The sequence below is a fragment of the Callorhinchus milii genome, unplaced genomic scaffold (genome assembly GCF_018977255.1).
Source record: "Callorhinchus milii isolate IMCB2004 unplaced genomic scaffold, IMCB_Cmil_1.0 Scaffold4, whole genome shotgun sequence".
Classification (NCBI taxonomy): Eukaryota; Metazoa; Chordata; class Chondrichthyes; order Chimaeriformes; family Callorhinchidae; genus Callorhinchus; species Callorhinchus milii.
The window spans coordinates 77,563,299-77,678,382 of record NW_024704745.1 but is presented as its reverse complement, the minus strand read 5'-3'; the positions used below and the strand labels follow the sequence as shown (position 1 = coordinate 77,678,382).

Here is a 115,084-nt window from a genome sequence, read left to right as displayed (position 1 = left end):
CTGCTGCATTTAGTGACTGACAGCTGATTACAACAGGGAGAGCAGTCAAACACTTCCATCCAGGGATTTATCTGAGTGCTTGTAGTATTTCTTTCAGTAACTCTTTAGTGAAGATCATTCGCTGTTTTAAAACAAAGGTAACAGCAATAACGTCCTTCATGTAGGATTGTGCTCTGAGCACTTCACGGTGACGGGACCTGAATAAGGGTGAAGGGTGAAGTGACTAGTCATTGTCAAAGAGTTAGATTTTTAGGTGAGAATTAAAGAGGGGGAGAAGCAGAGGGATAATATTCTGTGAAATGCTGTATAATAATAATAGTAAGTAATAATAATAATTCTTGCATTTGACATGCAATCCTGTAGCTCAGTGGTTAGAGACCTGGGCTATATCAAATGCAAGGATTATTATTTGTTATTATTATTATTTGTGGAGTCCTGTAGCTCAGTGGTTAGAGCACTCGCTTTGCAAGCGAGAGACCTGAATTCAATTCCAGGCAGAGGGCAAAACCTTGGGCAAGTTTCCTTACTCCACCCAGAGCCTAATAATAATCCCTCCAAAACCAAAAACAATAATAAATTGGTCATTTTCAATCTATGACTGTTTGTGGGACATTGCTGTGCGCAATTGGCTTCCGCGTTCGCCCACAAATATACGGTCAATTCACTTTACAGTGTGTTCTGTGAAGCGCTTTGGGACGTCCTCCCGACGTGAAAAGCGCTATATCAAATGCAAGGATTATTAGGATTATTATTATTATTATTACTATTATTATATAATGCGTCACAGAATATACTGTAAAGTGAATTAACTGTATATCTTTCTGGGTGAAATGCGACAGCCAATTGCGCACAAACAGTCAGAGACTGAGTGACCAAATAATTTTTATTTATTTTGAAGGAATTCTTACCCTCGGAAAAGCGATCCACTAATCGACTAACAACCGGGTTCCCACATACTGCTAGATAAACAGAAGCGTGGTGTGAAGTAAGGTAACTTGCCCAACGTTGTGCCCTGCCGGGAATCGAACCCAGGTCCTCTCACTTGCGAGGCGAGTGACAGAGGCTGGGAGAGCTGAGAGGTGCAGTAACTGAAGGCAAAAAGAAGTGTGAATGTGGGATTAGATCAGGTGTCTCGTGTGTTTTTGAAGTGTTTAAAGCAATGGAGGGTGTTGACATGATAGACAACGGATGACTCTTTCCAGTGGAAGAGGGATCCGAAACAAAGGGATGCGATTTTAATGTTAAATTACTACCCTTTTCACACAGAGGGCGATGGAAATCTGGAACTCTCTCCCCAAAAAGGCAGTGGATGCTGGATCAACAACAACAAATACAACTGCATTTATGTAGCGCCTTTCACATCAGGAGCACTTCCCAAGATGCTGGGCAATTAGGAGTTTGTACTTGAGCTGCAGGTTGGGATCAGAGAGGAGTGGAGGGCAAGGAGAGTGGAGAAGGGAAATTGACCGAAGGCGTGGGTCGAAGAGGAAGATGGGCCTTGAATTGAGGCAGGGGAGGGGGTGAGGCGGAGGGGCTCCGGAATGGAGTTCTAGAGGGTAGGGGCAGAAAGGTTGAAGGTCCAACCACAGTTAGTGGAGCAGGCAGGACGGGAGACGTTTACATTCTAAGTTTACTTGGACTCACAGCTGTCGTGGCGCGAATGAATTATTCTGGGTCTTGGCAGATGTGAAGCAAAGCATGAACCTAAACGTCTAAACCATTGCACATCTTTCACAATGCTGCAGGGAATGACTATTAGAGGTAATGTGATGCTTTGTGCACAATGTGAATATGCCAGGAGGCTGGAGAAGGCAATCTAACAAGAAGTCCACGTGAAGGCAGATTCAGCTTAAATGGTTCTATCAGTGGCATTAATTATATTCGTCTGATATTGATATTCCTCAAGGATTGACTGCCATCTCTGCTTTATTGTTTTGCTGACAGTTATTTCCATTTCTATTATGCCTTGTCTGAACTTTATTTCTCTTACCCTACAGAATAACTTTAAATAACAAAACCACTCTCTCTCCAAACAGAAATGTGATTACATTGTGCCTGGGCTGATTGATTTGCACGTGAAATGTGAGGCTTACGTTATACTGCTATTATTATTATTATTATTACTATTATTATTATTACTGGAGACAGATTGGAATATTCTATTGCAGCAGAAAGACAATTATAATGATCAATAACAATCCTTACATTTGGGAGAGCCTCTTTTGGGAGGATGTCCACAAATTTTGAGGGATTACCAGCCAGGAAAACCCCCTTTTCTTTTCGAATACTGCCATGGGATCTTTAACGGCCATCGAAACAGTCACACAGGGTCTCGGTTTAAAATCTCATCCAAGGGCAACATCTCGAACAATGCGTCACACCCCCAGCACTGCATTGGAGCACTAGTTTAGATTATATGAATTCCAAATCCCTGGCCTGGGCACAGTTAGCGGGACAGGTTGGAGCTCTCAATTGATTCCCTTATTGTGGTGCGAAACAGCAACTCAGATGTTTTTTTTAAGAGCTTCCTCCAGATACGGTCTCAGCAGGAGAGAGACGATTTCAGCGCATGAGTTGTCTGGACTCCGACTTATCGCCCTATGGACGATCCTTTGAGTCACTGATCGTTTCAAAATTCTGGAGCCAAAGTTTGAATAGAAATGTTTGTAAATTTTAACACAGCATTGAGCTGCCTTGAGATGTCCTCCCGACGTTGAAATCACAGTCTAGGCTGATACTCCAGGGCAGTGTTGAGGTGCCACATGGCATTCTTTGAGGCGCTGTCCTTCGGCTGAGATGTTTGCTCAGGTGGTGTTAAAGATCCCGTGGTTCTATTTGAAAAGAGAAGGGAGTTTCTCCAGGTGTCCTGACTGAGAAACCTAGCAAATAAAATTGGTCGTTCACTTCACGACTGTGGGACATTCCACTGTGCAAATACAAATACACAGTCACTACACTTTATAGTAAAAGAGAAAGGGCTATATCAAATACAAGGATTATTATCATCATCATTATTTTTATTATTTTATTAAAGGCACAATATAAATATAATTTTTTGTTGAGCAGAAATCGCGGTAAACTAAATAGTTGGCTTTGAAATTCCACTGAAATCTTAACCAGTTCAGATCATTTTACTCTTCAAAAAAACTAACGCCTAACAATATAAACGGAATAATTAGAATGATTAAGACCCCATGTGTTCATTGAATCGTGGCAAGCTGCTGCCGTTTTGACTGATTTTGTGCAAGTGAGTTAACAGCGAATTGAGAGGAAAACGAAACAAGTCTACAGTTAAGTGGTAATGGGTTTAGATACCGTCTTTTGTATTATTTCCCTTTGATGATATTCGCTGCTTTTGAAGAATCTGTAACAATCTGCCAGTGTCCATGTAAACTGTTGCTGTTTTGTTTGGGCTGCACTGCTGTCTGAATCATATCGTCCGCACAATACTTCACTTCTTAATGACACGACTGAGTTGCAAGAGGCTGCCATCTATTGGAAACATAACCAAATCTTACTTGCAAATTTATGTAATCCTTCTATCAAATACATAGAGTCCCGTAGGGTAGTGGTTAGCGCACTCCTCTTGCAAGCGAGAGGACCTGGGTTCGATTCCCGGGCAGGGAGAAACCTTAGGCAAGTTTCCTTACTCCACACGCGTATGTTTACCTAATAGTTGTGAGGTAAACATACGCGTGTTCACCTAATCTCTTTTCCGGGGTAACAATCTCTCCGCTCTAAAAAAATTAGGTCAACTCAATCCATGACTGTTTGTGGGACGCTGCTGTACGTAATTGGCTGCCGCATTTCGCCCACACAATATATAGTCAATTCACTTTACAATATCCTGAGAAGCGCTTTGAGACGTCTCAATGACGTGATAAAGAACTATATCAAATGCAAGTATTATTACTATTATAAATATGCCAATGAAGTTTGGAAGTTAGCAATGCAATTAGCCTCCAATTTTACAACACTCCCCCACCCCCTCCCCCCCCCCAGGCTATATGTTATTTTTCTTTTGAGTAGGTACTGCTTTCTGAATGTTGATCTCCTGCTACTCCCTCTCTGCATTCAGAGTCTAAAAACATATCTCTTTGGCCACTTCCTCCTCACATCTCCCTTTTAATTTGGACTTCCACTCCATCTCCTCCCGACGTGAAAAGCGCTATATCAAATGCAAGGATTATTATTATTATTATTATTATTATTGTTATTATTATTATTATCTCTGCAAAGCATTTTGTTCTGTTTTGACCGACTGCTCCTATGGTCAGCTTACCCTCCCCCTTCTCCCTTGCTCGTCGTCTAACCCATGACTGTACAGGGCTCTGAGACACTACCCCGAGTAAAGGATGCTATATTAATCCAAGTTGCTGTTCTTCACTCGCCTACATGAAAGATGCTGTACAAGTGCCAATTCTTGTTGTGTTTCCACTAAGTGCTTGCTACAGTACATCTATTTGCGTTGTATGTGAATTGTTCATTCACAAAACATTTGTGCAAAATTAGTTTGTTCGAAAACAGGAATGAGTGATGAGAAGGGACTGCTTTAAGTTTCACTTGAAAATGATATGTGTTCAACTACAGGGAACTCCATCCTCATGTATAATTTAGTGCAAGGCATGTGTTTAAATGCATATAATGGAGCAGGATAAATATGTATAAGAGTACATACTGAATCACCAAGAAAAAGCACACGTCAAAATATAATTGTGAAGGATAGACATTGAGCTAAATGTACAATCAAAATAAACAAAGCATCAATCTTACTGCAAGATGCTCCATTGCCAGGGCTTCAGCTGTGAAGCAGCAAATCTAAGCACCGTTTGCAATAGGAAATAAGGAGAGTGAGCAATTTACTACTGACAGCTCCGTCGATTCCCAGACCAACAGATTTAGAGACGTGGCTTTCGTTCCTAAAATTTTATAGCTGATTCTGTGAAGCGCTTTGAGACGTCCTCACGACATGAAAGTTAAGGGTTGAGGAAACAAACCAGGGTTATTGTACTCTGCACCTTTCACAGAACACATTTCTTGATGTGGGTTTAGAACTAATGCTAAAAAAAAATAACTCAATCAAAACTCCATCGTCTGCATCCTCGACTGCCCCAAACGCCATATGGCAACCTCCTTGCCAAGCTTCATTGACTCCCTAATTCCCATTGGATCAATTTCAACGGTGAATCTACCCATTCTTCCCAAGGACGTCCGAAGGCGCTGGACAGTCAAGGATTTGAACCCAAGCTGGGGGGCTGAGGGTTTGGCATCAAGAGGGGTAGAGGGCAGGGAGGGTAGGGGTAGGAGGGTGGCCGACGTTGAGGTCGAAGTGGAGGGTCTTGAGAGTTGCTCTGAGATGCTACCCTGCATGGAGGGCACTATATAAGTGCAAATTGTTGCTGTTGTTATTGCGGAAGGAGGCACGGGATGGAGCGAGGTCGAGGGATTGTGTGATGGAGTTCTAAAGGGTGATGGCAGAGAGGTCTGACCGCTGATGGTGTGGGAGGTGGGGCTGGGGACATGGAGCAGGCCGGAACCTGCTTAGCGGAGGGAGAGGAGGGAGATTGGTATAATAACCCGTATTAATAATTGTAATCATCAGGACATCTCAGAGAGCTTCACACTGTTGAAAGCACTTGACAATGTTCAACCACAACAAAATGACATTTGTATATCGCCTTTCACGTCACATGTTTGGCATTCATGTCAGGTTATGACAGTTTTTCAATAACTTTGATGTTCCCTCCATTAACAGCCACTAATTTGAATCTTCATACTACTTGAATTGTTTGCGGTCATTTGCAACCTTATGGGGAAGCAATCATGAAATTCTTTCTATATGGAAATTCTAGTTGGTGTAAAGGCGTTGATTAAAATTTCACTTTTCCCCATAAGTAGGTCGAGATTTCAGACCAACTGAGTGCATTGTGTATCTTTGTGGGACTTTCTTCTCACAACTGAGGTATTCTTCCAGTCCATATTAATTGCTGCTTTTAACTGATAGCATCAACGCTTAAGGAACAAAACAAAGACTTGCTTATTTAGTGTGGTTTGATAGTCAAAGTAAGATTTGGTCAATAATAATCCTTGCATTTGATACAAATTGGCTGCCGTGTTTCACCCACAAATGCACAGTCAATTCACTTTACAGTATATTCTGTGAAGCGCTTTGAGACGTCTCGAAGATGTGATAAGACGCTATATCAAATGCAAGGATTATTATTATTATTGTATTATCATCTGGGAGCCAGTGGAGTCTGGTGAGGAATGGTTTATCGGGTGTGCGAAAAAACAAATTAAACGAGAGTTTAGTTGCGCGGAGCGAGCTTGAGAGAGGGATTTAGACTAAGTATAATAATAATCCTTTATTATTAACAAAAATTAAATTAAATTTAATAATTTAATAAGTAGCGCATGTGGAGAAAAATAAACAGCCAGAGTTGAGGGAAAATTCTGTGCTGTAACATTTTATGATTCTGATAAACTGAATGCTTATTTCCCACTCAATAATCAGCATTGCAATTTGACTTAAATTTTGCAGACGGCTTAAAGAAAAACACACGCAAAAATTCCACTTATTATGGTTTCAGCCAACGATGGCAGCTGATTTACATGCAACTCACAGTAAGTAGGAACCCAGTTGTTAGTCGATTGGCGGACCGCTTTCCGGGGATTTCGTGCACAAAATATGCAGTCAATTCACTTTACAGTATGCGGTGTGAAGTGCTTTGAGACGTCTCAATGATGTGATAAAGCGCCTTTTCAAATGCGAGGATTATTATTCTTTAGTGATGTCCGAACGGATTAAATGGAAAACTAATAATATGTGCATATTGTTATTGTGAAAAATAATTGATGTGTTAAATAAATAATGGACTTAATGAGCTCCGGGTCGGTGGTCCAACGAGTTAGCACTTTTGATCCTATGTAAAATGTGTTTGCATTTGTTGATCTTTGTCAACAAAATATAGTCACTACACTTTAAAAAAAATCCACTGAAGCGTTTTTGGGACGGTTCCCCCTGATGTGAGAGGCTCTGTACCCAATGCAAGGATTGTCATTATATTTACTTACAGGGGTTGAAAATAATAACAATAATCCTTGATTTTGATATACCACCTCATCACGTTGTTGCGACGTCTCAAAGCGCTTCACAGAACATACTGTAAAGTAACCGTATATTTTGTGGGCGAAGTGTAGCAGATAAGATTGCAATTTGTGCAACGCCTTTCACGTCGGGAGGACAAGCCAAAGCATTGGATGCTGCTACCTGGACCTTCGAGTCAGAGGACTATAAAAGTGCAGCATTTGCGAAAGGGAAGTCACGGCTCATCGGAACGTCCTGGCTCGAGCGTTAGATTGGGCAGTGCCAAATTTACCATTGAATTTCTGCAAGTATCCCAAAGCTAATTGGGTGCCCCGAACTCTGGAACACTCTTCCTCTATCATTCCGTCTTGCCCCTTCCTCTCCATCTTCAGGTCGCACCTGAAGACCTTCCTCGTCGACCGCGCTTACGGTCATCTCCCCACCCCCCCCCCGGCTCAGTGTTGTGCTCTGCCACTGTCAAGCAGCAGAGGGAGAAATGATAGAGTCATGAGAGGGATGGGGTTAAGTCCCATGTGTTGGTGGGGGGGGGTCTAATTGTCTGACATTTATATGGATTCCTTTTGGCAGGCATCAAACCAAGGGTGAAGTACCATGGAAAAATGAGAGCTTGCAAATACAGTGAGATAAATAACATTTGGGACACAGAGACAGTCTGGACCAATACATTTACTTTCAGAAAATGATCTAATTGGACAGAATCTTACACCTGAACGATGCCTCTAAATTACAGTAGGCGTAGGATGGGATTCCACTCTATTTTTGTTCCTACCTTGTGCCCCCCCGTTCCACCATCGGCGTCCACACTTTTAGCCACTATGCCCCAAAACTCTGTCCCTCAATCACTCTGTTCGCCCCATTCCTTCCCCATCTTCAAGTCTTGCCTGAAGATCTTCCTCATCAATTTACGGTCACGTCCTGCCATCCCCCCCACCAGCTCGGAGTCAGGCTCCGTTACTGTCAAGTGCTCTGAGATGCTACCTCCATGAGTGCGTCAAGTTGTTGTTGTTACTTATTATGGCTTTAATATACTTAATATTTGCCCGCAAAAGCACAGTCACTACACTTCGCAGTAAATCCTGTGAAATGCATTGAGACATTGAGACGACGTGAAAACGAGCTCGATCAAACCAAAGATTATTTTTATTGTTTTGCTAAGTGCAAGGTAATCAATAAGAAGCATAAGGGGAGTAGATGACCAAAGGGACAACAACAACAACTTGCATGTATACACTGCCCTTCATGCAGTTTAGTGTCTCAGAGCACTGCACACTGATGGGGTTGGACGTAGAGCAAGGGAGAATATGACCCTTCCCTTCGTTATCTTCCCAACCCCATCCCCTGTGGCCCCCAACCCTCTCGGACCCAACCCCTAGATCAGGTGTAAACCCTCGACTGTCCAATGCCTTGAGATGTCCTCCCGACGTGAAAGGCGCTGTATAAACACAATCTGTTTTTATTGTGTTGTGACCACAGGCGCGGTCGAAAAGGTACATCTTGCAGTGGGATTTAAACATAGATAAAGAGGGGGTGAGGCAGATGGATTAAGGCAGGACAGCAAGTAACATAAATTGTTTATAACTGGTTCCCAGGTACAGAATGGACCCTAAATGGCCAAGGGGAGTGCTGGGTGTTGCCACACAAGATCGAGAATAAAAAGGAAAGGACGTGCTGCACAGAGACCAGCACAGCACTAATTTTGAGCATTGGCTTTGGTTTTGAATAGATCCACCATGCTACCTTTCGGAGTAAACCCAACAACAACAACTTGCATTTATATAGCGCCATTCACACAAGGTAGCGTCCTGGAGCGCTTAACAGTGGCAGAGTCTGACCCCGAGCCACGGGGAGAGGAAAGGGGGAGGTGACCGTAATCACGATCAAAAAGGAAGGTATTCAAAGTGGGGAGGGACGGGGCATGGTGGGGGGGATTGGGGGAGAAAATTCCAGAGCTCTGGGGCGTAGTGACTGAAAGGAATTATTATTACCCTGGCATGATGGAGCTTTGCTATGATTTGGAGACTTGAGTAAACATGGATCCTCTTACCCTGGAGCTCAGTGTGTTAAGGGGCGATTGTGTGTTGGGATGTGCTGGTTAGATTCCAGCAATTACCCCAACTGCACACTCTGGGGTCCCCAAGCCTTGTCTCTTGCCAACCTGCGTCTGATACCTTCTGGAATTAGGTAAACAGATTGCGTCTCTCCAGGGAGAGAGAGCGCATTCCATCTCAACAAGCTATCTCTGGAATTTCCATGTATAGGTGGGATGCATGGAATTCTCAGTTTGGTTTGGATACTCGGGGATGAATTTCTGCGTGTGTCAAGACACCCAGCTGACTAAAAACCCCCTAATAAACAAAAAAAAAAGGGTGATCTATCTGAGAAATGAGGAATTAAGAAAATATATGAGCTCAGAAAGAGTTTGAACAGCAAAACCCTCAGTGTGTGGAGCGTGACCAATCTGAGGGCTCACAATCTAGGCTGACACTCCAGTTCAGTGTTGGGGGAACCCTTACCATTGTAATGTAAGAGATGCCATCCTTTGCCAAATGTAGGTGCTGTATAGCGATCGTAAAATAATCCTTGCATTTGATACAGAGCCTTTTACATCAGGAGGACATCTCAGAACCCTTCACGGGCTATGCTGTAAAGTGTCGTGACTGTGTCCCTTTAACTCCATAGTGTGTAAATCATTTTATTTGTGTTCGTTTTATCCTTTGGCTGAAGCAAAAAGTCCCATCATTTATTCCCCCCAAAAACATTATATAAAATAAAACGGTTTCAAGATTTTTTTTTGTTGACACACATGGTTGATTCCATTTGAGATGGAGTGTTATCTTCTATGTTGTACATCGCCTGCCTCTACGGAGCCTCTTTGCAGGTAGGGAGCTGGCTTTTTTGCACGAAACAGATAAGTAAATTAACCTCCCTTGGGTTCTCGCTTCAGCACATCGCTCAATTTGTTCGCTCACCTGAAGCAATTATTTGGGCCATTCTCTGCATTATACCTTCACGGTTCATTTGAGCTACTACAACATGAATAGCTTGATGTGCCCACAGGTATGTGCATCAAAAGTGTTCTGCCGTTGGTAATTGATAAGGAGGCAGTTGTGTGTTCTGTACTCCTTTGACAGTCCTTGGTTTACCTGATAGAAAACCCGGAACAAAACTTTCAGATACCTCAGAGCAGTGGGGTGTGAGGTTCCACATTGTTGGAGGTGCCGTCCTTCAGATGAGATGTTAAATCGAGGTCCCGTCTGCACATTCAGGTAGACATTAAAGATCCTGCGGTGCTATTCGAAAAGGGAAGGGAGTTTCTCCTCTTTAATAATCCTTGGTTTAATTTGTGATTTAAAGAGCAGCATCTCTAACAATACAGTGTACTCCCAGCATTGCACCTGAGTGTCACAAAGTACCAACATGGGGCTTGAACCCACAACCTTCTAACTCAGTGACTGAGCCAAGCTGACAGCTAAAAACTGGCGTATATCAGAATAAGAATATAGTTAAAATCAGAAGCCGTCAAGTCCAGTAATAATGAACTGCTGCGTTGCCAGCTCTTTCCTAACATTGAAACCAAATGTTTGTCGGGTTAGCAGAGCTCTGCTTGAACACAGACACGCACAGATCCACTTGACTTGCACTTAACTCAGGATGGGAACATCGTAGAGTTGGCAGAGTTGCTCCAAGCTGCTCCTCACAGCCCTGTCGAACCAGTGCCTCCTGTAGAGCTGTGGAATAATGGAATCATAGATATTCACAGCACAGAAGGCAGCCATTTGGCCCATCTCGTCTGAGCCAGCTCTCAGAGTATGATGCCCTTTCAATCTCACTGTCTTAACTTCACACCCCTTCAAAGTTTAAAATGACTTTTTCCGGGCAGTGCTGGGGTTACGCTGCATTGTTTGAGGTGCCGTCCTTCAAGTGAGACATTGAACCTTGGTCCTGTCTGTCTGATCAGTTGGACGTTATAGATCCTTGCGGTGCTATTCAAAAAGAGAAGAGAGTCTCTCTTTATGAACAGCAAAGAAGGCAGACATTTGGCTCATTTAGTCTGACCAGCTCTCAGAGTAAGATATCCATCGAAACCCACTGCCTTATGCTCAACCTGCTTCAAACTACTATCCTTCATATGTCCAGGAGCAGCTGCGGAAATTATATTAGGAATAATAATCCTTGCATTTGATATAGTGCCTTATCACATCATTGAGACACCTCAAAGCGCTTCACATAATATACTGTGAAGTGAATTGACTGTATATTTTATGGATGAAACGCGGCAGCCAATTGCGCACAGTAGCGTCCCACAAACAGTCATGGATTGAGTGACCAAACTGTTATTTATTTATTTTTCAGGAATTATTATTACCACTGACGATCCTCCAATTAACTAACAACTGGGTTCCTGCTTATTGCTGGATAAACAGAGTAAGGAAACTTGCCCAAGGAATTGAACAGTTCTTCTTGCTTGTTATTCAGGCTCAGAAGGCAGCACTTTAACATGTAGGAGTGAAAATTGTGAGGCACCATGCGTTAACTATCACCAGTGACAATCATCATATGGTTTATAAACACAGCCGCCATTGGACTTGTCGGGCCTCGATCTGTGGCATTGAATCTGGCACAACTCTGTCTTGTCATCGGCAGATCTCAAACAACTGCAATAGTGGGATAAGTACGATGATAATTAACACATCACATATTGTCAATTCCTCCCTCATCCCCTCCCCTCCCCAGAGGGTCGAACATATACCTGCACAAGGAGAAATTGTTGGGTGTAAAACAGCAGTGAAATCAACAGGAAAGAAAAATAGTGTGAAGAGGCAGCCTGGCTTTGGAGTAGGACTGTGTGGAGCTGTTTCTGTTAATTTACAAAGCATATGTGCCCGCACGCTTTAAATTTCTACTCCAGGAAAGGATGATAAATGTTTGCCCCAGGCAATTCCTACATAGTTTGGTAACGATTTTAACAATGTGCGAGAAGGAAATAAAACAGACATTGTAAATGAAGATTGCCTCAGGGCGGTTACGTGTTGTATAATTTGTTGGCACCGACTGGTCTTTGCTGACCAGAGAGATGGAGCTTAGAACATTGGAGCCATTGGAAAGTTATAGCACAGAAGAAGCTCATTCATTACAGATTTTGTTGTGTCATTACAGGCTCTTTCCAAGGGTCCCGATTGCCTTACTCCTCTCCCTCCGACCCACTCCTCAAGACCCATGGAAATGATTCCTCTTTAGATATCTGCGATACTAGGTTTTGTTCTACTTGTTCCTTCCCTCATCTCCCTCAAGGTCCACCCCAAGACCCTCTTATTTGACTGTGCATTTGACCCACAAAATAATAATAATAATCCTTGCATTTGATTTAGCGCCTTGTCACGTCTTCTTTACAGTATATTCTTGAAGACGTGATAAGGCACTGTATCAAATGCAAGGATTATTACTATTATTATAATAAAAATCGGATAAGTGAATACTAGATATATAAATAATTTGGTTTGTCAAATAATTTTCCCTGTGACCATTTGAATAAAAAGCAACTAATCTGTGTCCAGATAAACACATTGTCCCAAATCACTGCCTTCTACAGTAGAGCGAAGGTTGTTGGTGTCTTCCCTGCCACTCAATCCCTCAGAGATCACTGGTAATTGTTTGGTTGGCCGTGTGCAGGTGAAGTTGTGTCTGATTGTGAGGATTTTCGGTTCTTCTGTTGTTCCCTTGTGCTCTCCACCATTCCACCACTCTCCCTTCTATCCCTCCGCCTTGCCCCCTCTTTCTTCTCCAACTTCAGATCGCTCCTGAAGACCTTCCTCTTTGACTGTGCCTATGGTCACCTCCCCCTCCCCCTGAACTACAGGACTCCACGGAATAGACTGGTTTATTGAATATTTTCACTGTCAAATTGAGTATTCAATAAACAGAACAGAATGTCACTGTACATGAACGTAAATTTGTATTATACACTGTCTAGTTCCTCTTGAAAGTGAATCCTTCCTTGACCACTGCTCCCGGCAGAATAGTCCCTATCCCAACAACTCTCTGTGTGTAAAGAAAATCTGCCTAATCCCTAGTTATCTTAGATTCGATAACAACAAGAATTTAATAATAATAATCCTTGCATTCGATACAGTGCCGTAACATGTCTTTAAGATGTCTCAAATCGCTTCACAGAATATACTGTAACAACCGGGTTCCTACTTACTGCTTGGTGAGCAGAGACGTGTGGAGTAAGGTTTCGTCCCTGGCTGGGAGTCAAACTTGGGGCGTCTAGCTTGCAAGGCGAGTGCTCTAAATGCGTACACTTGCATTTATATAGTGCCCTTCACATAGGTAACTGGTGCTTATGAGCAAATACATCACAAGATTCCAAGAGAGGTTGGAATCCATTGCCTCCACCCCAATGATATTGTTTCTTGGCTGTATCAGATAAGCTTCTGATCAGTCTGCAGGCGGCAGGTCACCTCAAAGCTCTTGCTGGGACTTTGTTGATCCTTGCATTATGATATAGCGCCATTCAAGTCAGGGGGTGAACGAATAGAGCATTCGCTATGGATAAATGGGCAAGCATTGGGAAGCTGTGATACGTGAAGTCCTGTAGCTCAGTGGGTAGACCACTCGCCTCACAACAACAACTACAAAATTACATTTGTATAGCGCCTTTCACGTCGGGAGAATGTCCCAAGGCGCTGGACAATCAGTGTTTCGGACCCGAGCTGGGGGTCAGGATCAGGAAGGGTGGAGGGCAAGGTGGGGAAGGATCATATGGATCTTCTTCCAAGCTTCTTTTATGATCTTGTACACTTGCTAGCATCTGGGGATTCAGGAACAAACATCTGTCAGCCTGGCTCAGTTGGTCGAACTCTCACTAAGTCAGAAGTTTGTGGATTCAAACCCCACATCATGACTTTGAACTCATATAGTTAAGGCTGAGGCTCTGATGAAGGGCTGGGGGTGTGCTGCACTGTTGGAGGTGCCTTCAGATGAGACACTAAACCGAGGCCCCATCTGTGCCGGTTCAGATGGACGCTAAAGATTCCATGGTATTGCTCAAAGAGAGTTTCTCTCTGTATCTTGGCCAACAATCCCCCAGATAAAATTGGTCATTTCACTTCAAGGCTGTTTGTGGCACATTGAGATTCTCATAACATATAAGATTCTTATGGGCCTTGACACAGTAGACAGTGCAAGACTGTTTCCCCTGGTAGGGGAATCTAGATTTAGGGGTCGCAGTCTTAAGATTAAGGGTCAGCCTTTTCGAACAGAGTTGAGGAAACACTTCTTCACTCAGAGGGTAGTGAATTTATGGAATTCTCTATCCCAAAAGGCTGCAGATGCTCAGTCCTTGAACATAATCAAGACTGAGATTGATAGGTTTCTATAGGATAGAGGGATTAAGGGATATGGGATAAGGTGGGCAGATGGAGTTAGGTTAGAAGATCAGCCATGATCTTATTGAATGGCGGAGCAGGCTCGAGGGGCCGAATGGCCTACTCCTGCTCCTAATTCCTATATTCTTATGTTCCTATTGTGTGTTTAAGTATTTACCTACAATGCATAGTCTACAATCTACACTAAACCCTATGAAGCACTTTGAGACATCCTCCTGATATGAAAGACGCTACCAAACATAAGGATTGTTATTAAAAGCATCTAATCACACATGAACCCTCCTTACTGTGGTAGCTCTTAAATCATCCTACCATCATCCACATTTTAAGATTGAATAAGGCTGCCCCTCTCAAAAGATAGTCACTGTTATGTTCATTTTCTCTCCTCACCTGAAGGAGCTGACTCATTGCTGGTTATATTATAAGGGCCTAGCAAGTGAGAGGACCTGGCTCCTCTGTCTCTAATTACCCAGCAATTAAGCAGTCGATTAGCGGATTTTTTAGTCGATTAGCGGATTGCTTTTCCGGGAGTAATAATCCTTTTTAAAAAAAACAATCAAATTATAATTTGGTCACTCAATCCTCGAATGTTTGTGGGACTCTGCTGTGCGCACTTGGCTGCCGCGTTGTGCCCACAAAAGACAGTCAATTCACTTTAGAGTAAATTCTGTGGTGCTTTGAGAAACCTTGAAGATGTGAGAAGGCGCAATATCAAATGCAAGGATTATTATTATCCATTTCCCTCTGTCGAGCCCAGCAATTGCTTGGGTCAATTGTTGCATGTCTAGTACTAACCTGGAATTCAGTCTACAACCTTCTAGTCAGTGTAGCTGAATGCTGATGTACAGTGTATATTAAAATATACAAAATATTAATCCTTGTTACCTGATCCAGCACCTATAACATTGAATCATCTCAAAGTCATCTCTTCAGAATTAATGGCTTTCAAATGTTGTGACTATGTAATCTGTAGCCAACGCAAATGAGATGTAATGTAATGTCATACACTTCTGTGACAACATAAAAGTGTTGCGGTTATTTCACACTCAGGTACAAAAGTGTAGCATTCCAGATGGAAAGACTCAGAGAGTCAGCTTGGCTCTGTTGGTAGCACTCTCGCCTCTGAGTCAGAAGGTTGTGGGTTCAAATCCCACATCGGGACTTGGAATCCATATAATCTAGGCTGACACCCCAGTGCAAATAATAATAATAATCCTTGCATTTGATATAGTTGCATTATCATGTCTTCGAGACGGCTCAAAGAGCTTCACAGAATATACTGTAAAGTGAATTGATTGTATATTTTGTGGGCGAAATGTGGCAGCCAATTGCGCACAGCAATGTCCCACAAATAGTCATGGATTGAGTGACCAATTTATTGTTATTCATTTTTTAGTCTTTGCTGATTCCATGTTTTCTTACGTTCTTAAAAAATAATAATAATAATCCTTGCATTTTGATACAGTGACTTTTGCGTTGGGAAGATATTTCAAAGCACTTCACTGTAAAGCCTAGACTGTGAATTCAAAGTCCCGATGTGGGGCTTGAACCCTCAACCCAGTGACCCATATCACCGTGTCCATGCCAGCTGCTCAGCAGGCTCCACTTGCCCCACACACCGCCCGCCCCATCGTCAGCGGTCAGGTCCTCAGCCTCTCTCTTCAGCCCCCACCCTTTGAAACTCCGTCCCACAGTCCCTTCGCCTCGCTCCCTCCCTTGGCCCCTTCAAGGCCCGTTTCTAGACCCTCCTCTTCGACTATGCCTTTGGCCACCCCTTCCGATTCCAACCCCCAGCTCGGGACCAAATCCCTGACTGTCCAGAGCCTTGGGACATCCTCCCGATGTGAAAGGTGCTGTGTAAATGTAATTTGTTGTTGTTGTTTGTTGAGTGTGTTGCCAACTGAGCCAGGCTGACACAATTTGTGTCGGTTCTTAATAGGATTCCTTAACAATAAAGTAGGTACATATTGACTTCGGTCGTCTCAAAACTCAAAATTACACCAGCCATTAAACAGCTTGTTAACTGCGTACAGTGGAAATTGGTGCTTTTTTCTTTATGTCATATTCATGCATGAATAAAACAAGCAACGAAATAGTATCAGTGGGTGATGCGCAGATTGGCTCTGCAAGGGCTTGTCGATCAATCGTGTCTGTTACACAGCCCTCGTTTCTGCTATGTGAACTCAGATGTTTTAAGATTATTATCAAAAGGAGAGCGCGGTTAGGAGAGTCCCTTTTTAAGTATATATTATATATAATATATATATAAACATGTAACGCCTTACCAAAAATTATAAATGCAGGAGAATCTTCAATAGGTTTTAAAAGAGATGCGTTTTTAAAGGGGATACATTTTAAAAGCGATGTGTTTATTGCATTCATAGAATCATAGAATACAACAGCATAAAAGGAGGCCATTCGGCCCATTTTGCCTGTGCCAGTTCTTTGGAAGAGTTATCCAACCAGTCTCACTCCCCCGTTCTTTCCCCATATCCTTGCAAATTTTCCCTCTTCAAGTAGGCACTTGAATTCCAATTCCCTTTTGAAAGTTGTCATTGAATTTGTTTCCACCTCCCTTTCAGGCAATGAATTCCAGACCATAACAACTCTTTTGTAAACAAATTTCTCCTCATCTCCCCTCTGGTTCTTTTCTCAATTATCATGAATCTATGCCCTCCGGTTACCGACCCACCTGCCAGTGGAAACAGTTTCTCCCTATCTTCTCTTTTGAAACCCCTCAATGAAATCTCCCCTCAACCTTCTCTGCTTGAAGGAGAACAATCCCAGTTTCTCCAGTCTCTCCATAACTAAAGTCCCTCATCCCCGTACTAGTCTAGTTAATCTCCTCCGCACCCTCGCCAATGCCTTAATATCCTTCCTAAAGTGCGGTGTCCATTATTGTTAATGCCTTGTGACATCTTCCGGACGTGAAAAGTGCGATATAAATGTAAGTTTGCATGGTATTGTATTCGAAAGAGAAAATATAATAGGGAAGGGCAAAGGATAGGTGATTGTGAGTGAAAGGATAGCTCTGTCGGAGAACTGCACAGGCAGCCTGACTCACATTGAGAGAGAGAGTAGGGAGAGAGAGAGAGAGAGAGAAAGGGAAGAGGCTGTGAACTAAGAATAAAGAAGAAACCTTTTCAAGTTCAAAGTGGAAAATTGTTCAAATTTTATATTTGAGAGTGAAATGTGTTGTGTCAAATATAAGGATTATTATGATGATGGTTATTATGATGGGTGAGGAGAGGGGAAATGCAATCAAAGAAGTGTCTCGAGACAGACCTTGAATGGGGAGAGGGAGGGAGCTCGTTGGAAGGACTCTCGGATGGAGCCCTTCTGTGCTGTAAACCGTGACAATTCACCAATATATTGGCCTTGACATTGATCTGTATCAAGCCATCCTATAACTCAGTTGGTTATTTGGCACAGATCATCTTGATGAGTATGGAATTAATTGTCTCAATTTACTCGAAGAGCCAATAGATTGCATTATGTTGCATGGACGCTTTCTAACCCATGTTCTTGTGAACTGGGATTTGTGCCGCTGCCAACCTTAGTAGCATAACAAGAACAGTCGTCGCAGAATAATAGGCAGTGAATTTATGGAGAGTGTTTGTGTGGGTTTTATCTGCTGCATTCCCTTCAAGGGCTGGCATATGATAATTAATGCCAATCTCAAATAGCTTCAGCATGTGAGACTGTCAGGGTTTATGTAAGAACGTAGTATTAGCCTGCATTTAGAATCACTATTGACAGGGGAAAAAACAAATAGAACTGAGCCTTAAGGTAAATACAGCAGTGATGGGTTTGCTTACTCTGTGATCTGAAACCATTATATTTAATTAATCGGAGCAATGTAAAACCTTATTTTGCTGTTGCCAGAAGAACTCAGATAGCTCACATCCAATGGACTTCTACGGAGTCCTGTAGCTTAGTGGTTAGAGCACTCGCCTCGCAAGCGCGAGTACCTGGGCTCGATTCCCAGGCACGTCGAAACATTGGGCAAGTTTGCTTGCCCCACATGCCTCTGTTTACCTAGAAGTAAAGTAGGAACCTGGTTGTTAGTCGATTGACGGATCACTTTTCCGGGGGTAATAATCCCTTAAAAAAATTGGGTCACTCGATTCACGACTGTTTGTGGGAGACTGCTGTGTGCAAGTGGCTGCCAAGTTTCACCCATAAAATATATAGTCAATTCACTTTATAGTATATCCTGTGAAGCGCTTTGAGTGGTCTCGAAGAACTGATAAGGCGGTCTATCAAATGCAAGAATTATTATTATTATTACATGTTGGGACTTTGAGCTCATGGTCCAGGCTGACACTACAGTACAGCACTGGGGTTACACTGCATTGTCAGAGGTGTTGTCCTTCGGATGAGACTTGAAACTAAGTCTGTGCCTCTTCAAGTGATCGTTAAAGATCACATGGCACTATTCGAAAAGCAAAGGTAGTCTTTCCCATTGTCCTGGCCAACAAATCCCCAGATAAAATTGGTTACTCACTTTATTGTTGTTTGTGGGGCATTGCTACGCACAAACTTAGCTGTCATATTTGCCTAGAAAAGTAGGGAGTGGAGGTTGAGGACAATAATAATAATAATCCTTGGATTTGATATAGCACCTTATCACGTTGTCGAGACGTCTCAAAGCGCTTCACACAATATACTGTAAAATGTAGTGACTGTATATTTTGTGGGCCAAACGCGGCAGTCAATTGCGTACTGCAAGGTCTGGACAGTCTCCAGAAACAGCACAATCGGGAATAGCTGCCCTTTCTAAATGCACTGAGCCAGGCTTCCCTGTCAGGGAGGTTTGTTTGGGATGGTCCAGAGGAGGATATAAGAGCCAGTATAAAGCAGTTTGTGTGTGGTTGCCAGTGCTGAATCTGGATTAGCAGTTAGAAGCGGAGTTATAGACCTACAAGGGACAGATGACCGCGCCCATGAATTTTGTAGTTACTGCCCCATTCCCCTACCCCCCTTCCACTCATCTTACTTGGGCCTACACCACGCCCCTCTTCCCCACCACTCCATTATTGGTGGCCATGCCTTCAGCCCTACACAGTGAACCTCTGGAACTCCCTGCCTCACCCCCTCTTCGCTTGTCTTCACATCCCACTTGAAGACTATCCTCTTCAACCACCTCCCCTCTCTCCCTGGCTCAGCGTCCAACTCTGTGACTGTTAAGCGCTCCGAGATACTACCCTGTGTGAAGGGCGCTATATAAATGGAAGTTGTGGATATTGTATTGTGTTGTTGGAGTCTCACATGTTTGTCTTTGAGTAACCCCCCCCCCCGCCCACCACACACATACACACACATGCAACCCCCACACATACACACACGCACAAAGATGTACGCATACATATCTGCTGTATTATAGTCTCTTTCTTTGATTTCTTTAAATGTATTTCTTCTCCAAAGTGGTTTGGAGATGATACTCTGAGCCTATCAATGTGGAGGAGTTGAATTAAGCAAGCAGGGAATCATTAACACAGAATTCCTCAGAAACCTTTTAGTTTCATCTTTGTCTCCATCCCACCATTAACCTTCAAAGCAACTCTCCCACTGAGGTAATTACTGCACCCTGTTACTATAGAAATCTGTGACACAGTAAGAGGCTACTTAGCCCAATTGTATTACTGATGTTGTTTGCTCCTTCAGTAGAGTCATCTGTCCTTATCCCAATTCTCAGACGATGTCAGCCTGGCTCTCAGTCTTGCCTCTGAGTCAGAAGGTTGTGGGTTCAAGCCCCAAATTGGGACCGTGAGCCTGGACACTCCAATACTGGCGGAGTGCTGGATTGTTCAGAGATCTTGTGTGCCTGTGGATGTCATTCACGGCAGTCAGCAGTCAGACATTGGTCAGTCACTTTGTGGTGTGCCATTTGTTACTGTGCTATACAAATAATAATAGTAATAATAATCCTTGCATTTGATATAGCGCCCTATCACGTAGTTGAGATGTGTCAAAGAGCTTCACGGAGTATACTGTGAAGTGGCTTGACTGTGTATTTTGTGGGTGAAACGCGGCAACCAATTGCACACAGCAGTGTCCGTCAAACCCTTGTGGATTGAGTGACCAAATGTTTTTGGAGGGTTTATTACCCCCGGAAAGCAATCCGCCAATCGACTATCAACCAGGTTCCTACTTACTGCTAGGTAAACAGAGGAGTGTGGAGTAAGGAAACCTGCCTAAGGTTTCGCCCTGCCCAGAAACTGAACTCAAATCTCTCGCCTCACTGCCATGCGTTCTCCTACAAATGCACAGTTGCTAAATTTTACAGTAAATCTTGTGTGAAGAGCTTTGAGATGTCCTCCTAATGTGGAAGCTGTTACATCAGGTGCAAGGATTATTATTAAGAAATCCTTTCTCTATAATAGGCTCCCTAGGTAGACAGCGGAAGCAGAAAATGTTGTTTGTTTCAAGAACAAATGAGATAGATTTCCACTAGAAAAGAATATCTCAGGATGCAGTGTATACAACAACAAGATTGTATAGTATAGTTTGGGACATGATATGTCAAGTGACTGCCAGGATGGTGGAAGGTGAACTAGATGGACCTTGGACTTTTTCCGCAGGTTCTTATGTTCTTATCGGAAATCTCAATAGTCTATATTGCATTTGAAATAGCGCCTTATCACATTGTTGAGAAATACTGTAAAGTGGGTTGACTGTGTATTTGTGGACTAAATGTGGCAGTCAGTTTGCACATAGCAATGTCCCACAAACAGCCATGAAGTGAGTGAACAATCTTATTCGGGAGATTGTTGTATGGGACAGTGGGAGGAACACTCTTCTCTGTTTCAGTAATGCTATGGGAATGTTAACGTGCAACTGACCAGGCAAATGGGACCTTGGCTTAACTTCTCATCCAAAGGACCGTACCTCCGACAATAATAGAATTATAGAATATTACAGCAAAGAAGGAGGCTATTCAGCCCATCGTGTCTGTGCCAGCTCTTTGGAAAACCTGCCCAATCAGTCCCACTTCCCCGCTCTTTCCCCATATCCTTGCAATTTTTTCCACTTCAAGTGCCTATCCAATTCCCTTTTGAAAGTTGTTTTTGAATCTGTTTCCACCTCCCTTTCAGGCAATGAATTCCAGATCGTAACGACTCTCTTGTAAACAAATTTTTCCTCATCACCGGCTGGATCTTTTCTCAATTATCTTGAATCTGTGCCCTCTGGTTACCAACCCACCTGCTAACAGTTTCTCCCTATCTACACTTTACAGTACACCGTGTGAAGCACTTAGTGATGTCCTCCTGACACGAAAGGCGCTGTATCAAATGCAAGTAATATTATTATTATTATTTACTTTATTGCTATTTATAAATGACTCAAAGAAGAGCAGCTGTTGTGATGTTATAAAATCTGCTGATGTTACCGAACTATGTCGGTGATTAATTGAAGGAGAATTAATAGCATCTACGAAGATCTGGGCCAATGGCGTGATTGTTGTTATATAATCATAAATAATATTATATCGTTAAAATATAAATCATGTTATATAATCAATTATTCATACAACAGCAAAACTAAATTACAGGTGTACAACATCAAGAGGACGTCCCAGGGAGCTGGATAGTCAGGGATCCGTACCTGAGCTGGTGGTTGGGACTAGGAGGGGTGGAGGGTAGGGGTAAGAGGATGACCGAAGGCACGGTCAAAGAGGAAGGTCTTGAGATGGGTCTTGAATAGGCAAGGGAGGGGGCGAGATGGAGGTAATGTGGGAAGGAGTTCCAGAGGGTGGGGACAGAAAGGTTGAAAGCCCGCCCACCAATAAACCATAAACTGCAAGCAATAAACAACAATAATAAAACAACACACAATAATAATAAACAATAAACTATAAATGACGAACAATAATAATAAAACAACGAACAATAATAATAACCAGTAGATTATCCATTAACAGAGGTGCTGAGGAACATATTGCACGTGTTGGCTAATCGTTTGTTTGGGTTTCCACTCAATGTGAAGTTGCTGACAGCAAAGCTAATCCACCGTAAGAAGTAGGCTGTGTCTTCAGCCTGTCTGACCTCAGTAATTGTAAGATTATTGTAACCTTCTATAGATTATTGACGTTGCTACTGTTGGTAAAGACTTTCGCGCACTCTTCCGCTCTTGGAGCAAGTTTAGAAAAGAGCAGGATTTAGTGGTCTCAGTTATCAGGATAGCCTGGTTTTCATTAGAAATGAAGATTGATGGCGACAAGATCCAGGTCATTACAATCACGAGAGGCTTAGATGATGTAAATATAAATAGGCAGCTTGACTTGCACCTTGAGAGTATGACTGGAGGGCATAGGTTTGAAATTAAACTGGCACTGGAGATACAAAGATATTTTTCCCCCCACAGAGCAGTAGATTTACAGAAGCAACATTCAACAGAGCAGTTGATGCTGTATCGATCATCATCTTTAAAGAGACCAGGAAAAGATTCTGCTTGACAATTGAGGGGGAGGATGTAGACCCAGCTGTGAACATGAGAATGAATTTGTGTGCTGCTCAAGCTGAGATATTCTCTGTGGAGGAAAACATATGAGGGTTTAAGGGGTGAGATACACTGATTAGGTGAACCGGCAAGCTTTCCCGCTGCTTGTCCAGCTAGGATCACCCTTATCCGTTAGGGTTTTGGCTTGCTGGGTTAGCAGGAGCTGCCCCCTGCCCCCAGTGACTGGTCTGCCCTTCCAAGTCCGGCTGATGAGCCAGGCTGTGCTAAGTGCTGGAGAAGGACTACATTTTACATTATAAATTCTCTGTGAAATTCTTTGAAATATTTTGACATTATGTCAAATACCAGGATTATTGTTATTTTATTATGGAGTCCTATAGCGTGTTGGTTAGAGCACTTGCTTGCAAGCGAGAGGACCTGGGTTCGATTCCCAGGCAGGGCGAAACCTTAGGCAAGTTTTCTTTCTCTCAATGCCTCTGTTTTATCTAGCAGTAAGTAGGAACCTAGTTGTTAGTCAATTGGCGGATCACTTTTCTGGGGGTAATAATCTCTTCAAAATAAATAAATACTAATAATAATTCGGTCACTCAAATCCACGACTGTTTGAGTGGGACACGTTTCGCCCACAAAATATACAGTCAATTTACTTCACAGTGTATTCTGTGAAGTGCTTTGAGACGTCTCGAAGATGTGATGAAGGCGCTGTGTCAAGTGCAACAATTTTTATTATTATTAATGAGATTAGTTTTGCACTGTCTGTGGAATATGAAGGAAGACTTGATGGGCAAATAGCCTCTTTGCATTTCGTGGCTTCTCTTGTACTTTTAAATGCACAATTTGGGACTCCAAATGACACAGTCATCGGGAGTGAAAGGTTTATTTTCATCTGCTGTTCATCCTCGTTGCTACTAAATTTATTTCTATGGATGGAAGAAAAAGTTGTCAGAGTGATTTGGCATAAAGAAGAAAAATCATTTTAATGCAAGTTATATTGTCAAATTATTTGTACAATGCTTTCATAGAATCAATGCAACTCAGACAAGCTAGAGAAATGATGAGGTGAAACTTCCATTGGTAGCGCTACAATGGCTAAACTAGGCAGAAGAAGAGTGGTTCATTATTTTACAATGGTAACATAACATTACAGGAATCTCAGATCTAAAGAACATTCATTAAAGTAGAATTGAAAATGTTTTTTAAAAAAAAAAGGATCTTCTTTTAAACTTACATTGTGACCAAACATCATCATATAACAGTCTCAACGTTCAAATCTGGTTTCAATACGTGTACATTTCTGAACTCCTTTTTGGTCAGAACCCATCATCATGTTTCAGAGTATCCAAACCAAACTACTGTGAGTTTCACATGTGCATGCAAATTTTCCTATGTCTGGAATGCAGTGAGAATTCTCTCTCCCCTGAAACCCTGCTCACCCAATGATGGAAATAGTTAAGTCCAGGCTGGCAAGACCCAAGGCTTGGGGACCCGAGAGCATGCATTTGGGTATCTCTGGAGTTTAAACAGTTAAAACCTTGCAGTTTGACATGGCAAGCACTGTTAGGCAAGCTTCTTGCTGCTTGTCCAGCTTGGACCACCCAACCCATTAGGGACTTGGCTTGCAAGGTTAACGGGAGCTGAGTGGGAGGTTTCCCTGCCCCTAGTGACAAAGAATGCTTCTCCTAGTGCTTCTGACAATGCGCTGGCTAGTCCAACATCAGTGCGGACCTGCCTGGCTCAGGAATAGAATAACCGAGAGTGCCACAGAGAGGGTTGTCTCAATTCTGGTATTCCATTGTCAACACGTCACCTTGGAGCCAATTCAACCCCAAAGATATTATGCTTTACCTCCTTCCCGAAGAGAATGGTCAATTAATCAAACCAGAAGCTCACACCAGTCTTATCTTAATAGTAAACCACAAATTAGGACTATTGAAACGAGACACTGAATCCTAGTGTCAATTATGTACAGTACATTAGTTTCAACCTGTACACTCAAAAGTTGGATTTCAATATTATTGTTCATTAAATGCAGCATTCTCAAAGTTATTGTTGTGCCCTGGCTTGATTGCAGTTACATATTGAAATCGTCAAGGCAAGTCTGGTTTAATCTGCTTTGTTCTACGCAAAAGACATGCAAATTACACTATGTGAAAAAAGTTCTGAAACGTTGAATAAATGTACAATATAAAAGTATCAAGTGCTTAAAATCTTACCTGGTTACATCACTACTTTAGACTAATGGCCAACGTACAGAGAAATCTGTACGTTTTCCAAACTGTTTAATTTGGGGAAGCGTTACTTGTTGTAATAGGCTCCCTGTTCAGGTATGTTGACCAATAAACCAAGTTAAATATTCCAAAGAGAACAGGAAATATCACCCTGGCCATTTTGTCAATCCTGCTGACACTGTTGTAAGACCTTTTGCTCTCCACTATCCTTTCTTCCGCTGTCTTCATCTGGACCGTGGTGCTCTTTGAAATACTTGCAATGACCGGTTCCCTAGTCGTCTCTCTGATAGCATAGTCATTATTCATGTTCTTCGCCATGGCTTCCCTTCTCTGTTCAACAACAATAACAACAATTGTTCATTTATGCACTTTGAAACGTCCCGAAGATGTGATAAGGCGCGATATCAAATGCAAGGATTATTGTTATTAATACTCACTTCACGTGTGTATGTGGGACATTGCTGTGTGCAAATTGATGGCCGAGTTTGCCCACAATACACACAGTTTACAGTATATCCTGTGAAGCTCTTTGTGACATCCTCCTAATGTGAAAGGCACTAAACCAAATGTAAGGATTGCTATCATTGTAACAAATTTACATCGAGAGGACATCCCAAGACGATGGCTTGTCGACGAGCTGGGGGTGGGGAACCAACCTTCCTTCAGATCATAAGAATTTGCTGGCAAAAGAAGACCAAGGTCCATCTAGTTCGCCTTCCACCATCCTGGCAGTCACTTGACATGTCGTGTCTCAAACTATATACTGTATCCCGAGATAATATTTTCTAGCAGCAATCTATCTGATTTGTTCTTGAAACAAATAAAAACATTTCTTTTCCCCTTCCCTCTCCCCTCCCCCTTCACTCAGTTCCCTTGCACAATGCGATGATATCTCGGATTATTAATGGACCACTGAATGGATACTAAACAGCATTCAGATTGACGCCTCGTGCTTTCTATTCGCTGGGAGGATTACGAGTTATCACGTTACATTAAGTGAGGGATAGATTCTGAGGAGAGACATAACGGCTTCTCTTATTGTGATAAACCTTTAATATAATAATAATCCTTGCATTTTGATATGGCGCTTTTCACGTCTTCGAGACGTCTCAAAGCGCTTCACAGGATATAATGTAGAGTGAATTGACTGTATATTTGTGGGCGAAACCCAGCAGCCAATTGCGCACAGCAATGTCCCACACACAAACAGTCGTGGACTGAGTGATCAAATTACTATTATTGTTTTTTTGAGGGATTATTATCCCTAGAAAAGCATTCCGCCAACCGTGTTCCTACTTACTGCTGAGTAAACAGAGGCATGTGGAGTAAGGAAACTTGCCCAGCGTTTCGCCCTGCCGGGAATCGAACCCAGGTCTCTCGCTTGCGAGGCGAGTGCTCTAACCACTGAGCTACAGGACTCCACACTTTAGCACTGGGAATGAAAAGGCCTGATGTGGCTGCCATGCGGTTGCAACCAAGAGAAAGATACCTTTATCAAAAGGAACAGCTGCTTAGCGTGACTTCATTTGTATTTGCAAATCAATTTGCAATTGAAATTTGCCCGAATCTCCGTCAACGGCAACCTTCTGGACCCACTGTTTTCTTCTCCTTCCTATTGACAATACCAGCCTAGTCCAACGAGCTATTTTGGGACGGACGCTGTTTAATTTTAGCTTGCCATTGTTGTTTCCGCATGGGCAGGAAGGAACCGGTGCTTTGTTGCTCTCTGGATGTGAATGTTAAGCAGCACTGCATGCATAACTTGAAAATAAATATTATAATAAAAATTCTTGCTTTTGATAGTGCCTTTCATGCCTGGAGGATGTCTTAAAGCACTTCCCGGGATTTTACTGTAACGTGCAGTGACTGCGTATCTTGTAGGCGAATGTGGCAGCAAATTTGTTCCGGTGTAAGCCTGGCTCCGCTAATAATAATGATAATAATAGTGAACCTTGCATTTAATATCACATTGGAAGGACAGGCTGAACTGTGAAACGAAGTGACTGTATTTGTAGACAAATTTGGTAGCACAATTGTGCAGGGCAATGTCCCACAAACAGCCTTGAGGTGAGTGACTGATATAATTTTGCGGAATTCTTGGCCAGGACACCGGGAGACAATCTCTTGTCTTTTCGCATTGTGTCGTGGAATCTTAAACATCTACCTGAACGGGCGTAGACGGGATCTCGGTTTAGCTTCTGATCTGAAGGACGATACCTCCAACAATGCAGCACACCTGAGTACAGCACTGGAGAGTCAGCTTAGACCATGTGAGTTCAAAATCCAGATGTGGGACTTGAACCCACAACAGGACTTAAGAGGCGAGAGCTAACTGAGCCAGGCTGATGTATATTGAGCCTACATAAAGGGTATCAATATGTATGAAAGACAATGCTTTGTTGCATTGGCTCTTTCCTTCAGGGAACACTAACGGCATATCTGAGCACCAAAGCGTTGATTCAACTTCTTTTCAATAAGGTAACTGCACAGAATGGTATTTGTTCTGTTAGAAACCATCAAAGCAGCCCCTGGATCTCGGTTAAGGACACATCTGCACTTCCGAGTCTCACTGATGAGCGGGATAGACAGGTCAGGTCACCATTGACAATGTCTTGGATTTACACTGGAGAAGTGTGCCTTTTCCAGAGATCTCAACCACTCGAAAATCCCTCGCCTTTCACAAAAATACAGTCAATCCACTTTACAGCCGATTCTGTGAGATGCCTCGATGACGTGATGAGACACAATATGAAACGCAAGGATTATTATTAATATATCTCAAAACGCTGCACAGGTTTAATGAAAAGTGTAGTGACTGTGCATTTTGTAGGTCAACTATGATTTCAAATGGGAATTCTGCCACTTTCCCAACCTCAGAGGCAGTCCAGAGAAGAGCAACGAGGATGATCCCCATTGTTAGAGGAACGAGCTGTGAGCAACAACAGATCAACTCAAAAAATACTTTTGGATGTTGGCAAGACAGCAGGACAACAGGAAATAGGTTTAGGTTTGCGATAGGCAATTTCAGGAAAGGAACCAGGAAGTATTTCTTTGCCCAATGGGTAATTAAAGATTGGAACGTCTTGCCAGGAAGGGTGATTGAGACAAGGACATTGGGAGACATAAAATAAAACAGCTTGATATTGTGAGAGCGGACACTAGGGTAGGTGTTTTGGAAGCATAAGATCAAACTAGCTTAAGTTGCCTCTTGATGTGAACCAATCTTTCGATCTAGTGATGTTCCTCAGATTGTGGTTGTCCTGTAAGTTGATACCATTTGCCTACCCTTTACAACATAGCCCGTAAAACCCTCCAGTCAGATGCCATGGATATTTAGACATCATCTACAAAACAAAATGTAAAAGCTCTCACCTTGGGTTGGAAAGCCTCCAGTGCTTTTTTGCCATCCCACGCCCAGCTTCGCTTGGTGAAGTAATTGACCGTAGCGAACTCGATTAGAGCGGAAAACACAAATGCATAGCACACAGCGATGAACCAATCCATGGCGGTGGCGTAAGCCACTTTGGGCAGGGAGTTTCGGGCACTTATGCTCAGCGTTGTCATTGTCAACACGGTAGTTACGCCTGAGGGAGAAGCAGACAGAGCTCGTATCAGTCGGACTATAATTGACTGAGAGTAAGACATTGTCATGAGTGTGTCCGAACTCATGGATTTCACGCTTTACATCAAAACAAGTCAAAGAGATCGGATGATGAATAATTTTGTGACAAAATTCCAATGTTTGCTGCTTACATTGGTTGCCTATGTTCCTCATCTACCCCATGGTCTTGATAACACAGAATATTCAATCATGGTGTATTGTTGTGCAATCAGACAGCAAGTTCTGAAGGGTTTATATCTTGCGTGCGTGTGTGTATGTGTGTATTTTTTGAGGTTGTATTTATTTTAAAGTGGTTTATGTTGGTTCCACGCATTGCTTTGAATTTGTGGCCATTCGTAAATTGCTTTTTATAAAAATAGTAATTGTCATGCCATGATATTTTTGTACAGTGTATAAAAAGAGGTTTTTTTTCCACTTTTTCAATGAGAAGCAGGGTAGATTTTTGTTAACCACAAACATGTCTTCGACCACGCTTACAGCCACCTCCCCACCCTAACTCCGCCACTGTAAAGCGCTCTGAAGCGCTACCCTGTGTGGAGGACGCTATATAAGTGCAAGTTGTTGTTGCTGGTGGTGGTGGTGAAGGTTGGGCCTTTGCTATGTGCAAAATGGCTTCTACTTTTCCCTACGAAAATAGTCAACGCACTTGACAACAATTACTGTAAAAGCGCCTTGAGACGCTTCAGATTGTTAAACGCCAGACGAATGCGAGTCAGAAGGTTTGGTTCCAGCCTAATGCCAGGACTTTGAATTCACAGTTTAAGCTGACTTCCAATAAGAGTGCTCAGGGGGGGGTGGGGGTATGTTGCATTGTCGGAGGTGAAGTCCTTCCGTTTAGATGTTAAACTGAGGTCCAGGTTACCTGCTCAGGTGGCTATTGAAGATCCCATTGGCACTATTTGTAATGAGAAGCAAGTGTATCCCGGTGCCCTGGCCAACAATCAACCTTCGTGGCTGTTTGTGGGACATTATTGCGTGCAAGTTGGCTGTTGCATTTTGCCAACCAATACACAGTCACTACAATTTAGGGTAAAAGCTGGGAAACTCTTTACGACATCGTGCCCAGGTAAGAGACATTGCATCAAATGTAAGCAATATTAGTAATATTCTGTAGTACTACAATAATGCATTATTTAAAAGGCAATGGAAAAATACTGAAAATGTAATAAGCATTTCAGTAAATGAGTTACATTTCTCTGGAATGTAATTGATATTAAACTACTCTTTGTATGCAAGCTTTGCCCATAAGATCTTTATTATTATTATTTTATTATTATTATAGATAGTGTTTTGTTTCGACTTCAAGATCCTCATACTAACCTACAAACCATTCACACTCCCTAGCACCCTCCTACCTCTCCAACCTGCTCATACCTCACAACTCTACCCCTAAACCCCAAGCTCTGGAACTACCTGCCCCAACCCCTGTGTCCAGCTTCAGATGTCACCTAAAGAAATTCCTCTCTGACCATGCTTACGGCCACCTCACTCGTGGAGTCCTGTAGCTCAGTGGTTAGAGCACTCGCTTTGCAAGCGAGACACCTGAGTTCAATTCCAGGCAGAGGGCGAAACCTTGGGCAAGTTTCCTTACTCCACACAGAGCCTAATAATACCTCCAAAACAAAAAACAATAATAAATTGGTCATTTTCAATCTACGACTGTTTGTGGGACATTGCTGTGCGCAATTGGCTGCCGCGTTCGCCCACAAATATACAGTCAATTCACTTTACAGTGTGTTCTGTGAAGCGCTTTGGGATGTCCTCCCGACGTGAAAAACACTATATCAAATGCAAGGATTATTATTATTATTGTTGTTGTTGTTGTAAACTCCACTTAGACAAACTGCCAGAGACATATTTCTGTTTTTATTTGAGTTCTGCTGGTAACAGGGAGATGTGACATAAAATTGCTGTCTAACTTTGCTGCCTGTGAGGTGGGGGTGTCGGGGGAGAGGGTCCGTGAATTTGTCACACGTCAGCCAATCCCTGCCAATCTTTCCTTGTGCTTTTAAAAAGCGGTTGATTCCGTCTTTGGAGATGAAGTGGAGTACTAAAAATAGCTGCATTTCCATGATCTGTTTACAATGGGATTTCCCATTAGAGGCCATTGCTATTCTTGGTGACTCTAGTCTGATAGACTCTTTCTGCCTCTCTTCACCTTGGAGGTAGATGTAATGACATTTCCTCTGTTACTTTGCCTCTGTACTGCGTGAGATTAGCAGTGACATTTGGCCCAGGATCATCCGTGAGCTGCAAGGCCAGAATGAACTCTAACCTGGTATCAAACGGTGCCCTGGGATCTTTAACGTCCAGCTAAAAAACACACAAAGATAGGCCATGCTCACCCTGCCTCCTCCCCACCCCTTTCTTCCCTTGACCATGTGAGCAAGAGGAGAGAGTACTACTAACCGAGCCAGGCTGACAACAAGCTGAATGTGAAACTGTCTCATTCTAAATGCAGTGAATTACAAGACTCTTATGCTTCACGTACTCTCTCTACTATCAATCAATCAACCTATGACTATTCAGCCCATGCTATCGAGCCTAAGTGTTCTACTCACTTCTCTCCCTATTGGGATGATACTTTCTTTCTATTCAGATCCCTCCTTTTTCGGGCATAATGACAATAATAATAATCCTTGCATTTGATATCGCGCCTTACCATGTCTTCGAGATGTCTAACAGCGCTTCACGGAATATACTGCATCCACTTCAGTACATCTACCATTCTCGCCTCTTAACCAAAAGGTTGTGGGTTCATGCTCCATGTCACGGACTTTGAACACACAAAAGTGGTCAGGGATTCTTCACAGTCAGCTCCTGTTAACCCTCCAACCCAAAGCCCTAACAGGTAGGGTGGTCCTAGCTGGACAAGCAGCAGGTGAGCTTGCTCTCAATGGCAAGCTATGTGGTTTGAGTTGGTTAGACTCCAGCAGTTACCCCAACACGCACTCTGGGGTCCCCAAGCCTTGGCTCTTGCCAACCTTTGCCTAATACTCTCCGGAGTTAGACAGGCAGGGTGCTCGTCTCCAGGCAGAGAGTACGCTTTCCATTCCAGCAATCTATGTTAATTCTCAGTTTACTTTCGATACTCTTAAGCACGCTGATGGGTTTCTGCAGGTGTCAGACACCCAGCTGAGCAGAAAATTACATTCTGAATAAATGGGCTTTACATGAGGAATGCCCCCCACATTCAAAAGCTTCTTCCGAAACATGAAATCTAATAAATCCTATGCACTTTTGTGCTTTTTTTGTAAAGTTTTTGGTAAAATAAATGTGTTAAATCAAGGTACCTGCAGGTTTCTTTGACAAACTTGTCGTTGAACCTATAATCTGCTCCATACTGGCTTGCAGCTAATTTAGATGATCAAGAATATTAGAACGTATTGTATGGATGAACCATAATATAATTTACATTAGGATTTCTTTGGGTTTATTATTATTAAAGCATTGCGATACCTCAACAGAATGAAAAAGTTTGCTCTTTTCTGACAAATATTTTTCAGCTATGCCACAATTCTTCAGCAGTCAGTGTCTTGGTTTCTCTGTACGGCGGTCATGCTTTCAGCCACTACGCCACTCTGGAAGCTCTGGTACTCCCTCTCTCATAGGATCATAGGAATTAGGAGCAGGAGAAGGCCATTCGGCCCCTTGAGTCTTCCCCGCTATTCAATAAGATCATGGCTGATCTTCTAACCTAACTCCATCTGCCGACTCTATCCCCATATCTCTTAATCCTTCTATTCTTTAGAAATCTATCAATCTCAGGCTTGAATATGTTCAAGGACTGAGCATCTGCAGCCTTTTGGGATAGAGAATTCCATAAATTTACTACCCTCTGAGTGAAGAAGTGTTTCCTCAACTCTGTTCGAAAGAGCTGACCCTTCATCTTAAGACTGTGATCCCTAGTTATAAATTCTCCTACCAGGGGAAATGTCTCACTCTTGTCTACTTTGTCAAACCTCATAAGAATCTTATATGTTTCTATAAGATCATCCCTAATTCTTCTATATTCTAGAGAATTATAGCCCTAGTTTATTCAGCCTATCCTCATAGGTCAACCCCCTATCCCAGGAACTAGTCGAGTGAATCTACTCTGCACCCCCTCTAAGGCGAGTATGTCCTTTCTTAAATAAGAATGCCTAAACTGTACACAATACTCTCGATGCGGTCTCACCAAAGCCCTATACAGTTGCAGCAAGACTTCCCTACTCTTGTATTCTAAACCTTTGGCAATAAATGCCAAAATGTCATTAGCCTTCCTCGTTGATTTCATACCCTCGTAATATCCTTGTATTCAAGTCCCTGCACTCCTCTGCACCCCCCCGACCTCTCTGACCTCCTCTCCTCAAAACAGTGGCCGTTGCCTTCGTTCCTCCGGGTCTGGCCTCCTCCTCGTCCCCCGAGTCCTCCGCTCCACCCTCGGCGGCCGTGCCTTCAGCCACTATGCCCTGAGGCTCTGAAACTCCTTTCCTCACTCCCTTTATCTCGCTCCCTCCTTTCCCATTTTCAGGTCTCTGCTGAAGACCTTTCTTTTTGACCGCGCTTTTGGTCACCTTCTTCCCCCTCCCCCTCCCCCCCGGCTCGGCCCGGGATCCGTTACTGTGAAGAGTTCTGAGATGCCTCCGGCGTGGAGGGCGCTATATAGATCCAAGTTGTTGTGTCGTTGTTGTTACTTGCTGTACCTGCATACTAAGTTTTTGTGACTGGTGTACAAGGACACACAAATCCCTCTGAACACTAACACTATCTCGTCTCTCCCCCTCTAGAAAATAATCTGCTTTTCTGTTTTTACTACCTAGGTGAATAACTTCACACTTCCCCACATTATGTTCCATCTGCCACCTTCTTGCCCACTCACCTCGCCTATCTATATCCCTTGGCAATCTTTTTGTGTCCTCCTCAGAGCTTACTCTCCCACCTAGCTTAGTATCATCTGTGAATTTAGATATTTTAAGTTCTATGTCCTCGTCTAGATCATTGATATAGATTGTAAGGGTCAAGCACTGATCCTTGTGGCACTCCACTAGTCACATCTCGCCAATCTGAGAAGGACCTGTTTATCCCTACTCTCTGTTTTCTTCCGTTAGCCACTCTTCGATCCATGCTAATATATTGCCTTTAATTCCATGGGCCCTAATCTTGTGTAGCAGCCTTTTATGTGGCACCTTGTCAAATGCCTTCTGAAAATCTAAATACGCTACATTTACTGGTTCTCCACTATCTAATCTGCTAGTTACATCCTTAAAAAACTCCAAAAGATTAGTTAAGCATGACTTCCCTTTTGTAAACCCATGTTGACTCTGCCTCATCATGTTATGGTCTTCTAAGTATCCCACTACGACGTCCCTAATAAAGGATTCTAGAATTTTCCCTATCACTGATGTCAGACTGACTGGTCTATAGTTTCCTATCTTCTCTCTCCCCCACCCTTCCTAAATAGTGGTGTTATTTTTGAGATCTTCCAATCAATGGGAACCGCTCCAGAATCCAGAGAATTTTGGAAGATCAAATCAAGGCATCCACTATCTCAGCCGCCGCCTCTTTTAAAACCCTGGGATCAGGTCCAGGGGATTTGTCATTTTTCAATCCCAACAGTTTCTCTTGTACTAATTCTTTACTGATGTTAATTTCCCAAAGTTGCTCACTAACATTAGTTTCTTGGTTCCCCTCTATTTTTGGTAAGTTTTCAGTGTCTTCTAACGTGAAGGCAAGAAGCAAGACCCACATTCACTTTTGATAGTCTCTTCCTCTTTATGTATTTGTAAATACTCTTGCAGTCTGTCTTTATGTTCCTGGCTACTTTGCCCTCATCATCCATTTTCTCCCTCCTGATTGGTTTCTTAGTTTGTCTTTGTTGGTCTCTGAAGCCCTCCCAATCCTCGGGTTTACTGCTCTTTTTGTCTCTTCTTTTAATTTTATACTTTCCCTAACTGTTCGTTACCCAGAGTGGAACCACTTTTCCCGTGGTATTATTATTCCTCAAAGGAATATGTAATCGCTGGGAATTATGCACTATATAACCTCAGGCGCTGTCAGCATCAGCCTCCACGGCTGCACACTGAACCTCACTAAGCCAGTCAGGAACCTGGGTGTCTTGTTTGACACTGAACTGTCCTTTCTGCCCCACATCCGCGCCATGACCGGCACTGTCTACCACCACCTCCGCAACATTGCCAGACTCCGCCACTGCCTCACCCCTCAGGCTGCCCAAACCCTCACCCACACATACGTCACCTCAAGGCGTGATTACGGGAACTCCCTCCTCATCGGCCTTCCCAGCTCTTCCCCTCACAAGCTGCAGATCATCCAAAACTCTGCAGCTCGTGTACTCTCACGCACCAGGCTCCGCGACCCCATCACTCCCACCCTCGCTCAACTCCACTGGCTCCCCATCCCCCAGACGATCGAACTCAGGATCCTCGTCCTCACCTTTAAGGCCATCCATGGCCTCGCCCCCTCCTACCTCTCTGACCTGCTGACTCCCTACCAACCTGCCCACTCCCTCCGTTCATCGGGCTCCGGCTGCTCCATGTCTCCTGCCCGACTCATCCTACCATCGGTGGCCGAGCTTTCAGCCTCTCTGCCCCCACACTCTGGAACTCCATCCCACAGTCCCTTCACCTCGCTTCCTCCCTTGCCTCCTTCAAGGCCGGTCTCAAGACCCTTCTCTTCGACCGTGCATTTGGTCTCCCTCCCACCTCTCTGCCTTCCCTCACCCCTACACCACCCCTCCGCCACGCTCGGGCCCCGACATCTGACTGTTCAGCGCTTTGGGTTGTCTTCCTGATGTTAAAAAATAAGTGTAATTTTGTTGTTGTTGTATATCTTTAAAGGTTTGCCATTGCTGGTCTACTGTCATATCCTTCAATCTAATTCCCCAGTCTATTTTAGCTAAATCCTCTCTCATACCTGCAAAGTTGGCTCTATTTAAATTTAAGACCCTTGCTTCGGACTAAATTACATCGCTGTCTAACTTAATGCTAAATTCCATCATGTTATGGTCACTCTGCCCCAGAGGAGCCTTAACTTCCAGATTCCTGATTAGCCCTATTTCATTACATAAAACAAGATCTAGGATCGCCTGTCCCCTGGTTGGTTCATACTGATCTAGAAAACTATTTCGAATGCATTCTAAAACTTACTTTGCCAATTTGGTTTTCCGAGTCTATATGAAGATTAAAATCACCCACTATTAGTGTACTTTCTTTGCTACACGCTCCACTAATTTCCTGGTTAATACTCTGCGCAATACTGTGACTGCTGTTCGGGGGTCTATAAACTACTCCCACTCGTGTTTTCTGCCCCTTGTTATTTTGTAATTCCACCCATACTGACTCTACATCCTGATTTTCTGATTTAAAATCCTTCCTCTCTACTGTTTTTATTCCATCCTTTATTAGTAGGGCTATCCCCCCACCTTGTTTTTCACATTGCCTATCTTTCCTATATGCCAAACACCCTGGAATATTTAGCTCCCCCCTTGATCTCCCTATAACCACATCTCAGTAATGGCTACTAGATCATACCCGTTTGTTTCTATTTGTGCCATTAATTCATCTCTCTTATGACGAATGCTTCGTGCATTCAGATATAGCGCCTTTAATTTTAACTTCTTGCTATTTCACCTACTCGCTAATGCCCTATTTTCTTTGCGGAGCTTCTTGTCCCTCGACACACACTGTTTATGTCCTTTGTTAATCTGTTCTACCACCTTCATCGTTCTTAGTTTTTCTGGTTTACTTCTAACTGTAGCTGTAACCCTCCCTCCCCTCCGCTTAGTAGTTTAAAGCTCTGCCTACCTCCCTACTTATTCGTTTTGCCAGGACATTGGTCCCAGCCCGGTTTAGGTGGAGCCCATCTCTGTGGAATAGCTCCCTTTTTCCCCCAATATTGGTGCCAGTGGCCCTTAAAATGAAACCCCTGCCCTCCGCACCACTCTGTCAGCCACGCATTTAATTCTTTAATTTGTTTGTGCCTGTACCAATTTGGACATGGCTCAGGCAGGAATCCCAATATTATTACCTTGGAAGTTCTACTTTTTAATTTAATTCCCAATTCCTTGAACTCACTCAAGTCGTCCCTACTCGTTCTACCTATATTGTTGATACCTGTATGGATTATCACAATTGGAAGCTCCCCCTCCTGTCTCAAATTCTTCTCCAGCCCTGAAGAGATTTCCTTCACCCTGACCCCAGGAAGGCAAAAGAGCCTTCGTGTCTCCTGGTTGTGGCTGCAGAGAAGTGTGTCTGTCCTCCTGACTGTCTCGCCCCCAATTTCAACTAAAATCTGTCCATCTCCCCTCCCCTACTGTATAGCGGTGCTGGAGTCAGTTTTCCCATCCTCCTCATCCTTCCTTGTCCAACAGGTTGCAGGTATCTTGTACCTGTTGGACAAGGTTAAAGCCTGGGGGTTCTCCACAACTCTCTCTGGAGTCCCCTTACCTGTCAGTCACCCGTTCTGTCCTTGAGTAGTAACGTAATCCGTACGTTCCCTGAGTCTCGGGGACTGATTGTCTCCCGGATGAAACTATCCAGGAAGCTCTCACTTTCCCTAATACCGTGCAATGTCTGCACCTCAGATTCCAGCTCAGCTTCTCTGAGCTGGAGCTTCCTCAGCTTCAGACACTTGCTGCAGTTGCCCAGGCTCAGGTTGCCCTCCATCATCTCCTGCATGAAGGGTGTTATTTAAATTCAAGTTGTTGTGAATACTGTATTCACATGCCGCCTACACATGGAAATTTCCCTGTGTCTGGGAAATGAGAAAGCTTTCTCCTCTTTGACAACTCTAATACCTCGGCAGCATATTGGTCAGTGCTCTATATATATATATAGATATGTTCAATATATTCAATCAATAATTCAGTAAATATTATTATTGAATAATACTTAATATTAATAGTATTTACAAAGTTTCCTTACTTCACGTGCTTCGGTTTACCAAGCTGTAAGTAGGAACCCGGTTGTTAGTCGATTAGCGGATTGCTTTCTGGGGTAATGATCTCTCCAAAATAATAATACTAATAATGACAATAATTAGGACACAGCTGTGCACAATTGGCTGCTACGTTTTGCCCACAAAATATACAGTCAATCCATTTTACAGAATATTCTGTGAAGCGCTTTGAGACGTCTCAATGACGTGATATGGTGCTATATCAAGGATTATTATAATCTTGTGTACGTTAACACTTGCTACAGCAGTGCATTGTTTGTCTGTATTAGACTGTGATGAGACAGAATATATGTTTGTCTGTAATAGCCTGAGCTGTAACAGAGTATTGATCGTTGTAGACTCGCTCTGCACTATAGCGGTATTGGTTGCTCTGTGTTAACCCAGTGGTATAACAAAGTGTGTGTTTGCGAGGTAGTCACAGGAGATTTATTCAGGCACTCTCAAAGCATATGGGTAAAATCTTCACTGCAAATGCTGCAATTCAATTTAAAACTGAAATGCCATTATTTTATTTCATGGAAATTGAGCTGAATTGAAGAAACCGTAATAATCTGGGACAGGAAATTTGATCTTCTTTTTATTAAAAGAAATCCCACTCTAGCCCTGTCACGTAAACTTTTCAACTGGGAACAGGCTGCCTCGAGACAAAAGGACAGTGCTGGTCAGAAACTAGTTGGATGGTACCCCCTACGCTGTCTCCAATCCACCTCCAATACCACTTTCCATATCTTCCTTCCCTCCCCCTGTCCCACTGTGTCCAACTCCATCATTGTGCAGGGCTCCGAGACACTATCCTGTTTGAAGGGTTCTATGCAAATGCAAGTTATTGTTGTTGTTGTTGTACTGTTCCAAACTCCACCTCTAGCACTCGCCTCGCAAGCGAGAGACCTGGGTTTGATTCCTGGGCAGGGTGAAACGTTAGGCAAGTTGCTTTACTCCGCACACACGCCTCTGTTTACCTAGCGTAAGTAGGAACCCAGTTGTTAATTGATTGGCGGATTGCTTTTCCGGGGGTTATAATTCCTTCAAAAAAATCATATAAACTGGTCACTCAATCCATGACTGTTTGTGGGACACTGCTGTGCGCAATTGGCTGCCACGTTTCGCCCACAAAATATACAACCAATTCACTTTACGGTATATTCTGTGAAGCATTTTGAGATGTCTCGAAGATGTGATAAGGGACAATATCAAATGCAAGGTTAATTATTATTATTATTATGATTATTATTATTATCATCCCTCCATTATCACCTCCACTAGTGTTCTGAACCACACCTTCAATACTGTTCCTTACGTTAAGTATTTCTCTAAAACTATTTCTATAGGTGGTGTGGATACCTACGCCTCACGGCCATGGTTCACACACGGACTGAATGCTGGAGCACAACCAGTAATTGAGGAACTGTCTGTCCATCTCTTCGTGGGATGCGGTTCAACTAGTCCTGATTGCCCCTCCACCCCCACACCCAAGTGACCATTATTCATGTGTGCTCTTGGTAGTCAGTGTTGGCAAGCCACTTGACTGTAGAGGGCACCAAAGCAGAGCCAGACTTCTCCTTACATGGCTGCGAAGCATGTGCATGGTTCCATTAGAGAAATTAGGAGCAGGAACCTGGCTTGCTTATCCTTCACTAACCCTGGGAGGACTGGGGTCTAATTAGCCTCTATGTGCATCCCCTGGCTGTGCCCAACAAACTCAGCACAGACTGGGATTCGAACCATTGAGGTCCTGGTCAATAAACTGCTGCTCTATCCTCAACATTGTTAGTAATAATAATATAATATAATAATAATCCTTGTATTTAATATAGCGCCTTAGTATGTCGTTGAGTCGTCTCAAAGCGCTTCACAGAATATTCTGCAAACAACAACAACAACAACAACAAGATTCCATTTATAAAGCGCCTTTCACTGTGTATTTTCTGGGCGAAACGCGGCAGCCAATTGCGCGCAGCAGCGTCCCACAAACAGTCGAGGATTGAGTGACCAAATTTCTTCTTTTTTTATTTTTTGGAGAGATTATTACCCCCGGAAAGCGATGCGACAATCAACTAACAACCGGGTTCCTACTTACTGCTGGCTAAACAGAGGTGTGGAGTAAGGAAACTTGCCAAAGGTTTCACCTTGCCCGAGAATTGAACCTGGGTCCTCTCGCTTGAGAGGTGAGCGCTCTAACCACTACTCTGTGGTTCTTCCCAGAAGCCGGCTGCATGTTGAGGACTTCCAGCACATACATTTTGGCTTCAGGGCTGATGATTATGGTGATAGTGCCTTAATTCTGATTTTTTTCAATTTAGTTTTTTCAATTTAGTTAAGCCAGTATAATAATTAACAGGTTGACTAATCACTTTTTCTCGACAGCGTGTTGTACAGCGAAGACCATTGATGTTAATTAAAATATCAGACAACAACATTTTAAGCCTTCTGTTTCCTGACCTGTTGATACACTTCCTGATCCCCCAGCTCATCAAGACAAAACTCTGAAATATTAATTAATTCCCACACCCGCACGTTTCAACCCCTATCCCTTTCCCTCCGCAGACATTGTTCTCTCTTGATTTTGAACTCGATTCTCTGGAGCACCCTTCAGAACACCATCCCACAGTCCCTTCACCCTTCACACTCTCCCTTGCCGCACCCCTCCTGATCCCAACCCCAAATGGCTGCCGTGTTTCACGCACAAAATACGCAGTCAATTCACTTTACAGTATATCCTGTGAATCGCATTTCGACATCTCAATGACATGATGAGGCGCTATATCATATGCAAGGATTATTATTATTACTATTATCAAATGCCCTGACTACCTATACAATACTATGGACTATGGACTAGCGAATCCCAGTAATGTCCCCATATAAAGTTTAGAGACTTTGTGACTTCAACGGCAGTACAGAGGCTACACTGGCCCGAGCACAAAGAATACCAGCAGTTAAACAACATGTTTCCATTGTGCTATTCCTGGTTATCCTTAAGCTCCTATGATCCACTGATCCCCAGTTAGTCAGCTGCAGGTGGTTGAAATTATGCTCTCTTGTTGTCTGAGGCCCTTTCATGACCGACCATGAACCATCTCTGCATCTTCTGCTTCCTCCACAGTCTCCTTATCCCACACGGTGACCAACTAAATGCAATCCAACCGCCCAAACACCAATGAGCAAATGCTCTTCTTGTCAACTCTCAACGTTGAGAGAAAAATAAGCAATTTTACAATTTTAGAGTCCTGTGGTTAGATGGTTAGATACTCGCCTTGCAAGCGAGACACCTGGTTTCAATTCCCGACAAGGCGAAACCTTGGGCAAGTTCCCTTACTCCACACAGAGCCTAATAATAATCCCTCCAAAACAAAACAATAATAAATTGGTCATTTTCAATCCACGACTATCTGTGGGACATTGCTGTGCGCAATTGGCTGCCGCGTTTGCCCACAAATATACAGTCAATTCACTTTACAGCATTTTCTGTGAAGCGCTTTGAGATGTCTAGAAGACGTGAAAAGTGCTATATCAAATGCAAGGATTATTATTATTATTATTACAAGCGGAATCAGATCCACATGATGAGTAGAGAATTACGGCGAAACCTTAGGCAAATTTTCTTACACCACACACCTCTGTTTATCTAACAGTAAATAGGAACCCGGTTGTCAGCCGATGGGCAGATCCCTTTTCCGTAGGTAATAAATATTGTGAGTCAATTATAAGGGAAAAAAATTGATGCATACCTAGAGAAGAATAGATCGATATAGGAGTTATCACAGATTCCTGAAGAGTTTGACTTGTCTTTGACTGATGTAATTGATGTTTTTGAGCAGATCACTGAGGGTTTAGATAAAGGAAATGTGGTGGATGTTATGTATAAGGTGTTTCGGAAAGCATTTGGTTAAAAAGGGAACAACTTGGACAAACAAATAGCAATGATGCAAACACGATGGACCAAAAGCCTTCCTTCTATGCAGAAATATTCCATATTTCTATTACATTATTCTATTATTCAATTGGCTGCCTCGTTTTGCCCACAAAAATACAGTCAATTTACGTTACGGTATATTCTGTGAAGTGCTTTGAGACGTCTCGAAGACGTGATGAGGCGCTATATGAATTATTATATATATGTATATACACTTTTCAAACCTCACACTGCCCCACCATTTTGCCATTCATCTCATTAACCTATGATCATAGTCATTGACTTTGTGGCTGTTTATGGGACTTTGCTATGTGCAAATTGGCCGCCGGGTTTGCCTACAAAATTCACTAAACTTTATAATAAATCCTATGGATGGGCTATTTAGACAATCTCCTGACGTGAAAGGTGCTATATCAAATGCAAGGATTATTTATTTCACCCCCTATGTATAGCGCATGGGATCTCGTAGTGCGTGTCGAATACTGTGCCAAAATGCAGTCAATGATCAACACCACTGAAGCACGAATGCTCCAAACAGTAACTAAACAAGCTTATCTTGTGACGCAGGGCTGAACCAGCACCTCAAGCCTATCTTTCTCTTTCCGATGCTGACTGATGTGTGATGCAGGCCCATAAATTTGTTTTATTTCAGTAACCATGGAGTCCTATAGCTCACTGGTTAGAGAACTCGCCTCGCAAGCCAGAGGACCTAGGTTCGATTTCTGGGCAGAGTGAAACCTCAGGCAAGTTTCCTTACTCCACATCCCTCTGTTTACCTAGCAGTAAGTAGGAAGCCGTTTGTTGGTCGATTGGCTTTTCCAGGCGTAATAATCCCTTTTTAAAAAAATTTGGTCTCTCAATCCACCACTGTTTGTGGCTGCCGCATTTTGCCCACAAAATATACAGTCATTTCACTTTACAGTATATTCTGTGAAGCATTTTGAGGCGTCTGGAAGACGTGATCAGGCGGTGTGTCAAATGCAAGGATTATTATTATTATTATTATTATTATTATTATTATTATTATTATTATAACCGACCCGAAGTGGGCCAAGAATTAAAGTACTCCTGTGCTTGTGTGTTGAAGTTCCTGTGATTTAAATAACAGCAACTTGTATTTACATAACGCCCCTCACATAGGGTAGCTTATAATACCGAGTGGAAGCTAAGCCCTTTTTCTCAGAAGAGAAAGGAGATGAGTTACCTCGCCTTGCTCTTGAGTCACTGCCTAAAAGGGTCAACGAGAAGATAAACCCCTAATAAATACTCCTTACATTTGATCGTTTTGCCCACAAAATACACAGTCTATTCAATTTGCAGCATATTGCACTTTGAGACGTCGCAAAGGACCTGAGAAGGTACTATATCTAATGCAGCGATTATTATTACAGTGCCTTTCACATCAGGAGGCTGTCTCAAGCGCTTCAAAGGGATTTTTCTGTAAAGTGCAGTGACTGTGAATTTATAGGAACACGTAGCAGCCAATTTGCTCACAGTGAGATCCCACAAAGAGCCTTTAAATGAAGGACCGATTTTATCTGGGAGGATTGTTGGCCAGGACTATTTTTTTGAATAATGCCGTGGGATCTTTAACCTTTACTTAAACAGGCAGAGACTTCAATTTAAAGTCCCATCTGAAGGAAGGACTCTCCAACAATGCAGCACACCTCCAGCAATCTATTGGAGCATTAGCCTAGATGTGGGATATGATCTTACAAGAATAATTTTCAATTAAACAGCACCTCCTGTATAACATCTCAGGGTAACATCTCAGAACTCTGCTGTGGTGGGGTTGAATGACAAACATGGGAAACGGAGACAGGGAAGTGATCATAGGTTGCAGTGGAAGAGTATTTAGTGGGACCTGAAGATAATAATAATAATCCTTGCACTTGATATAACGCCTGATCATGTCTTCGAGATGTCTCAAAAGCGCTTCACAGAATATACTATGAAGTGAACTGACGTAGATTTTGTGGGCGAAATGTGGCAGCCAATTGCGCACAGCAGTGTCCCACAAACAGCTGTGGATTAAGTGACCATTCATTTTTTATTAGATAGTGTAATACTGTTTTAAATTAGGTAATCAGGGTGTATCCCTCTGGGGATTGTATACTAGACACAGGGATAATTCCCATGTGTGGGTGGGATGCACGGAAACCTCAGTTGGTTTGGATACTCTTAAACATGAATGATGGGTTTCTGCACATGTCAGACACCCGGTTGACCGAAAAGAAAGAAATGACACGAGGTGCAGGGAGACATAAAAAGAGAGAAGGGAACTGAATGAAAAGTATTGCCACTGAAACAGCCAACGATGACTGATCTTGAGATATTCCTGTTGCACTTCTCACGTTAAGTGTTTCTGTTCTGCCCCAGCACTTTTTTCAGCATCCATTGCTGATGTAACATGAAGCAAGTCTTCTGTGAAATCAGCCCCGCTTGCTAACATTTGTACGCTTGCACATTCACGAAGGCATGATTTCATCATGCGAGGCACTCTTTTTCCTTTGAAGAGTTATTTCATGCTACAACAGGTCAGCAATCTTCAAAGCCTAATGATCTGATTAGAACAAAGCTCTCTGTGATTTAACACAAACTAATGACAAAGCGGTTTGCGTAAACAACTGAAGAATTATTTAACAAGATTCTTAGATGATGTTTGTTTGATATAAATATTGCAATTAGTCGCTGAATGCTTTCAGCGGAAAAGAGAATATTTGAATACAGAATTTCTATCTCAGTCAACAACAATAACAACTTGCACTTATATAGCATCCTCATGCAGGGCAACATCTTAGAGCGCTTAACAATGGTGGAGCCTGACTCCGAGCTGTGGGGTTGGGGGGTGGGGGTGTGTGACTGTAAGCCATGGTCGCAAAGGAAGATTTTAAGGTGGGACTTGAAAAAGGGCAGAGAGAGAGAAAGGTGAAGAGATTGAGGGAGAATGTTCCAAATTTTGGGGAGGAGTAGCTGAAAGCACAACCTCCAATGGTGGGGCAGATGGTGTGAGGGACGAGCAGGAGCCGGTGCCAGTCAAGAGGAGGCGCTGGGTTGTGGATTTGGGGAGTGAGGAGGTTGGAGAGGGAGGAAGGTGCCAGGGAGTGATGGGATTTGAACACGAGAGTGAGGATCTTGAATTCGATCAGTTCGGTGATGAGGAGCCAGTGGAGCCCAGGCCAGAACTGGGGAGATGTGGGGATGGAGTTTGGTCCAGGTCAGTATGTGGGCAGCAGAGTCTGAATGAGCTGATCTTTTGAATAGTGGAGCTGGGGAGACCAGCGTAGAATGTGTTGGAGTATTCCGGGCGGGAGGTGACAAACCCATGCACGAGGGTTTTGACTCCATTTGGGGTAAGGTAAGGTCGGAGGTGGGCAATGTGGCGGAGATGGAGGAAGGCAGTTTGGTCAGGGACCGAATGTGGGGGAAGAAGGGAAGCCGGGGATCGAACTGGATGCCTAGATTGCGCACTGGTTCAGTGAGTCTGAGGGAGAGTCCAGGGAGGTTGAAGAATTTAGATCTGCAGGAGTGAAGACATTGACAGGAGCCAAGGAGTATGGCTTCCATCCTGTCTACATTCAGCTGCAGGATGTTTGCACTTATACAGGCCTTGATGTCTGCCAGACAAGCTGATAGTAAATCGGCGAACCTGGAGTTGGTACTGGAGGAGGCAAAGTAGATTTGTGTGTCATCCACAAGTTTACCCCGTGTCTGCAGATGATCGCCGGGGGAGTATCTATATAAGGAAAAGAACAGGCCATGGATGAAGTCCTGGGGTACCCCACAGGTGTATGGGCAGGGGCAGGAGGAGAAACCATTTGCCGAGATGAAATGGAGGCAGTTGGTTAAGTAGGACTCGAAACAAGCAAGTGCGCTTCCACTAAGGTGGATGAGGGAAGAGAGCTGATGGACGAGGATGGCGAGGTCGACTGTGTCGAACGTGGCAGAGAGATCCAGAAGGACGAGGAAGCAGAGGGAGCCCTGGTCACAGATAGAGAGGATATAGTTTGTGACTTTGACAAGTGCTGTCTCTGCGCTGTGGCAGTCAGGGCGAAAACCAGAATGCAGGGGCTCGAGGAGGGAGTGGAGGGAGAGGTGTGACCGAAGTTGACCTGCAACAATGCGTTCCAGGACTTTGGCACGGAAGAGTAGGTTGGAAATGGGACGGTAGTGTTAGAGATTAGAGGGATCAAGGGTGGGTTTTTTGAGGAGGGGTGTGATAACGGCAGTTTTCAGGGGAAGTGGAACAGAGCTTGAGCAGATAGACTGGTTGACCGTGTCGGCCAGCAGGGGGGAGGGGAGGGGGTGTTGAGTGACCAGCAGCTGGATGGGGAGCGGGTCGAGGCAACAGGTGGTGAACTTCATCCGAAACAAACTTGGTGCGTTTAATTTCACTTTCCAGTATATTCTGTGAAGCGCTTTGAGACGTCTCAAAGACATGATAAGGTTCCAAGTCAAATGCAAGGATTCTTCTTCTTATTATTATTACATTTCTGCAATTGGTAGACAAATGGTCAAAGCAGTTGCCCGGCTATTTTGCAGTAGTTGCCCGGCTAAATCAGAAGTTGCATAAATATCGCAAACATCCGTGAGACATTGTTTGTTTGTCTATTTAGGCCGTTGCTTTAAGGTGAGTTTTGGTCTTAAAATAAGCATGTATCTTTCTGTTTTAGCTGCAGCACTGGCCAAATAGATGAATGGCAAAGTTCCTGTGGTGTGCACTGGTCTGTCCCGCTAGCTGGGCAGATGTGTCACCAGTCCAGCTGTGGAACTCCGGGAAGACAGCGCATTGTGTTGTGCCCAGCTGTGCAGCGAATCTCCGCACTCTGGACTTTCCTCTCTCTCTTTGCGCTTGTGTTTTTTTCCTCTGTTGACTCGGATATCATCGTTGGAGCCTTGAATCTCGAGAACGCCTTGTTGTTGTTTTTTTCTTCCGCTCTTTCTTCCTTTTGGTCAAGAGCCTTTTTCTGAGGAGCTTTTCTTTCCAAATTAAAGCCTTGTTCTGCGTGATTTTTTTCAAAAAAACACCTCTTCCAGGATTGGTGAAGATTACGCTACAATTTCCTCATCCGAATTCTCCAACACAAGGTAGGCACATCTCTTTTTTTTTCATCTGCATTGGCTCCTATTGTGCTTTATTGACTGTGGATTAATGGTGGGTTGTGTGTGGCTCCTTGGGTTTAGTGTCTGTGCGTTGCAAAACCATTGCTCTGATGAGATACTGTATATGAATCCATCATTGGTCTCTTAATGTGTTCGTTACAATGGTTGGATAAGTCTTACTAAGGAGATTTTTATCTTCCTTTGGAGGTTGAACTTTAAAAGCCATATCCGAGAATAGAAAGCTTTGCTTGTTTGCCAAAGTTGACAGATTGTATTCCAAGTGGCAAATATAATCTTAAATCCCAATCGGTTTACAAGATGGGTTTGTAAGAAGAAGGAAGAAAATCCTTTAGCCCATTTGAACTCATCCTTTCCTCCTCCCATCACAGCAACACGCTGTTTCAGTCTAGAAACAATCCGGTGTCGCAACTAGAGCACAATGTATAGTTCTGGTCATTGCATTTATAAGAAGGCAAAGAGCATTTCTTCTAGGAGAAACGAGAATTGTATTGGCATGATACGCTGTTTTATCTTGTACTGAACAGTAGAACCAGAGGACGTGGCCTGTGATTGATGGGGGATAAATTCGGAACGAATCTGCGAAAACACTACTTCGGTGAGCGAGTAGTAAACATATGGAGCGGGCTCACCAGGGGGACAGATGGTGGAAGCAGAAAGTATTGATTCATTCAAAAACAAATTAGACAGATTTCTGTTAGGAAATAATATCTCGGGATATAATTATATAGTTTGGGGCATAACTTGTCCTGCAACTGCGAGGATGGTGGATGGCAAACTGGATGGGCCTTGGTCTTTTTTCGCCTAGCAATTCTTTCGCTTAGCAATTCTGAAAATTATCCTCTTCGACCGTGCTTATGGCCACCTCCCCCCCTCCCCCTGCCTCGGAGTCAGGCTCCGCCACTGCTAAGCGCTCTGAGATGCTACCCTCCGAGGAGGGAGCTATATAAGTGCAAGTTGTTGTTGTTATGTTCTTATGTTCTATTACATTATTTAAAGTATGAAATAAGGATAGTGTCCTCCTTAAGCACCAGCTAATCAATCTACTTTAACAGTCAGTCATGATTGGAATCAGTGGGTTAGGTGTGGCTCAACTCGAGGGAACTGTTATGAGCAGAAAACACGTTGAACTAATATTGAACTAACAGTTTGGAGTCCTGTAATGTATTGGTTAGAGCACTCGCCTTGCAAGTGAGAGGACCCAGATATGATTCAGGGTCAAGGCAAAACCTTAGTCAAGTTTCCTTTCTCCACATGACTCTGTTTGGCGGTAAGTAGGAACCCTGTTGTTAGTTGTTAGTCGATTTGTGGATTGCAATAATTTGGTAATTTGGTCGCTCAATCCACGATTGTTTGTGGGACAATTGCTGACAATTGCTGTGTGCAATTGGCTGCCTCATTTCGCCCATAAAATATACAGTCAATTCACTTTACATGTATTCTGTGAAGCGCTCAAGGCGCCATAATCAAATGCAAGGATTATTATTAACTACCCGACAGATTATTTTTACCCCCCAAAAACTCAACACTTTTCCACTTTGAGCTCCTGGCTTCAGTAATGATCATTCCCACCTGAGATATACAACACAGTCAGATCCAGGGTAAACTTCCCTCTACTCTTCCCCAATAATGCATCCGAATCCCATTTTCACTAGAAGAATCGGTAGCTGCTTTCCGGTGCAGTAAACAGTGACTTAATAATAATAATATTAATAATAATCCTTGCATTTGACATAACACCTTATCGCGTTGTCAGAATGTCTCAAAGAGCTTTGCAGGCTTTTTATTGTGAAGTATAGTGACTGTGTATTTTGTAGACAAACACAATTTGCTCACAGCATTTTCCCACAGACAATCATGAAGTGAATGACTATATTTTTTCTCTCTGGAGGATTGTTGGTCCAGGACACCTTGAGAAACTCCCTTCTCTTTTTGAATAACACCATGGGATCTTTAACGTCCACCTGAACAGGCAGACCAGACCTCAGCTTAACGTCTCATCAGAAGGACAGCACCTCAGACCATGCATCGATTCCCCAGCACTACACCGGAATGTCAGCCTAGACTGAGCCAAAGTCCCAATGTGAGGCTCAAACCCACAACCTTAGTTGTGGTACACAAGCGAGAAAAGGTCAGAATGGTGATTTACCATGGAGCAGTTTGATACAGGTTTCACACCAGAGATTGGGGAAGGAGGGTAACAGCATATCTCGTGCAGGTTCATTTGACGGACTTAATTGACAAGCCAAGCTGAAAGGTGAGAATAGCCCTTTCTCATTCTTTTAACTGTTAAACCCAGCAATGTTTGCAGAAATTCGACACACACATAAAAGTAACTCTTGGCATTAACAGTTTTGAGACGATTTGACATGATAAGACAAGTATCATTATTATGAAAGGAATCTGCAACATCTACTGTACCAGTGAATTTGTTAGAGGAACAGTGAATGATGCTGCAATTTTTTTCAGATTATCTAAAAAAAGAACAAGACGCTATCAGCACTTACTGAACCCAAGCCATACTGTTGTTTACAGTTAACTGACTTGATTGATGACAGTGTGAGTTTGTTTGAAACGCAATGCAATTTAATTTTTTTCTAATACTCGAGTCAAGTTAAAACTTATTTAAACTTACCAAACACTGTTCTGGCGGGGACAGATTCCCTGTTCAACCAAAATGACACCTGGGATAAGATAACTGTCATAATGCAGGGAAGATAGGTTTGGATGATAAAATAACCAATTTTTCTCTTCAAGTGGAAATTTGCTATCATGACTACATAATCACCTGCAACACAAAGGAAGAAAAGACAAAGAGAAATGAAAGCGGAACATCAGTAAAAATAGAAAGCAAAGGGCGTCATTGCTCCAAGCGCTCAAAATTACAAATTTACATTTATATATTGCTTTAACTTCGGGAGGACATCCCAAGGTTCCAAGATTTGCAACTGAGCTGTGGGTGGGGGTCGAAGGGGTGTGGGTGGGAGGAAAGATGGCCGAAACACCTTTGGAGGCAAGAGGAAGGTTGTGAGGCAGACCTTGAAGGAGGTGAGAGAAACTATTTTCTCTGCTGGGGGAATCCAGAACAAGGGGAATAATCCTAAAATCAGAGCTAGGCCGTTTAGGAGTGAAATTAGGAGGTGTTTCTTTCACCCCAAAGTGTAGTGGAAATCTGGAACTCTCTCCCCCAAAAGGATGTGGATGCTGAATCCATTCACATTTTCAAGATTCGGGTAGATAGATATTTGTTAGGTCAGGGTATTAAGGGACACAGCGCAAAGGGTGGGTAATTGGAGTTAAGGTGCAGATAAGCCGTGATCTTATAGAACGGCGGAACAGAGCTTGAGGGGCTGAATGGCCTATTTCTGTTTCTATGTTTCTAGAAGGGGTGAATTGAAGGGCTTCTAGGATAGAATTTTAAAAAATGGAGCAGATTCACTGAAAAGACCCATTCGTTAACAAACATTTGACAAAAACAAAAGGGAATCTTGCCATTCGCATTATCGCGTTCAATTGGACTACATTATCTTATTCTCAAACGTCTATGGGGAATCTCCTTTGATCTAGACTTACTCTATTTTCTTAACATTTCGGAGCATAGCCGAGGGATTAAAATCAACTTTCAGCAAACAAAGCGCCGACATATCTCCTTTTATATGCAATAAAATGCAATTTAAATGAAAAACAAGTATGGGAAATTAATCATAGTAGGGTTATGAAGGTGTTTGTCTACAAAATAGACAGTCACTACACTCTATAGTACATCCTATGACGCACTTTTGAGTTGTCATAGAGACCTGATAAGCACTCTTTTGAATGAAATGATTATTTATAATGACCTCATTCAACAACAACAACCCTTTAAAACATGGCAAAAAATGTGCGTTCCTGCATTACTTGAATTCTCTCACTTAGTCAAAGAACTATCAAGTCCAGTGTCAGGATGAACAACTTTATGCGTTGTGCTTGAACAAAGGGTGTTATAATCAGTGAGAAATAAAGTGACATGATACCCACTTCAGAATTGGAGACATTATGTCTCAGTCGGGCTCAGTGGAATCACTCTTGTCTCTGAGTGAGAAGGTTTTTAAGTTCAAGCCCCATATCTGAACTCACGGACTAGGCTGTTGTTGATTTATGAAGAATGATCATTCACTCCATAGTCATTAGTGAAACATTGACGTATGCAAATTGGCTTTTCTGCATTTGTATACAAAACACACAATCATTACACTTTACAATAAATCCATTCAAGTGCTTTGAGATGTCCTCCTAATGTGAAAGGCTTTGCATGTTGTGTATGATCAATATTCTTATAATTCCACTTAACGTCACTGAAAACAAAATTACTGACATCCATCAGTGAGAAATTAAAGTGAGAAGAATTGATTAATTCAATCATAATTTAGGGATTGTTATGCTATTATTTTAAAGATGATGAAGATAATGATAATGACAATGCCAAGTCAATTATTTTACTTCAAGTTGAGTTTTTCTCAGATCCAGACATGGCAAAATTGGCTATTATACATTACAACAACAAAAACAACAAATTTTGTTTGTATAGCACTTTTCAAGTAATGAGGACATCCCAAGATGCTGGACAGTCAAGGGTTTGCACCCGAATTGGGGGTTGCAGTCCAGAGGGGTTGAGGGCAAGGAGAGATAGGGGTGGGAGGATGTCCGAAGGCATGGTCAAAGAGGAAGGTCTTGAGGCAGGCTGTGAAGGAGGCAAGGGAGGGGCTCCGGGATGGAGTTCCAGAGGGTGGGGAAGGTGGAAAGGCTTAAGGTCTGACCGCTGATGGTGGAGCAGGCAGGGCAGGAGACATGGAGCAGGCCAATGTCCACTAGGCGGAGGGAGTGGGCGGGCTGTAAAAGGTTAATAAGTTGCAGAGGTGGGGAAGAGCAAGACCGTGGTGGGCTTTGATGGCGAGGACAAGGATTTTTAACTGTAACCTCTCCGGGATGGGGAGCCAGTGGAGCCAGGCGAGGGTGGGAGTGATAGGGTCTCGGAGCCTGATGCGGGAGAGGACACGAGCTGCAGAGTTCTCAATAATCTGCAGTTTGTAAAGGGAAGAGTTGGGAAGTCTGGCAGACAGGGACTTAGCATAGTCAACGCTACCAACTGAGTCAAACTGACTTGCAATCATTGTAGTCCTGAAAGAATCACATGTGAAATCATGACGGATGGCAACACAGACACAATAGTCTACTGGTATGACAGTATATCTAGAGGATAATTGAACCGAGGTACTATTAAAGGTGCATTTTATTTAAAAAAGTATATTCTGTTGATTGCACACTACTGTACGAGTTTGTCTGCCTCTCCATTGCCAACACTAAGATAAACCGTATAACAAACAACATACTTTTTTTGGAAAAGTACTCTCTCTGAATGCAACATTTGATGGCGTGCTTGGTAACACCAACAACTTGCATTTATATTGCGTCCCTTCACACGGGCCAACATCTCAGAACGCTTATGTAACACACACACATATTATTCAAATGTTCAAATATATTATGTGGGCGTTTTGTGTGGCATTAATCCCCTGCTGAGGGTGAAAATTGAGGCTGCCTTGAAGAATTTCTCTATACTCTCTGAAATGTTAAAAACATTTGGGCCACAATTACTGAATGGCAGAGGAAATAATAAAAGTATTTCACCCACAAAATACACAGCCAATCCACTTTACCATATATTCTGTGAAGCGCTTTGAGTCCTCTCAACGAAGGGATAAGGCTCTACATCAAATGCAAAGATGATTATCATTTCACGTACTCATAATATGAATAATAATCCTTGCATTTGATATAGCGATATCCAGACATTTATAACATGTTGTATGCAGCACGTTTCAACTTTGTGATTGTCTTCCACACCTAAACCCTGCTCTCTCTATCCAATAAAGACCTCACAATCTACAGAAAATCCACCGATGGCTGGCTGGCTGACTGCTTGCCTCTGTTGCAAATCCGATTGTTGTGTGGCGTTAATCCCCTGCTTCAATCTGCATTCACAGGCAAATCGCGTCCCCATCCCTTTGCACAGATTTGCTTGTGTAACACAGAGAGCATCAGTGACCAGATACTTTATTTGCCCGTAGAGAAAGGGAGAGGGACAGATAAAATCTTTCCACTATCTGGATAGAGAAGAAACTGCAATGTAGTGGGGGAGAGGGTGGTGTGTGGGGGGGGGGGATTTTTGCTGAATATCCCAACCAACATCTGAAGATTAAATGCAGCTTCAAAGGGATTCTATCGTTGACACATTGGGCTGCCGCGCTGCCAGAATGAGTGTGAAGTGTCCAGGATCGTTTAGGCACGAGGTGTCCTCGCTTCCCTGACACGCCAACGCCACAAAAACCCTGGCTGTTCTCTCTTTAAGAGACATCACCCTGAACCATGCTGGCTATCCCCTGCCTCACCCTCTGCCTCTTTGCTCTGAGAGTGAGAGCAGAACTCCCGTTCGTGCCAGACAACAACGCAGCCATGATTGTCAACTGGTAAGTCAACGTGCTATTCCTACTCTTTTATTGCCTGTCTGTCTCTCCCCTTTCTTACACGTGTGAAATACTCTTATCTTGGGATCGACCTGGTTGCAAATGACTCATCAACAACAACAACAACAACTTGGATTTATACAGCGCCCTCTGTGCTGGACGGCAAAGAAGGACATGAGGACATGCAAAGAACTGATTTATTTTGATCAGGGAAACTGGTTTGACAGTACCCATCACCCTATTCCTTTTTCTCTTGTACGCATCCGTAAAAAGTATTTATTTCCACTTCAGCCACGTTTTCATCTTAAACCTTTGAGCTTCATCCCTTAATCCCTTCAACGAAATAATAATAATAATTTGCTCATTCAATCCGCGACTGCTGTGCGTAATTGGCTGCAATATTCTGTGAAGCGCCTTGAGGTGTCTCGAAGACACGATAAGGCACTATATCAAAAGCAAATTATTATTCATATTATTAGTATGTCCCCCACCCATCTTAACTGCTCTAAGGTTAAAAACAAAATCGGTTTGAGAGTAAAATAATCAAGAAATTGGTACAAGTGGAACCAAGATGATGCGATTGGAAGGGGTGGGAGGTAACTCATTCCCTCCCGACTTCTACTTTAATTTATCGGACTCGTTTAAAATTTAGCCCAGCAAAGGCGCTCTGCTGTGCCAGCTCATCCGATTAACTAGGAACCCCCTTATCTGAGTCAGGGAAGCCGACACTAATACCAACCTTTGTAATAAACCGGTAACCGGACATTACTACTGAGAAGTGGACCCTGTCCAGCACCTTGGGATGTCCTCCTGACATAAAAGAGTTGCATATTGTGTTGTTGTAAAGAGAATTCTTCTCCATGTCCCCAACACAATTTTAACATCTACAATTTTAAAAATAATAAAAACAATAATCCTAACATTTGATACAGCGCCTCATCCACGTCATTGAGATGTCTCCAAGCGCTTCACAGAATATACTGTAAAGTGGATTGACTGTGTATTTTGTGGGTGAAACACGGCAGCCAATTGTCATAGCAATGGACCACAATCATGGAATGAGTGACCACATTTTATTTCTTTTACCTTCTCAAGACCTTCCCCTATGACCAAGACTGCAGCCGTCCTCCCACCCCCACCAGGTTTACCCTCCACACCCCTTGCTTCCAACCCCCAGCTCGGGTGCAAACCCTTGACTGTCCAGTGCTTTGGGATGTCCTCCCGATGTGCAAGGCGCTGTATAAAAACAATTTGTTGCTGTTGTTTAGTGCAGAGGCTGCTGAATTTATCGGTGAGGAGGGAAAAAGGCAAATGCAGGAGAAATCCGAAGCTAAAATTGGATTACTGTGCGCAAGAATTGAAATTGAAATTCCCTTTTGTGCAACACGGAAACTGCATGTATTGGTGTCTCTCAGTGTATATTAATATTTGCCAACTTCCCACGGAAGATTAGTACATTTGAGTGGTCAGGTGCTGCTTTGACGTTAGAGCGCTTTGAATGGCTTGATTTAACTGCAGTTGTGGTTAACGGTAATAGCAAACGCAGATAGCAAGATGGTAACAGGTTCCCCCTGCGCCCAACTCCCCCAACCACGAAGAACTAATAGAGCCACACACTTACTGCAATCCCACCAGATGAGTTTGGATCTGTAATGGTGCCACAATGCAATTCTGCCATTTGATGTTGGTGTTTCATTTAAACGACGTGTATTTAAACGCGGGACAATTCGTAGTGTGGGAAGATAGCATTTTGCAGGAGACAATTGGTCTCTGTGAAATGCTGTGACTTTCCGACGATGCGATAAGGCTCTATTTCAAGTGATTGTTATTAATATATGCAATGCAGGTGGCACTGAGCTTGCAGTTTTATTTTAACAGGTTTTATTGTGTGTTTAAGTCCTTTTTACTTGCTGAAATTTGTTGGCACTTGGCAGCTCCAATTTTTTTACCCTCCCCTTGGTGTTTGGTAAACTTTTTTATAGATGTATATATTTTTAAAAAAAGCCATTTGAGATTGTCACACAGAGCGATTGCTTTCTTTCAAAAAGTGTAATTGTTTGTGCGACACTGCTGTGCGCAATTGGCTGCCGCGTTTCGCCCACAAAAGTAAAGTCAATTTACTTTACAATATATTCTGTGAAGCTGTTTGAGACGACTCAACGACGTGATAAGGAGAAATCAAATGTAAGGATTATTAATATTATTATAATTGCGCGTGGCATTGAACTGGCAGATGGAAAGGGTTTATTTCCACATATATCTATTTCTGCAACCGTTTTTTTGGGGTGGGGGGGGGGGGGCGGCGGGTTGATATATTTAGATACAGTAATTTTACTTATTGATTTATTTTTTCTTTTAAAATGAAAATTAAAAAAAGGACCGCTTTTAAATTTGAGCTGAACAATTCTTTGCCGGGAAAGAAAGGGACACGTGTTTTGTCAGGTCGGCTGGTTTCACCGTGACAGAAAAAAAATACCAAAGCTGGTTGCAAATGCAGAAAGAAAAGAAAAGAGAGAAAAAAAACACATGTCCTGCTATCTGTCTGGTCATCAATTAGAGGTGCGTCTCCCTATACACTCCAATTAGAGGTGCGCTCCCACTGTGTCATCGCCTCGGCCCACGTGACCCAATGGGGTCGGTTCCGCTCAGCCGGGTGGGGGGGGCGGAGAGAGCAGGAGGACCCGGCGCATGCCCCCTATTCCGGGATGAGACCGGGAGCAGCCGGCGGTGCCTGTCAATCAAAGCTCCCACCCCGGAACTGTCAATCAAGCGCGTCCCCCCCCCCTTGAGCCCACGTGGGGTTTGCACCGTCCCTGCAGAGGTCACTGCAGGCAGCTTACATAAAAGGCTTTGGCTTCACGTCAAAGGGTGGGCTTGTGCATTTTTGCAACGAAAAAACATATTAATTAAAATAAAATAAGGACACCCATCACCCTCACCACCCCCCCCCCCCCAAAAAAAAGTAGCGTTTGATTTTTTCTAATTTAGTCTTGTTTTGGGATTGCTGCAGCTTTCCTGCAAAATGTTCACAGTGGCTTAGCTCAATCAAAGCAAAGCAAAGCCTTTTTATGTATATATTCTCTCTCTCTATATATATATATGTAAAACCAAAAATGCTAACATTTTATATGAGTGATAAAAATAGTGCATTTACACACTTAGATTTTGTCCACGTGTTGTGAATGGTGTATTAACATGTACACATATTTTTGTATGTGTATATACTGTATAATATTTTTGCTGCAAAATATAGTCAACTCACTTATTCTGTAAAGTTCTTTGAGACATCTCAACGACGTGATACGGGCGCTGTATCAATAATAATATTAATCCTACAGAATATACTGCAAAGGGAGTTGGCTATATTTTATGGACAAAACGTCATGTATGTACAATAATTATTATTCAAATCCGAGGATTATTATTATTTGAACAGTACATATGTATGTATATGTATATATTATTTGCTGTCTATCTATATGCCAAATGTTCCCATTAATTACATGCGATAGCTTTTTTTTCATACGTTTTAAAATGCAAAAAGGTTAAAATATCTTGAAAAAGGGGGTAGGACATGCAGTTTAATAAAACCGCCCCGTTGTAAAGCACCATTTTTGCTGAATAACAAAATGTGAGCCAAAGAGCAGACCTGTGCTGGACCTGATAATTTCCGTGCCCATGGTGTGCCCCAGCAAATCGTACTGATTGAGACGGGAGCCATCCTCCGCCACCTCCACCGAGGAGGTGCCTCCGTGCGTCCACTTGTAAACCACCTCAGATTTGGGATAGGCATCTGTTGGGAGGGAGGCAGAGATTAGAGGGGTTAATGATGATCCCTGGCCCCGACCAGTGGAGCACGGTGCAGCTGGCACTGTCGCTGGGATACTTTCCCGAGACGGAAATAAAGCAATTTAAATCTAATTTGCAGCCTAATGCCTTAATGCGTTTACAGCACCTGAGTGCTAACCGTTACGTGGCTTGACGTCCTTCCCTTTTGTGCTTTTGAGGGTAGACTTGTAACGTTTGCAGGTGAATGTGAATTGTATTCGCATTTGTTCACTAGTTTTCACGGGGAGGAGGGGGAGAGGGAGGGCTTGAGTGAGAGGATTGTTTTTTTCTGGCCACGATATGAGGAAGTATCTTTGATATCCTTTTATGTCGTTTTTCATCAACACAGCCCGTGGTGACAGATGGGTTTATCCAGCCCGTCGGTTCTGAGATCAGTGAAGATGTGGATCGTGGATAGTATTTGTTAATCTCCCTCTCCTTCCCTTTAAACTTATTGTGTCCGTTTATTCTCTCACTTGTAAGTCACTTCATGCCTTGGTAACCCCGCCTCACCTCTCCGACCTGCTCACACCCCACTTCCTCTATCTGCCCCCTTCAATCAGCTGGCTCCGGCTTCCTGCAAGTCCATCCCTCCACCACCGGCAGCCGTGCTTTCAGTCACCATGTTCCGAGACTCTGGAACTCTGCCTCAATCCCTCCACCTTGCCTCCTCCTTACCTGTTTTCACATCACACCTGAGGATCTTCCTCTTTGACCGTGCCTACAGTCACCTCCCCTCTCTCGCTGGCTCAACATCAGGCGAAATTAGAATGATAGCAATTTACAGCACAGAAGAAGGCCATTCGGCCCATGGAGTCTGGACCGGTTCTCAAAGCGAACTGTACTATCAATCACGATGCCCTACCTTCCCGTACACGTTCAAGCCTCTATCCTTCATGCACTTGTCTTGTAATATACTATATTTCTAAATTATTGAGATGAGTTCAGACTGGAAGACAATGCTAATAAAAGAGAGAAATTAACAATTGCCCATTAATTTTCAATGCAAAACCAAAAACAGAGGAGCGATTCCCTCTTCTCCCTCAGTTATAAATAGTGATTAACTACTGCTATCAAAGTACATGTTTGTGCTGTAACACCTCATCCCAGGCAGCAAGAGATAATCTTGTGAATATACAGGGGGATTAAGAGTTTAATGCAACATCATTAATCTTTTAGCTGCTTTCAACCACAGGGTCTAAGTCTGCTTTATGTAACATACTGTCTGAGAATGACTTTGCCCAATGAAACAAAAATAAAATGAAGCTTGATTGTTAAGTCTGCAAGAATATACAGCGTTTGTTGAAGTTCCACAATTGTACCTTAAATGGGAGGTGTTATAGGTGGAAAGTAAAATACACAAAAAGCAGATAAAACATCATTTACAGTGAGCAAAAATACATTTGAAAACAGTGGAAATAAAGACTATTTCTTCTGCGGGCATCATCATGCACGATTGGCTGCCGCGTTTAGCCCACAAATACACAGTTAATTTGCATTACGGTATATTCTGTGAACCGCTTTGAGACTTCTCAACGACGTGATAAGGCGCTATATGAATTGCAAGGATTATTATTATACACAAAACACAAATGCACATTGGTAGACTGCGAAGGTGAACATGATAGGTTACAGGAGGACTTGAACAAACTTGGAAATTGAGCAGATCGATGGCAGATTTGATAACAACTTTTAAGAGAGAAGTAGATAATTATTTGGGAAGGACAAGTTTGCAGTGCTATGGGGGAAGCGCGGGGGAGTGGGATTTAAATTGGATAGCTATTTTCAAAGAGCCGGCACAGACATGAAGGGCTGAATGGCCTCCTTCAGTGCTGTGTGATTCTATGATTGTACTGAACAGTAGAACCAGAGGACATGGCCCGCGATTGAAAGGGGTTAAATTCTGAACAAATCTGCGGGAACACTACTTCAGGGACCGTTTGTGAGACACTGCTGAGTGAAAATTGGCTGCTGAGTTCGACAACACTTTACAGTAAATCCCTTGAGGTGCTTTGAGACGTCTTCCCGATGTGAAAGACGCTCTGCCAAAAGCCAGGACTATTTTTATTCCAATTTAAAAGGGAAGTGGGTGAGTACAACGACAATTAACATTTACAAAGCGTCTTTCACAACATGAGAACGTGCTAAAGAGTTTCATATAGATAATAATAATTCTTGCACTTGATGACTGGAAACTCAAACTGGGGGTGAGGAAGGGAAGAGGGATTTGCAGAGAAACAAGAATATGGAGAGAAACAAGGTAATCAGGAATTAAATAGATAGCAGAGTAGCCAACTTGGGCTCCTGAAAAAAATTGAGAACTGGCTGCGTTACACATATCAGGCATCATTCCATGGCACAGTGTATTAGTGCATAACACTGACACATCAATAGTCCACCTTGTACCAAACTGATAACGTGCAGAAAATGCTCGATCAATGGGGAGAAATTCGACTTGGATCTGGATTTGCTCTTATTTTCTTAAATGTTTCTGAGAACTGCATATTTGTCAAATTGTTGAATTCAACCTAACATTCGAAGATAGTTTTCTGTTGGATCTCACAAGGAAGGTACTAAAAAATGAGTTGAAAACTAAGGCCACCTTTAAGAATTCTGCACTCTCTGAAATATTAAAAACATTGGAGCCACAATTATATTGGGTGACGGAGGAAATAATCATTGAATCATAGAATATTACAGCACAGAAGGAGACCATTCATCCCATCGTGCCTTTCTCGGCTCTTTGGAAGAGCTACTCAATTAGTCCCACTCCCCCATTCGTTCCTTGAAAATTCAAGTACCTATCCAATTCCCTTTTGAAAATTGTTACTGAATCTGTTTCCACTTCTCTTTCAGGCAGAGCATTCCATAATAAAAGTATTTTGTTCACAAAATACACAGACGATCCAATTTTTTGTGCTTTGAGATGTCTCAACGATGTGATATCTTCGAGACATCTCAAAGTGCTTCACAGAATATACTGCAAAAAGAATTGACTACATGTTTTGTGGGTGAAATTGCACACAGCAGTGTCTCACAAACAGTCGTGGATTGAGTGACCAAATTATTAATATTATTTTTTTAAAATGTTTTATTTGCAATAATTCTGGTTACGATTATTAATCTTTCAATACAAACATGGTTCGGCAGAACAAAAGTGCCCAGGTGTTAGCGATGGCAATGGTTCCTTCCCAATCTTAAGTATAGTGACTGTTTTACAAGATTGGTTCGGATGAAGAAGACCCTTCGACCATCCGATCCTATCCCTCGAGAACTCCCACCCTATGCACCCACCCCATCACAGCATCAAGCTCCTTTTTAAATGAGTCCAGCGTCCTGGCCTCTATCACCTTTTCTGGCAATCTGTTCCAATCATTTATTACCCTCTGAGTAAAGAAAAACTGGTGTCTGTCCTGAAATTACCTTTTGCAACTCCAAACCTATGTCTTCTTGTTCTACAGTCTTCTACCACCCGTGGAAGAAGATCTCCCCGCAATGCCTCTCAGCTGCCCTGGAGGCCTCTGATCTCCTCCCCCTCTGGCCCACCTCTCGCAACAACCCACTCGCTGCCCTCATTCTTCTCCATAGTACCCTCTCCAGCACACTCGACGCCCTTGCCCCCCTTACCTCCCGAACTACCTCCTATTCCGGATCCTCACCCTGGTTCACCAGCCACCTCCACTTGCTTAAAGGCCAGGTGCTGTCTGCTGACCGCACTTGGCTCAAATCCAGCCTAACGGTCCACTGCCACAACTGGCTGGACCTCATAAAGAACTACTGCTCTGCTCTCGCCTCAGCCAAATCATCCTTCTATTCCAGGTTAATCGTGGAGGCGAAAGGCAATCCCAGGCTCCTGTTCTCCACCACTAACCGGCTCCTCCGCCCTCCCCGACACACATCGCAAATATTTTCCTCCGACTCTCACTGTGAGAAAATGCTGGACTTTACTCTACCTCTTTGCCTCCACCCTGAACTCCAGGACAACTGGCGTCCTGACCAACTGCCTGTCCGACATCAAGGCCTGGATGAGGGCCAACTTTCTCCAACTCAACGTCAGTAAGACAGAGACCCTCCTGATTGGCTCGCGCCAGCGCCTCCACACCTCGGCCGCTGGCAGCATCAGCCTCCACGGCTGCACACTCAACCTCACTAAGCCAATCAGGAACCTGGGTGTCTTGTTTGACCCTGAACTGTCCTTTCTCCCCCACATCCGCGCCATGACCGGCACTGCCTACCACCACCTCCGCAACATTGCCAGACTCCGCCACTGCCTCACCCCTCAGGCTGCCGAAACCCTCACCCACGCATTCGTTACCTCAAGGCTCGACTACAGGAACTCCCTCCTCATCGGCCTTCCCAACTCTTCCCTTCACAAGCTGCAAATCATCCAAAACTCTGCAGCTCGTGTACTCTCACGCACCAGGCTCCGCGACCCCATCACTCCCACCCTCACCCGACTCCACTGGCTCCCCATCCCCCAGAGGATCGAGTTCAAGATCCTTGTCCTCACCTTTAAGGCCATCCATGGCCTTGTCCCCTCCTACCAACCTGCCCACTCCCTCCATTCATTGGGCTCCGGTCTGCTCCATGTCTCCCGCCCGACCCGCCCTACCATCGGTGGCCGGGCTTTCAGCCTCTCTGTCCCCACACTCTGGAACTCCATCCCACAGTCCCTTCACCTCACTTCCTCCCTCGCCTCCTTCAAGGTCGGTCTCAAGACCCTTCTCTTCGATCGTGCCTTCGGTTGCCCTCCCACCTCTCTGCCTTCCCGCACCCCTATACCACCCCTCCCCCACGCTCGGGCCCCGACACCTGACTGTTCAGCGGTTTGGGACGTCTTCCCGACATGAAGGGCGCTCTATAAATGTAATTTTGTTGTTGCTGTATTCCCAAGTATCGATCTGTTTGGCAGGTAAACATAGCAGCCATTTGCAGCAGCAAGATCCCATTATCATCGACATACAAGGTAAAACTCCAATTAATCTGGAGGATTATCAGATAGGATTCTCTTCTCTTTCCAAACAATGACATAGGATCTTTAATGCCCGCCTGAGGAATAGACAACCTGCTTACTCCTCAATCCACTAGTCGTTGCCTCCGCTCGACTGTCTCCGGCCTCCTGCACCAACCATTGGTGGCTGTGCTTTCAGCCACCGCAGCCTGACACTCTGGGACACTCTGACTCAAACCCTTTGCTTCCCCCCTCCTTCCCCATCTTCTCAGTGTAAGGCTCTGCCACTGTCAAGCTACCCTGTGTGAGTGGCGCTATATAAATGCAAGTTGTTGTTGGTGCAGGCAGACAGGGTCTTGTTTCAACTTCTCATCCACAGGACAACATCTCTGGCTGTGCACCACTCCCCCAGGTACAATGCCAGAAATTCCACCTTGTCTTCTCCACCTGTAAAACCGTTTGGTCTTAAAAGATTTGGGATTGTTCAGAATTGTAGAAAGCCTTTAAATTGAGCCCACAAAACACACAGTCACTGGTTGAGTATATCCTGTGAAGCACTTTGTGACATCCTCCTGATGTGAAAGGCGTTAAACCAAATATATAAATAATAATAAAAATAATAATCCATGCATTTGATACAGCGTCTTATCAGGTCATTGAAACGTCTCAAAGTGCTTCACATGATATACTGTAAAGTTGATTGACTAGGTATTTGGAGACGATGAGATTATTGAGAGACCTTTTTTTTGTGGAGGGCTTATTAACCCTGGAAATATAAAATTGTAATTGTAATTAATAATTTGAAAGCTGGTTCTTTGTGAGAAGTGCAAAAAAAAACTTTGTGTGATCTTCCATTTCGAGACAAGTTGGTTCTAACAGACTATGGTTATGTGGCTTTGGACCCACTGGCTCCCTAACCTGGAGTCACTTTGTGACTCGTGAGCTGGAATAACAAAAAAAACTGCAGTTATTAAATAAATACTCTGCAAAATGTACAGTAAATAACGTTGGTATTAAAAAAACTCGAGTGAGTAAAAGATTATAATCTCATCCTGCAGTTGAGGTGATTCAGTTTTTATTCATTATTTGTCCACCGGCCCTCAGTGAGATTACTGTCTTGTGTTTGGCATTGCTGATGACAGCACAGCACAGCCTGGCTCAGCGCAGGACCTGGAAGGGCAGGCTAGTCACTGGGGGGGCTTGGAAGTCCCATTCAGCTCCCGTTAACCCTGGTTTGGTTTGAATTCTCTTAAGCATGGTGATGGGTTTCTGCACGTGTCAGACAGCCCAGCTGACAAAAAAAAATACTCACTCACAGGCTGACTTTAGACTTGATCACAAATCAAAAGTGCTCACGAAAGAGATGTAATGAACAATCTCCTTCAGCTCCTTTGATTTCATCCTTTGGACTCACAGTGTAAGATCCAGCTCTGCTGGCAAAATACACTGTCACTACGCTTCACAGTTTACGATAATAATAATAATTCTTGCAGTTGGTACAGCACCTTTCGCATCAGGAGGACGTTCCAAAACTCTTCCCAGGTTAATATTGTTTTGTCCACAAAATATAGTCAATTCACGTTACAGAATATTCTGTAAAGCACTTTGAGACGTTGCAACGATGTGATAAGGCTCTATATCAAATGCAAGGATTATTATTGTAAGGTGGAGCGACTGTGTGTTTTATGGGCAAAACTCGGTAGCCAATTTGCACACAATGTCCCATAAACAGACATGGAGGGTGAGACCAATTTAATTTTAGGGACTGTTGACCAGAACACCAGGAGAAACTCCCTTCTCTTTTTGCACAGTGCCATGGGATCTTTAAAATTCACCTGAACCTCTCAACCAGACAATGACACCTCCAATATTGCAGCGCACATCCCCAGCACTGCATTGCAGTGTTATCTTAGACTCTATGAGTTCCAAGTCTTGACGTGGAGCTTGAACTCTGACTCAGAAATGAGAATAACTACCAATTGAACCATCCTGATAAATCCTGTAAAGTGCTTTGTGATGCCCTCCTGATGTGTAAGGATTATTATTATTATTATAAGTGTATACTTGAGCAGCTTTGATGGGTCAATTAATCCATGTGCTTTCCTACATATTATAAATAGTTTGGCTCTGAATAGCTCAAGATCGATTTGGGAAACACTTTGAAAAGTTCAGTTCATCTTGCTCCTAATCATTTTGGTCAGTCGAATGTCTGACACATGCGGAAACTCATCACCGTGCTTAATAATAACAATAATAATCCTTGTATTTGGTATAGCACCTCATTACGTCTTAGAGACATCTTAAAGCGCTTCACAGAATAAACTGTGAAGTGAATTGACTGTATATTTTGTGGCTGAAACGCAGCAGCCAATCGTATATAACAATAAATGTTTATTGTATCCAAACCAGACTGAGTTCCATGCATATGATGTCCAGAGTTATGAATGTTCAGGTTATGCTCAACTCGTTGCTCACCGGACTTCTCAACTCTTCCTTCCAAAAACAGCAGATTATTCAGAACTCTGCCTCCACCTCGCCCCTTCCCTTGCCTCCTTCAAGGGATACCCGTCTCAAGACCTTTCTCTTTGGCCGTACCTTCAGACACCCTCCTACCCCCATCTCCTTTGCCCTCCACTCCTCTTGATTCCAGCCCCCAACTTGGGTGCAAACCCTTAACTGTCCCGTGCCTTGAGACTTCATTCTGACTGTAATTTGTTGTTGTTGCTGTTGCCACTTTCACATAGAGATTTCCGTGTGTCTGGATCAAACCCGTGGCTCCCTCGCTGGAGCCGTTGGTGAGAGCCAAGGCTCTTTCCACATTATCAACAGGAACAATCCTTTGTCCTCAGGTTGCAGTTAATGTGAAAGCATCAATGTCGATGTGTCCCTAGCAACATGTATTTTAATATAATAAAGCTGCATTGACGTAACACCTTTCATGCTGGGAGGCTGTCTCAAAGAACTTGATCCTTTGGAGTCCTGTAGTTTAGTAATTCGAGCACTTGGCTCGCAAACGAGATGACCTGGGTTCAATTCCCGGCTGGGCGAAGGTTTGGCCAAGTTTCCTTATTCCACACGCTTCTGTTTACCGAACAGTAAGTAGGAACCCCGTTGTTAGTCGATTGGTGGATCGCTTCTCCGGGGGTAATAATTTCTTAAAAACAAAAATTGGTAACTCAATTCACGACTGTTTGTGGGACACTGCTGTGCCAAGTTTCGCCCACAAAATATGCAGTCAATTCACTTTACATTATATTCTGTGAAGCGCTTTGAGAAGTCCCGAAGACGTGATATGGCGCTACATCAAATGCAAGGATTATTATTATTATTATTGTACTCACTGATAGGGCGCCTGAACTAGGAGTGAGAGGCGACAAGAGTGGGGAGGGAAAAGATGATGTAAGCACGGTCAAAGAGGAAGAACCTTGAAACACCAGCAACAACAACTTGCCTATATATAGCGCTTCTCATGCGATGCAGCATCTCGGAGCAGTTGGAGTGAAACGAGGAAAGGGAGGGATCGAATTGGTGGAACTTCAGGATGGAGTTCCAGAGAGCCAGGGCAGAAGGGCTGAAAGTCGACCCGACGATAATAATAATAATAATCCTAATAATAATAATCCTTATATACTGTAAAGTGGAGTAACTGTATTTGGGGGGGATAGGGCTATGGAAATAAAGCAACCCAATGTTGGCTGAGCGAAGGGATTGGCCAGGTCGCTGTGGTTGAAGGAGGTTGCAGAAGGAAGAGGATGGAAATGGCACGTATTGATGAGCGTAGGTGTTGAACCAAAAGATTGGACCTAGATGCTTTGACAGGGCAAGGTACTTTGAAGGCATTGCTGATCAAAGAGTACTTAGCAGTGTAAGAAGGTCCTGCTCTGCACAGCTGTTGGTCAATCCATTACCCTGTCCTGCACGACAATAAATATGACGAGGATTCAAAGCCAAAGCACTAAAATACATTGCAACCGGTTGCCCTATTCTGGACTTCAATCTGTGATTTACTTTGATTTGGTTGCTGGGCACTTAAGATGGATACTTGCAGGCTTTATGGTTGCATTTGAAACTCCTGTATCACTAGCAATTTACAATAATTCCCCCCTGGGTTCAATCAGACAAATTGTTTAAAACGTATATTTTATTCTCTTTTCGGAGAAATCCTTTATCTCTCTGGACTAATGAGAAATGTTAATAAGGGGCGGATTTAAAGGAAATCAATTTCTCCTAATCGTTGCCAACATCTTTTCACTTCACGGCTTATTTGCGGGACATTGCTGTGTGCAAATTGGCTGCCGGGTTCACCTGCAAAATACACAGTCACTACACTTTCAGAATACAATAATAATCCTTGCATTTGATATAGTGCCTTATTACGTTGTTGAGACATCTCAAAGCGAATATACTGTAAAGTGAATTGACTGTGTAGTTTTTGGGCAAAACGTATATCCTAAAAATATATAAAATATCCTTATTTTATATGTTTCATCCATATCTACCTGTTCACTCTCTTCGCTCGACAGGCTTCACGTCCCTTTGGCTTCTCCGCCCTCTCCCTTTGGAACTCCATTCCACAGTTCCTTTGCCTCACTCCCTTATCTCTTTCAAAGATTGCCTTTTAAGCGCTCCGAAATGCCGTCCGGCGTGAAGGACGCTATATAAATGCAAGTTGTTGTCGTCGTTGTCTCAAGACCCTCCTCTTCGACCATCTCAAAGCGCTTCACAGAATATTTTTGTAAAGTGGATTGACTGTGTATTTTGTAGGAGAAAAGTGGCAGCCAATTACACGCAGCAGCATCACACAAATGGTCCTGGATCGAGCGACCAAATTTATTTTTTTGAATGATTGATTGATTATTACCCCTGTAAAGTGATCCGACAATTGACTAGCAGCGACGTTCCTACTTACTGCTAGATAAGCAGAGGCTTGTGTAGTAAGGAAACTTCCCTAAGGTTTCGTCCTGCCCAGGAATCGAACCCGTGTCCTCTTCCTTGCGAGGCGAGCACGCTACCCGCTATGCTATGGGCATCCTGTTTGATGTTGGCAGCTAAACTATCAGATGTCAGTGGCTAAGGTTTGGAAAGGCTGAGAATGTGGCTGCGTTAATCAGAAGGCCAAATGCATTGCTTAGAAATGTGGGTTAGGAAGGAAGAACCTGCAATTTTTTAGAGTCTTATTATGTCAAAACATCTCAAAGAGCTTCAGAAGTAATTACTGTTAAAGTGAGGTGATTGATTGTGGGCAAACACAACAGCCGTGAGCTGAATGATCGAGTAATCTGGAGGACTGTTAGCCTGGAGAAAGTCCCTTCACTTTTCTAATAGCGTGATATGAAATATTTTATATCTACCCGAAGAACAGACAGTCAGAATAATCCTGCAACTAATATTCCATCATTTCAATGAGACGTTAAACTGTGGATGTTAAAGATCCCCTGGCGCTATTTGAAAAGAGGAGCGAGTTTCTCTGGAGTCCCGGACAGTAACTCCCAGCTAAAAATACAGTCACTACATTTTGCAGTAAACCGTGTAAAGTGGAGTCCTGTAGCTCAGTGGTTAGAGCACTCGCTTTGCAAGTGAGAGACCTGAGTTCAATTCCAGGCAGAGGGCGAAACCTTGGGCAAGTTTCCTTACTCCACACAGAGCCTAATAATAATCCCTCCAAAACCAAAAACAATAATAAATTGGTCATTTACAATCTACGACTGTTTGTGTGGGACATTGCTGTGCGCAATTGGCTGCCGCGTTCGCCCACAAATATACAGTCAATTCACTTTACAGTATGTTCTGTGAAGCGCTTTGGGACGTCCTCCCGACGTGAAAAGCGCTATATCAAATGCAAGGATTATTATTATTATTATTATTATAAGTGTCACCCCTCTCGTTTCTGAGTCAGGAGGTCGTGGATTCATTCATCGTCTTGGGCTGGGAGGGGGTGTGTTGCATTGCTGGGAGGTGCCAGCTTTCAACGAAACGCGTCACAATCCCGTCTGCCCGTTCAAGTGTATGTTAAAGATCCCACGTCGTTGTTCAAAAAGGGAAGGGAGTTCCTCCTGATGTCCTAACCAACATTCCGCCATAACTTTGGTCACTTGTTATGTGGCTGTGTGCAGGAGATTACGGTGCGCAAATTGGCTGCAAATCGTACAGTCACGATAGAAAATACGAAAACGTCCTGTAAACACTTTGAGACATCACAACGACATTGATAGGAACCATGAAATGCAAGTCTTATTATTATTATTATTATTATTATTATTTTTGCTTCTCCTTCAATTTAACATGAACAATTTTCGCCTCCATTGATTTGGGGGCTTTCATTTCAGCTGTGCAGGTCTTCCATCACCACACATTCTTTTTACAATTATTTTTTAAACAAAAGCAATCTATTTGCTAGTTTTCTATTTGCTGTTTAGTTGTGCGGAGGAGGGGGAAAGTAAATAAATAATAGCTTCCTCCCTGCGGATTAGGCTATTTCATATTTTCCATTCAACAGTCACTCCATAAATATTTATTCCCTTTGTCCCTTTATTAATCCATACAACGGCATTTTGTTATCCTCTCGTGAACCTCCCCAGGTGAGCGACACCTTTTTGATCAATGTAACTCCTTCAATATTAAACACCACTAGAAATTACTTCCACTGTCTGCACTGTCAACCCGACCAACCAATTTGAATACAAGAAAGTTCATTCGCTTTTATGTCCTATTAATTTTGCAGACCAATCTTCTCCTCTACATCTCCCTTCTCCCCTCTCCCCTCTCCCCTCCTACCATCTGCAATCACCTCCTCCCGGGGTTAATGGGGCACATTATTCCATTTTTTATTTTAATTTTACATTTTCTCTTTGGACTACCGAATAATGTTCATCATTTGAAAACAAAATCCAACTCTTGCTTTATTGTTAGCCCAAGTGACTGGTCTCCTCAGCTCATTTTGTAGAAGATGAAACCATAAAATGTCTGCCTATTCAAGTGCACGTTAAAGATCCCACGGCACTATTCGAAAAGAGAAGGAGTTTCATCCGGTGTCCTGGCCAACAATCCTCCAAATAAAACTGGTCGCTTACTCCACGGCTGTTTGTGGGGCATTGCTGTGTGCAAATGGCACCCGGGTTTCACTCATAAATTGCAGTCACTCCACTTTACAGTGTATCCTGTGAAGCACTTTGAGACGTCTTAACGACGTGATAAGGCGCTATATCAAGTGCAAGGATTATTATAATTATACAGGTGGATGTCAGGCTGATTCAACTGGTTGCACTTTTGACTTCTGAGTCAGAAGGCTTGTGGATTCGAGGCCCATGTCAGAGATTTTGAACTCATAGTCGAGCTGACACACCAGTGCAGTGCTGGGGAAATGCTGCCTTGTTCGAGGTGCCCACTATTGGATTGGACGTGAAACCGAGGTCTCCGTCTGCCTGTTCAGGTGGATGTTAAAGATCCCGTGATGCTGTTGAAAAAGGGAAGGGAGTTCCTCCCGGTGTCCTGGCTGACAATTTTCCAAATAAAATTGGTCACTCACTTCACGGCTGCCTTTGTGCAAACTGGCTGTCACGTTTGCCGACCAAATACACGATGACTACACTTCACAGTAACTCTTGTGAAGCACTTTGAGATGTCCTAACAACATAATAAGGGGCTATGACAAATGCAAGGGTTATTATTAAGGATTGTTATTGTGGTACCCTTTAATCCTAGTATTATTATTATGCTTCATACTCAATATCCAACTCTTATTTAATAATAATAAATAATAATAATAATCCTTCCATTTGATATAATGCCTTATCATGTCGTTGAGACGTCTCAAAGCGCTTCAGAGAATATACCGTAAAGTGGATTGACTCTGTATTTTGTATGCAAAACGCGTTATATTTAATAAAGTTTATTTAAATGCTGTTATATTCCCTTTCAAACCGATACAAGTTCCATCCCATTCATAGATTAAAGTGTATCTTGTAGTTTTATTTCTGATGTGCGTTTATCTGCATTGAACTTCATTTGACACCAAAGTGCAGATCTGATCCCTTTCTGTAATATCCCGTCAGCCTCATCTGTTCCCACAAACCCCACAGTTTGGTTTAACTGTTTTGCAATGCTTTGCCCTGGCCTTCTTCAAGTGCTTTCATCCTTTCTGCCCCTACTCTCTGGAACTCCATCCTGGAGTCTTTCTGACTCTTCCTCCCACTGTTCAAAGCCGCCTTCAAGATATACCCCTTCGTCCGCGCTTTCGGTCATCTTTCCCCTCCGCTCCGAACGCCACCAGATACGACCCTGTGTGAGGGGAGCTACATAAACACGAGTTGTTGTTGCTGTTCCACACCTTCTAAGCTCCCATTCTCCCTCAGCTCAGGTTTCTGCCCAGCAGCGCCACGAAGAGAAAAAAAACTATAATGGTATTGAAGTCACTCAAGAGCTCTGAGATGCTACCTTGTGTGAGGGGCAGGATACACATGCAAGTTGTTGCTGTTGTTGTTGATGCAGAATCTATCCTTTCTGAATTCCTGTTTCACAAAAGAATCATATTGAACATTCTTTTCTTCTGCACAATTCTTCTGACTTTCGGGATTTTTCTAAAAAGACCCTGAAGCGATGAAGACGAGATCAGTGATGGATTACTGTACTAGCCTGAGCGAGTAACTGAGGCTGACAAGTCTAAGAGATTTAAATTAATTTTGTGCAGTGACAGAATCATTAACCTAAAGGTTGTTCTGCATCAACTCTATGAAGTCTTTCAGCTTCTTAGCACGTCTGGCTCAATCAATTCACCAAGCCTGGAAGGTCTTACGAACATTCACTGATTAAACAAAACAGTTAAGGCATTCACTGAGCAAGCTTGGCATTTTTATCAAAAAATCAAAGCAGGTGTCCTGCGGAGATTCATTCTAATTTTATGGCATGAGAATAGAGATTTGCGCTCATACTTGGGGATTCAGGTGTTGGCCTAGCTCAGTTGGCTCTGAGTTGGAAGGTTCCTAGATTCAAACTTCAGGTCAGGTCACATTATCTATCACCCTCCAGGTTGTACTGGTATCTGTCTCAACGATGTGATAAAGCACTATTTCGAATGCAAGGATTATTATTATTATTATTATATGATTATTCGCAAAGGTTAAATCATGCGTTAAAGAAAAAAGCACTGTAACTTTTCTGAAGAATCCAGAAAGTAGGGCCATGGGAACAGTGGAGAGATAAGGGCCATTGGGAGAAATTGTGGAAGAATGGAGAGATCAGAGGAATTGGGTGATGTGGAGAGCCTGGGGTCATGGCAGGAGAGAGGTTGTAGCCAAAGGAATTGCTGAGTAATTGGGACCATTGGAAGATCTGGAATGCATTGCTTGAAAGAGTGGTGGAAGCAGATTCAATAATAACTTTCAAAAGGGAATTGGATATTTACTTGAAAAGAAAACAAATTGCAGGGCTATGGAGAAAGAGTGATGGAGTGGCACTAATTGGGTAGCTCTTTCAAAGAGCTGGCACAGGCATGATGAGCTGAATGGCCTCTTTCTGTGCTGTATGATTCTATGATCCTAAGAGTGGAGAGATTGGGTGCATATTAAGAAAGAGATGCAGTTCCACCCTTTGGAACTCCATCCCATATTCCCTTCGCCTCGCTCCCTCCCTTTCCTCCTTTAAGGCATATATATCTCAAGACCTTCCTCTTCGACCATGTCTTCAGCCACCTTCCATCTTCCCTGATCCCAACCCCCTTCCCCCAGCTTGGTTGCAAATCCCTGACTATCCAGCGCCTTGGGAAGTCCTCTGACATGAAAGGCCCTATACAAACGTAGTTTTGTATTGTATTGGATTGGACCCAAAGAAAAAATGGAGCGATTGGAGCCAAGAGAGAAGAGGGCAGGATTGGAACAATTGCGAGGGTTACTGGTATCAGGGAAAAGTAGAGATAAATGGATCTAACAGGAGGGGAGATGGGTGCCACCTGGCGGAGCTGAACAGCTAAGCATTATCTCGGACCATTTGGCGCCAAGTTAAGTTTTTGGACAGACACGGATACCATTTAGTGGTTCTGCCCAGTTTCTGTGGCATGGAGATGAACAGTGACCTTGATCATAAGTTTTAATAACTGTTGAAAAAGTACTTGATGATGAGGCATTATTTTATATCTATATATGAACATTTCACAGCTATTAATACCTTGTTTTGCAGTTACATAATTTTGCATTAAATGTGTTCAATTATACTGTGACACAATGTCACCTTGTATCCTGCAGCAGATTACATGACAAGCGTGTATTCACACTGGAGCTCTCGTATTCGGTGGCTGTGATTTGCAGTGCAGTAATTCTGTGCCACATTTCCTTGTTACTTCTGTAATTCTCCAAATGATATTTAATAGGGTTGTTTCTCAGTTCAAGGCAAATTGGATTGCAGGCGACACAAGCAAACTCTCTCCCCAATTTAACTTAACTTCCGACAGAAAATTGACTTTTTTGCTTTGGGACATCCTCCCGACGTGAAAAGCGCTATATCAAATGCAAGGATTATTATTATTATTATTTTATTAAAACAATATAAAGATATAGAAGGGGAATGGGGTATGTGATAATTATCTCATTTAGGAGCACTCTCGTCTCAATTTTGGTCGTGCTTTCAGCCACCATGCCCCGAAACTTTGGAACTCTTCTTGTACTGCCCCACCTTGCCCCTTCCTTCCCTATCTTCAACTCGGACCTGAAGACCTTCCTCTTTGACCGTGCTAACGGTCACCTCCCTCTCCCTCTGTAGACATCATATTCCCTGACCTGAATGACATGCATCTGCACACAGACAAACTGTATGTGTCGAATGGCCTCCTTCTGTGCTGTATAATTCTATGATTCGATGGAAAGGTTCCCATTCCTTCCCAGGGAGAGCCATTCCTGCGAGAAACAAGGTTGTGGCATGAACTGCCCACGTGATGGGTTGTGGTCATCCAGCATTGGGACCTGGCAATCCAATTATAATATTAATAATCCTTGCATTTGATATCGTACCTTATACAATCTTCCAGACATCTCAAAGTGCTTCACAAAATACACTGCAAAGTGTAGTGACTGTATGTTTTGTGGGTGAAAAGTGGCAACCAATTGCTCACAGCAGTGTCCCACACAAAGTCGTGGATTGAATGACCAAATTATTATTTTTTTAAGAGATTATTACCCCCAGAAAAGCGATCCGCCAATGGACCATCAACCGGGTTCCTACCTACTGCTGGGTAAACAGAGGCTTGTGGAGTAAGGAAACTTGCCCAACTCCCGCTCTCCCGGGAATCGAACCAAGGGCTTCTCACTTGCGAGGCGAGTGCTCTAACCACTTAGCTACATGACTCCCCATAATTGAGATGTGGAGTGTAATACTTCACACTGCTCACGGGAACTCCTCTCCGACACGATCTACTTCTGGAGCTAAGTTCTGATAGGAATTGCAATGGATCCCTTTGTCAGGAACCTGGTTAAGAAATCTTCAAGGTAGACTCAATTGCTTCACATTATCAAGTCATTCTGCCCCCCTCCCCATTCCCCTGCTTGCTCTTAAATACAATTCTAAATACACTTACAGCTTCCAAATTTAAGGGGGCAAGCGTGGAAATCCATAGGGAAATCTTCCAACTGCATCGGACACTCGGCAGAAATAGTTAACCTGAAACACAGAGAGTACAGTGTTGGTGAGTTACTGGGTTTACTGATGTGTGATTGTTTGACAAGATGGTTCTTACTAACCATCACAATAATTATAATAATAAGCACGATACTACTGTTTATGGAGTCCTGTAGCTCAGTGGTTTAGAGCACTCGCCTCTCAAGCGAGAGACCTGGGTTCGATTCCCGACAGGGCGAAAGACCTGGGCAAGTTTCCTTACTCCACAGGTCTAATAGTAATCACTTAAGAAAAAAAAATAGTAAATTGGTCACTTCAACCCATGACTGTTTGTGGGACGCTGCTGTGCGCAATTGGCTGCCGCGTTTCGCCCACGAAATATACAGTCAATTCACTTTACAGTCTATTCTGTGAAGCGCTTTGAGACGTCGAGAAGACGTGAGAAGCACTACATCACTATATCAAATGCAAGTTAACCAACTCCTAACCCTTACATTTGGTATAATGCTTTTCACAGCAGGAGGACTTCCCAAAGTGCTTCACAAGATACAATATAAAGTTCAGTAACCACGTTTCTTTGAGACGAACACAGGGCAGCTAATTTGTGCGCAGCAATTTGTCCCGCGAGCAACCGTGAAGTAAATGATCAATTTTATTCGGGGGATTGTTGGCCAGGACAGTGGGAGGAACTCTCATTTCTTTTTGAGGTCTTTGCTGTCACTGCCTGATTATCCTACAAATCACAGTACTACAGTTGACGTAATCTGCAAGCACTTTTTGACATTAGAGTCAGTGTAAAAACACAAATCCTGCTTTTGTTAGATGTTTAGAAGTATTTTCTAAAGTTTACAATGTACTTCTAACAAAAGCTCGGGTCAATGCTTTATATAACAAATCCATCTATCTCTTGGGAGATGGGTTTAAAACCCGCACAGAATGATGGATCCAAAGTCTCCTCTATCCTGTTGGCTATAAAGGTTCAATGTGAAATAATTTTGTCAGTTTCAATTCAGTTTCCAGAAAGTGTGTCACAACACCCATTTATTCTGGTGCTAAATGGGCAATTTCAGTCAGGGACCACTCAGAATAGCTGGTGTGCGAAGGGCAAAATGTCACACGCATTGTACAAATGATCCTTGCATTCAATATAGCACCTTTCACACCAGGATGATGTCTTAAAGTGTTTCACGGGATTCACTGCAAAGTGTAGTGACTGTGTATTTTTGTAGGCAAATGTGGCAGCTGAGACGTCTAATAAACAGCCATGGAGCGAAAGATTAATTTATTATCTGGTGGATTGTAGGCACACTGTGATAAAGTGAAAATTTAATTCCAGATACTTTTTGCAAAGATATTTACATACAACAATAAAGTTTACAGCATTTATACACTGCACTTCATCTTTGAGTAGTTTATACAATACAATATGGCATATTTCATGTCGGGAGGACATCTCAAAGCCCTTGAAGCACATTAATTTAATTAATGCAATGTATAATGCACCAGTTAAACTTATACTTTTTTGACATCTTATCACTGAAGTGAGAAAGAGCTGAAACAATCATCACAAGAGTTGTACAGTGGGAGAAGGCCCTTTTGGCCCATTTGATGTCATCCTTCCAAATAACCTCTATACCATTGTCCCATCCGAACATCAAGGTATTTGTCCTAAAACCTTCCTTTACCCTCGTGAACATGTGTCCTCTTGTTCTGCTGCTTTGGCATATCTGAAACTTGCCTCCGAGTCACCTCTGTCTCAATCTCCACATTTATCTGTCCAATCCTGCAGTTATTGGTTAGAGCACTCACAAGAGACAAGACTTAGGTTCGATTCCCATGCAGGGAAAAACCTTGGGCAAGTTCCCTTACTCCACACACCTCTGTTTATCTGGCAGTAACTAGGAATGTAATTGTTGGTTGATTGGCGGATCGCTTTCTGGAGGTAATAATCCCCTCTAAAAAATAATCCGCGACTGTTTGTGGGACACTGCTGTGCTATATTTTGCAAAATTGCAACCCTTCTACTTGGGAAAAAGTACCGTGCAACAGAATTACTGTATTTTAATAATAATAATAGTAATAATAATCCTTGGATTCAATTTAGCGCCTTATCACGTCTGCAAGACGTCTCAAAGCGCTTCACAGAATATACTGTAAAGTTTGACTGTGTATTTGTGGGCGAATAGTGGCAGCCGATTGCACATTGGAGTGTCCACAAACAGTCGTGGATTGAGTGACCAATATTTGCCTCAGGTGTTGCCCTGTCCAGGAACCGAACCCGGGTCCTCTTGCTTGCGAGTCAAACACACTAACTGCCAAACTATGGGATTAAACCACAAATTTTGATTATCTTCAGCATTGTGGATTATATGATTGTAACTGAATAGATACATTAACCAATGCAACTATTTATGCTCACATTGTATTGCGCTCATAAGGATTGCTATGCTCTGCATTTTACATGTACAAATCTTAGTTGAAGTACTTTGAAGTAACCCCAATTGTCTACAGAAGGCAAGAGCACAAAAGGTCTTGATTCAACTTTTCTCTGTGTGCAATTGGTGTAAATGATCAAATGTTTGATAAAAGCTTAGATGGTTCAGTCAAGAGCAAAAAAATTAAACCATTTTAGAAGTGATTACACTAGCTGAATAATTCTGCTAATTAGTAATCACACAAAGTAGTCTCTGATCTCGGCGGATAATATCACGCTGATGAGTTTTACTGCACTTATCCTTGGTGATCTCACTCGGTAAATGCAATAATGATAATAATAATAATCCTCGCATTTGATAGAGCGTCTTATCACCTCATTGATATGCCTCAAAGCGCTTCACAGAATATACTGTAAAGTGAATTGACTGTATTTTGTGGGCGAAACACAGCTGCCAATTGCGCACAGCAGTGTCCCACAAACAGTCGTGGATTGAGTACCCCAATTTTTTTTACTATCTCAAGACCTTTCTCTTGACCGTGAATTTACCCTCCCTACCATATCAAATCCATTTGGTATTTTAAACACTTACTTAGATCACCACTCAGCCTTCTCAACCCAAGGGAATACAATCCAAGTTTATACAACCTATAATCCATTATTTAACCATTTCATCCCTGGTATCATTTTGTAATAATCTGTCATCCCTGGTTTCATAAAATAATAATAATAAATTGGTCATTTTAATCCACGACTGTTTGTGGGACACTCCTGTGCACAATTGGCTGCCGCGTTTCACCCACAAAATATATAGTCAATTCCCTTTACTGTATATTCTGTGAAGTGCTTTGAGACTCTTGAAGATGTCATAAGGCGCTATATCAAATGCAAGGATTATTTATTATTTTTATCATGTTGGTGATACGGCATTGTATCAAGGAGTCTGACCAACGCTCTGTACAATTAAAGCATTGCTCCCTCCCTTTTGTATTCCAACCCCCTTGAGATAAAAGCCAACATTCCACTCGCCTTTTTAATTGCTTTTGTACCTGTGCACAATCTTTTAGTGATTTGTACTTCGTCACTTAATTCCTTTGCTCCTCCGCAGCTCCTAATGTGTCACCATTCAGAATATATTTTGACTTGCCATTCTTGGATCCGGAGTGAATGACCTCATATTTCCCCACATTGAACTCCATCTGCCATAGTTCTGCCCACTTGCTTAATCTGTCTATAATCCCCTCCTTAATCCCTCCTATATTTCTCTGTTCCCTTCTCTCTCGTGTATGCATCAAGCTTCCTCTAAAATACAGGTCCAGCACAAAGGAAATCCCATTCGGCCCATCGTGTCTGTGATGGCTCTCTGAGAAAGTAACTTTTCAGTCCATGCCCATTCCCTATTCTTCCGCAAATTACTCTCTTTTTTTTAAAAAAAGATATCTATCGAGTTCCCTCTTGAAAACTACTATCTTGATCCTACGAATCTCTTGAAGGGATTATGAACCCCGGAAAGCAATCCACCAATCGGCTAAAAACCAGGTCCTACTTACTGCTAGGCAAGCAGAAGCGTGTGGACCAAAGAAGCTTATCTAAGGTTTCCCCACTCCGCCCAAAGAGGTGAGATGATGGGTGAGGATCTCAATCTCTCTCTTTTTCTCTCCCCCCTCATCCAATCTAATAATAACTGGCATTAATCTACGCCATTAATCAGCACTCCAAGATGTTACCCCACGTAAAGGTAGTATATAAACACAAGTTGTGGTTGCACACGGCATTGTGTGGGCTGCTGAGATCTGGATCAAGAGGGTGTCACAAAATTAATTTCACAGCAACATGGCTAGGACTTTCTGGAATGCCCTAAATGTTTTAAGCAAACTGTGAATGGAAACACTTGACATAGGCTTCATTCAAGCAAGATAACTCGAACATTGTAGAAATAATGCCATTATGGGCTGCATAATACTCCAGAGTACATCTGATGTGTTTTTTATTGATCTTGGTGAAATTAAGGATTTTAATGAAAACCCAAACGTCTAAACAAAATGATATTGTCACTATTATTATATTGCGACTATTTATCAACATGGAACTTTTTTAGGTTGTTTGCGCTCATTTCAGAAGCCTCTCTCCTCCCTCGGCACTTTGCTCATAATTGCCTTCTTGGGAAAGAAGAAGTCTGTGCTCTGACTCTATAATTTGCTGCTGCGTACCCTTTATTGTTTTGTCACCAGGTTTCACACATGAATGCCAGAGCCATCTCCTCAGCAATGGATCTAACAGCTGTCTAAATGGCAGCAACAAAATCATTTACTGTTGTGCGATGATTATATTGTTCTGCAATGTCCAGCACACACTATCCTTTGGCCAACAGAGATTATTAGGAACAGGAGTAATAATAAAAGTCCCGTGGAGTTCGGTAGCATGGTGGTTAGAGCACTCGCCTCGCAAGCGAGAGGACCCGGGTTCGATTCTCGGGCAGGGCAAAACCTTAGGCAAGTTTCCTTATTACACACGCCTCTGTTTTCCTAGCAGTGAGTAGGAACCCGGTTGTCATTTGATTGGCAAATTGCTTTACCGGGGTAATAATCCTTCCAAAAAAAATAATAATTTGGTTATTCAATCCATGACTGTTTGTGGGACACTGCTGTGCGCAATTGGCTATTGCATTAGTCTACAAAACACACATCTTACAGTATATTCTGTGATAAGGCCCTATATCAAATGCAAGGATTGTTACTATTACTATTACTGTAAGTTGTATTGTATAGCTCTCTTATAAACATCCCTATTGATTTAGTACCTACATTCTTTGGCAGCGCATTCTCACAACCCTTTATGTAAGAACATGTTTTCTGATGTTATTTGTAAATAGTTTTAGTTCTGACTTTAAGGTAATGTCTAGCCGAATAAGGAATCATCTCCTATCTATCTTGTTACTTCCCTTCAATATTTTAAATACCTCGGTTAGATCCCCCTTAATTTCCTGAGCTCTACAATATAATCCAATTTTACCCAGTCTCTCATCATAGGTAAACCCCTTTATCCCAGGCAATCATCTGGTGAACAACATGATTTATTAAGATCCATTATTTTCCTCTCATTTTCTCCCCCAAGATTAGCATTTTATGGGCATTTTAGGAACATAGAGAAACAGGTTCCATCAGTTTATTAGATTTTAGAAGATCTTTTAGTCCCATTGTCACTCCCTTTTGTCAACCCACCACTTGCCCTTTCCCTCGCTTCCTTCAAGGCCCATCTCAAGACCTTCCTTTTCAACTGCGCCTTCGGTCACCTCCTACATCCAACCCCCCTTGCCCTCCACCCTTCCTGATCCCAACCCCCAGTTCAGGTGCACATCCTTGACTGTCCAGTGCTTTGGGACGTCCTCCTGACGTGAAAGGCTCTATACAAATATCATTTGTTGTTCTTGTTTATACCTCCATCATCCAAGTATCTGTCTATCTCTCTTTTAAGCATCCCTATCGATTCTGCCTATACAGCTTTCTGAGGTAGAGTGCTCCATATCTTCACACCACTCAAATGTGAAGTAATACTTCTTGACCTTAATTTTAACTGATCTGTGATGAAATGGGGCATAGTACTCTGCACACGAGTCTCATCTTAGACTGGATTGTCTAAGATGAGTCTCAGATAAGTCATTCAACCAAAGTGCCCTCTTTGGTTCTCCTGGTGTCCTGACTAACAATCATCCAAATAAATTGGTCACTCATTTAAGGCTGTTTGTGGGACCTAGATATGTGCAAATTAGCTGCCACGATTGGTTAGAAAAAGACAGTCACTATGCCTCACAGCATTTCCCTGTGAAGCACTTTCAGATTTTTTCAATGTTCCAGCCACTATATCAAATACAACATGTACGTGGATGACACCCAACTGTAGCTCCGTACCTCCAGGACCACTGCTGTCCTGACACAATGTCTGTCAGACATCAGGTCCTGGATGAGAGCTAACTTTCTTCAGTTGAAAGTCAACAAGACCGAGGCCCTCCTGATTGGCTCCCATCAGCGCCTCCTCACCTCAGGTGCTGACAGCATCACCATCCATGGTTGCACACTCCACCTCGCTAAGCCAGTCCGGAACCTTGGGGTCTTGTTTGACACTCAATTATCCTTTCTAACCCACATCTGTGCCATGACCCGCTCTGCCTTCCCCCACCCCCGCAACATCGCCCGGCTCCACCACTGTCTCACACCGCAGGCCATCGAAACCCTCATACATGCTTTCATTTCATCGAGGCTTGACTATGCAAACTCCTTGCTTGTTGGCCTCCCCAACTCCTCCCTCCACAGACTGCAGATCAACAACAACAACAAAATTACTTTTGTAAAGTACCTTTCACGTCGGGAGGAATCCCAAGGCGTTGGACAGACAGAGTTACAGACCTGAGCTGGGGGTCAGGGTTGGGTGGGGTGGAGGGCAAGTGGGAGAAGCAGGGAGATCATTGAACAGGAGCATCTTGAAATGGGTCTTGAAGGAGGCAAGGGAGGGGGTGAGGCGGAAGGACTGCAGGATGGAATTCCAGAACTCCAGAAATTTGTAGCCCGTGTCTTCTCCCGCACTAGGCTCTGTGATCCTATCACTCCCACCCTTGCCCAACTCCACTGGCTTCCCATCACTCAGAGGATACAGTTCAAGATCCTGGTTCTCACCTTCAAAGCCCTCCACGGTCTTGCTCCCCCCTACCTCTGTGACCTCCTAACCCCTACCATCCTGCCCACTCCCTCCGCTTAGCGGGCTCTGGCCTGCTTCGCGTCACCAGCCTCACCCCCCCACCATTGGCGGGCGGGCCTTCTCCCACTCTGCTCCCACTCTCTGGAACTGGGGGGGGCTTGAACCTACAACCCGCCCGACTCAGAAGCAAGTGCGCTAGCAACTGAGCCAGGTTGGCAGGCTAATTTAAGACTCTTCTAAAATATTGAAGAATTCTAAATTAAACCGTGTGGGTTTCGGGGTCCTTTGATTTCTACCGATGATTCCTATTGTCTCGATGTACTTGCAATGCATGGCAGGCATTCTTCTGTTGATACGCTTCGCATCTGTACCGTGACGTACTTTTGGCACAGTTACCTGGGTCAGTGCACTTTGCAAAGAAGTCTTTTACCATCTGAATAAATTTCAAATTACATTGTAATGTACATAAATTTGCACAACATGAGCTATAAATAAGCAGCTTTGAGGCTGGAAACCGTGCACAGCTTTAGAACCAGATGAGGGAGCTAAGGAACAAAGTGGCAAGGTCTCGTCAATTCCTTCTCTCACAGGGATGAGGAAGGTTGACTCTTACAGGTGAAGGAGATCGTACTGAGTTCCTAGCTGGCGAGATTACCAAGCATAAATCCAACTCTTTGCAACTCTTCACAAACATAAATCCACTGACAATGATGGGGCCAATAAGAGAGGTGGGCGTGGAATTGTGGAATCCTGTAAGCTCAGTGGTTAGAGCACTCGCCTCGCAAGGGAGAGGACCTGGGTTCGATTCCTGGGCAGGGCGAAATCTCAGGAAAGTTTCCTCACTCCACACGCCTGTGTTTACCTAGCAGTAAGTAGGAACCCGATTGTCAGTCGACTGGCGAATCGTTTTTCCGGGAGTAATAATCGCTTAAAAAAATAAAAATTCGAATAATAATTTGGTAACTCAATCCACCCATAAAATACACAGTCAATTAATTTTACAATATATTCTGAGACGTTTCAAGGATGTGATAAGGTGCTTTATCAAATGCAAGGATTATTATTTTTATAGTTGAGTGACTGAGTGTGAGCTCCACTTAGTTGAATATTTCACAGGACCATCAGTAAGTCATCAGCCACCCAATTCCTAGAGAATCATGAGCAACAACTTGCATTACAGCTTCCTTCACATCGGGTAGCATCTCGGAACACTTAACAATGCTGTAGTTTAACCCCGAGTTGGGAAGAAAAAGGAGGTGATCTTAGACAAGCGAAAAGAGGGGCAGAGCAGAGGGATTGAGGCAAGGAGTTTCAGAAGTTTGGGGTGTAGTGGCTGAAAGCACGGAGGGGTCAAGGGATGTACAGAAGGCCAGAGCCGGCTGAGCAAAGGGAGTGTGTAGAGGAGTGCGGAGTGAGCAGAGGTTGTAAAGGTAGGGATGTGCCTGTTAGATCCAATACCGGCTATCTTATATTGATGCCAAAACAAATTACATGTGTATAGCACCTTTCATGTCGGGAGGATGTCCGAAGGCGTTGGGCAGTCAAGTTGGACTGAACAACAAGTGGAAACAAGCCATCAACGTCCAACCTCCCTTTCATCGTCTTGAAGCACAAATCAGTCCAGCTTTCTATGTCAAATGTCGCGTTTGCGCTGACTTGTGCCCGAGCATATAATTGTTCCTCACGGGAGCTGCAGGGAAACTGGGAGCTTGTTGATGGTAACTTGTGCAAACAAGAGACTGCACTTTCCAGGCATCCTTGAGAAGAATAAATGTGGATGAAGACATCTACCAATTCCTCAGGATCTTGTTCCTGTCCAGCTCCTTCGCCACCTGCCTCCAACCATCCATCTGTCATCGACTTACACTCTTGACAGTAATACCAGGAAGCTTCGCCACGGTTCACAACCTAGAACAACCACTAACATATCAGTAGAGCTCCACTAGGGACTGACCCAGTGACCTACAAACATTTGTGGCTCGAGGTTTCTCCTGGTCTCAGCCTTCAGACCATATAATTCATCGCCTTAAAATTCCTGATCGAACAGAATGTTGAAAAATCCTTCATTAAAAATAATAATTATTAATAATAATCCTTGCATTTGATATAGCGTCTTGTCATGTCGTTGAGATATCTGAAGTACACTGAAAGAAAGGTTATTTTAGCTTTGGTTCCCGCAAAAGTTCTGAACAAGAGTTAATAATAATAATCCTTGCATTTGTTATAGTGCTTTATCATGTATTCGAGACGTCTCAAAGCACTTCACGGAATATATTGTAGAGTGGACTGCGTATTTTGTGGGCGAAATGCAGCAGACAATTGCGACAGTAATTAATTGAATGAATGCAGTCTTAATTTGGTAGCTGGATTTCCTCAGTTCTTAGAAAGATTGGAATTAAGAATGTTCTCCAATACTACATCGCTTGCAATGTTAAGACAATGGAAATGTCTTAAGGTTAAGACTATGAGAAATTGCGAGCCTTTGAATCAAAAAATAAATCAGTACTGGTTATGATCTCCTTAAATATCCTTGGGGGCAATGGGTGGTGTCTTTCCCATACCCCCCGCCCCACCCACCCACACGCGCCCCGCCAGCGTGACCTCCATTCTACCAGTTCCTCCTCTCCCACCCAGGAGGGGTCCGTTCGCATTGCGATTGCTAACCTTTTATTCCGTCATTCGGAAGGAAATGTACACATGTATCACGTAAACGCAACAGACGTGGAAAACTCCATTTGCCTCCAAATGCACAGTCACTGCAATTTACAGTAAATCCTGTGAAGTACTTTGAGAAGTTTCAGTGGCAATAAAGCACCATATAATTTGCAAGGAGTATTATTATTATTATTATTATTATTTTTGTTTCATCAAACATGGACACTGAGAGAACGCGGAGATTTAAGTGTCAGCCTGGTCCAGTTGGTACCACTCTCACTCTGAGTTAGACAATTGTGGATTCAAGCCTCATCTTTTAGTTCATAAAGTCTAGGCTTACACACCCGTGCGGTTCTGGCAATGTCATCTTTCAAATGAGACATTAAACCGAGGTTCCGTCTGCCTGTTCAGAGGGACGTTAAAGATCCCACAGCTCTATTCAAAAAAGAGACGAGTTTCTCTCGACCAATAATCCCTAAACAAAATTGGTCACTCACTTCATATCTGTTTGTAGGACATTCGCTGTGCATAAATTCTCTGCTGCGTTCCCCTGTTAATACACAGTCACGATACTTTACTCTGTGAAGCGCTTTGAGACGTCTCGAAGACTTGATAAGGCACTCTATCAAATGCAAGGATTATTATTATTATTATTATTATTATTATTATTATTATTATTATTATTATTATATCCTGTGAAGCGCTTTGAGACGACACAACGACATGATAAGAGGTTGTATCAAGTAGAAGGATTATTGCTATAACAGACTGCTATTTTACCTAACAACTCTTTGCATCCTGGCCATCCTTCTATGACCTTCTTTTGTCCAATTAGCAAGGATTAATGAATCACGGGTGCTGCCAGGTTAGTTGTCACCCGGCTCTGAGATGATGTTGTTCGGGCTGTACTCCACCTGTACATTCACACATCACGGCTCTAGGTAGTGTAGGTAGTGTGGACTTGTAACTTCTCAGCAGGTGCTCGGGTGGGTAACAGAGTATAAGTGAATGGTCAGAGCTCATTGGAGAAGTCAATGAAAGTGGAGGGTGTCCTGTCACTCCTGACGGTTCAATGTGGAGATGATTATATATAGCAACACACTCCCACCAGCACCAACCGCCAACAGACAGTTAGGTTAAGTGACGGGACATTTATCACATGATAAGGTGGAATGCAGGTAATTTAAAAGCAGTTTTTTTTAAACAAACGCTGACCCTTTGCGTCAATATTCAATGTGCAATGTGAGCAATTTGCAATGTGAGCAGAATGCCTCTGCAAAAACAGACAGCCTCAAAAGGATAGAGAATTATGCACAATGTACCCGTGAACATATTAGAAGCGAGTATAAAGATGAAACACCTTGAGCTATGGGCCGCGGTGACAATCACCTCCACATTGAAATAAAGGTTAGTTTACATTTGGTTCTGGAACAAGAGTCAATAATAATTACAATCCTTGCATTTGATATAGCGCCTTATCGCATCGTCGAGACATCTCAAAGCGCTTCACAGAATATACTGTAAAGTGAATTGACTGTGTGTTTAGTGAGCGAAACTGTGTTCCAAGTAATGGTAAAAGTAATGGATGTGAAACAGGCCTTTGACTCCACAAACTGAGGTGGGTCAGATGTTTCCCCTTGGAGTCAGATGTTAAACTGAGGTCCTTCTCAGTGGATGTCAGCCTGGCTCAGTTGGTAGCCCTCTCGGCTCTGAGTCAGAAGGTTGTGGGTTCAAGCCCCAAGTCAAGGCTTTGAAACTCAGTCTTGGCTGACAATCCAGAACAGTGCTGGAGGTGCATTACTGTTTTGGAGGTGCCGTCCTTGGGAATGACTCAAAGGAATACTCTGCTTGCGGGTTTTGATGGGCAGATTAACCCGTACGGTGGCCAATGCAGTCACTGTACATCAAGGTGCCACATTGCTTTGAGAGGTTTCGAGACAATAAGCCGCTACATTGAACATTTTAAAAAAAAAATATAGATATATACTGTATTTTGGAGACCTGGAGCTCAGTGCTTAGCGCCCTCGCCTCACAAGTGAGAGGACCTTGGCTTGATTCCCGGCAGAGTGAAACGTCGGGTAAGTTTCCACCACTCTTTGTGGGACGCTGCTGTGCGCAATTGGCTGCCATGTTTCGCCCACAAAATACACAGTCAATTCACTTTACAGTGTATCCTGTGAAGCGCTTTGAAACACCGCGAAGACGTGATAAGGCACTGTATCAAATACAAAGATTATTATTATCATTTGAGTGATGTTGACAGGTTTACAATTACACGTCGGGGCAATTCAATCGAGCGGTTCTGATCACGTCGCAAACCGTGGGAAGCAGAAGCTGAGCAGTTTGTCCATGTCACCAGAACAGGGAGATCAGGACACCAGACTTTCTCGCACTGACAGTCTATTTGTTGTTGCATGTCACTTTCCACACGCCTCACTTGATGCGTTGTTAAGGCAGCACCACAGTGAGCAGGGAAGGGCCACACGCTTGATGCTCATTCTAAGTTATAGCCTCGGTGACACAAACTGTAAGAAAAAAAAGCTTGATGCCGTGACCCTTTAAAACTTCACCAACCTCTCTGCTCCCTCCTCTCTTCAGGCACTGGCCCGCTCCACATTCCACGCCCTGCCTGCTCCATGATTAGTGGTCGGACCTTCAGACTTTGTACCCCATCCCCTGGAAATCCATCCCCGTGTCCCTCCGCCTCATCCCCTCCATTGCCTCCTTCAAGGCCCATCTCAATACCCTCCTTTTCGACCGCGCCTTCGGTCATCTTCCCTCCTCCACCCTGCCTTTCCCTCCAGCCCTCTCCAATCCCGACCGGCAGCTCAGGTGCAAACCGCTCATTGTCCAGTGCTTTGGGACGTCCTCCTGACGCGAAATACAATTTGTTGTTGTTGTTGATTATGGGGGGATGGTGGGGCAGGTGTTCTGCAAGGATGAGGTCAAATGGGCTGAAGGACTTCCTTTATCCAAACCAATCTTTTTGATGTAGTGAACTCTACATGAATAGCTAATTCATAATAAATTGGTCACTTCAATCCACCACTGTTTGTGGGACGCTGCTGTGCACACTTGGCTGCCATGTTTCGCCCGCAGAACGTACAGTCAATTCACTTTATAGTATATTCTGCAAAGCGCTTTGAGACATCTCAAAGACCTGATAAGGCGCTATATCAAACGAAAGGATTATTATTATTTCTTTTCCGATTGTTTCGTTTTTACTAAAGACCGATTAGCCAGCAGGAGCTGCTGTACTCTATTCTTTGTTCCACTTACGACCTGGCTTCACACTCCAAATGCAGTGCTGGAGGTGCCCTGTATTAATAATAATAATAATAATAATAATAATCCGTGGTATAGCGCCTTATCACGTCATCGAGATGTCTCAAAGCGCTTCACACGATATACTGTAAAGTGAATTGACTATCGTGTGGGCAAAATGCGGCAGCCAATTGTGCACAAACAGTTGTGGATTGAGTGACCAAATTTTTATTGCTGGTCCTCTCGCTTGTGAGATGAGCAAACAGGATATGCTACAGGACTTCACATCGGTATTGACAGCCTCTGTCTGTTCAGGTAGACGGTAAGGATTCTGTGTTACTGTTTGAAAAGTTAAAGGAAGGTGAATGTGGCAGCTCAATTTACGCACTGCATCTTCCCACAAACGGTCACAAAGTCAACCATCAATGGTATCCAGGGAGCTGTTGGCCTGGACACCAAGGGAAACTCAGTTAGAGTCTTTAAAGTCTGTCCACCTGAAAAGGCAGACGGGATTCAGGTCAATCGGCAATGCATTGCAGTGATATCCTAGCAATTAACTGATGTGACAGCCTGGACAATCTGAGTTTAAAGTCCCGACGTACATAAGAACATAAGAAATGCTCGACAAAAGAAATGCCCAAGGTCCATCTAGTTTGCCTTCCACCTTCCTGGCAGTCGCTTGCACAAAGGTCCTGAACTCCCTGTGTACTATATTCCATAATGTTATTTCCTAAAAGAAAACGATCTAATCAGGGTCTTGTTGAACAAGAGGGCACATAATGCTGTAGCTAAAAAGACAGACACCCAGGGAAAGCACAGAGCAAATGAGACACTGTTTGCAGGCTGCCTGGAGCAATCTCCTGTTGTTTCTGACACCATCTGAACCCCTTGATTACATTGTGCCCTTGAAATTGCTCCTGGGCACCTGTCTTCGACATTGTAGCTGTTCCTCTTAATCCCTCGTGAACATAAAGCCAGCAATCGTATCAGTCTGACGTACCTTTGGGCCGTGTGTTAACAGAACTGGCAGCAACAAAACATTCCAAAGTGAAACAGCCCGAGAAAACTCTCGACAGATTGGTTTCGATCCATAAATTACACAAATATCTGGTGTCTGACACATTAGGAATCGCCGGACCACGGGATTCGAGATTGGTTCAGTTTGACCCACTGGTGCTTCTCGTTTGCAGTTTACATCCCGAGCCTGGCTCAGTCGGTAGCACTCTCTTGCTCCCTGCTTCAGAAGGTTGTGGGTTTAAGCTCAGCGTTGAGAATTTGAGCTCCTATAATTAAAGTGGAGTCCTGTGGCTCAGTGGTTAGAGCACTCGCTTTGCAAACGAGAGACCTGAGTTCAATTCCAGGCAGAGGACGAAACCTTGGGCAAGTTTCCTTACTCCACACAGAGCCTAATAATAATCCCTCCAAAACCAAAAACAATAATAAATTGGTCATTTTCAACCTACGACTGTTTGTAGGACATTGCTGTGCGCAATTGGCTGCTGCGTTCGCCCACAAATATACAGTCAATTCACTTTACAGTGTATTCTGTGAAGCGCTTTGGGACGTCCTCCCAACGTGAAAAGCGCTACATCAAATGCAAGGATTATTATTATTATTATTATTATTAAACCCGACACTCCAGGGCAGTGCTGGGGATGTGCTGCATTGTCAGAGGTCCTGTCCTACGGATGAGATATCAAACCAAGGTCCCATCTCTTTGTTCAGATGGACCTTAAGGATCCATTGAACTATGCAAAAAGAGAAGGGAGTTTCTCCCCGTGTTCTGGCCAATAAATCCCTCAAATAAAACTTGTCATTTTCTTCATGGCTCTTTAATAATAATATTAATGGTCCTTGCATTTGATACAGCGCCTTGAAGTGCTTCACAGAATATATTGTAAACAACAACAACAAGATTACATTTGTATGAATTCACTGCATATTCTGAAGGCAAAACACGACAGCGAATTGCACACAGCAATGTCTGTGTTGCTGGGACATTGTTGTGTGCAAAGTACAATCACATCACAGAAAAAAAAACTGAAGGCATTGTGACTATCGAATCAATAAGGTGCTGTATCAAATGCAAAAAGAAAAATCAGAAGCAGGGATCATTAATATTATGGCTCGATTTATAAAGGGTCAGGGGGAATTTGGGGGTTTCAAATGAATGACAGGTTAAAAAAAACACTGCTGGTGAAAGTGTTATTGTGGCCTTGTAAAGTAAACCACGCTATAATCCTTGCATTTGGTAATCCTTGCATTTGATACACTGGATATACTGTAAAGTGAATTGACTGTATATTTTGTGGGTGAAACGCGGCAGCCAATTGCGCACAGCAGCGTCCCGCAAACAGTCGTGGATTGAAGTGACCAATTTTATTACTGTGTTTCGTTTGTTGAGGGAATCAGGTGTGTGGAGTAAGGAAACTTGCTCAAGGTTTTGCCCTGCCGGGAATCAAACCCAGGTCTCTCGCTTGCGAGGCTATCTGCCAGGGAAACCCTCTGTGCATAACTCTTGTATAAAGAGATTTCAATATAAAACCTCTGCACTCAGGTCTGGCGAGTCAGAGTGACATACAGATTAATGCATTTCATGCAGCAAAGTGCATTTGCCTGCAATCCAGCACAAGTGAATTTATGGCTTTATCAATGCACTGTGAACCTCAGCGTCATGTTTATTGATGATAATAATAATTAATAATCACAATAATCCTTGCCCCCGGCCCGCTCCCTGTCCTCCGTTCTATCCACCCCACCATCAGAGGGCAGTCAGGCAGGCTTTCAGCCATTCAGTCCCCACCCTCTAAACCTCCATCCTGGAGTCCCTCCAACAGATCACTTTCCGGGGTAAATAATCCCTCCAAAAAATGAATCCACAACTGCATGTCGGGCGCTGCTGTGCGCAATTGGCTGCCGCGGTTTTGCCCACAAAATACACAGTCAATTCACTTTACAGCATATCCTGTGAAGCGCTTTGAGACGTCTCGACGACGTGATAAGGCGCTGTATTAAATTCAAGGATTGTTATTGTTATTACGTCTCAAAACCTCTCTCTTGTGCAAATCTTTACCCCCTCCCTCAGCTCCCAGCCCCCCCAACAAGCTTGGGTGCCGATGCAGCAATGTTAAGCTCTTTTGAGACCTCCTCCCGATGTGAAAGGCGCTGTACAAATGCTAAACAGTGACCTCAATAGTCACTTCAAGGGACTTTTGGCAGATTGTGCAATACTGGTCGATTCCACCATCTAGTGGCTGCCTTGAGGAACTCGGGTGATTTCATTGCTGACGTACTGTAACTATTTATAGCGGCATCTGGCAATCCTCCTCCCAGCCTGCAGTGAGGGTGATGTCTTGACGATTGGCTGCTTTGCGCTCAGCCTTAGGCGCAGGGAACGACTGCTGCTGCGTACAACATTGCACAGAAAATCCGATGCATCAGTGTTTGCGTTTGTATTGTTAAAAGACAGAGAGAGGAGCAATTTTGTGTTTTTTTTGCTCCTCCTCAGTGTCCCCTCTTCAAGCTCTTCTCCTCCGAAGGTGCCCGGCTGCACCTCTCTCTCAAGAGTCTTTTACATTTTGAGCTCTATTAACCTATTTTAAACGTTCGATCATTAGTGTCCCACCAACCGTCCCACAAAATATACAGCCAATTCACTTAACAAAGTGAAGTGCTTTGAGACGTCTCGATGACGTGATAAGGCGCTCCATCAAATGCAAAGGTCATTATTATTATTAAATCTTATTAGAATCGTACCGTGACCTCTCTAATGGGGCAATGGTTCGAGATGAAATGGTCCGATTTACTCACAATTACTCGCAATTCACTCACCAACACAAATACGCAGGCACACTGTAATAAATACATACAATAAAATATTTCTTGCCTCTGATATTAGCACCTTACCACACCAACAAAAGGTCTCAGAAAGCTTCACAGGATGTTACTGTGAGTGTAGTGACTGTGTATTTTGTAGACAAAAGCAGTAGCCAATTTGCATACAGCAATATCCACAGAGAGCCACAATGCGGGAGCTCTCTTCTCTATTCGAATAGTACCATCTTCAACAACCACCTGAACAGGCAGACGAGACCTGGGTTTAATGCCTCACTCGAAGGACAACTCCTCTCACAATGAAACGCTTGTCAGCCTAGACTGTGAGCTCAAAGTCCCTGCATGGGGATTGATGTGATCAGGAAAGTCTCAATATAAAGGCAAGTGGTTTGTTTTTATTGATCTCCACATGACAAAATAAATGACTAAAACCATCCATCTTTTTAGCCACGTGCCAATTTTACCTCTTCTTGAAGTACAATGTAATCCAGTTTACACGTCTGTGTGTATATATATATATATGCCTTTCATGTAAGGAGGAAATCCCAAACAATTGACACTGAGCGCCTGAGCTGGGGGTGGGCGCGAGAGGGGTGGGGAGGGGAAGAACGACTGAAAGTGCGGTCAAAGAGATGCATCTTAAGACGACGACAAAAACATCTTGCCTTTAGATAGTGCCTTCAATGCGCTGGTAGCGTCCTGGAGAGCTTGACGTGATTTGAATGAAGGGAGTGAGTCGGAGGGAATCCAGCATGGAGTTCCAGACAGCTGTTGGGCAGAATACTAAATCTACAGAAGTTATGAACAGCAAAGAGTCAGAATTTTTCTAAATTCTATTGAATTTGCTGGAGAGTCAGGAGTGGATAAGCTTTTTGAGTGACAGGTTTCGGAAGCCCAGTTAATAACTCTTTCCACTCTGTCTACGCTGCCACACTGATATCTCCTATAAAACTCTGCGCTCAGATAAACATACCCACAATAAAACCATCTGATCCAGTGAGTTTTCTTGGGCAGGGAATAATTGGGAAGGCATTCCCAAACATACCGTAATATCACAAACCCCCCCCATCACACCAGTTCTAGCCGGGCTCCACTGGCTCCTTATCGATGGAAGGATCGATTTCAAGATCGTCTTACTCACCTTTAAATCCCTTCCTGCCCCAGTACCTCCCTCTCTGACCTGCTTACCCCCCAACCCACAACCCACTGCCTCCACTCGATCTGTCTCCGGCCTCCTACTTGTCCCTCGCGCCCTCCGTTCCACCACCTGTGCCCACGATTTCAGCCACTACGTCCCAAATCCCTGGAACACTCTTCCTCTATCCCTCCGCCTTGACCCCTTCCTTCCTCATCTTCAGGTTGCGCCTGAAGACCTTCCTCTTTGCCCATGCCTACGGTGACCTCCCCCCTCCCCCCAGGCCCGGTGCCGTGCTCCGCCACTGTCAAGCACTCAAGTCCATCATGTGGAAAAGGCACGTTGTCTCTTACGAAATGCCACGAATGTCAGCGGTTTGAGCTTCAGTCCTGCGCTACTCTTACTTCAGCAAAAACAGCAGCAAGCAAAGATCAGCAATGTAATTTTAGAACAGTCAAGCTCCACTGGCACTTTTTATTAATGACGTGTGAACATTTTCTGTTGCCGTCAGCTGGGCGTCTGACACACGCAGAAACCCATCGCCACATTTAAAGGTACACAAACCAGACTGAGAGTTCCAATGACATATATTGCCCACACCCTTAAAATTTTTCTGCATCTGGAAAGGAAGGTTCAGTCTTTCTCACTGAAGAGATATATTCTGTTTACCTAATTGCAGAGGGTAATAGACATATTAGAAGGTTGGCAAGAGCCAAGGGGTGGGGACCCCAGAGTGCGTTGAGAGTCTAACCAGCTAAAACCGCATAACTTGCCACTGATAATCATTTGATATAGCGCCTTATCCTGCCTTCTTGAAGTATCAAAGCGTTTCAGTATATACTGTAAGACGGATTGACTGTATGTTTTGTGTGAGAAGCGCGGCTGTTTTAACATCTAATCCGAAGGACAGTACATCTGACAAGCTCTATTGGAGTGCCGAGCAGACGATATAAACTCCAAGTGTGCGACATGTGGCTTGAACCTGCAATCTTCTGACTCGGAGGCAGGAGCACTGACGACTGAACCAGCCTGACGCCTGTTTGGTTGATTAGTTAGAATAGATGGGTGTAAAGCTGTGTCTAAGCAACAAGTGTCTGCTGAAGACCACACCTGAAGGTTCAGTAACAATGCAGCCAGCAATGGGTGTTTGCTACCACCTAGTGCACAGATGTGTTATTTCAATTGCAGTGGTTACTTCCCAAACTTGTTGGTATTTTACTCTTGAGTTTACAAACCTCCGAAAATTATTGTTGCGGTTATTGGTTAATAACAAGAAAGCGTACCAGGGCGCTTGACAGTGGCAAAGCATGACGCCAAGCCTGGGGGGGGGTGGACCTGAGGATGGGGAAGGAAAGGGGAAGGGGCAAGGCGGAGGGATCAAGGAACAGTGTTCCAGAGTTGCAGGGCGTAGCGACGGAAAGGGCAGCCGCCAATGGTGGAAACGGAGAGTACGAGGGACAAGCAGGAGGCCGGAGCAAGTCCAACGGAGGCAATGGGTTGTGGGTTGGGGGATAAGCGGGTCGGAGAGGTAGGGAGGTGCCAGGACATGGAGGGATTTGAAAACGAGTGTGACGACACCTTACAATTGAACAAAATTATTTCTATTACCATAGAACAATAATATTCCTTATATTTTCTTATATTATATACGTCGTGAGGATGTTTCAAAGTGCTTCACAGGGTATATGGTAAAGTGCAGTGACTGGATTATGTTTTGTAGGCCAAATGCGGCAGCTCAATGTCCCGCAAACAGCTTTGGAGTGAGTAACTTAATTTTATCTGGGAGATTGTTGGCCAGGTCACAGGGAGAGAGAAACTCCATTCTCTTTTCGAATAGTGTCATGGGATCTTTAACGTCCACCTGAACAGAACCTCGGTTTAACGTCTCATCTGAAGGACGGCACCTCCAACAACAACAACAAAATCATACTCACATTTTCACCATTTGTCACTAGGTGTTGCGCATTCAACAACAGCAGCAGCAGCAACAACAACTGGCATTTATATAGCACCCCTCACGCAGAGTAGCGTCTCAGAGTTTACAGTCACACTAATTAAGGAGAAATTGTATTAATGTAAAGTGTGTTTTCAATGTAAAATGCGGTATTTGAATGCACTTGATAGGATAAAGGGGTGAAACACTGCTCCCACTGCTTGGTAAATCAGTAACAATAAGTTCAGCGTTCACACAATGTAAATATATAAATGTAGTTTGCATTGTATCATTGCATTGCTTCATCTTTCAGCTCGTTTCATCGTAAAATCTTATACACGTTTGAGGGGATGTTGTTAAAAGTTCTGACTGAACTCTTGAGGTTGATTAGAGACCCTGATCCATGTTAGGAATGTGAGCTCCTCGTCTAAGCTGAAACTCCAGTGTAGTGCTGGGGGGTTGGGTGGTGCATCATTGTCGAAGATGCCACCCTTCAGATGAGATGTTAAACTTAGGTTGTGTCTGTCTATTCAGATGGACGTTAAAGATCCCATGGCACTATTCAAATAGAGAAGGGAGTTTCTCCCAGTGTCCTGGCCGACCATCAACCAGATGAAATTAATCACTAGGGTTGTGGCTGTTTGTGGACATTGCCACGAGCAAATTTGCTGCCGCATTCGCCCACAAAATACACTCCACTTTACAGTAAAATCCCCTGGAGCACGTTGAGGCTTTGAAAGGTGTTAGATCAAGCGCACGGATTCTTGTAACTTGTGTTTGCTCATGGTTTTGCTCAGTTCATGGGGATTGGTGTCCTTTACAGAGGTGGGATTGAGGAAAGGGTTTCACCCTGTTCATTAAACGTACTAAATCTTTCACTGTGGGCTTATGCCCAGTCTTATCTCTCATGGTTGTGATACCGTTTCTCCCACAACACGTACAGTCACTTTACAGTGTATTCTGCGAAGCGCTTTTAGACGGCTCGAAGACGTGATAAGGCGCTGTATCAAATGCAAGGATTATTATTATTGGAAGTGTGTCAGCCTGGCTCAGCTGGTAGCACTCTCACTCGCCTCGGAGTCAGAAGTTTGCGGGTCCAAGCCCCATGTCAGGACTTTGAACCCAAAGATTTAGGCTGATCGCTGCTGGTGAAGAGTTGCAACCTTTCCCCCAAAGAAGACAGACGTAAGACATAAGTATGAATGTAATACTCGCTAGATATAGTTACAGCACTTTGTTTTTTACAGCACTTTATCATGTCGACATGTCTCAAAGCACTTCACAGATAATTACTGTCCAGTGTAGTAAGTGTTGTCGTGGACAAAAACAGTGGCAATTTGTGCCACCAAGGACCCATAGCCATGAGATGAATGAGCAATTTCTCATGAGGATGGCTGGTCAGGACACTGAGAGAATCTTTTTCCTTTTCAAGGGTTTCCAGCTTCATTTAATATGAGGAGTAGGGTAGAGGGGTCGAGGGAAGTGGGGGGGGGGAGAAGAGGAACATATGTGGCCTTTTTAACACTAGAGATGTTTAAGAGGGGACTCAATAGAGTTGTTGAAAATAATAAAAGGGTTCAATAAGGTTAGATTAATAGACTGTTTCCACTTATGAGGGAGTCATTAGTGGAACAAGCGCACAACATTCACTCTGGGACCCTACCCCAAGTGAAGAGCGCGAGATAAATGCAAGTTGTTGTTGTTGAGTCTGTAACCAGGGGACACCGACATTTATCCTCTCCTATTAGTGCACGGGTGCGATCAAGTAAAACCCTTTCCCACGTTTATTTTGTAACATAAACACAAACCCATTAAGTTCACTCCGATCACTGATTATTTATTTATTAATTTTTTCTTGGTAAACCAGATGGCCAGGTGATGAAAGTGTTAGATTTCAGACACTTGGTTTACCCCCCAAAAATTAATAATAAATAAATCTGAGCTCAGAGTGAACTTAATGGGCCAATAATACTAATAATAATCCTTGGATTTGATACAGCGCCTTATCATGTCTTTGAGACATCTCAAAGTGCTTCATAGAATATACTGTAAAGTGAATTGACTGTATATTTTGTGGGCGAAACGCGGCAGCCAATTGTGCGCAGCAGTGTCCCACAAACAATCGTGGATTGAAATGACCAATTATTTTTTTTAAGGAATTATTACCCTTGAAAAAGTGATCTATCAATATATATAATATATAATATAACAAAGCAGATGGAGTTCCGTGTTAGCTGCCACTTGCACACGGACCTTTCAGCCACAGGCCAGTTACATCCAACCTTTCATGTTGCAGGTTTTACCAAACTCTGTATTTAATCTCTTACCCAAAGACTCCTTTCTTGTGATCCTCAAACAGTTTAGAAGGTCTGTCTGAGTACACCTGAACACTACTTAGAATGCAACTCGACAGTGGAACAAGAGGAAAAGAGAAGATTGAGAGGTGACATGATTGCTGTCTTTAAGAATCTGAAGGGACTGGACAACACAGATCATGACCGGCTGTTTCAACTTGTCCAGAATAGTAGAAACAGAGGATACGGCCTGTGATTGAAGGGGGTAAATTCAGAACGAATCTAGGTAAACACTATTTCAGTGAACGAATAGTGAACCTGTGGAACAGGCTCCCGAGGGAGACGATTGAAGCAGGAAATGTTGTTTCTTTCAAACACGGATAAGATAGTTTTGTTTTAGAAAATAACATTATGGGATACAGTACAAAGGCAGTTTGGGACATATGTGCATGCGACCGCCAGGAAGGCGGAAGGCGAACTAGATGGTCCTTGGTCTTTTATCATCTAGCATTTCTTATGTTCTTTTATGTTCTTATGACTCAGGTTTAGATGTTGTAAAGGGTTATTTCAGGACAGACACCAGAAAGTGCCTTGAACTCATAGTCTAGGCTGACACTCCAGGGCACTGCTGCTCAGGTGTTCCTACAGGACTTTACAAACCTGAATGGTTTCCTATTGCACTATAAATCTTCCACAATCTGAGACTAAGGTACTACATTGCAAAGCAATGTTCAGCTTTTGTGTCTCACTGCACCTTGCAACTGATGTGCTGTTTAATAATTTAGACATTTCATATTATTTCACAAATCTTGCTGTCAATAAAGAATTCTGCTTTCGAACATCAATAAAAATCGGAGGCCAAAAAAAAAATAGAAGAATTGATTGAATGAGGAAAGGCCATTTGGTCTATTGAGCCTGATTTTTCCAGTAGGCCATTTATAATTAATAACAGTCATGAACCCTCTTCGAGTTATGCAATCTCCTTAGAGAAATACATTATTGCAGATAAATTTAGCGAACAAGATGTAAAGAATCCAACACAAATGGCATTTGAATACAATCTCTCTGGCGACAGTCTTAACATTAATATGTACATTATTCAACATTTGACTAGTTGAGTTTTTGGAAATGGCATTCTTTGGGCCCCAACAAACTGCGACAATCTTCCAGTACTTTTCCGTTACCTTCTGCAATTGGCTTTTATATTCTGTGGGCGAAACATGGCAGCAGTGACCCATCAACAGTCGTGGATTGAGTGACCAAATTATTATTATTAATTTTTTTAAAGGGATTGTTACCCCTGGAAAGCGATTCGCCAATTGACTAACAAGCCGGGTTGCAACTTACTGCTGGGTAAACGCTGGCGGGGGAGTAAGGAAACATGCTTACGGTTTCACCCCTAGCCCAGGAATTATTGCACTGAGGAGTTTCTTAACAGAATCTCAAACCTCCTTCCTGGTCACCTTGTATTAGTTACGCTCTGTGCAAAATATTTCCTTGCACGTGTCCTAAAATTGACCTTCACAACTTGCACCTGTGCCCTCCTGTACTGCTGCCTTGGCAGATCTGAAACTCCTGTCTCAATCTCATTTCATTTACGATATAAAATCCCATTACGCCGACAGTATGGGGATACAGGTGGGTGTGTATGGGTAGCTGGAGCTTTAGCACTGTTAATTCAATGTGTCTTACATTCTTGCATTCAACAGTGGTGGAAGATTTGATTACTGACGATACCACCAATAATGCCAAATTACCTCACCATTAATGCACATAGACAGTTAACCACACAGTCTCTGCTCTTGTCCAGCTACCGATAGTGCTTTGACTTGCATCAACACCACCAACAACAAATTGCATTTAAATAGCGCCTTTCGGAGCCGGGGAGTTGACCATGAACACGGTCGTAGAGAAAGGTCTTCAATCGTGACCTAAAAGAGGGATTGAGGGAGAGAGTTCCAGAGCCCAGGATCTATGGAAGGCTTTGAAGGCAAATACACCTCAATGCAATGCAAAACAGCTCAGAGCAGCTAATTCATTCCTGGCTTGGCACACAAAATTTAAAATAAGGGAAGTTATCCCTGGCAGCTTCCTCGATGGCTCAGGTGTTGAAAGCACAACACAGCACAGAATGGATTGGTATTGTACAGACTTACATTGTCCCAGGGCCAGTTCCAGGTTTAATTGTACATTTGCTGATCACAGCTCGGACAGCAGGTGGGGTTAGGGAGTGAAAAATCAGTTGGTTTCTCATTGCGAAGGGGGAGGGAGGGTGTAGGAAAGAAAGAAAATAGTATGTCCAATATTTCTCTTGATCTTACCCTTAAGATCATGGTGCCAAAACATAAGATTCTTAAAAATTGCTACGTAAAACAGATTGAATTTAAGAATATGCCAAAAGATTGCTGTTTATTGCTAAGTTATTCAACAACAACAATAATAATTCTTACATTCAACGTATTGCCTTTCATGTCACCTCACAGCACTTCACAGGACTTCACTGTAAAGTGGAGTGACTATATTTCATGGGCAAGTTTAGTTAAATATCGGTACAGCAGTCGTAAGAGTAACGTGCTGCGTTTCGCCCACAAAATACAGTCAATTCACTTTACAGTATATTCTGTGAAGCGCTTTGAGACGTCTCGAAGATATGGTAAGGTGCTGTATCAATTACAAGGATTATTATTATTACTATTAAGGTGATGACAAATGAGAAATGTTCTGGCATCTGTGTTTTTTGGGGTCGGTCGAGTGTCTGACAATGCAGAAACCCATCACTGTGTTTAAAAGTATCCAAACAAAACAGAATTCCATGCATCCCATGGAGGGACATCCTGCTTACCTAATTCTGGAAAGTATTCGGTACAGGTTGGCAGAAGCCAAGGTTTAGGGAACCCAGAGTGTGCGTTGGGGTAACTGCTGGAATCTAACCAGCTAAAACCACATAGCTTTCTTTCCCACTGATTGTCCAGCTAGGACCACCCTACCCGTTAGGGCTTTGACTTGCAGGGTTAACAGGAACTGAGTGGCAAGAGTCCCTGCTTCCAGTGGCTGGTCTGTCCTTCCAAGTCCTGCCAATGAGCCAGGCCGGTCTGTGCTGTCATCGGCAGTGCCCCAAACACTGCGGACCCACCTGGCTCAGGAACTGAAAGACCGAGAGAGACCACCACAGAGGGTGGACTCGATTCTGACATTCTGTTGCCAAACATGTCACATTGGAAGCAGTTCAGCTCCAAGGAGACACCGCTTACCGTCCCCCCCTACCCCAAAGGAACGGAGTCATTAGTTGGTCAATTGACCTCTGAGAAGAGCAGGTTTGGGCCCTCACTGGCTGGATGGCAGGGAGCAGGCGGTGTCTGGTTTATTTGAACAAGGGGTAAATACAATCTTATGGCACCCAATTCCTATTATCCATCCTCTGTTACTTTGCAATGGAGCAAAATGGATTTGAACAGAGAAACCTGGGGAGATTTCATCTCATTGGTTTATTTTAAGTGACTTCCTCTATATTTCATATACACGCATAAGAATTTTGGTGAAGAGAGAGGGAGTGAGAGAGGGTGGGGGAGGATATTGTCCCAGAGTAACGCTGATCACACCACATTATTTTAAGTTAGAAATCCTTTGCTTTCTGGAGCAAAATATTAGTTTCATTCAAACTGATGAAATCCCTTCAATTCAGTTGTTATATTGCCTACAATACAGTCACAACACTGAACGGTATCTCCTGTGAAGCTCTTTAAGACGTCGGCGATGTGATTAATGCAAGGATTACATTAATAATGTGAAAAATGTTTTTTTGAATATAATCTATCGCTCTGTGAAATAATAATCCATGCGTTTGACACAGGCCCTTGTCACGTCGTAGAGACAACCTAAAGTGCTTTGCGGGAGTTATATTGTTATCAACAACAATAAAACAACAAGAGCAACAACAATAAATTGCATTTATATAGCGCCTTTCCTGTGGAGGGCACATCTCAAGTGCAAGCAATGTGTAATGACTGTGCTTTGGGCTGGTGTGATTCACAATCAGGTAAATTATAAACTAATCATTAAATAAGCAATGCTGTGTGTGGGCATGTATGTGAATGTGTGTGTGCGTGCGTCTATGTGTGCATGTGTATGCGTGCGCATGCGTATGTGTGTTCGTGTGTATGTGTGTCAGTGTGTATGTGTGCATGTGCGTGTGTGAGTACGTGTGTATGTATGATTTGTGTAGTTTCATAAGTTTCGGATCAGAGGTTCAACCGAGGTCCCGTCTGCCTGTCCAACGTAAAATATATTTATTTAACATATTTAATATTCTCAAGCAGAAAATACTGCTCATTACATAAACCTAATACCCCCTCCTTCCTTTGCCCGCTTCTCTCTCAATCAATCAATCAATCAATCAATCAATCAATCAATCAATCAATCAATCAATCAATCAATCAGAAGAAGAAGAAGAAGAAGAAGAAGAAGAAGAAGAAGAAGAAGAAGAAGAAGAAGAAAAGAAGAATGTGGACACTGTAACCAAGGGAGCAGATGGAATAATTACCTCATAGTGTACAGCAGAGTGCCATCTTCCACGAGACGGAGCAGTTTGTTAGGAGTTGTTATGTTGTGAGCTATGGACTTCTTGCCGTTGTGAAAGAAAGTATCCGGAGTCCAGATCTTACCGGCCAGCATGTTGTTCAAAGGGAGTCGCTTCATTGGCCCTTTAAACTTCAGTCGCTCATCTTTCCAACTCTGTCTGAAGAACACGTCGATGGTGTATTGCTGTTGGAAAGTGCAGCAGGCAAGCAATGAGCCAATAATAATAATAATAATAATAATCCTTGCATTTGATATAGCTCCTTATCACGTCGTTGAGACGTCTCAAAGCGCTTCACAGAATAGATTGTAAAGTGAATTGACTGTGTAGTTTGCGGGCGAAACACGGCAGCCAATTGCGCACAGCAGCGTCCCACACACAGTCGTGGATTGAATGTCCAAATTATTATTATTTATCCCCAGCAAAGTGATCTGCCAATCGACTAACAACCGGGTTCCTACTTACTGTTAGGTAAACAGACGTGTGGAGTAAGGAAACTTGCCTAAGGTTTCGTCCTTCCTGGGAATCGAACCCGGGTCCTCTCGCCTGCGAGGCGAGTGCTCTAACCATTATGCTATGGGAGGCCAGTGATGTGATAAGGCACTATATCAAATGCAAGGGCTGTTATTATTATTATTTGTTGTTGTTGGAGGTCAGGGGGAGAGGGGTTAAAGGAAAAAAGATATGTTTTGTGTGCGTGGGGTGGGGGGGGTGGGGGGGGGAGACTTACCATATCAGTGTCTGACACAGGTCCAAAGCTTGTAACATAGATGTCAGTTTTAACTTCGGTTATTTTTTCTGCAGCAAAAAAAATTAAAAAGAGAAAAATAAAATCGTGGCCTCAATCAAGTCGACCGCAGCCCCCACCCCCCAACCCTCCGCACAGCCCCATTTGCTGCTTGCGTGCACCTCGATTAATCTCTTTGCAATTCCCCACCGCCAACAAAAACAACAACAAATGGTATTTACATAGCGCCTTTCACGTCAGGAGGAGGATGTCCCAAGCACTGGACAGTCAGGGATTTCGACCCGAGCTGGGGGTTAGGATCAGCGGGGGTGGGAGGTCAGGGAGGGTGGGGGGTGGTAGGAGGGTGACCAAAGGGTTAGGGTCTCTGTGGGTGTTTTCCCTACCGTCCCCCGGGGTTTAATAAGCACTCCAGATCTGGGCCGTGCTTTCTCTCTGATCAAACTAAACACACTCACCTCCTAGGCCAGGACGGAGCCTGTTATCGTATCCATCCAGCAACCCATCCAAGATTCGAGTGAAGACGGTAATATCGTCATTGGAATGTGCTTTAATGGACGGGGAAAGACTTTGAGAAAAGCTGGGAAACGGAGCAAACCATCACAGGTCAATGTCAGACTATTTTTTGTCCAATTCATGCAACAATATTCCAATTTACCAGTGGCTAACACAACTATTTTGTTTTATTAACTCATTGAATCAACCGAGGCACAGACTTTATATAGCGTTGCCCAGCAGTTTGTGCAGGCGGGAAATAAAAATTGGACCCCCTCAAGTTGTTGATGGGCGATAAACGATACAGTTTATTCCACCAACCACCCGCCCCACCCCACCGTCCCCCAACCTCACTTCCCTTCCCTCCTGATGTGTTCATCAGTCCAGTCTGCCTCGTTGGCTTTTGTGTGACAGATTTGCCTTTCAGCACACAGTGGATTCAAAACTCAAATTTAACTCCAGCGATTGATTGAAAGACTCCAGTCTTTCTGTCTCCCTCCCTCCCACTCTCTTCCCACCCCCCCACCCACCCACACACACACACGCACTAGGCACTAGTCTCTTGGCTGCACAGAAGAGCTATATAATGAATATTGCAATGCTACAGATCTGCCCTAATTCACTGGGGAAACAATATCGCTCCATCACTAATTCCGGCACTCAAAAAGAGCATAGCTAATGTACACTGGGCATCAGACCCAGAGGCATTGCTCGGGGAAAAAACTCAGTGGTGTTTTTAGGAATACACTGCTAAATATGATCAGAGTGGAGTACGGTACATTTCTTTTTTTATTTATTTGTCGCCCACAAAATGCACAGTCAATTCACTTTGCAGACTATTCTGTGAAGCGCTTTGAGACGTCTCAATGATGCGATAAGAAAAGTATCAAATGCAAAGATTATTATTTATTAGTGTCAGTTATTTGCTTTACAAAAAAAAAGGGTCAGATGGCAGTGAGCACCAGTTATTGGATAACCAGTGCACATTGTGTTAAAGCCAGCACTCCGCTCTCTATCTCTCTCTCTCTCTCTCTTTTCTCTCTATCTCTCCCTGGCTAGCCAGGCTAGAGAGAGAGACACACAGCGGTGTAAAACCAATGGATAAATTAATTGGTAAGGAGATCGACTCGATTATAATTGAAAGAATCTAATGACACCTGAGCTCAACATAGTGTGGAGAGAGGGAGAGAGATAGATAGGGAGAGAGAAGGAGTGCAATGATCTGGGCAGAGAAAATTATTTCCTGCTTTTCATTGTCCAATCTTACTGAGCAGCGGATACGAGAATGAACGAAATGGATTGAATGAATGAAACAGATGTCAAACAAAATGTGCATCTCTTTTTGCCTCGCTCGGTGATCATCTCCCACATTCGCCTCTTGCGATTCGGACCCATTAAACAGCGACTTACACACGCCAACCCTCCTTTCCTCTCCCACTTCCCACACAAAAACACACACACACAAGTACACAGAGAAACACACGCACACACAAACACACACACACACACGCGCGCACATTTCATCCACAAAATACACGGTTAATTTGCTTTACAGTCTATTCTGCGCAGCTCTGCTTTGAGACGTCTTGACGACGTGATAAGGCGCCGTATCAAATGCGAGGCTTATCATTGATATTCTTTGTATTATTAATAAAGGCAACTATTATCAAAGGGACTCACCTGGATCGCCAGGTCAGATGTGAAATAATCAGGAAGGACACGACTTTCCCCAACGTGTTAAAGGCGAACAAGTTCTGACAATCCATGTCCTGCACTCACACACAAACACACACACACGCGCGCACACGCAGAACACCTGGAAACAAATCCAATTCCCTCACCTTTAAGCACAAATTAAATTAAATTAAATTAAAAGCAGGCTGATCAGTGTCGGCCGGGTTTAATAAATCTAAAGAGATGAACAACAAAGAAATACGTTAACCCAGTGGATTATTGGACATCACTGCCCTGACTGGACAGAATAGAACAGCTCCATTACTTTAGTTTCTCCAACCAAGGAGAAGAGAGAGAGAGAGAGAGAGAGGGTGGTGGGAGGGCAATTTAAACTCTTCATGCAACGCCTAATATAAAAATCCCGAGGGTGAAATTACAAGGGGGGGAAGGAGGAAGGAAAGAGAGAATGTAGCTCACATTAGGAAACGCTTTTCTGATTGCTTCCAGTTTTAAGTAGGTTTAGAACGATACAGAGACGATCGACCACAGCACTTTGAGAGAGAGACACACACACACACACACACACACAGAGCAGGAATATACAGTCAGTCAGTGAGTGAGGAATTGGACTCAAGTGATGTGGGTTTTCTCTTTCTCTCTCCGTCTCTCTCCAAACGCTACTCGACACTTGCACACGATTGGATTTTATGGCAAATCCTTCCCCTTTTCAACACGTAAAGAACACTAATCTACATTGTTTAAAGCCTAATGATTTTCTTATTATAACACGCGCGCACACACACACGCTCGCTAACAAAAGACAAGACTGTGCTATATTTTGCAATGTCATGAGATCTGGTGTGTTACAGCTGCTTTTGTTTTGTGGAGCATTGGTGTAAAATTTAGGTGGTTCATATCTGATATCTTTTATATTATAAAAATGCATTGCTTTGAATCCGTGTCTTTGCATTGTTTTATTACCTTCGTTCCATATCATTTAGGATGATTTCAGAGAGGGCAATATCTTCTTTCTAATACCAATATAATTTCTAATTATAGCATTATTATCCCCTCTGACCATTCACTGAGTGCTTATATCTGTGTGTGTGTGTGGCTGTGTGTGTGAGAGTTATTATTGTGTGTGTGTGCGAGTTATTACTGTGTGTGTTATTATTGTGTGTGAGTTATTATTGTGTGTATGTTTTATTTGTGTGTGTTATTGTGTTTTGTGAGTTGTTATTGTGTGTGTTTGTGTGTGAGTTACTGTGTGTGTGTGTATGAGTTATTATTGCGTGTTATTATTGTGTTATTATTATGTGTGTGTTATTATTGTGTGTTATTATTGTGTGTGTATTATTGTGTGTGAGCCATTATTTTGTGTGTGTATTTGTGTGTGAGTTATTATTGTTTGTGCGAGTGATTTATTATTATTAGGTAATGTGTGAGGCTACAAAATACAGTGCCCACAAAATACTAACTTAGCTCCAGGATACAGTTAATGCAAAACCCTGCATTAAATCAACGGTGAGAATTAGCATCATCAGCATTAGTACTGCATTGTTACTGCTTTAAAGGGAAGCAACTAAATTCCCCTTCTCGGTGTGTCTGTGTCTCTATGTCAGAGTGAAATTACACAGTGTCCTCTCTGGGTCAGAGACACACACACACACACACACACACAGTGTCCTCTCTGGGTCAGGGACACACACACACACACACACACACAGTGTCCTCTCTGGGTCAGGGACACACACACACACACACACACAGTGTCCTCTCTGGGTCAGGGACACACACACACACACAGTGTCCTCTCTGGGTCAGGGACACACACACATACACACACACAGTGTCCTCTCTGGGTCAGGGACACACACACACACACAGTGTCCTCTCTGGGTCAGGGACACACACACACACACACACACACACAGTGTCCTCTCTGGGTCAGGGACACACACACACACAGAGTGTCCTCTCTGGGTCAGGGACACACACACACACACAGTGTCCTCTCTGGGTCAGGGACACACACACACACACACACACACACACACAGTGTCCTCTCTGGGTCAGGGACACACACACACACACACAGTATCCTCTCTGGGTCAGGGACACACACACACACAGTGTCCCTCTGGTCAGGGTCTCACCCTGTCCCCTGTCTCTGACCACCTTACCCTCTCAGCTGTTCCCCTCTGTAGAGGACTGTGTCCTTCTCCCCTCCAGTATCCAGAGCCCCATCACTGGGAGCGGCTGTGGTGCTGATGCTGTGGATGTCGCCCTGTGGCTCACTTCCCTTTCTTTATTGTGGAACCCCAGGGGGGTGGGGGGGGGTGTGTATGTGGTTGTGTGTGTGTGTATGTGGTTGTGTGTGTGTGTGTGTGTGTGTGTGGAGGGGGGGGGGATATGCATGTTGGGTGGTGTATGTGTGTGTGTCAGGTGTGTATGGGTGTGGTGTGTGTGTGTGTGTGTTTATATGTGTGTGTGTGTTTATGTGTGTGAGTGTATGTATGTGGGGTGTGTGTATGTGTGTGGGGTGGGGTGTGTGTATGTGTCTGGGGTGTGTGTGTATGTGGTGGTGTATGTGTGTAGGGTGTGTATTGTGGTGTGTGTGTACATGTGTTGTGTGTATGTGTGTGAGTGTGTGTGGGGTGGGGTGTGTGTATGTGCATGTGAGTTTATGCGTGTGGGGTGGGTGTGATGGTGTGTGTGTATGTGTGTGCGGTGGGTGTGTATGTGTGTATGTGGGGTGGGATGTGTGTATTTGGTGGTGTGTGTGCATGTGTGTGTATCTGTCTGTGTGCGTATGTATGTGGGGGTGTGTGTATGTGTGTGGTATGTGTATGTATGCGTGTGTGTGCATGTGGGTGGGTGGGTGGGGGGAGAATACACAGACTCTATATACCTCCAAAAGCTCCCACTCTGTTTCCAGTGGGAATGCAGGTCTCTCCTGGGGTAACTTTGGCTCTTCTCTATCCCTCTATAGAGATGAATAAGGGGCTGGAAAATCGAGCAGAGAGTCACTTGCGAGGAATGAAAGACAGATGGTGAAGAATAGAGTAACTCCCTCAGTTGGTAGTTTCTGGGTCAGAAGGTTGGGTTGGTGGTTGGGTGGTTGCAGGTACAAGTCTCAAATGGACCACTTGGTTTGACACTCTGCTGGGCTGCTGAGTTGTCCCCTCCTATCTCTCCCCCCTTTTATATAAACTAAATATAATCACAATAGTAATCCTTGCATTGTTTCCTTAATTCCACATGCAATTCTTTACCTAGGAGGAACCCGGGCGGCAGAGTTTTGGATGATTTGGATTTTATGGATGGTGGTGGATGGGAGACCGGTGAGGAGGGTGTTAGAGTAGTCCAGCCGAGAGGTGACAAAGACATGGACCAGGGTTTCAGCGGCTTACGGAGAGAGGTATTGGCGGAGGTGGGCGATGCGTTGGAGGTGGAAGAAAGCGGTGCTGGTGAGGGACCGGATGTGGGGGAGGAAGGATAATTGGGGGTTGAACCTGACCCCTAGGTTGGGTACCGGTTCGGAGAGTTTTAGGGGGAGGTCGGGTAGGTGGAGGAGGTGAGAGCCGTGGGATTTGAGACGTTGACGAGAGCCAAAGAGTATGGCTTCCGTCTTGTCATAGTTCAGTTGAAGGAAATTTGCGCTCATCCAGGCCCTGAGATCTGACAGGCAGCTGACAGAACATCAGGGGACTGGGGGTCGCAAAGAGAGGTGGAAAAATAGAGTTGGGTGTCATCCGCATACATGTGGAAGTGTACCCCATGTCTGCGGATGACATCCCCAAGAGGGAGCATGTAGATCAGAAAGAGGAGGGGCCAAGGATGGATCCTTGGGGTACCCGCAGGTAACCGGGTGAGAGTGGGAGGAGAAGCCGTTTGTGCAGATGTACTGCTGGCGGTTTGTGAGGTAGGACTCGAACCAGGCGAGTGCGGTCCCACTGAGGTGGATGACGGAGGAAAGGCGGTGGAGGAGGATGGCGTGATCGACTGTGTCGAACGCGGTGGAGAGGTCCAGGAGGACAAGGAGGCAGAGGGAGCCCTGGTCACAGATAGAGAGGATGTTGTTTGTGACTTTCACAAGCGCAGTCTCTGTACTGTGGGCGGAAACCGGACTGGAGGGGTTCAAAGAGGGAGTGGGAGGTGAGGTGTGCGCAAAGTTGATTGGCAAACGCTTTCTAAGACTTTAGCGAGGAAGGGCAGGTTAGAAATGGGGCGGTAATGGCTGGGGTTTGAGGGATCCAGGGAAGGATTTTTGAGGAGGGGGTGATGACAGCAGTTTTGAGGGAGGCAGGGACTGATCCGGAGGAGAGAGACTGGTTGATAATGTCAGCCAGTAGTGGGCAGAGGAGCGGGAGCTGGGTGACCAGTAAGTTGGTGGGGTGGGGATCGAGGCCGTAGATGGTGGGTTTCATGGAGGTGATGGTGGGTGAGAGGGAGGAGGGAGAGATGGGGAGGAAGGAATGTAGGATGGGAGTGGTGGTAGAAGCAGATGATGGTGATGGGGACAGAGAGGGCGTGGTTGTGGGTGACAAGAGGCACTTGGATGAGGCTGCCTGGTGGATTTTTTGAATTTTAGATGAGAAGAAGTCCACGACCTCCTCGCACTTGGCATTGGCTATGAAGATTGTGGCGGTCGTAGGGGGGGCACGGAGGAGGTAGTGGGTGGTGGAAAAAAGGACTTTCGGGTTGTGTTTACGCTCCAAGATGATGTTGGAGTAGAAGGCCGTTTTTGCACATGTCAAAGAATGGCGGTAACTGTGGAGATGCTCGAGCCATAGTTGGCGGTGGACTGTCCGGCCAGTTTTCCACCATTTGCTCTCGAGCAGCCGGGTTTGGGTTTTTAGGGAGCGGAGATGGTTGTTGTACCAGGGTGATCGGGTGGGATTGGAGATGGTCCTGGATTTCAGGGGGATGAGGGAGTTGAAGGTGGAGGAAAGGCGATCATGGAGCAGCTGGACGGCTGCTTCAGGATCTTCGCGGATGGAGGGCCAGAGGGATAGGATGTTTGATGAAATGAGGGTAGCCTTTTCCAAGGGCGGTAGAAGATGATTTAGGGCTTGGTGGGGGAGAGGGATGTGAGAGGAGAAAGAGATGAGGAAGTGGTCCGAGATGGCCTTGTTCACAATGCTGAGGTCGGAAATGTCAAGGCCATGGGTGATGACAAGGTCAAGAGCATGACCACGGTTGTGGGTAGGTGAGTTTATGTGAAGGGTGAGGTTAAGGGAGGAGAGGAGGGCTGTGAAGTCAGCAGAAGTAGTGTAGGGGGAGTTTAGGTGGAGGTTAAAAAATAATAAATTGGTCACTTCAATCCATGACTGTTTGTGGGACACTGCTGTGCGAAATTGGCTGACTCAGTTCGCCCACAAAGATACAGTCAGTTCACTTTACAGTATATTCTGTGAAGCGCTTTGAGACATCTCAAAGACTTAATAAGGCGCTATATCAAATGCAAGGATTATTATTATTGTTATTAGTAATTTCCATATCCAGGTGGACCTTAACCAGAAGGGAACAACTCCAGACGTACAGGCCAACAATTATAACGATTAATTGGCCTTACCTGCTGACTAATTGGGACCTCCTCGGCGCATTTGGATGTTGTGTTTGCTTGCCAAACAGTTTTGAGATGTTTAGACGTGGTTAGGGACTATAAACTACACCTTAAGATGTTTTGATGTGAAAGTTCCTAAAATAAATGCAATTTATTTCTCTGCTACACGTAAGGATGAACGGAACGGGTAGGGAACAAACTATGAATCTTTTTCAGTTAGGGGTGTATCTTTCTGATTATCTGAGCAAAAAAGGGAAATACTTAGGCGACAGATGTGAAGTCTTCATTTTGAACCAGATTAGTTTCCTGTTTCAGATATATATTGATTTCCTTGAAAAGGTCGAAGTGCTCCAAGATGCCGTCCAGTGTGAAGGACGCTCTATAAATGCACGTTGTTGTTGACATTCCCAAGGCGCTGGATAGTTTAGGTTTGCGCCCGAGCTGGGGGCGAGGGAGAGGGGCGTGGGGGTGGCTGGGTGGGGGGGGGGACGGACGATGGCCGAAAACGTGACCGAAAAATACGCTGAAAAAAGCGCAATGGTCAATTGTGGGGTGGGGGAATGTGAAGCAGGCTGGTGCCCACTGAGCAGAGAGAGAGGGACTGGGTTTGAGAAGGTCGCAAAGGTGGGTCAGGATCATGAAGGGATTTAAAGGTTAGAACAAGAATTTTGACCTCAATCCACGAGGAGATGGGGAACCAGTGGAGCCGTGTTAAGATAGACTCGGGGAAGCCTAGTGCAGGAAAGGACATGAGCTGCAGAGTTCTGGATAATCAGCAGCTTATAAAGGGAAGAGGTGGGTGGTTTGGCGAGCAGAGAGTTGGCGCAATCTCGCCTGTAGGTAAGGATTGTATCGATGAGTGCAATTGGCTAAAATACACAGTCACTACACTTTATAGTACATCCTGTGAAGCGCTTTGAGACGTCTCGAAGACGTGATAAAGCGCTCTTATCAAATGCAAGGATTGTTATTATTATACTTTTATAATTGCACGGATTAGGCAGCCCCGAGGGGAGAGGTAACCGTGGACGTGGACATGATAACCATCCCTACATTTGGTGGAGTGCCTTTCACATTGGGAAGACATCTCAAAACGCTTCACAGGATATAATGTAAAGTGTAGTGACTGTGTGTTTTGTGGGAGAACCTTTTTTGTGAAAGAATGTCTTCTGATCTCACTCTTAATTGATTTAGCTATGATTACAAGACAAGGTCTCTTTTTTTGGATCCTTCGATCAGAATAAAGTGTCAGGAACTAGTTTGTCAATTCGCTAATTATAGGACCTTCAATCAGATTGCTCCTCCCTTCCCCCAACCCTCAACCTCCTCAGATTTAAAATTTATACAAAATTTATACAAATTATTAATCTGGTTGATTGTCAATTAATCCTTGTATATCCTTCTTTAGGCAGGGACACCAGAACAGAACACAATGAGGTCTGACAACTTGAATCTTTAATTCTATTTTTAATTCAATTATGTTTTTAATCCTGAAACTAAAACAATCCCCTGGCTCGGCATCGCGCTATACCCCTGTCAAGCGCTCTGGGACGCTACCCTGCCTGAAGGGGCGCTATATAAATGCAAGTTGTTGTAGTTGTTGGCAAGTGCAACTGTAGGAAAAACTTCCTAGTTTTTATATCCCCGACCGCCTTGCTGTAAATCACAACGTCCCAATCGCCTCTGTGATCATTTTAAGCGTTTCAAGACGTGAAGGGCAGTAAATAAATGCAAGTTGTTCTGTAGATGTTCTGTGAATACCTGCTGGATAATGGGAGAGATAGAGAATTGTTGCAGTAATATACGAGCAATAGGATATAGAAGAAATTAGCAGAATTTTGAGACTATAGAAATTGATGTACACACTTGTACAAGACTTGACGACTTTGGATCAACACCCTGTATCTCGTCAGAAAGGATAGAGGAGGGAACTTGGGCATTTGGAATTCATATAATAATAATAATAATGTTTGCATTTGATATCACGTTGTTGAGACGTCTCAAAGTACTTCTCAGAATATATTGTAAAGAGGGTTGACTGTATTTTGTGGGCGAAACACAATAGCCAATTGCGCACAGCAGTGTCCCACAAACAGTCGTGGATTGAGTACCCCCGGAAAGTAAGTGATCTGCCAATCGACTAACAACTGGGTTCCTACTTACTGTTAGGTAAACAGAGGTGTGTGGAGTAAGCGCCTAAGCCTTTGTCCCACTCTGTGGTCTGTAGTCTTGACAAGACTGGGCTTTGACCATGTCCAAAAAACTATACTGGGCTCTCAAAAGAGACTTACTGGTCAAGAGGTTTCTTTACAGGAATCAATACTTCTGGATTCTCTTTGATGTGAAGATTTACTTTCTTCATGTCTAAGGCTTTGCAGGATTGAGCTATAAGGGCTTGTAAACAGTGAGGTTGGATTCTAAGAGAATAGCGTTAACAGGATGCTAGGATTTACAGCCAGCATAGTGGAACAACATCTCCAGAAGATATGCTGAGCCCTTAAAAATGCTATGTTCATCACACCACAAAATATATACTGTACTTGCATTGAGAGAGGAAACAAAAACTGATTACATGACTCAATCCAAGATTTAAGCGAATCAGCTGTAAAGAAATGTAAGCGTTATAGTCCGGAATGAAAGTGATTAATGGGAGAACCTTGTGGAATATATAATATATAATATATATATAATATTAAATGATAACTGTGCAGTACAGTAATTGTCTAGCTAGGGCAGCCTTGCCTATTAGGAGCTTGGCTTGTACTTTTTTTTCGGTCAGCCGGGTGTCTGACACATGTGGTCTGACACCGTGCTTTGTGGAGTCCTGTAGCTCGGTGGTTAGAGCACTCGCCTCGCACGTGAGAGACCTGTGTTCGACTCCTTGGGCAAGCTTCCTTACCCCACACACCTTGATAATAATCCCTCAACAAAAAAAATAATAATTTGGTCACTTCAGTCCACGACTGTTTGTGGGGGACGCTGCTGTGCGCAATTGGCTGCCGCGTTTCGCCCACAAATATACAGTTAATTCACTTTACAGCATATTCTGTGAAGCGCTTTGAGACGTCTCGAAGGCGTGAAAAGCGCTATATCAAATGCAAGGATTATTATCATTATATTATTAATAAGAGTATTCAAACCAAACTGAGAATTCCATGCACCCCACCTGCACATGGAAAGTAATTGGCAAGTGCCAAGGCTTAGGGACCCCAGAATGTGCTTTGGGGTAACTGCTGGAGTTTAACCAGCTAGCACCGTATAGCTTGCCATTGATATCACTGCGTGGCAAGCTTTCCCGCTGCTTATCCAGCTAGGACCACTCTATCTTTTAGGGCTTTGGCTTGAAGGGTTAACAGAAGCTCAGTGAGAACAGTCCCTACCCCCATTCCCTAGAAAAGTAATAATAATGCAAGGATTATCATTAACAAATAAAACATTCCTTTCCTACAGCTCCTTGTCAGGACAAAACACTTTGCAGTAATTCCTGCCAAGTGTGGTGACTGTTTTGTAGGCAAACGCAGTGCAACAGCCATCACAGCAAAGCCATGAGATGAACGACCAATTTTATCTTGCGGATTACTGGCCAGGGAAAAACTTTCCACTCTGTTTGGAATAGTGTTGTGGGATATAATGTCCAGCTGAAAAACAGACAGACCAAAAATATAGAACAGTTTCACTGATGTCAATTACTCTACTTCACCTCTGTAAGTTAGTCTTTCCTGTTAGTCTTTAAACATTTCTGGCTTTAAGACAATTTTCCCTTCTTTCCCCATACACACACACACAATTTTTTGAAATAGCAAAACGTGCTTGAACTCCTAATGCTAATCTTTCAATAGGCTAATGCCACCTGGTTCCTCTAACTGTACAATTAATAGTTTCAGTCAATGTGGCACACTCTTTCTCTCTCCAGCTCCTACAACTGCAGATTAAGCACTTTTTACATGAAAGCAATTCAGCAAGAAATAAAAGAGCGATTATGTGTTCCAGGGAATGATGTGTGTGTGTGTCTTAACCTCTACTAGGGCCACTCCGCTCCTGTTAACCCTGCAAGCCGAGGCCCTAATGGGTAGGGTGGTCCTAGCTGGTCAAGCAGTGGGAAAACTTGCCAGACGGTGATATCAATGGCACGCTATGTGGTTTTTGCTGCTTAGACTCTGGCAGTTACCCCAACACACACTCTGAGGTCCCCAAGCCTCGGTTCTTGCCGACCTGTGCCTAATAGGCTCCGAAATTAGGCAAGAAGGATGCAACCCTCCGGGGAGAGAGAGCGCTTCCCATTCCAACAAATATCTTGAGAAGTTTTATGCATGGTTGGGATGCATGGAATTGTCAGTTTGGCTTGGATACTCTTAACCTCGGTGATGGGTTTCTGCACGCCAAGCCAAACTCCTAACAGGCAAGGCTGCCCTAGCTAGACAATTACTGTACTGCAGAGTACTTGACAGTGGTGGAGCATGACACTGAGCCAGGAGGAGGGGGGAGATGACCATAGGCACAGATGAAAAGCAAGGCCTGAATATGGGGAAGGAAGGGGCAAAGTGGAGGGATGGAGGAAGAGTGTTCATACACTATGTCGTACAATCGCAAACTCTAGCACAGTGGCAGATGGAATCCTGCATAGTCCATAGTCATGGAGAGAGTAAATCTTAACACCAACTAGATTGCAGGTGATGATCAAAGCTTTCCATTTGTGTCAGATACTCGTCTGACCCCCAGAAATCTTATTTTATCCTTCCAAGAAAGTTACCTTCGTAATATCTTAATTTAATTTTTAATATTTTTGCCTAACTGTTAGTCAGAACCCGGTTGTTAGTCGATTGGCGGATCGCTTTTCATGGGGTAATAATCCCTTCAAATTTTTTTTTAAATAATGATTTGGTCACTCAATCCATGACTCTTTGTGGGACGCTGCTGTACGCAATTGGCTGCTGCGTTTCACCCATAAAATATACAGTCAATCCACTTTACAGTATATTCTGTGAAGCACTTGGAGACGTCTCAAAGATGCGATACGGCGCTATATCAAAAGCAAGAATTATTATTGTTTATAATTATTAATTTGAATGCAATAAGACTGAACTCAAAACTGTTTTTCAAGTTACATGTTTCAGTACAATAGCAACAACGGACGCAAATCATCCGTTCTCTTTCCAACTCTCAATAATTACATTTTATGAAATAGTGGTTAATTTTATTTATGACTGTGGCATGTATGTGTGTAAAGTAGGTAGATGTTTCTAGACAGATGGGACCTCTTCGACCGTGTCTACGGTCACCGCCCAGCTTCCCCCAGTGTCGTCCTCCGCCACTGTCAAGCGCTCTGGGACACTACCCTGCGTGAGGGGAGCTATGTAAACGCAAGATTTTGTTGTTGTTTGACCGAGTATTGAAAAGTGGCCTTGGCAGAATTGGGCTCACTCGTCTGCGCTCACTTTGCATTGAAAACCAACTGTGATTTCAAGGTCAGCCCACTTGCTTAATCTCTTTCCATTCCACCAGAACTCTTTCCTGACGTGAAAGGCGCTATACAAATCTCATCTGTTGTTGTTGTTGTTGTGGCGGTATCCGAGGCCAGGTTACAGAACACTATTCACTGGTCGTTTGGCTGTGATGAAAATATAGCTTCCTCAATCTCTCCCTGAGCCAAACCTCCTCCCTGTGCTCGGAGTCTTGTTCACTGTTTTCACAGTTACAGCTGCGTACACAATTTGCAAACAGATGGAAACCCTTCCTGTGGCTGACATTGTGCAGTGTTTTCTTTCTGCCTGTTTTGCAAACACCCATTATTTCCATTAGAGGGAGCGCTAAGTCTCTTTATCAGAATAGGAGAACAGGTTGGGAGAGAGGCGGTTGTGCTAATGCAGTACAGTACACTGGCTCCTGTGTGTGTGTTACCTAAATAGAATAGCAGAGCATCGCGATGTGTAATATCAGGGTTAGTCCTTTTAACATTTGGTTTCAGCTACAGTCTTCATTGTGCAAAAATTATTACTTCTTGTCACGTTTTTATTTCATAAATAAGTCCAAGGCGTGTTCTTCCTCCCGGCCAGCTCTATTGTTATCAATAATAATCTTTAAATTTGATCCAGCGCAGTGTTGT

General features: G+C 43.5%; 1 protein-coding gene and 2 non-coding genes across 5 annotated transcripts; 1 reads left to right on the top strand and 2 right to left on the bottom strand.

The window, feature by feature from the left end:
* Positions 1-24,572: 24,572 nt before the first annotated feature.
* Positions 24,573-105,657, bottom strand: gabra5 (gamma-aminobutyric acid type A receptor subunit alpha5). Of its 3 annotated transcripts, XM_042334558.1 has the most exons (10): positions 105,596-105,657; positions 103,419-103,963; positions 101,702-101,823; positions 101,229-101,296; positions 100,463-100,683; positions 73,641-73,723; positions 56,951-57,094; positions 49,434-49,586; positions 28,560-28,771; positions 24,573-25,517 (listed from the first exon to the last, which is right to left on the bottom strand). In XM_042334558.1, the coding sequence occupies exons 2-10, from the start codon at positions 103,502-103,504 to the stop codon at positions 25,239-25,241; spliced, it is 1,368 nt and encodes a 455-aa protein (XP_042190492.1). In that variant the 5' UTR covers positions 103,505-103,963; positions 105,596-105,657; the 3' UTR covers positions 24,573-25,238. The 3 variants fall into 3 exon arrangements, with proteins under 3 accessions (XP_042190492.1, XP_007889300.1, XP_007889302.1); XM_007891109.2 differs by lacking the exon at positions 105,596-105,657 and having other exon boundaries at positions 103,419-103,995; XM_007891111.2 differs by lacking the exons at positions 49,434-49,586; positions 105,596-105,657 and having other exon boundaries at positions 103,419-103,995.
* Positions 26,535-26,606, bottom strand: trnaa-cgc. The gene has a single exon. It is a non-coding gene; the product is annotated as a tRNA-Ala (tRNA).
* On the top strand, positions 73,848-73,920 carry trnae-cuc. Its single transcript has one exon. It is a non-coding gene; the product is annotated as a tRNA-Glu (tRNA).
* Positions 105,658-115,084: the final 9,427 nt, after the last annotated feature.

Bases quoted from the DNA above. Each gene is read 5' to 3' on its own strand.
- gabra5 (XM_042334558.1), bottom strand. From the start codon at position 103,504: ATGGATTGTCAGAACTTGTTCGCCTTTAACACGTTGGGGAAAGTCGTG. The intron at 101,824-103,418 runs GTGAGTCCCTTT...TCCGTTTCCCAG, and splicing joins CATCTGACCTGGCGATCCAG to CTTTTCTCAAAGTCTTTCCC. The intron at 57,095-73,640 runs GTAAGTGTATTT...CCCTCCCAACAG, and splicing joins CCCCCTTAAATTTGGAAGCT to ATGCCTATCCCAAATCTGAG.